General features: G+C 48.6%; 1 protein-coding gene across 4 annotated transcripts; it reads right to left on the reverse strand.

Annotated features, from left to right (window-relative positions):
- Window positions 1-29,213: 29,213 nt before the first annotated feature.
- NRP2 (neuropilin 2) lies at window positions 29,214-118,543 on the reverse strand. 4 transcript variants are annotated; one of them, XM_036386539.2, is made up of 17 exons: window positions 118,196-118,543; window positions 106,351-106,528; window positions 89,704-89,885; window positions 85,287-85,517; window positions 84,596-84,751; window positions 82,568-82,737; window positions 81,380-81,535; window positions 72,813-72,957; window positions 72,168-72,517; window positions 70,895-71,039; window positions 67,088-67,204; window positions 64,388-64,540; window positions 54,333-54,595; window positions 52,127-52,223; window positions 49,688-49,708; window positions 33,283-33,351; window positions 29,214-32,659 (listed from the first exon to the last, which is right to left on the reverse strand). In XM_036386539.2, exons 1-17 carry the CDS (start codon window positions 118,266-118,268, stop codon window positions 32,355-32,357), a joined length of 2,811 nt encoding a protein of 936 aa, XP_036242432.1. In that variant the 5' UTR covers window positions 118,269-118,543; the 3' UTR covers window positions 29,214-32,354. The 4 variants fall into 4 exon arrangements, with proteins under 4 accessions (XP_036242432.1, XP_036242433.1, XP_036242436.1 ...); XM_036386540.2 differs by having other exon boundaries at window positions 29,214-32,608; window positions 118,196-118,542; XM_036386543.2 differs by lacking the exons at window positions 29,214-32,659; window positions 33,283-33,351 and adding an exon at window positions 40,795-43,697 and having other exon boundaries at window positions 118,196-118,537.
- Between the last annotated feature and the right edge of the window lie 703 nt (window positions 118,544-119,246).

The following is a 119,246-nucleotide window of genomic DNA, read 5'->3' on the forward strand; positions in this document are numbered from 1 at the left end:
CCTATAGCAAATTTTCTGTGATGCCATGCCAAAAAGATGATGTCTTTATCAGACACCATTTCCCATTAGAAATGCTTTAAAGACTACCAGTCCTGCTCGTCCTGTGATGTCTGCTGTGGTGTTGGCTGCTTTCACACAGCCCTGTGCTATGGGGAGCAAAGTGTTTCACCGAGGTCGTGCTGTGTATCTTTGAGTATGTCCCTGGCTTTGGGCACACTTTGCCCACAGGCAGCACTGATGCCATCTGCCTTTGCCAGGTGACAGAGAACAGGGCTGCTGGGTGGCATCTTAAATCTCAATTAATTGAATACTTGCAGGCACTCTTTTCCTTTATTTCACCCCAGTAACACAGGATATTTATCCACAAGCTTTCTATCTGTCTCTTCCTGCTTCTTGCTGGATTTTATTCTCTTAACCAATGCCAAAATTCCCATCAGGCTGGTCTAAGCTGAGTATGAATGAGACAAACAATGCATAGATGTTCTCATGACTCTAAATATAATCTAAGCTGTACAGAAAATGATGGAAGATTTAAGCAGAAAAGAGCCAGTGACTCAATGTAACTCAATCTGTTCAGAATCAGTGAGTGACACAAAAAGCCTCTCTTTCAGCTATCTTTCCATTCTGGTGTCTGCATGCACTTTGGAAGTCCATCTCACAGGCTGCCTGTTGTCCCATGCACCTCAGCATCCCTGTGACCCCTGGCAGCACAACTGGCTTCACCATCACCTTGTGTACTCTCTGCTCCATATCTGCTTCCTTGTCTTTGTTCTGCTCAGTGTCTGTCTCTGGTGGACACACTGCAGATTTTGCTGCCTTAGATCCCAACTTATCCCAGTGGATCTAGCCCTTGCTTGCAGAACTCTCTTGTCCAAAGCTCCAGTTTGCAGTTCATGCAGCTATGACAGACAGTTACTTTTAATTCTCTTGCTGCCTTATTAGGCCCCCAGCCCACATCACTTACCCTGTCCTATATGGGTGGCCATCCTGTTGTGAGACCTCTTGTCTGGAATACTGGTGGGTTTTAAGCATCATGTCCCATCTGTTACACTCTGGTCCTGTAATTGAAATGTAGCCTGTGGTGCAAAATTCTTAAAATACATCAGAACTATAAAAGAAACTCCTCTTTTTAATTTGGTCATCTCTAATGCCTAAGAAAAATCATCCATATATTTCACAATTCAGCCTTGTTTTCCTTCTGCCTCTTGTTTTTCCATCAGCTGTTTGGGACTTGATTTGCAGTGGAAGATGGTGTTCAATAGAAGGGATACACAAATGACAGCAAACAGCTTCAGCCTCTTGGAGTATTAAGTTTTATGGCTTTCCCAATGCTGTAAAACGAACACAGGCCATTTTATTTTTCATTTTGGACATAATTCTGTTTATTTTTCTTGCAAGGTTTTATACTAAGATAAGCATTCTCAGAGGTTTTTGTTTACTCTGGGAAAATGGCTTGGCAAAGGAAAACATTACTGTGCAAGGCCCACAATGTGAAATTGCTTATTGGCTGTAATTTTAATGTGAAAGATGCCAGACTATTAACAATCAAGAATTAAGTTTTCTTCATTTGTTTTCAAACAGGTAATTTGCTAATTATTTACCTAGGGATTGTTCCTTGATAATGGCCTATCTGAGTACATGGCATCCTTCTAATAATCTTCTGTCCCGATCTGTGCAGGAGAGAAATGCTGTTCTTCAGGGTGGAGTGCAGAATGAAGGCAGTGGCGCTCTCCTCTGCAGTCACCCCAGCAGTGTGTGGTGGAGCAGGGCCCTGGTGTCCCAAAGGATGTCATCTGATGTTAGCAGTGTTCTCTGCAGAGATCCCCCCAGCTGTGGGGCAGGGCCTGGGGATCAGTGCCTGCTGAGTTGCTCTCCAGGTGGGAGCAACCTGCTTGTGCCCACAGAGAAGGTGCAGTGGTGGAAGAGTGCAGAGTGCTGTCAGCACAGACTCGCTACAGCTGAGGAAGGACTGTAGGATATTCTTGTTTGAGATTCAGGCTGAATGAGCCTTGCTGGCAGGGGCTCTCCTGCTTAGTCCTTCCATGCCCTGAACTATACCCAAATAGAGCTGTGTCCTCCAGACCAGACCTGTGCCAGCCTGACAGGGCTGTTTGAAGGGGCCTCAGAAGCGTGGTCCCAGTAAGTGTGTGGGTAGTGCTGCACATGATCCTGGGCCCTGGAAGAAGCAGATAATGAGAACCCAGGTGGATGGCCATGGGCTGGGCAAAGATGCTGCAGTTTGCCACAGAGTGGGACTAGACCTGCTTTGTCCATCATCTTGAGTTTTGCATTCCTGATTTCATTTCATTGCCCAAACTCTGTAAGGAGCATTGTAAGAGGTTTTTATAAATACAAGTATAGCCTGAGTTTTTAATAATCAACCCAAGGTAGTTGCTGTCCTGTGCTGGGCTTTATTCCAGAGTGGCCACGACAGAGCTGTCAGGAAGCACCTGGTGGCAATGACAGTGACAGTATGTATGTGACCTGTAGAGCTGGGGATGCTGACAAGCACGACAGGGCTCTCAGTTCCAATTGTTCTTTTCAAACCAAGAAATTACATCCTGCAGTGTGTGGCATAGTGTATGCAGAAGCTCACTTGTGAGCAGAATCAATGCTCCCCAAGTGATGTGAGATAAGGGAGAGCCTGGGGAAGTGGAATATCTTTATTACTTTTTTCAAGGGGAGATTATTTTTCACTTTTTCATTTCCTCTTGCATTTCCTTTCTGTATTTGAGCTTTAACATTAGATTTTATGCTGTCATTATAGCATTCAGGTGAAGACAAACATATTTCATTGGGATTGTCTCTCTTGTTTTCAGGACTGAAAGTCCCAAACAATATGGAGCAGTCACAGCCATGTACACATCTGGAGTCTTTTCATCTGCTCCAAAGAGGCACTTTCCTTTATTCCTATTCACTCTCATTACTTAATTTCCTAAAGAGGCTGCAGCTCTTCAATGCCTGAGTATGTATGTCAAAATGTCTCACTAGGCTCTTCCACTATGTGGAACAGTATATCCCCTTGCCAGAGCTGAGGAAATACATTTCCTTTATTTTAGCTCATTACTCTTTAAGAAATTGTTTTTCTTCAATTATCCTGACAACCTGGATTTTGACAGCTCCAGACTCACTGAGTGAAGCTCCTGCATCTCTGCAAACACCTTTTTTCCTTGAGACATCTCTATCATCTGTCATGTCCTTCCTAAGTCCCAAACTTTTATTTGGGACTTATGTCTACCACTGGAGGCTGGGTATCAGCACACAATCTAAACACCGATTGCGAGGTTTTAAAATACATCTGGTTTACAGGCCCCTTTCTGAAAGGTAATGTGTGGCTTTGCAGGCTCATGGCAATCTCCACAGGTGAGCTTGTACTCACCTGTCCTGTGCTAATGTAACTTCTATGGCCAAGTTTTATAAAAGGACTCATCACTTGCATTGTTTGGAACAGCATCTTAAAGGAAGCATTAGCCCTTTGCTGGTGACACTGGGTAAGATGCATTAATTTCCTGGAAACTTGAAGACAATGTTGATGCTACTCCTTTCCTAACTACTGCTCTGAACATGTATCTCATTTTCAGGTGTAATGAACCTCTCTAAGCTTTTCCTTGTCTCATCTTCCAGTATGAACATTTTTTGGCAGTTACCCATGACAGTCTGATGGGAAAGAAAAGTGTACCACTTGCTGATTATTTTTTTCCTCTTTTGTGATGAAAAAGCACCTGTTGGGTATTTATCACCTCATCTCTTCTTCAGGAAAGAGAACAGACTGGCTAGCAGCAGCTTCAGCACTAACAGGCTGTCAGGTAAGTGGGTCTCATGGTCCTTTTAGGGACACAGCAACTGTGCCTGCCTGGCTCCACAGGTGACAACAGCTGCCCTGTCCTGCTGGGATGGCTCTTTTGCAGGCTTCATCAGCTTGCCTGAGTTTGATTCTGGGTTTTGTAGCTGTTTTGTCACTGATTTAAGGCAGCCTCAAAACTGCAGGTGCGCTCTCCTGTTGACAACTCTCTTGCCTCCAGTTAACACCAGACACCAAACTGTGGGGAAAATTAATGGCACCTGCAAATTCTGTGCACTTAAATACTGAGATGCTTCATTTGCAAGTACAATGAGGTATTTCGGTGTCTGAGGCCTGTGCCTCATGTATCTGCATATCTTAAGCATGTAAACAGCTGGAATGTGCTCTGCAGACCTGCTGGGCTGGCAGGCAGGCAGGCTGGTGTGGCTGTGCACAGCGTGCTGGGGACGGCTCCTCAGCATGTCCAGCAGCATGCATGTGATACTGGTGATCCCTGCCAAAACAGCAGCCCCTGCTCTGCCCCTGTCCTCCAGTGGCTTTGGGAACAGCTCTCTATGGCTCTCTTCAGCACACCTGATTATAGCTGAGGACTCAGAAGCACCTTGAACCTCGCTCCAGGGTACCCTAGCCCAGTTCAGACCCTGTACCAGAGCCAGAAGGGGAACTTTAGGCCCAGGGGACCTGCCAGGCCCACGCTGAGTCCAGAACAGCCTTGGTGACATGAAGAGGACCCATGTGCCCTCAGCCAAGAGTGCAATTTTCCAGAGCCCATCAGGGCTGGGCTTTGGGCTGGGCTTTGCAGAAGGGCAGTGTGTGCATGGTGTGCAAGCAGTTAAATCAAAGATGTGCTTTGCACTCCCTCTCTGCTGTTTCCCTCCAGCAATTCTCAAGTCATTTTGAAAGCTCATATTTTGGTCTCAGTGTATATAGAAAACACAACAGCTCCAAACCCTCATCCCAACAGCACACAGGAAGGCCATTGCTGTGCTCTCTGTCAGCACACATGGCTTTCTGTCATGTCCTGGGGCTCGGGTCAGCAGGCAGAGCTCTCCTACAATGCTCCCAGGCTGACAGGAGCTCAGGCAACTCCAACACCCTCACAGCCCAACCAGTGGGATGTCACGCTGGGAGAATATGGGTGGAGTTTGCTCCCTGGACCTTTGTGCCCCTCAGAGACAGGCAGTGACAGCAGGAGCTTCAGCAGTGGGCTGGGGCAGGGGTGCATGGCTGGCCAAGGCAGCAGATTGCTGAAGCCTTGCCCACAGCATCCCCGAGATATTGCCCTGGGGCTGCTGGGGTGAGGCCCAGGGAGCCTTCCTGGGGAAATAGAAACATTGTTCTTAGGAAACAAAATTATATTGTAGGCACCTCAGCTGCCAGGTTGCTTTGTGGGTGGGTGGCAAGGCTCATGGTACTGGCCTGTCTCTTGGGCTCTCTGCTGCCCAGCCAGGAGCCAGAAGCCCCAGGGACACATGGAGTACAACACATGGCAAATCCTAATTTTAATTCTAACATCCTGTTGCAGGAGCAGCTGCCTGATCCCCAAGCTCCTCTGCCCTCCATCCCACAGCGGTACAGCTGAAGAAGTGCCTGCAGTTCCTCCTACATCAGAGGCTGGCTGGCTCCTGAGCAGATCAGCCCTGTGCCTGGCCAGGGATGCCAGCTGCCCTCATTTGCCTGCCCTCACCTCCTAGAAAGGGCTGAGGTTGCCACCTCCTCATACTCCAGCTGTGGGCAGTGCTGTGCAAGGCTGGCATGCACAGCTTCAGCTCGTCCCTTGCACTGCACGAGAAGGAAATGTGTTTTCAAAGCTGAGTTGCTGAGGAAACACCAGGCTGAGCATGCAGGTGGGACAGGCAGAGCTGCCGTGGGGGCGGTTGCTCCGCAGGACAGATGGACAATGTGAAGCCATTAGACAGGCAGGTGAGCTGTGGCAAATGCAAAAAAATCAAGGTTGTCAGGGAAAGCAGGAATACAGAAGGGATAAAGAACTCGGCATTAACCTCCTCTTGGGAAGAGTGTCAGGGCAATAATAACTTGCCAGGGCTTTGATTTCTGGTGAATGCCTATGATGCAAGTGATTTGTTCATTGCTGGTGGAAGATTTTGTTGGGAGTAAAGAGACCAGAGGAAGCAGCCCATGCTCATTGGCTCTCTCCAGATAAGGAATTGTTTGATAATGTGGCATCTCTGCTTTCTGAGCAAGGAGTGCTCATGGACACTGTACAGGCAATTCAGTCCAGCTGGCAGCATGCAGGGTTCTTTATTACTGTTTCTTATGATTATTGTAATTTTTGTTATTATGATTACTGTTATTTGTTATTACAGACACCTGCCAAGACACACATGCTATTTTTTCTGCCTTCCTAAACCAGTACCTATCTTGTTAGCTGTGAATCGGTGGGCACATATTTGAGCAAGCCACAGTTTCCCCTGCCTGAGTGCCAAAGTGGGGCCTTCAGAGGGGATTTCTCAGAATGAACTGAGCCAGCTGTGTTGTGGGATGTGTGTGCACATCCATAAAACAGACTGTCATTTTTTACCTGTCTTGCCCTTTTCTTCATAAGACAATGTCCAGATCACATAAAATTAAACTTCAATACATGGAGAAATGTGTTTCTCCATACACTTTTATATGCCCAAGCTTGGCTGCAGGCTGTATTCTTTTGAGTCAAGTTCTTGATACCTCCTGGGAAAGCCAGAACAAAAAGACTTCAAACTGGTGATGTTTTCAGGTGCAGAAAAGCTGACTAAGACCATTTGGCATCCTCTGTATGGACCTCTGCCCTGGAGCACCGAATGCAATTTGGGAATCAGCTGCCCAACACTATTTCTAGAGAGAGTCAGAGCCAACCCTGCTGCAACAGGTGGGCAGCCAGGGCACAGGCAGGAGCATTGCTGGCAAAGCTTTCACAGCCCCTGATTTACAATTTATTCTGTTTTTTCTGGCAGAAGAGGTAGGTGATGTCTGGACTCATTTGGTTGGCCAGGTGGAAGGAGCCAGCCACGGTGTCGGCAGTGCCTGAGGTCTGTGTGCCAGCACAGCACAGCACAGCACAGCACCCTGCTGGTTTGGCCATCAGCCCTCCCTGAACCTTTCCAGGTGCAGGTGGCACAGGCTCTGAAACACAGCAGGCACGATGGCAGGGGCACTGCGAGACCACGGAAAGCCTGGGTCGTTGATGAGGCTGTTAGCACTTTCAGTCCTTTAATGTCCAAGTCCTTACCAGAAGACATTGGCGTAATCTCAGCTCAAGTGGAAAAATGCCGATGACTGGAAATGTCATCAGCTGCCTGTGGGCCAGGCTGGCCCTAAGCTGATAAGGAGCAACACAAAATAAAAATGTCAACACAGAACTGGAGAAACATAGAGGGTGGTTGCAGCTTGTCTCCATCCTCTAGGAAGCTGGGCCCCTCTGTTACCAGTCCTTCTAGGAACTGAACTTTCCCTAAAGCCTCAGTGACCAACTCTGCTCTTCCTTACAAAAGGGAAAGATGGCCGCTCTCAATGCTGCGGAGAAGAAACTGAACTCTTGCCCCATTGACTTAAATAAAGAGGGTAAGTTAACTTCTGTTGCTTTCTTTAATTTTTTTAGGGCAAATGTCATGATGTTCTCTGCTGCAACCTTGTTTTCTTTAAGCCCTGGTAAATGGTGGGGGAAGGAGACCCAGCCAAAAGGAGGGTTGATCCACCTCCATCATCTGGAGTATGAGCTTTGAACACCAGCTGGACACTAGGTTTGGGCAGCAGCTCCTCTCACCCCATGCCAAGTGTGCTCTCAGGACTCCACAGGAACACCAAATACTGCAACCTTTGGGCAAAAGTAAAGCTAGAAATGACTATCTAGCCTTCTTTCTTTGGTGGGAGGGACGTGTTAATTCCTCATGGAGAATGGGATGCAAAAGCTCAGACCTTGTGACTTCTGGAGCAGAGCAGTGTCTGAAAATGTCACCTAGGCCTTGAATCTGTCTGCATCCCTTCTCTAAGTTTACAGAGAAAATAAAATCTATAAAGTCTAGGGGACTATACATGAACAGCCACCAGATTATAAATGACTTACTCATAAAAGCAACATGTGAACTTTTCCATGAGTGTTTTAGTGAGAAATCTTTGAGAGAAAGAGCTCAGTTCCCCGCTCCTTTCGGCAGCACGGGCTCTCTTCTCCTGTCATTACGGGCTCATCTTAGAGAGTAACCCCCCGAGCCATCTGCTGGCTCTGGTCTCCTCTGCACGGACACGGGCCCTGTGGGCAGCCGAGCGGCGGCGGGGGCTCTGGGCGAGGGCTGGCAGCCCCCGGAGGCAGCGGGGTCTCCGGGGGGCAGCGGTGTCCCCGGCAGCGCGGGGCTCTACAGACGGGCCCGGCCCGGCCCTGCCGGCCCCGCTAGATGGAGCTCGGGGCTCACGCACCGAGCGGGCCCCGCGCTGGGCCCGCCGTGCCCGGCCGTGCCGGCCCCGCAGCCCGAGGGGCCCCGCCGGTGCCAGCCCCGCAGCCCGCGGGGCCCCGCCGGTGGCAGCCCCAGAGCCCGCCGTGCCCCGCCGGTGGCAGCCCCAGAGCCCGCCGTGCCCCGCCGGTGGCAGCCCCAGAGCCCGCTGTGCCCCCCGTCGGTGGCAGCCCCAGAGCCCGCTGTGCCCCCCGTCGGTGGCAGCCCCAGAGCCCGCCGTGCCCCGCCGGTGGCAGCCCCAGAGCCCACGGGGCCCCGCCGGTGGCAGCCCCAGAGCCCGCCGTGCCCCCCGCCGGTGGCAGCCCCAGAGCCCGCCGTGCCCCCCGCGGCCCGGCCGGAGCCGGGGCTGCGCCCTGCGGTCTCCGGCTGAAGCCGGACAGTCCCAGCGCTGGCGAGCTGGAAATGTCAGTGTGGGGCTCGGGGTAGGCAGCCACGGGGGCGTGGGCAGAAGACGGGTGTTGGGACAGCAGGGGGAAGGATGCGGTGCTGAAGGTCAGCGTGACAAATGTCATGCTCGCTGTCAGGCACCGCCACGTGCCTTTGAAGCGCTGTGGCAGTGATGGCTTTAAGGAGAAATGCGTCGGCGCAGGGAAAGGTGGCCTGGCAGGCACCGAGCTCCTGATGTGCAGATGTAGGAGAGAAAAAAAAAAGCTTTGCTGAAACGCTTGCTTTTTGAATGGATAATTTAATCACTGACACTAAGTCCTTCCAATTATTTCTTTCCATGGGTACTTCCTATTTATTAATTTACTTCATATAAATCCATCAAGCAGTTGCCACACAGCAAGTAAACAAAAGCACCCCAGAGTTTTGCTGGGAAGGCATAAAAGTAATCGAAGAGGTTAATTATCACCGTTAATTAATTGCTTAACAGATTTGGCTGTGCACAGCATCTCCCGGTGCCCTCGGGAAGCCAGGGCCATGTGGCTGGGGTGATGGCAGCAGCAGGGGCACCAGGCAGGGTGCCACTGGCAGGGCACTCATGAAGGGATGGGGTGGTCGGGTATCAGCGTCTCCAGTCTGGGACAAGGAGGTTTTGTAGAAGCCTCAGGACACCAAGGGTGTGTCCATCAGCAGATTTCCTTACCTTCCAGAGTGATTTGCTTAATCAGCTTTGGCTTCCTGCTCAATTAAGCAGCTCCTTTGGTGGGGCAATGGGAATGGAGCGGTTGCCAAGGGTTGCCTTGGGAGAGAAGAAGGTTCAGAGGTTGGAAAACTCTCTCTGAAGGGAGCCATGAAGGAAGTTTAAACTAATTTAGCATAACAAAGGAAAGGTTAAGAGGTGACTGGATCATCATCTCTAAGTACTTATTTAGAAATAAGCCTTCTGGGAGCAGAGTGCCTTTAATTTGGAGGACAAAAGCATAACAATATACAATGCCTGAAAGATGAAGACAGATGAAAACGGGGTGTCTCCCTTGTTAATGCTTAATATTCCCTACTAATGTTTTTGGAATGATGGAAGAATTTCAATCTTTCAGTATCTTCAAATCCAGACTGAAGATCTCTCTAAGAGATAAGCCTGGGGTCAGGCAGAAATTATGGACTTGTGTTTCTGTGGCCTATGTCTTACAGGAGTTCACATGAAATGATTTTATCTGATACTTTAGCCTTCAGATCTATACATCTCCCTGCAATAACTAACACTGCCACAAATGTGGTAATTCCATCTGGTTGTTTGCAGACAATAACGTGTCACATTTTGTGTCTGCCTCTCCCCAAATTGTGGTTCTGATGTACATCCAGGGCCTCTGTGCCATTGCAGACTGCAAAGCCCCCTGTGAGCCCCCTTTCCCTCAAATGGATTTCAGTGATGCAGTATTTTGTTGTGCTGGTTTTCTGTCCAGGGATGGCTGAAAACTTGTTGCTGCATAGTGTGGTTAAAACATGTTTTGTAGTCCAGGCTCTGTGGTCCAGTCTACTGAGGACTACTGAGGTATGCAGTATCCCATCATCTGCACAGGCCATGTGACTTTATTTCTGCTGAGCTCTGGCTACTCTGAAAAGTGACTGTCGCTGAAATAGTGGGAACAAATACCCACTTTTACAGAAAATGTTACAGTTTGGGAGAAGGAGTTCTCTTCCCCCAAAAAAGTTCAGGTTTCTGCTGCTTAAGTCTGAATTTGCCTGATGAGGACATGAAAAAGCTCTCGGCTTCCAAATCCACCTGATTTAAGACAGCTGGCTGCATGGTTTGAATTTCTTCTCCTCGGAGTCCTTGAGTTGCTCAGCTGAGCGTTGTGTTAATGCTGGGCTTTGAATTTGCTATTGCTCCCTGAGTGGCTACGCTCTGCTGCCCAACCGTGCGGTAGTTCCTCGGCTGATGTAAATCAGTTTAGCTCCACTGCCTTTGCTCCTCTGTCACATCCCCCAGCTTACAGCACAGCCTGGCGCCCCAAGGCAGCCACCGCAGCAACCTCACTTGCCCCCAGGGGCCGTGCAAAGGAAGGTGAGGTTTAGCTGGAGCTCCACTTAAAGCCCAGTTGGCTGAGGCAGAATTTCGGTGGAGCGGTGCTGTTGTAATCTTGGTCCCAGGGCCAGGGCTGGACGCTCCCCTCTCCCACTCTTTGGAACAGGCGGGTGAAGTGTTGCTCTCTGTCAGCCCCCTCGGTGCTGTGAGCAATACAAAAGAAGGCAGCGTCCCTGCACTAGGACCTTGACTTCAGCAGGCTTCCTGGTGGATTCAAACTTCCAGCATGACTCAGGGTATTGCAGTGAATCTTTAAGATAACATCTTTTGCTTGCCAGCATGTAGGCTGGCTGCCAAAGGTGGGGGAGGAGATCTGTTATGAGTCTTTTGTATGTGCTCATAGTAAATAGATACATGCCAAATTGATTACACTTGCCTTTCTATTTCTCCGCTAGGAATTGAAGGAAAGGAAGAAGTAGTCCCCTGTGGTCTGCCCCAAACCACTGCCTCACACACTTGGTTTCTCAGGTGCCTGTAGCTGCTCACTGCTGCTGCTGCAGCCAGCACACACCCCAGAAACAACGGCATTGGGATCCAGATTTTGCAGCATGGGTTGAGATCTCTGACCTGCTGGGCAGGATGCTCTCCCACTCCATGTTGGGATGCTCCCCCACTCCCCAGTGTGCTGCCAGGTGAGAGAGTGCTGGTGTCCCTGCTGACAGGTGAGGGGAACCAGGATGCACAAGGCCAAGTGACTGGTGGTGCTGGTGGCTGGGGTCCGAGCTGCCCATGGCAGGGACACCCTACCTGGCTCAACCCCCATTCTGCAGAGCTGAGCAGCATGCTGGGCCAGCTCAGCCCCACCTCATGCCCTTGGTCCTTGCCTGCTTGCAAAACCCCAGGACAGCGTCAGTTTTTGATCTAGTCTCTCACTGCCAAATCATTAATTTTTCAGTTTAAATGCTTAATACAATGGCCCTGTTTTGAAGTCTGCCAGCTGAGCTGCCTCTGAGCTGCTTAGGACTATCATTTCCAACTGTTCTCTGGCAAGATGATTTCTCAAATGATTTAAAAAAAATAATCAAAGTTCTAACCACATCTGTGGCTGCCTATATCTCTGGGAGCAGGGAAGATTAGCTCAGAGGCCATCAGGTGCTTTCTGAAATGGAAGTCTTCTCCTGCAGACAACACAGCTCCTGGCGGTGGAAAGACCAGCCGCTAATGTGTCTCTTGCTGAGATTTCTGGCACCAGTGTTTTGTGTGTGAGTGAAAAGAGCAGCCTAAAACCACCTGATTTAGGCTGCTATGATAAATAAACTGTGGGTTCTCTTCACACACACCATCAGCTGTGCTGATGCATTGGCAGGCTGACCTGGTAGGAGATCTATAGTGTTAGTCAGTGGTTTACTTAAATGCTTCTCTATTCCTATTAGTTCTTCCTTAGACTGCAGTATTGGTCCTTCACCCTTCCCTAGCACAGCTGGCAGAGGAGGCAGCAACAGAGCACATTTGGAGCCTTCTCTGTGGCATACCAATGAGGTTCTACTTGTGTACTGCAGCTGAAGCTCTGTTCCCATCATCTCTAGGAAAAGTTGATTAGGTCCAGTGGATTGCTGACTTCTTTTATGAAGAAGCTGTAAAAAGTTTTTTTCTTCTGCTAGTGCTTTTCTCCAGGGAGTTGTTGGCAGAGAGAGAGAGGCGAGTGTCTCAGCAATAATACATTTCAAAGTTATTATGCCAGCAGAAAAGAAATACAAGGGTTTGAACTTGGTAATATATATTTTTTTATGACAGGACAGAACTCTAAAGGGGCCCTCCTGCTGTGCAGACCTCCCTGGGTTTGCAGGGCTCCTGGCTGGCTGCACTGCAGGGTGACAGCGGCTGCAACTGGAATCCCATTTCAGGCTGAATCCTGGGGGAGCCTTCTGCCACTGAGCTGGCTCCCATGCTGGCTGGGGAAGATGGGGATTTGGATGGAACTTGTCTGTCCCTTGGGCATGTCCCTTCTTCTGGCTGTGGACAGACAGGGGCCCTTCTACCTACACCTACCAGTCAGGCACCTACCAGTGCCACCGAGCCCGAACCTTTGTGCTGCTGTGCTAATGGTAGTGCTTTCACATAGGAAATGAGTGTTTTGTCATCTGAGACCTCTTCTTCTTGTAATGATTAACCTTTTGCTAATGATTTGATATAATATTGGGCGACACTGAGTGCTGCGATATTGATGTTTAATGTGTTTCAAAGCAAGGGCTCAGGAAGCAATAAAGATTTACTTCAGCTAATGTGTGAGGGCTGGGTTCTCCCTGGGCCCTGCACTCACTGATGGCCTGATATGTTTGCCGTGGTGTGGCAGCATCGTCTAACAGAAGCTGAATTTCTGGCTAATAATTTAATGAAGGCTTTGCTGTATTTCCAATTACTGGAAAAAGCCATGATTCTATTCTGATATGTGTTATAAAATCAGCCCTTCGTACTGGAAGGAGCCAGGGGAGAGCACTTCCTATCTCTCTTTTGGCTCTGACCAGTCCTACAACAAAGCCTGCCTGCCCCATAACAGCATGTTGGGCCATACAGAGGTGCTGCCCATGACTCTGGGAGCCAGCTCCTAAATGGAGGAGAGTAGCAGAGGCAGAGCACCTTACTGGGGCACCCACCCAGCCCCAGGACCCTCCATGCCCCACACATGGCTGAGGTAGATGGAGCTGGCACAGGCTGACACCACAAATAAGATGGCGTGGGAGGAAAACTTGGAAGGACAAATTACTGTGAGTATTGATTCCCCTAACTGCTTGCAGAGGGATTTCATTTAGCAACACTGCCAATGACATTATGTGCAGCATCTTGTCCATGGCTGGTTCAGTGGCATTAAGAGAATTACTTTGGCCTAATGAATAGGAATAAGAATATTTCAACCTTCTCCCTGGAAAGTAATGGTGGATCATCAAATGTGCAGCCAAGTTCAGGTCTAGTCACTTGCCAAGTGAATGCAAATGACAGGTTGTTTTATTTAATGGATGCCATGGTGTGTTGGCCAAAACTGTTGTCTCTTTTCTTTGTAGATTGGTTTTCCCCCGTCTCTTCTAAATCAGACTTTGTCTCTGCTCCTGATTGGCTTTTATTTTCCAAGCAGAAGACATTTTTGCTGACTCTTGCACTGAAATCTGTCTATAGATTGCACCAAAACTCCTCTATCAGCTGTATTTTATGCTGTGCTAAGGGAGGAGGCAGAAGCTGGTGTGCTGGTAGTGGTCACTGCCAGCCTGCAGTGGGCCACAGCTCCCGTCTCCCTCCAGCTCAGAAACAGTGAGACGCTCCATCGATGTCACTGCTGCTGTCCCATCACTGGGACCACGGGGACATTGTGGAGTCCCACACTGTGACATTGGGCCATTTGCTGGCATGGTGGCCTGGGAGCAGCTGGGCTGGGGTGCAGTTGGGTTTGTGCAGAGCACTTGCTCTTGCAGTGCTCCAGCACCTCAGCTGCCAGCTGCCATTCAGCCAGTGCCCCACAGCCACTCCCCTCCAAGGCCTTCCTCCTCTGGCATGGCTCGTGGAAGTGCTGCTGGCCTCAGCTGCTGTTGTTGTCAAGAGATTTGCAGGGGTGAGAGGCCAGCCCCTCATCTGCTGCAGGCTCACTCAGCCCAAGAGCGAGGTGGCTGCTCTGGCTGCAGGGTCTGGGTGGTGCTAAAGCACGGCTGCATCCCCAGCAGAGAGTCCAGCCAGCCAAGGCCAGGCATCTGCAGATGGGGAGTCCCATTCCATCAGGGCCTGGATTTAGTCCTACATATACAGTGACTTTTTGAACACAGGATGTGCCTCACCACAGCTCAGAAATTAGATCAGCATGAGACAAAATACCATCACAAACTAATATTTTCAGATGGGACATAGTGTTTTACTTCATACAACAGTGAGGATTTGCAATGGCCAAGGGTGTACCTACTCTGTAGGCACATAGTTTGTGGTAATTGGGAGTGGGGCTACAGCTGTGAAAAACAGGTGAGCAGCTTTGAGGTAATGAGCCATGGAATGCTCAGGGGCACTGACCAATCACCAAAGGGAACAGAGGGCACACAGGTGCAATGCATCAACATGAGGTAGAAAAAGTTGGGCTAAAGAACAAGAAGGGCAGACACTTGAAGCCTTCTGAAGTGATGTGATGTTGCTCTCTATGGGCAGATGCCTGAAGCCTTCTGATGGGGTGTGGTGTTACTCTGTATGGGCAAATGCTTAAAGCCTTCTGAAATTGTATGGTGATACTCTGTGTATTGTGGCAGTCTCAACTGTGACATATGCTGTGACAGGTGGGCTTTTCCCCTCTTTTGTAAAAAAAACAAAACAACAAAAAACCAGAAAAGTGTTTGCAAAGTAAACTCTGACATTTCCGCTGCAGACTAGTCACCTTTCAAGCGAAATGGCTGTTACTGCTCGCTGGCAGTTAATCCTTGCATGGAGATTTTTGTTTAAAGAGCTGGAGGGAGGTGGGGTTTTTACTTATTTGTTCAGAATCAGGGTTCTATCCTAATTAATTTTTTAGTTGACAGGTTTCTGCCTTGTTTCTCCAAGTGTTTTGATGTATGAGCAGAGATGTCACACGGGATGTGTGTTTGCAAAAGAGGCTGATGGGAAAGATCAAAACTGATTTGTTTTGTTTGCAGAGAAAGAGGCTCCAGATCTGTGAAACAGAGCAGGGAGTGTCTGAAGGCCTTAGACACCAGCATTTTCAAGCTGAAAACGCGGCTGTAAGCTGATGACCGAAGCCCTGCTGACCTTGCAGAAGCCACGATTTCATGTCAGATGTCTGTCACATCCTGCTGCCTCCTCCCAACCTGCTCTGAACAAAGTAACTCAGCACAGACTTGGGGATGAGCCCAAGGGCTTCTCCATCTCCAAGACTGAGCACAGCAGGGGCTGCTGAGCAATTTAGGAATGATCTGGGCTGGGAGAAATGCTAAACAGGTCTCTGACCGTTTGCAAATAAGCTGCAAAATCGTCCTCACAATAGGGCTGCGGAGCTGCCTTCTGACTGGAACCATGCCTGGAAAATTATTTCCCAAGTGGGGACTTCAGCCATTACAAATCCCTGACTGATGTGGTCGAGGAACATGGCAAACACATGACCCATTACCATGATCTGCCAGGCTGCATCCTGCTAATGTGCTTGTTTAACCCTCTCCAGCACCACCCAGGAGCTTCTGCCTCTGAGTGTCTCCAGTGTCAGCCCTTCGTGGTGCAAACCCCCATCCCCACAGGCACAGATGGGAGCTCCCTGGAGGAGAGCCTGCCTGGCTGCTGGGAAAGCAGAGTGGAGAGCATGGGAACAGGCAGGGAGCTGGCTGCACTGCTCCCACAGAGCCTGGGAGTGAGTGCTTCCTGTGAGGGCTCATCAGGGCAGTGGTTTCAATGCTGTGGAGGGTGGGAGAGGGGATTGTCACCTCTTTCCTGACGCCTGACTTCTTCTAAAAACTGTCAGTCTCTCTGGTTCTCTTTCGTCTGCCTGGTTTGCTTGCAGCCTTTGTCCTTCATGGCAAGCTGTTGCCAGGGTGGATGGCTGTGGTGTGGGGTCTATGATGGGATGGATGGAGGTAGGATGATAGTCCTATTTGGTCTCCATAGCAAAAGCTTAAAGCATAGCTTTATGGGCATGGTGTCATGCTTTTGGGGACCCTTAAGGGTATGGGCACCATGTGAGGAGCTCCCTGTCCCACCTTGAATTTTGCTAAGCATGTGCACCTACATAGGCAGACAGTGAGCTGCTATTGTCCTTCACAAGCTGTTCTAACTTGTCTCTAGCAGGGCTCCAAGAGCACAGTTTGCCTGGAATGATTGTCATCCACAGCAGCATTGTGGCTGGGCCTGAAGTTGGAGCCAGCTGAGGTGCTTGGCTGACATGCACAGATGTGGAGCTGGGTGCTCTTGCCTTTCCAAGGAGCTGTGGCACTGTGTCCTGATGTTAGCATAGGCTGGCATTATGCTTGGTGAATTCAGAGGATGTTTTTACACAGTGGTGGTTGGGAAGGACTGAAGAAGGTTTCTTCATCTTTTTAAACAATAGGTAACAGCAAAATCCATCCCCTGCCTCTTTTAAAGACGGCTTCTTTTCCTGATCGGTAGATAGATATAATGAGATTCTCAAACTCGTAAATCTGCTGCGACTTTATTGCCTGCATCTGTTGGAGATGATGTGAAGAGAACTTCATACAGAGAGGACTCTTGAAAGGTTACAAAGGGAACCAGCAGTCTTCAGAAAATCTTCATCTAGAGAAAACAGCCAAGAAAATCCATGTAGAAGAAAGCACTTGAGCTGGATGAATAGGTGTCAGGGATGAATGCAAGTGACACTGGCAATGGGGCATCTTGTTGTGAAAGCAAGCTGAAGCTAGTCCCCCATGTGGGGCAGCTCTGGTGCAGGAGCCAGCCTTTGGCTTCTGTGCCCAGCCCCCAGCCCAGCAAGGGGCTGGCCAGCACCCCTACCCTCACACCTGACACCCCTGTGCTGACAAGGGGGGCACGAGTGGGGCAGAGTGGAAATGTGTTGTGGCTTTTTTATTTGTGCTCTGGTGAATGTTGCCCCCATTTCAGCCTCTGCTCTGAGGCACTGATGAGAGGCATCCCTGTCACTTAGACCCTTCTCCAGGCTGCTGGGTCTGCCACAGTGGACAGCCCGATGGGTGGGGTGATGGCACACCATGGCCTCACCACATCCCAATGCTGCTCCACCCTCCCTCTGGGCTCTCACAGGGTCACCCATGGGGCCAGGGATGTGGGAAGGGAAAGGGGTGCAGGAAATGGCCACAGGCATTAACTGCATAGTTAAGCTGGTTGGTAGATCAATGGGCATCTGCTCAGCACCCAGGAGAGCTGGGGGCAGCTCTGTTTTGTTGAGGAGCCCTGGTCCAAGGACTGGCAAACACTGGAAAGATTCCAGTAGCTCCTGTGCAGGGTGGCTATTTCCCAGCTGGTACAGCTTGCTCAGTGTGGCCGTGGCCAAGAGAGTGGAAGGAAAATGAGATGTCCCAGCCTGTGCCTTGCCCCAGGACCAGTGGTCAGGGAGCTGTGGTTGCCAGGCAGGGGACTGCAAATAGTGAGAATGGGCTGGAGATGGTACCAGATGGTGCAGCCTGCTCCCAGAGCACAAGCTGTCGTGCAAGGTCACGTCTGTAGTGTGATGCAATGATGTCCTCATGATGCCATAATGCATGCTGGCAGCTATTTTAGTGGCAGCCAGTTAGACTTAAACCTTCATCTTCCCATTGCAAGGGGCAAGATATGTTTGCTGGTTTTCCTGCCTCAGGTAGCCTCTACTCCTGCACCCTTGCTGAAACAGGAAAGCAATCCTGAAAGCAGAGCTGCAAGTGGGGAGAGAGCAGATGACATCTTTAAGCTGTGATCATTGAAGAATATTAACTGCTCTTGGGCTTTCTGACTGCCAAAAAGTGATGCTTGAGCAATGTGGCGCCAGGAATCCTGAAGTCACTTTTGTAGCCTTGGAAAATGCAGCTGCTTTGGGATTTCAGCCCAAGACGGCTGTTATTATCCACTGTGCAGAATGAAGCTTCTGTTGGGAGCTTTTACAAAGGCCATCAGTCTTCCCAAATAGTGGTTGTTTTTATCACCTGGCAGTAATGATACTCTCTGGTCCCTTTAATATCTGAGTGTGTTCCCAAAGTGAGACCAGGAAGCTCATTTAGGGCTTGCCCCCTCCAAGGGAAACAGCTTACAATTTTCTGCCAGGTAGCCCTACCGTTGTGAGAATGGGCACAACTCACCTAATAAAAACCTTGCTGACAGACACGACCTCCTGGAGGTTTATCTGAGTCGTTTGTTGCGGAGCAGAGCAACATATATCAGGGCTGAAATAGGTGCCAAGCAGCAATCCTAATGCACGCCGTGGCTGCTGTAATTGATTCGCAGGCAGGACAAATACCCGGTGGAGAGTGCGAGGGGCCCTGCCTACTCTCCCAGCTAAAATGTTATAACACTGTGTGAAATCGTATTGCTGAAGCCTGTGGCTAAAATCCATCTTGCGGGCTGGCTGGCTGTAAAGCTGCATCATCCAAAATATCCCCATCCCTGAACACGCTGGCTGGGGCACTTGGGCTCCAGTTCAGAAGGAAACATATTAAAAAATGGATCAAAAGTTATGACTCTTGCCAATAATGTGTGTGCAGCATTGCGTGTGCCTTGGCTTCCATTTTTTACCTATGCTGTTTTATTGTTCCTCCAGGTAAATGTTGAATGAAAAGAGGAAGCCACTTAAAACCATGGGGAGTTGTGAATTTTAGCCATGGCCAACGTTGATGGGGATGGCTTGGTGTGGTAGTGTGGTGGTGGCTCTAGGAACATCCCAAATTCCTCACACTAGGAAACAGCCTTAAATTTTGTTGATCGTCTGGCATCTACTATGTACATGTGGAGCTGTGGTACTGCCTTCCCATTGCTCAGCTGGGGAACTTGGTGGGAGGTGTCCCTGGAGGGGTGTGAAATGTCACTGGACACCCCTAAGCAGTCTCCCCAAAAATATAGGCTGGCTGGGGGAGCAGGCAGCAGAGACAAGCTGCCATCTCCTGCAAGCTGCTTAATTTCATCAGCTGCACAGGGCTGCTTCACAACACATCCCCCCAGCATGGGATCAGGCAGAATTAGAGATTTGATCCTTGGGAAGGGCTGGGGGAATGTCTTACAGTGCGAAACTGGAGGAGCTCAGCTTGTTTAGCTTATTAAAAAGAAGATTAAGAGGTGACTTAATTGTGCTGTGTGAGGTACCTTCATGGGGAGAGAAAGGCAGGTGTTAAAAGGCTGTTTAATCTAGAGGAGAAAGGCATCGCACGAGCCCGCGCCTGGAAGCTGAAGCCAGACAAATTCAAATTGTGAATCAAACAGACCTTTTAAAAAGGGAATGTTAATAAAGATTAAACTACCCAGGAGAGCCATGCATTCCTTTGCCTTTGATATATTTGGATGCAGACAGGACACGTTTCTGCCCTGTACACTTGAGCCAAGCAGGAGTTACCAGGCTTGGTACGGAGTAATTGAATGCCAGACGAGGCCCTGCATCAGGGAAGGTCAGGTGAGATGATCTAATGGTCTCTGCTGGCCATCAGTGCTCCCATGCCTGGAGGCTGTGATTTGTGTGCTTGTGTCCAGGCAGCTGGCAGGGACACGGCTCTACCAAGAAAAATCAGTGGAGAAACACGAGGAACGTGGCACGGTGTCAGAAGGGACAAGAAGACAAGTGAAGACTGATGTGTATGTGCAGAGTTAGAATACTAGAAAGGAAAGGCTTTCAGCCAGAAAAAGGCTTTTCATGAAAAAAACCCATATTATTTCTGGACAGTAGCAGACATGTAAATTTTTTGTGCTTAGCTACCCCTAATTTTCCTCACAATTCATTCAAAATAAAACCACCCCTTAAGTTTTATGTTGACCAGGAAATCAAGGATTTGATATCAAAGCTTTATTTGGGGAAAGACAAAGACAAGTCACATCCCAATTTTATGTAAGTACATGAAACGATGTACAGTGAACGATACCTGAAAACCTCAGAGAGGCCCAGGAGTGGCTCAGGAACCACTGCTCACTTGGAAATGCTGGAAAATGTTGTGAATTAATTTTTCTCTTTTATTTTTATGAGCCACTCCTCAGGGCTGGCAGTTGAGTATGGATGCAGAGAGGAGCTGCTGTGGGGTATCCTTCATAATTTTTAATAATACTGAGATTCAGAAGAGCTTATCTCCTACTCTGTGCCCTGAGACCCTGTCCTGGCCCTGGGGATGGCCTGCCCAGAACAGGATTCTGAGATGCAGCACAGAAGTGTGGAGGGATGCACTGAGTCTCAGCTGCTCCCAGGCGGAGTGATGGGCTCCTGCAGCAAAGGATGGAGCCCAAGAGAGGATCTTGCTGAGAAGTTGTTGTTCAAGGTGCTTTTCATAATATTTAAAAAATGTGTTTGCTTCCTCTTGCAAATGTTCAAACATCTTTAAAGTGTCTGTGGTGCCAAGCTGCTTCTCGCCCTGTTTTAAGAGAAATAAGCTTTCTTTAAAGAAAAGGAGCCACAAAAAGCGCAGCGAGCCCAAAGTTAACAGCGAGCAGACCGAAACTAAATTAACACCAGCAAGATTTCAGCTGCCCCTCCGAAATATTGTGTCTCACGGCAAAGGGCCTGCGAAAAGATGGGAGAACAGATTGCTTTAGCGCATCTTCATGGTGTCTCTGCGGCACAGATGAAGCTCAGGCTGGGTCCCCTTCCCCTTGCCAAGCCTGCAGTGGGGACTCACAGCCCCCAAAAGTGGACACTGGGAGGCAGAGGCTCTGCAGTGCCATGAACACCCATGGGTCCAGCACCACAAGGGGATGCAACTTGGGACGCTGCAGCCAGAGAGTTTAGAGAAGTGTCACCTGCAAAACCAGAGCATGAGCCCAAAAAAGAAGCAGTGGAGAGAAGGCAAGGGACAGGGAAGGAGAGCCTGGCCCTTCTGCACTGCCATAAATTGGAGGCAAGAGAATGGGAGCGTTGGTCGTTGGCCATGGTGTCACAGCTCCGTGTGGATTACATTGGCCAGCTTCAGTGATGAAAATAGGCAGCCAGCAGTGAGTTCCTCTTTGTAACAGAAAATAGTCAAAACAGCTTGAAAACTATTCATAATGAGAGCTCTGAGAACAGCCAATGCTACACACACAGAGTGAATACTGTCATTAAGCACTCTTTGGATGACAGTCCCAGCAGTTCATTATCCCCCATCACTGCTTGGGGAGGGCGGTGGTGGAGAGAGAGGGGTGAGCTTTTTTTTAAATGATCCTTTTTTTTTCTTTTTTCTAAATTAATCTCCACTGTAAAGCAGAACACCAAAGGAGCAGTACAAAGGCAGCATCCTGCCTTGCCAGTGACCTCTGAGGCTGGAGCGTGGGGCTCTTGCAAAAATCAGTGCCACCAAAACACAATCCCAGCCTTGATTTTATTTAATTTGCTAATGGATTGTATTTATCTTTCTTTTTTTTTTCTTTTCTTTTTTTTTAACGATATAGTTTCTGGTTGTATCTTCTTCCTCTGAAAGTGCAAACAAAAGTTTACTTGTAAGACCCTAGATAACATTTCTGACTCAGCTATTAGGCAGTGTGTCCAGCAGCTGTGAGCTCCAGCCTCACCACCCATTCACCATGAATGATGCAGCAGCTGCTGGAAGCCTCCTTCTCCATGTGAGGATATTCACCTGCAGGTTGTGACTTCTTTGTGGATGCAGGTGGGTGTCCTGGGCTGTGTCTCTGAAGCCTCTCCATGAGGGGACTGTGGGGTAGGGGAACAGCCAGGAGGAACAGGTCTCCCTGCCCTTGTCCTGCAGTGGGCCAAATCCCGTAGTTCCCTGTGCTTAGGGAAGAGGTGCAGGATGCCAGGCTGGGTATGGGCAAAGGACTGGCAGCTCTGTCCATGTTTGCAGGCCAAGCCAAAGTGTATCCTGCCTGGGCTAAATGGGGATGCCAGCTGGAGGTGGTTTATAATTAGTTCATAATTAGCAGCTGGTTTGAAGAAGTGTTTGTTTCTGTCAGGACAGTGTTACAATGCACATTGGGTCTCCTAACCAGAGGTTTTTAGGATGTGAATATCCCTGTATGCCCAGAGGAGAACTCTGTGCCCTTGCCTGGTCAGAGGAGCCCAGAACCCTATTACTGCCATCCAAATTCATCAGGGCATCCCTTGGCATCAGGAGGAACACTTGCTAAAACTTGTGCTAATATTTCCCCAGCCTGCAAAGTCACCTGGGCAGCTGTGATGAGTCACTGTGGCTGTGTGTGGCTCCCTGCACATCATCAGCATTATCCTTCCTTCATCTCCAGTATCTGAGAAAGCATCAAATCTTATTCCCAAGTCAGAATCTCTTCAATTCCAGCAACATTGCTGTGTTCACAACCTTGTCCTCATCCTGAGGCTGAGAACTTCAGGCAGAGGTGTTAATTTTTTAAGTCATTGAGCAATGTCCTGTTTGTGACACTGGATATCCAGAAATACAAGATACAGCAGCCCTTCCCATCCTCCCAAATCACCCACCAAACCCTCCACCATTCCAGCCAGCTTCACTGTCCTCCTCAGCCCTTGAAATAGATCCTGATTTAGCGCTGCTCAGCTGCAGGTCCCATTACAGCCCCCTGCTCCTGCGCTGTGGTCTGGCATTGTTGCATGGCAGGGACTGCAGATCACTCTTGGAATGGTTTTATCCCAGAGCAGAACACTGCTTGTTCCCAAGCGTGGCACTGCTCTGTTTTAATGAGCTTTAGACATGGCACTGTCAGCAGAGCCCTGGCTGTTTGATGATGGCCACTGGGGATAATTAATCCAGTGTGTGCCCAGAGCCCCATGCCTGCCTGTGGCCCTGGCTGGGGCAATGCCAACAGCATGGATGGGCTGTGGCTGAGATGTGAAACTGCCTTAAAGGGGCCTCTTACCCATCTCTTCCTCTTAAATTGAGGCTAACATTGTTTCTAAGCTCAGAGTCTAACTTCTTCCTTTGGAAAAAAAGAAAAAAATACTATTTTTGAAAAACAATTCCAAGTGGGACTCTGTGACTCACTCCATAATGCTACCAGGCCCAGATTAGGATGCTCCTTGCTGATACCCATGTGTCTATACCTGGCCTCCACAGAGCTGGTGAGGACAAGGGTGGGGCTCCTCATCCCAGGGAAGTGGGCTAATGTGCTTTGTACCATCCCCTTTCCTGAATCCCCAAGGCACACAGCTCCATGGGGAAGGGTTAACTGTGCTGCTGCCTTTGCCTTTGGCCACTTCAGCATGTTTCCTCCATGTTTGTCCCAGCTCTCTGGAGTGTGCTGCTGCTGCAGCTGGAAGAAACTGCTTGAATGGCACTGAGTACTTGTGTACTTGAAGTTCAGCAAAGCAAGAGTTACTGAGATGGCTTTCCCTTTCCAGGAAGAAAGCCAGAACTGGAACTGGCTTTTTCTTCCTCCTTCTTTCCTCTAAACCAAAACAAACAGAAGTTTTTAGCTGCTTCAGCTGCTTCAGGTAATCACTGCCTGTGTGTCAGAAAGAGCCATGGAAAACTCTCTTTGCTTCATAAAACTGAGGTGGCACATTCATCACTCTCCTGGACACAACTGGCCTGACACGTGTTGGCAGGGAAGTGGCACCTTCCTGGCACTGGGATTTTGCTGCAGTGGCAGCAGTGGGCAGTGGTAACAGGACAGCCTGGGGCAGGAAGTGGCACAGCTTCCCTGCCTATCCCCATCCTCATCCCTGCCCAGGCTGGGAGGCCTCAGATGTGCTTTTGGCACAGGGTGTTTAGGCAGGGTCAGCACCACCTGGGAAAGCACCCCCAGAAGGCTCCAGGCCAGGCTCCCATCACCCCCTGTGTGGGTGCAGGGAGGGATGTGGGGAGCACAGGGATGGGTGCCACATCTCCTTGGCTGAAGCAGTGTGTGTCACCCATAGGGAGTGCCAGGCCTGGTTTTCTATGTGTTTGCAGAATGTCTCCTCATCCAACAAAATAAATAAATGGATAAATAAGAATTGCCGGGCGAGATGTGGTGGCAGGGTGCCAGTCCCAGCACAGCCAATTCATTTTCAGTTCTCATTAATTTGGACTGACCTTTGCTCACATTTCCACCATGAGCACGTTCAAAACAAGGCAGACATTTAACTCTGTTTTGGGCAACGTTACTCTAATGTGGCTTTTTTTTTGCATAGCTCTCTCTTTTATGGTAAGCAAATGTACTGCCAACTTTTCTCTTGCTATGTACACCAGCGAAGGGAACCAGATGCTTTGTGTTTTCCTCCGAAATGTATCTGAATGTTGTTTTTTGTTTAGTGTTTCGGAGGGAGGGCTGGCTTACAGACAGCATTTCATAAATCCAGTCCTCAGTGCACACTGTTTCCCAACTTACAGCGGGTCCTGGCTGTGGATCCTGGCTGGATTTGCGGTCTCTCCTCACACAGTGTGGCAGCAGCCCCTGAGGCGCTGAGGGGCTGATTCCCAGCTGTCCCACTCTCAGTGGGGCATGGCTGCCTCGGGGGGAGACCCCCCTGGAGGGGTCCCCAGTGAGGTGTGATGAAGGGTGTGGGGCTGGGCAGGCTCATCCCGCTGGCTGGCTTCTTGCACAATAGACCATCCACAGCCTGGCCCCATGCAATGACCATGGCTCTCGAGATCAGCCTGGAGACACATCCCAGGGGAAAAAATCTCCAGTTCAGGAATGGGGTTTGCTGCTTGTGGGGGGCAGGATGTGAGGATTAGCCTGGTGAGTGCTGCTCTGCCTCTGGAAATGGAGGGGTTTCACTCCCAGAGACCCTGGGGCCATATGGGGCTGCCTGTGCCCACCCCTCTTTGCCGGGGGCTCAGAGCTGCTGTTCTGCGTGGAGTGCAGGGCTGCTCCTCCTCCTCCTCCTCCTGTCTGATAAGACCTGAGCTGTTCAAGCCATCCCAAGAAATTCTTGCTGTGAAAGAAAATCATGCAGTATTGGGCAAGATTGTCAAAAATACCTATGCCACCAGGGCATTTCTGGCCATTCTAAATAATTTCTCTCCTCTACCTCCATCAGTACTTCTGCTGCTATTTTTATAATCACTCTTCTGCTTTCAACTCCTTATCTTTTTTAGCTTTCCCTCTCCTTTTCACACTTCATGCCCTAAAATCTTTTCATCACCTTTTTTTTTTTTTTTTTTTGGGGGGGGGTCTGATTGGGCTTTATTTCTTCTCCTCCACCAGATTTATGTGAGTTGTCAAGTCCAGCAGCCGTTTGTCTCTGCCTGATGACAGACTTGTGTCCCACCCCCCTCCGAAATCAGATTCATGGCTCTTCTTTAAGGCCCTTTAATATTTTAATGCTTTGACTATAAATTCCATTTTCTCTAAGCTTCAATCCTTCTGCGGGCCTTCCCGCGGAGGTTCGGGGCGCCCCCCCGCTCCCGGCCGTGATTTGCGGTGTGTCACAGGCGGCGTTTGCCAGGGCTTTGCTCCGCGCACGGGAGAGGAGGGCAGGGGAGGGGAGCGGAGCAGGAATTCGCTTTTCCTTAAGCTCAAACGATTCTTCAAACCTTGACAGGAATTGACTTTTTTTTTTTTTTTCTTTCAAGACATGATTTGTTGTGGGCTTGTTGTGCTTTTTATTAAAATGCTCTCGTGGAGTGCTTAGAAAGGTTGGCTTTGCACAGCCTCAGCTTCCTTCTTTAATAAATGCAGCCTCGGCTTACAGTTTTTCCCTCTGATGTGTCAGCTGGGGGACTCACTCTCCATCTCAAATGCACCCAGACTACTTAAATCATCCTTATTTCTCTCAGAGGGAAGAGAGACTTTTGCTCTCCAAAACTTTTCACACCCTAAGTTAATAAAACTTCTCTGCTGAAAGGGATGGATGTGACACTCTGCTCAGGATTTCATGGCCGAGTGCTGGATTATTGCTGTGGTGTAAAAGGCTCCCCAGCCTTGGTAAGCGCATTGAATGTCTTCTTAAAATATGAGGTTGAAATGCATTTGGCAACGGCTGTGTTGCTCAACACAGCCCATCACCGAGGTGTCCTGTGCCTCTGCTGAAGCCACTCTGCTTCCAGAGCTGCACAGAGAGCTGGGCTGGGAGCCAGGGCAGAGCTACTCTGTGTAAACCCCAGAGACCAGGAGGGCAAAAACACTGCTAGAAATTTGGGCAGTTTTTGTAGAGAAATCAAGTCTGTTATTAAGCATGAGATTGGCAGCTGATCCAAAGGGTGACAAAGCAGCCCTGCACTGTGCCAGGAGGGACCTGATAGGAAATTATCAGCAACATCTGGGACAGCTATTTCCTCCAGGTTTGTAAACATTTAACCAAGGAAATGTTAGCAAAATCTATTGCAGCAAAGAGTCGTGAGCCACCAGCATGGGCTGGCTCACCCTGCAGCCCTCCAGCCACTGCTGCAGCACAGGGAAGCAGAGCTGTATTTCTTCCCTTGATTTTTGGCACCCGGGCCGAGGCGGGGGCAGAGCTGCTGAGTGTTTAATGCAGTGCTTTCCATTTTGGATATTAGTAGTGCAACTGAGTTATGACACAGGAGCTGAGAGAGGAGTCATTCCCTCTCAACACATTCAGGATTAGTTATTTTCCCATTAAACTGCTTTAGACACGGTGAGTTTGTTGCCTCAAATGGGTCACTGCATGTAACAGGAGTTGATAGGAAAGCCTAGTCCTACCTGATCAGTGTGAGTGACAACATGGACCTATTGAATTCAATGCAAATTTTGCTACAGATGCTTACAGACCAAAACTCAGTGTCACCCTCTGTATTTACACCACAGGGCTCTGCTGAGCGGCCACAGTAAGGCTGAAAGGACACAGCAGTGGTGGCACTGGCTGCAGTCAGGTTCCCAGTGCTCAGCTCACCAGGAGTCAGCACCTGGGGGTTCACCAATACCTCTTGTGGCCAGGTGGGTTTGTCCATTTGGGGTGTAAAGGGGGAAGAAGTGAACTATTATTTCAGTGCAGCTATTGAACAGAGCCATCCAACTTTCATGGGAAGGGGCCACTGAAGCTTCCCAATGGAGAGAATGTGACTTTATGGGTGTTTGTCATCAGGGTTCAGGGGGCCTGGTAATTATGGAGGCAATGGACAGGCTCCCTGTGGTCCCTTCAGGGAGGAGGTGGAGCACCAGCCTCCCTGAGTTAGCCTGTCAAAGTCATTGTCCACAGCAAAGCTGGCACCAGGCTTTGCTCAGTCCTGTAGGATGGCTGGTGATAGTGCCAGGCTCCAGGAGACAGAGGCGTTCTTCGGAGAGACAGAAGAGAGTGAGGCAACGGGAGGCTCTACTTGCACCTGCCTGCAATTAATTAATTACGAATCCACTCATTAGCTCGGCCCCATGGCTCCCCTTACTGCCAAGCCCCCAGCTGTCCAGAGAGCAAGTAATTATTTGAAAAGATTTCCCATTAAATCCAAAAGAAAAGGAATATTTGAAAGAAGAAGGGGCAAGAGAAACAGCAAGGGTGCACACACGATTGCAATCAGCTGTAGAGGATGTGCAGGAGTGGCTGGATCCCCATCTTGGAGCAGCCCAAGAATGATGAAATAGATTTCATTAGCCTGAATCAGCCCCTGATTACTCTTGTGCCATGTGAAACACCCCCCATGGCTCCCCACAGTCTGACCTCTGCTTGCAGTGGGTACCTTTGTGTGCATGGCCAATGCACCGGGGCACTCCAGGTCCCACCCCATCCTGCCGGCTCCGCAGCAGCCCCGTCCATGTGCAATCCCGGCTTGTGCAGGAAAAAAAACGCCTGAAGATTTAAATTTCCTGAAGTGGGTACCTGCCTCCCCTTGGTGCCCAGGCAGCAGCTTCAGCCCAGCTCACAGGCTTCTAACCTCAGCCAGAGCACACATCTGCTTTGTGGGCCGTGTTTCTATTGCCTGCTCTCTGCTGCCTGCGTTAGCTCCCTCTCACTGCAGTGATTTACAGGCGGTGTTACGGCAGGACAGCTCTGACACTGATTGAGTCGCTTATCTGCCGTCTCCGTCCTGCTCCCTGACAGCCTCTCCCCCAGGTATCAATCTGCACATCAGTTCTTTATTCCTAGGTGAGAGGAGAGCTGTCAAGGTTGCAGCTACACTGTCATCTTCATCTAAGCTGCCAGCCACCCTTCATCACTTAAAGACCCTCTTTAACACAAACGCTTTGGGAGGGGGTCACCGTGTTGGAGATGGCAGCAAAATTTCATTTGCTCTCAAGGTGCTCAGAGCTTGATGGATTGGCTCTTATTTGTCAGGGTGCCCATAAATAAACAAGAGTTTCCAGGCTGTAGGTTCAGCCCCACAGCTTCTCCTTTCTGCAGCCCTGCAGTGGCTCCTGGCTGCCTGCTACAGGGTACCAGGACCCCTGTGAGACACGAGGCTTCCCTAGGCCTGGGTTGCCACCAGGGCAGTGTGACAGAGCAGAGGTAGGGTGGCAAAGACAAGTATGTGGAGCAAGATTTGGCGTTGGGATTTGCCAGGAGTCCTCACTGTCTTTGTGATGAACAGGGCTGAAGCTGAACTGCAGAACACCACCCCATCCCATCACTGCCCACTTTAGCAGGTTCGTAGAATCAGGACAGGGACATGCTGGGATAACAGCACCTGTACCCTGAGGTAGAGAAACTGTGACAGGCTGGCCCCCACCAGTGCACTTTAGTTCTAAGTAATTTTTCTAAATTATTTTTAGCCTAAAACTGCACTGGTAAGAGTGATCCTCTCTGGGATCACTGGCAGCATTAGGCCGTGGCACAGGGTGATAGGAAAGGACCTGTATCCACTTTGGGGTTTGCTCTCAGATGCTGCTTTTGGGCCAGAGCAGCTTCCAGCCATCCCCAGCTCTGACAGGAGATGCTGTGTGTGTGCAATGGATCTGTGTTAAAACCCCATGTAACCTTGGTGTGCCACACAGCCTGGGGTAATCCAAAGGGACAAGCTGTGCACAGCAAAGGAGAGCAGTGGGCATGGTCCTGCGTGTCTCAAGTTGCACCTCATTCTGCTGGGGCCTCTGCTACCCACAGCCCTCTTCAGTTTGGTTTCCTTGTTGCTGCTCTTTCATGAATAAACAAGCCACTGAAACATAATCTCTACCATAATGTTTATTAAATAGTAATTTTAAAAGGTTTTTATACAAATCATATAAACACAGTTTTATTTTTTGTTTTGTTTTGTTTGTTACACCAAAGAATCACAGTAAAAGCTCTTTAAGTCCGTAAGTCCTGGCTCAGCCAGTAAATGGTCAAATACCTTGAACTGCAAACCTTGGAGAATTTCCATTTCTGCATATAATTTCTTAATGGTTTAATTCCCATGCTCACCTCCAGCACCTTCCCACAAAATGAAGTCACCCAGAACTACAGCCTGCCCATTAGCAACATGTCCTGCCGTGGGAAGCGTGTGGAGGCAACAGCCCATTTAAGCACAGGCATTAATGCCGATTTTCTTTTTATTTTCTGAAGTTCACAGAGGGAATTGCAATCAGCAAACCTAATCTATTTGCAGAGGAGGATGCAATGAATTGAATGCACCAATGACCTTTCCCCCCCTCCCTGTTGAAGTTACAATCAAACACAGTTTTCCATAGAACAGTAAAGCACCCGGCAGAGGTAAGTGAGGTATTGGCTGTGCAGCATGATCGGCCTTCTCTCGCCTGGCGAGCTCACACGTGGGCCCTGCCCCAGCTGCCAGGGGCCAGCGGGACACATGGGCTGGGCCCGTGCCACCTTAGTGCCAAGGTCAGCAGTACTCCCCTGCCCCAGATCAAGAGATACATTAACACGAGTCAGTCCCACAGAATAAGTCACATACACGATACATACAGAGAATTCACGTGCGTGTGCAAACACACTATTTCTGAATATATCTATATATGAACTCTTCTCTCTGTACGCCTACTAGACACCATAACATCACCTTTTTAATTATATATTTTCACCTATTGTTTGCCTAAGTTGGCTTTTCTACTGTATGGTCCTTTTCCATTCATCCTTCCCCTCTCTGGTGATTTGAAGGGAATGAAATCATTGAGCAGCAGCAATCCAGCTTTGAAATGGTCTGGTACATTTCCTCTCACTGCCTCTGTTTCTTTTGTACAGTAAAATAACACCCCTGTGGAATTTGTCTGTGAAAAACGCCAAAGGAAATAAGGTGATTCGAAAGGAGAATCAGAGACACATTTACTGCTGTTTTTGTCGGGTGCACAGTGTGAATTAGAGAAATGGAGGCTTTGTGTGCGCATCTCCGCGTGTGTACACCGACCGCAGAGGTGCCGATGACGCAGCTGCTCTGCCTGCTCCCCCAGCACATGTGCACCTTTCTCACAGCAGAGAAGGGGTTTTTTCCCTAAAATCTTATTGTCCGAGGGAGCTCTTCATGAAACAGTAGTCAAATGTTCCTATTCCCACAGTGCCAAGGAGTAGCTGTGGCACTGCTCATGTGTCCATGCTCATCTCCTCTCCAAATGTTGCTTGTGTCCCCAAACACCTGGGCTCCTGCACGATGTGTTTGTGGGCCTGGGCAAACTGGGCTTCACAACACATCACATCTTTGTCAATAGCAGTTGGTGAGGAAAATGATGCCATCCCCACCCCAAACTACTTGCCAGGTAAAATGTAAAAACCAGGACATGCCAGGTATTACCAAAGAGCCCCCTGGAAAAGCAAACCCAGTATGACAGAAAGGTTTCTAATTTATCTATGTGCAAGCTGATAGAGGTGATCCACCTGTACTGAACTGGAAATGAAGGCATTGCTTTGGGGTTCAGCATTTCAACTCTTTTTTTCTCCATTCAGTTATTTTCATAACACTCCTGTCCCACAGCACAGTGGTAAGAGGAGAGGTACCAGCTGCCACACAAAGTAGCCAGACCATTTGAAAGTAGAAGGACCAGATTTCTGCTGGGGTCTAACCAGCAGAGAGTGGTGAAGAAGAGCATTTTGTGGGGAAGGATGAAGGCCTCACTTGCTATTTGCTACAGCACTGATCATCAGCTGGAGGAAAAATACTTCTAAGGCACTTGTTCAAAGTAAAAAAAACAACCAAACAGCTCACAGATAGAACTTGGGGGTTTTGCTACTAATCAGGAGCAGCGCAGCTTTGCTCCAAAGGGGATGTGGTGGCAGCTGTTTGGTCCAGCAGTGCTGATGGCACCAGCTCACACCCCCCAGCTCCAGGGACAAGGGGAGCATCAGGAAGGTGAGGGGGTGCCAGTGGGCACCATGGCCAGGCTTCCCAGGGCTGTGGGCATGGCTCCAGCCTCCTTCCCAGTTCATTTTCCCTTCCTGGCACTTTGGAGAGGCCTCAGCACTGTACCTCAAGCCAAACCCCAAATGAAGCCCCCTTCCCAAAGCCATTGCCTAAGCGCCACCAACCCGACAGGCTCTATCTTTCCTTTGCTGCAATTTTCTCATTATAGCAAAAATTAAATGGCAGGCTCAAGAGGGATGGGAGATTCAAATAAAGGCCTTCCTGATGAAGGCCTCTGCTGTTGCAATCAAAGATATGGATTTAATAAATGGCTCTTATTCACAAATCACTTTAAGGCTCTTCAGCTTTTCTCAAAGAGGTGCTTCTACACATAGGGTTTCCCTTCTATTTTCTTTCTTAATGATTTCAGAAAGCACTGTTGTTACTGTTGACAGTAAAGCCAGTATCCCACCTTTCCCCTGCTACCAGGAGAAGGAAAGTCGAAGGTAACAACATGCTTCCATTTTCAGGACCGCAAACTGCAGCTTCCTGTTCTTAGTGTGAAGTGCACAAATCCCTACAATGATATCTGGACGGAGTCTAAAATGGACAGGGGCTCCGTGTGTGTGTGTGTGTTATTTCTAAAGAAATCCCTCAGCCTTCTCAGCAACTTACCAGAGAAAGGAGGTGGGAAATAACAACCAACATTTAGTTTCTCACATCCAAAAGGTAAACCAGGCTCCCTTACCACATCCCAGCCACTCACATCAGCAGAATATGAAGATGAACAAACAAACAAGGGGCTCAGTCCCCCCTCGCCCAGCACAGTCTGGTTTGCAGGAAAGCCACTCGGTCCTGGTGGAGTGTGACCCAGCAGCAAGATCTGGTGGCAGGAGCAGTGCCTCTCCCCACTCCTGCTCCCCTCATTCCCTGTTATGGCATTCAGTTCCCATAGAAAATGGCAAAACAGTACAAAAGTACCCCTCTGCCAGCCCACCTCACCGGGCACAACGCCAAGGGTGATCCCCAGGCACCCATCAGGCCTCCGAGCAGCACTTCTGGTGGTTCATCTTCACCTTGTGCTTGATGCCATCATACAGTTCGAAGTTGTAGTTCTCCAGCGTGGTGGAGCTCCGCGAGGACAGCCCGGCGTACGAGCACGTGCAGTAGAGGAGCAGACCCGCGCAGATGGCCCCAAGGAGGACACCCAGGGAGCTCATTGCTATGATGGTCACCAGGATGGGATCCAGGGTGTACAGCCAGCTTTTCTCTTTGTCCAGCTTCCCGGTTCCTGGAGAGTTAGTAGAGAACAGTGTGTCGTTCCTATCCGATCCAAAGTAATCTGCAGTGGAACGGGCACTTATTATCCAGGGATCACTTTTTACTTCCCCCTCACCTTTTTACATTTCTTACTTGGAGCTGTGATGGCTTTACAAGAGTTAAAGTATATATAGGGGATTATCTCAACAGGATTCACTAACCCAGGTCTAGAAATCATGTGAAGCACCAAACTGGCAAGAAAGTTTGACACCCTGATTCACTTTTAGACATCAGACTATTGACATAGTGTACAAGCATTCTAACCCACCAAAACTCTGGACCTTCCAGTGCCACTAGGTTCAAATCAATCTGTCACAGGTCTCAGACTTAATTTTCTTGATTTACAAGTCAAAATGCCATGCAAGCAGCAATTAATGCTTAAAAGATCAGTTTCACTTGTCCTAACACAAATACAATACATTGACTTCGCAAGGTTGCTGGCTGTTGGAAAACAGGAAAAGAAAACCAATGCCTTTGAATGCTAAGCCATCACTTCAATGTATGTTCTCAAGTGTGTTCTAGCTCCTAACAGCACTAAAGTTGAGATTTGTGAGTAATCTGAGCATCTGATACTGAAACACAGGCTGTCATAGATGAATTGTCCACATGCACATGGACAATGTCCATGTCCATTTGCATACCAACCTGGATCGTCGTTGTCTTCAAAGTCTTGCTCAGAGCTTGGGAATTCATCCTCCATTCTCGGGAAGTTCACTAGAACAACAAAATGGGAAGCACTGTTTGTTAAAAGAGGCCTTCTGGCAGCATCATTGTCACTGCTCACTGGACTGTGAGACCAGCCAGAAGAAAGTAATTGTTAAACTACTACAAGGCTCTTCCTTGTGGAAGGAGTAGGAACTCATTATCTTCCCTTGGCCAAAGTCAATGAAGACTCTTGCACACTTGAGAGAAGAGGATCTTCACACTATGTCACATTTCATAACCACCAGGTCACCAGCTTTTAAGAAGAAAAGAGAGTGAGCAAAAAGCAAAGAAATCAGACACCTTGAATAGCACTAAAATATTGTCATTGGTGCCTCCATAATGGCCATAATTCACTATTAACATGCTCATGGGTATTACCCTTACACCTTTGAGTAGGATCTTAGTGCCTGTCATTACTTGCTGCTAATGCTGGATCCATTTAGCACACACTCTACTTTTCATATTTTCCCATATGTCTGACTGGATATAGAGCTTCAATGACCCAGTTCCTCTTTGGGTTTCAGATAAATTCACAGTAATTTGAGGAATTTATGTGTCTTCATTATATGTTTTAATACAAAAGCTGGTTGAAAGGGAGAGAGAGGCAAATGGTCATATCTAGGCCCTTATGTTAACATTTCCCTGATCCAAATTCCTTTTAGTGGTGACATCTCTTTCTATTGTTCAGCACAGACCAAGGACTAGCAACCAAATGCACATATTATAATCTGAGCAGAAGTAAGTTATTTTCCTGTGCAGTCTTCCTATAATTTTCTCTGCGTACAGTTACCATGGCTCTTTTCCACTTTTCCAAAAGAAAATGTCTTTTCATTTCAATCTGTGAAGAGTTTTCAAAGCTGACTGTAACTTGGGGTACTCAACTGAGAAGGTGTCTTGAAATGATCAGGAATGCAAAAAATCAGGGACTAGAAAGCGCTAGAAGTCACACCTTGGAAGTAGTTGTGATTGGAACCAAGATTACTTTATGCCTTGTGCCAAAATGGCAAGAAGAGTTTAAAGAGGTTACTTACAAATAACCAAAACTAAAGACTGTAACTTGTACCTAAAAAGCCACATGCAAAGAAATTACTCAAAACCTTATAAAAGAACATTTCTGCATATTTGCATGGATATTTAGGACTTGAAAAGGCCTCCTGAATTGTCAAATACACTTTTTTGCTATCCCAGACAATGTGTCAGGCAATGCATGCCAGGGACATGTCAAGGTTCACTTCCAGAGCAGGTCTCTGCTGAAATCCATGCTGGCCCAACACCACCTGACCTCTGCTGGGATAATGACACCTTCTCATTCCTCAGGCAGAATTGTATCTGCACCCAAAGAATGAAGGGATTTTTTTGAATTTGCAAGTGAACCTGGCAACAGGAAGGCTCACAGCCCAACACCTGCCCCTCCTGCCGATGAGTTCTGCATCGAGTGAGTCAGTTAAGCTGACTCAAGGCTGCTGGTACCTTGTCGAAGAAACACAGGTGCACACTGCTTTCTGTAAATCCTCACTTTAGCGGTGAGTTCACATGATTTCTCAACAGTTCTCGAACTGACAGGCCCAGATGGCAACATCTTAGGGCTGGGAGAACTGCCTGAGGGCCTCTTGCAAACATTTAGATCCAAACATGTGGAAAAATAACTTGCAAAGCATTTCACACGTGGAGACGTCTGAGCTGCTAGTCACCCACTGGAAGACAAGCAGTGAGATTTGCCATCCGGGTCACCCACACAACCCTACAGAAACTGTTTGTTGCTCAAAACTGTATGAGCAAAGGTCAAAATTAGATGACAGTCTGCCCAAGGAGTCCATGTGTGGAGAAAGGCTCTTGGAAGTCATTTGACATTCCATATTGTAGCTGCTCTAAATTTTGTGTGAGAACAAGCTAGCAATTTGATCCTTTTGTAATTTCCCAGGGTAGCCTTGAGGGAAAAGCCAGAAATAAAAAAGTATTGGTTAATCAACACTTTCAAAAGAACACCAGTTCTTCCAGCCTGAAAGGAAGGAGCACTGGGAAAACTTGAAAAGAGAGAACATTTATACAAAAAGCCCAGCCTAGAATCTGTTTACTCTTCTAGTGATTTGCTCAATTCCCCATGCTAATACAACTCTTTAGTCCTGCTTAAATGATATCTTCCTACTTGCCTACTTTCCTTCCTCCTCAGGCCCTCATTCTTCTGTTCCCCACATGCCATTTCACTGCTATTTGATTGTATGTTATCATGCAGGGCTCTACACCCTCCGGAAAGCTTTAGAAAAATGTAATTCGACGTTTCTTTTTCCATACTGGGGCTTCTCGAGTCATTAACTGAATCAGCTCAGGCTGTGTGGGAGTCTGTGGGAATTGAAGCTGGTGGTCTCAGTTCAGTTCCTAGTGGAGATGATTTAGAATATAGCCTGTCACAGAATCTAGCCTGCTGTTTGTCATCAGTTAGCCTCCTTTGGGACAAGTCCCAGCAATACATTGACAACTGGAGCAGGCCACAGAAGGCAACTCCCTTAGAAAGTGGTCCCCAGAAAAGCCCTGCAAGCTGGTGGGCAGAATGGGAGAAACATACATCAATCTGTGTTGTGGAAAGCTGCTTCCTTAAAGGGCAGATTTCAGGCACAACTTACCTTGCATTTTAAAAGGGAAAAGTATTCTGGAGAAAGGTAGTCAAGAAAGTTAGGGGGAAACTGTAATTAAATATGAGGAATGATTTCTCCTGAGTGAAAGGCCATTTTTAAAGCCCATGTGCCAAATGATAGCTGTGAGCACATAGCCAGTCCTGGCCAAAAGATGATATTAGCAATGATTTTGGAAACAGCCAGATGCCAAGAAAGGCTGTTATCTGTTGGATCTGAGAGCACTGCCAGCTAAAAGGCTAATTTATGGGACCTGGAAAAAGAAAGATAAAATTCTAATCAGACAAGGGCTGATTTAATACCATGTTTGTATGAACTCACATGGAGGGAGAGCAGGAGAGAATTAGTATTTATATAGAGATTAAAGAATTTCAGTGTACATCTGTTTTAAAATAGTAGCAGGAGTGGGAGGGATTGTGCCAGGGTGGATGACAGGGGCAGGAGAGCAGACAAGGTTCTCTGGTGTCCCACACAGACATATACACATGCCCATGGCAGGAAAGCTCTCCAAACCTGCCCAAGGCAGCTCACCTCTCCAAAGCTGAGCTCACCATGTCTCATGGCACGTACTTCCCACCACACAGGTGCTCAATGCCAGCCCTCCTGCACGGGCTTACCAGCAGCAGCACCACCTCTGGCACAGACCCCCAGGCCAAGCCAAGAACTATTGCTTTGGAGAGAACACCCAGCCCTGATTGCTGGAACCCGGACACATTCTTCCAAGGCAAATGACAACTGTCAAGAAAAAAAATTGCTGTTTCTTTCCAGCCTGACTTTGTCTGGTTTATGTCCAGGCACCAGGTGCTGCCTCCTGCCAGGTCACTGAGGGGAGCTCAATCACCCTGGGGCAGAGCTCTATCACCTGGCATCTCTCTCTGCACACAGGCATTTGCAGATTATCTGTGGTGTCTCTTGGAGTCTTTCTGGCTGAACAAAATGAGCCTCTCAGCAGGAGGTGCCTTTCCCAAACAATATATCAAACTTGCAGTAATTTCCAGATCTTTTTATTGCCTGCCTAGAGCCACTCTGGCACAGGATAGCCTGGCCTGGAGAGCACGCAGGATGCACTCCCACCATCCCTGTGCTCCTGCTCCCCACTTTCTGTAGGGGTCCACAAGCTCTGGGGCTGAAAGCCATGCACCAGGGGATGGGTGCTTTGTGAGCTCTGCTCCTTACAGTCTTTCATTCCCACTAATATCTGTGGCTGTGCCTGATGGGACAAAAAAAGCAGAGTGTGTAGGAGGAAGAAAAACAAATTGCTGGTTTTGGGGAAATAAGCAGCACATGGTTGTTTCCCCACTGTGGAAAGGACTCGAGGGCAGCCAGCTACACGCTCACCCCTCTCTCCTGCTGCTACAACATCCCTCTTGGCCAGTGCTATGCTGCCCAGTGAAGGGAGCGTAGGAGGTACACTGCTGCTCTGCTGCCAAACAAGTGCCCGTGAGGGTCTGAAACATTAAATGCAGCCAAAGCTAGGAAAACGGGGTCAGAAATTGACATTTCCCAGTCTTGGCATAACGAGGCAGAGCCCCGGCTCTGCTCTCATCCTTGCTTTTCTCTCTTTGCTCATTCCCAGTCCTTTTCTCTCCACAGCAATAGTGTGACTCCAACACACATCACTTTGTTTTGACACGGCGGAGCAGCCGCCGTGGCCTCGCCTTGACACCGCTCTGCTTGGCGCAGCGCAGCGCTGCTCCTCTGGCTGGGAGCCCCGGGGCTGGGGGCACCTCCCACCCTCGGCAAATGGAGAGGCACTGCTCACAGCAGCAGCACAGGCTCCAAGCAGAAACACTCCCTCTCAATCCCCCATTGCTCTATTTCCAGCTGAAAATCCACCTCACTTCTCTCTTTCCCACTCCTCCAGAAACACAGGACTACTTTAGTTTACAGAAGGGATAAATCCCTGCCAAATTTCAAATTAAAACAGTGCTTTGGCTACAGTTGAGCATCAAAGAAAGCAAACAAGCTGCCACTCCCTGGCTTGGCCTCCCTCTGCAGTGCAGGAACTGCTGGACCTTATTCTCAGATTGCCTTGGGGCTGCCCTGGTGGCAGCCAACTGTGCACACCTCAGACCACCACAAAACCATTGTCAAACTGAGGGGCATGGATGATCTCTTGCAATCCTTGGGCTTCCCATATGAAGATAAGGTGGGAAAGTATGGCTGGGCAGCTGAAGACCCCCCCACCAAAAGCACCTGGAGACCTGAAGCCAGGCTGGGTGTTTGGTGTGGAGGTGGCCATGAGCAGGCAGCTATTTCCAGCCGTGGTGCTGCCCTCCAACATGTGGCACCTGGCCCTGCTGAACGCACAGCAGGTGGCCAAGGTGGCTACCCAAAATGAGTACCCTGCCAACCCTCCCTGCAGCAGACACATCCCCCATTGCAGCCTGACCCCTTCTCCAGCCCTGCTTTTGCACCTCCCCTCAGCAGCGGCACTGGGCCAAGGAAACAGTGGTGGTGGCATGTGTGTGTACAGCATGACTGTGGCATTACACAGTGTAATCCTCTCCTCTCCCCCTCTCAGCTCTGGAGAACCCAGGTAAGGAGCTGCCATGCAGGTTCTGCACTCTGTGCTGAGCTCACCTACCCCAAACCGAGCGGCTCCTCGGCGAAGGGCGGCACTGGCCCCCGCTGCCACGGAGCTGGGGGAGAAGCTGGCAGCCCTGTGGCATCCTGGTATGTTTATCACCCTCCCCGTTGTTGCTGTTTGTTTTTACAGTGCAGTGGCTAACAACACGATGCCTCAAACTGGCAGTCACGCCTGCAGTTTCTGCTCAGAGCCGCCAAAGCCTCTGATGGAGGAGCTGTGGCAGAAAGCCAAGCGGCTGTCCAAGCTCGCCTCGGGGCCTCGCCTGCTGTCTGCACGCCTCACTCTGCCCCTGACACGGGCTAGGTGGGCGCTGGCCCTGGTAAAGTCAGCAGGTTTTCACAGGGTTTCTAGAGGGACAAAAATCCAAACACAGCCCCACACACAGCCTGGTTTCTACCTTGTTCCCTTGCACGTGGCACCAGAGGCGTTTCCACCAGGCCAGGAAAAGCCAACTTCACCCCCACAGCCCGGGGACAAGCAGCTCTGGGCACCCTGTGCCAAGTGCCATCCTGCAGGTGCCTGCCCTGGCAGGAGGCTGACCCAACTGCGGCTGGTGACTGAGCTCTGCAGCCTGCTCCTGCCCGATCAGCCATCTCAGGCACGCTGACATTGCCAAGGCACAGCAGCGCCTTTCCCACGGCACCCTTTGCTTTGCCAGGTCAGTGCTCCCTCTCTCACATCACTGTTAGGCACTGGCTTTGCCCCAGTGCTTACAGAGAGCGCCCATGGACCCCCTTCTGCTCCTTCAGCACAACACCAACTGCAGAGATAAGATAAAAAGATTGACACCATCACAGCACATACCACTAGGGAGCCACGCCCAAAGCCTCCCCGTGGCACACAGGACACAATGCTGTTCCCTGAAAAACAGAGCCCCCACTGCTCCCCCAAAAAGTTTTCCTCTTTTTTTTTTAAGTAGACACATAAATGCCTAAAGTTACTGGCAGAAGAGTTTGCATCAAAATCACACTAAGCTGTATTTATTTCCTTAAACAAAGCATGCTAATTTTAGCTGCTTTCTTCCCTAGGATGTGCTGCAGCCTGAGCAGCACCCAACTCTCCGGCCAATCTGTCTGTGGCGCACGTACGGAATAATTAATCCTGAACAATTTCTCCCTTTTCGTCTGTTTACTTAACAGAATTTTTTTCTTCCTTGTTGGGAAGCCATCAGTCACTCTCTCTCCCTCCCTGTTTTTCACATGTGCATATTTGTTTTGAATTTTGCTTGAACAGTCGCTGAAGTGTACAAAATGCAAATTACAAGTGTAATTTGCTTTGCTGTACAATTACAGGGAAAAAAAGCCCTCTCCCAAAAAAGCAGCATGGGTACTCAGCTTTGCTTGTGTTTGAATAGCCAGTGTGAGGGATCACATTTGAATTATTTTTTTGTTGATGGCCTGAATTCCTAGTAAAGTCAGGAAGTTTTGTTGCAAAGCTGAGCTTTATGCCAGGGTAAAGAATATGAGAGAAGGAAAATAAAGAGGGAAGGAAAAACCTCTCAAACTTGCAGCAAAATATATTTCACATGAAATGTGATGCTGCTGACTCTGCTGAAGGGGTGAAGGGTGCACATAGGGAAGATGGAAAGCAGACCTGCTGCAGCAGAAGTCCCTGTAGTAACAAGTTGGGAGGACTCAGGTGGAGGGAAAGCAGGGACCTACACCTGTCCAAACACTCGCACAGGTCCCCTGCACAGTCTGACACGCAGAAACAGGGACTGCAGAGAAGAGGAAAGGAAAGCATTGCTGCTTTCATTATTAATTTTGCTAATGGCTTACCCATTTTTTGCTGAGCTCAGGGAGGGAGCATGTGGCTCAGCTGAGCTGGCAGCCAGGCCAGCCCCAGGGGCCCTGGAAAGTCGGATGTCCTGTCTCCAGGGGCCCCAGCTGGAGAATTTCTGTGTAATCACACTGAGCAATTTAGCACTTAGGCAATGCTGGTGAAATCCCCAAACAATCCCAAGAGTCAGTCCAGCCTCCCCAAACTCCCATAAGGCCTGGTACAAATGTAATGGATCTAAAAGCTGCTGTTAATACCCAATCCTGAGTGCAGCGAGGCAGGGAGCCCACAGCATCTGGGCTGCTGGGAGCTGGGTCTGCACGCAGCAGGAACTGGAGCTCCACTTGGCTAAAAGGAATAGTCCTGATGCTCCAAAGAGTTTTGGAACTCTCCTTTGCTTCAACCCACAGCGTTGTCATTAGCAAAGAAAGAAGAAGAAAGAAAAACCCCAGATATTTGTATAAAAATATCATCATTTTATTACATTCCACACAATACATCTTCAAAGAATTTCAAATTTCCACAAGATATTTTTCACACACAGGCAACTGGGCATTGCTGGGGATGTCAGGGCTCAAGGAGCAGGGGAGAACTGGGAGTAAAAATCGAAGTGACCTTCTGTTTTGTCTTTGGTGATTTTGGTTTAAAAGACAGGGTGCCACATTCTCCTCTCTGACACACCAATGCACACTTGCTAAGTCTGTGGGGGTGAACCTGGTCAAAGTGAAATCGTCTGAACTAGGGAGACTGAGCTGACTTTGGAAACGGGACAATATCATCTGCTGACATGGCTTGGGCTGCCTTGAAAGTAAGCACATGCCAGTATTTCACATCTGTTTTAATTTGCAGCTGACCAAGGGGGATAGGAATCCACATCCCAAACCAGATGCACTGCAACACCAGTGCTGTGTGATGAGGAGGCTCACACTGAAAGCACTCTTACCCTGGAAACTCCTCTCCAGGGACCTTTCAATGGCACTGCCTTCCAGGTGGCAGGAGCTCCCTGGGTCTGTTCTGGCCCTGTGGGACAGGCATGTCCCTGCTGCTCTCCAAAACCTTGTGGGAGCCAGGCCCAGGTGCCATGAGCACCCACCATACCTAATGTGCTCACCATGGCACATCACCCTGGGCTTTTCTGCACTCCTTGCTTGTTTCAGACACTTGCTGCTGCAGCTGAGAGGATCCCACTGAAATCTGCTGTGAAACCAGCACGGGGAACTGAAACTGGCTGCACGAAATTAAGGCAAGGATGGGGATAGAGTGACACCCCCATTGACAGAGATCCCCTTGGGACAGGGCTATGCTGCAACAGAGGCCAATACCACTTCAGCACAGTTTGTATTTTTACTTTTTTTCCCAGACCAAAAGGCAGCTCAAGACTGCAGGGAAGTTAACAGAGCTGCTCATCTTGATTCATTTTATGCAATATTAATGGGCAAAGGAGGGATGGGCACTAGCAAGTTTAGAAGGGGGGAGGGAATCTGATCAGTCATCACAGATGGACACAAACAAGATGGAGAACCTTGCTCACTGGAGGTACTTTTTTTGCCTGCAAACAGATTAGGGTTAAAAATTCAAACCACTTTTGCATGTCATCATTCAGTAATTTATATAAGGCATTTCCACTACAATACACTGGGCCATTCAACAGTCAGAGGCATGTGGAGGCTCCTCCTTGCCTCCCCAGTTAAAGCAGCAGCAATAGCTGGGCCCCCCAGGTGCACTGGCTGGGCTTGGCTTGCTAGATGTTACTGGTGCTCTAAGAAGCAGAACATTAGCAAACGCAAAACTGACATTCTAGAAAGTCAACGGGCAATTTTTATGATTCAGCAGCTATGGATTGGGCAGAAGGAAAAAAATCAAACCCAGAAAAGGGAACTATACTTCTCCCTTGAACATTTCTAGCAGAAAGACAAGGAGGAGCCCTCTGCCCCTTCCCTGTGTAAAAGCAAAACCATCAGCACCCAAAGTGAGGATACTTATTAAATAAATAAACCTTCAATTCTCAAGAAACTACAGTATTTAGCATCCACTAAGACCTGCTGAAGTCTACGTGTTACCCTAAGGCTGGCTTTAACAGATACAAACAAAACATTCATTATGAGCTTCTCTGATATAAGGCAACTTTAAATAGATTCACTTGCAGGTGGGGGAAGAGGAGGGCTTCCCCTCCCTCTTCCAAACAATGGCTGTGTTTTCATGTTGGCTGCAGAAAGAATAAAATGGAGAGATCTCTTGCTTTTTGAATGTCTATGGACCTCTCTGGATTCTTCTAGCCACCTGAGGCGGACATTCCTACTGTCCAGCCTGGCCTTTTCTCAATTTGCACCCAAGACATTAACACTATCAAACAAGAAACCCAGCCAAAGCTAGATAAGGCAACAAAAAAGCATTGCTCTCTTCCCCAGGTAAACAAATCAGGGCATTCACCATAAACACGTCCCAGACCTTCCAGAGAGGAGGTGGGAAGGAGGGAAAATTAACAACAACAAAAACAAAAATAAAAGCATTCCCTGTGCAAGTAGAAGCAACAACAAGCAAATTAAAAAGGGGCTGTTTCTAAATATACATTCAGTCAGTCAGACACACACAGTCCCATGCACACTCACACACACAGGTTTAGCACATGCACACGAGCCTCACACACAAGCTTCCAGGCTCACCATCAGGTTCCCTTGCAGGTTGCCTACGGGGAGGAGAAAAAAATCCCAAAACCCAAAGAAGCCGACCAACAACAAAAAAAAACCAACTCCCCAAACAAACACAACAAAACAAAATAAACCCCCACCTGACACCCCAAGTATCTTTGAAAAGTAATAGAAAGGGAGCGTTCACTTTTGAAGTGAAGGGGCGGTGTGTCTCTTCTGGCGATCCAAGATGCAGCATTAGTTTAGAGTTTGTAAAAGATCTGGGGAGGGCTGGGGGACAGAGAAGGGATGGAGATATCTAAGAGTTCACACGTATGCTAAGTAAGGAAAAAAGTGCAAAACTGAGGCAACGTATTTGAAGTCTTAGTTTCTGTCTGTCTGTCTGTCTGTTTTGTGTTTTGTTTGCTTTCTCGTTCCTGTTCGGCTCTCAGCAGCGCAAGCTGGGGTCTTGCTCTAGTTTTATGGTTAGGGTGGGCTCCACGGCCACAGGGGCCCCGTTGGCATAGTGGGAGGTTTTGTAGGTGATGGAGTGATCACTCTTCTTGGCCGCATAGCGGAACCGGTGGTAGTGGAGCACAAGGGCCAGCGCGACGGAGACCAGCACCACAACAGCACCTCCGGCGGCAATAACGTAATACCAGTAGGCTGGGATGGGCTGCACTGACACCGTGTCCACTGTGGGCTCGGTCCCTGGCAGGAGGGTTGCCCCTGGGAAGGAGACACAGAACAGGGTTGCTAGGTGGGAGGCATGCAGACGCACAAAAAGAAACACACATGCTTTCAAGAGTACAGCACGGAGCAACACGAGGTCCCACGGCCGCCTCCAGATACAGGGCGTGCTCCTAGGGGAGGGCACAGACTGGCATTTGCTGAGCCCACATTTTCAAGGGCCTTTCCCTTCCCTTTTAATTAATCAGGCTGCCTGGAACGCAATACAAATTCCATATGCACTATTATTACTGTTATTTTTGGCATCAATGAATGTTTTTTCCCTTTCTTTATTTTGGCCATCTCCAGATCAGCCACCTGATTTTGTCTCCACATGGCAGATGTTGTCAAGTAGTGACAGAACACATCACGTTCGTAATTGGAAGTAAAGCATAATCTCAGATGGCTGAGGAAGTTACCACAGGAGACTGGGAAAGAGATTACAGGGAGAAGCATTTGTCATTCTTACTGCAAAGACAGAGAAGAAGTTCTCTGTCTGAAAGTGCTCTGCACACAGGTCTAGTCTCACTAGGTGCCCCATTCACAGACCTACACAGATTTCCTTACTATTTCTTGAAGCAAGAAGGGATGGTAATAATTATTAACAGGGCATGGGCTGCAAAATTCAACTCAATATTCAGACAAGAAACTTATGCTCTCTGCAGCTTCAGCAAGCCAGGACTATGGATTCATGCTGATAAAGCACCACACCTCGGGAGGGCTGGAGAAGCACCAGGCTCCCTTGAACTCATGGGCAGGCAGTGCCCAGACTCAGCCCAGCCACGGCCAGCCCTTCCTGCTCTTGCAGCTGCGGCGTGTTGCAGGGCAGGGCTGCCGGGCTGCTGTCCCTGGCCGGGTCACTCGGGGACATCCTGCCCACATCTGTGGCTCAGGGGGCCCACACAGCCTGCATGCACCGCAGCGCCCACGGCAGGACCGCTCTGCACTGCTGCTGCTGCTCCCACCTCCCCGGCAGCGCTCCCAGGGGAGAGCTGCAAATAACTAGGGAGGGAGGTATTTTTGCACCATGTTTATTTACTGGTTACTTCAAGGGGGCTGCAGTGCCCAGGGAAATTCTCAGGAGGGTTTGCTCTGCTGCTGGACACATTGACCCCCTTCCTGTGCTCACCCTCTCCTCCTGCCCCTGGCTGGCTAGTGGGGGCAGCTCCCTGACTCGGTGCTGGCCTGCAGAACTTTGGGGGCTCCTGGGTTTGGTGTCCGCACAGTGTTGAGCTCTGTGCTAACCAAACTCCAGCTCGGTTTCCTGAGCAGGCTTGGAGGACACCAAGGGGAAAACACAAAACAGTGCAGGATGCGCTCAGCTTTGCCAGCAGCAAGGGCATCTTGCAGCACAGCCTCTGCCCTCCCCTACAAACACTGCCTAACAGCAGAGTCACTGGCTGGAAATTTGGGATGGCGACGGCTTTGCTGCTAGTGGCACAGGAGATGAGGCAAAATGATGGTTCCTCTGCCACTCACAGGGCTTTTCTCCTCTCCCTATTCCTGAAAAACTGGGCACAGGGACTAAAACCAAGAATGAACAGTGCACCCAGATGAATAGCTACAACAACAACAAAAAAAAAACACCTCAAAAGCTAGGAAAAATACACACAAGCAAGACAAATCCTGCTTTTATAGAGCAGGAGGCTGGGAACCACCCACATATTTGTCATTGTAGGCAAGGAACTCGGATGTCTCAGGAGAAGCCTAACTGGAGATATGCTGCTCTCAACCTGTCTCACCCCAGCTGCCCCTCACCATCAGGAGCGGGGGTGGCCCTGTCCCTCCTGCCCCCCAACAGTGCCTGCAGAAGGGGCATACAGGCTGGGCTGTGTGCTAAGGATGGCAAAGGTAGGGAGCAGGCAGCCCTCTGACCTCCTTCCCTAACTCCACTGGGCATGCTGGTTTGGGGACTGAAAGCAGCACATCCCTGTGCCTCCCCAGCAGCTGCTGCCCCTCACCTGTCTGCATGGGGCTGGCAGTGTGGGACATCCCACGGGGGCTGCTGCCAGCTCCCTGGGAGGCTGAGCATGTTCAGTGCTGCCTTGAGCCTCACTGATAACCCCCCACTGTCTCTCTCCACAGATCCAGCTGGCTGAGCTGGCCCAGACCCGAATGTGACCCAGCACCATCCCCAATGGATCAGCAACACCTCTCCTGTGCCTGACAGCATGGGGGTGCTGGGCTGACCCCCAGGGAAATCGTGGGGCTGATTGCTGTATAGAGGCCACTTGTGTTTACACTTGGTGACAGTCTCTGCTTACATAGCACCTTGTTTCAGTGAGAGATTTACAAACAAACAGCCTCTCACACCACTGATATGCAGCAGGTCCCATGGTGGGAGCTGGGATGGGGAGAGGGGCAGGTGTCAGGGGTGACAAGAGCCCCTGAGTCTCAAGAGAGTGGGAGGAAGGCTTCCTGCTGATGGTTGTACATTGCCCAGTGGGAGGCTGAGTGTACAAAGGGTGGGTCTGGCCAGAGAGGAGCACGTGCCATAGTGCCCAGCCTGCAGCCCTTGCCCCTTCCCTGTGCATCTCTGCCTGCCTGGGGATGGAGGGAAGCAGCATGATGTACTGAAGATGATCCTGCTTGTGGGAAAGGTCCCTTGGGGAACTCAAGCTGGCTGCAGCTTCAGGACAGCCCCTGCTTGGCCCTGACCCACTCCAGATGTCCCAGCCAGGGCTTCAAGCATGAGGGTGGTGCAGAGCCCTTCCTCAACCCCTGTTTCCACACTGCATGGTCCTGCTGAGGAGATAGCAGAAGTCTGGAGAGTTCATTTAGCAACTGAAGTCATTAAGGAATCACACTCAGTTGTCTCTAAGCCCTAATGAAGCCAATTCCCAGTATTAATGATTGTTCTTCCTTACATTGCCAGACACTAAATATAGCTGCCCATCCACTCAACACACAGAGCTGATGTTATCTGCTCTGTTTTTACTGGCTCTGCTGCTCTCTGGAAGTTTTCTGTTATATTAGTGGAGAAGTTCACTGCTCAGGGAGATGGAAAAAAAAATCCATCTTCTTAACTTAATAATTTTTCCACTCCCCTTTGCCTTCTGCCACACACACACTTGCCCTTCCTCATTTATTCACTAGTGCTCTCATCTTAATAAAGAACTGCCTCCTGCTGTTGTTGTCAAGTTTGTGGCTGCTGTGTTTATGGCACAGCTTGGAACACCAGTCAGTGGAAACCTGATTTAATCCTTAGAGGGTGGATATTTTACATGGTTGTGCTGCTGGTCCTCGCACCTCCACCCTGGCCAGGTACTGCCCCATTCTCTTTCCAGTAGGGAACACTCTATAGGGACTAGTTTTGGAGTTTTGCACTGAGAATCAAAACCCAAAGAAGGAAAAGCAATAGTCATCTAGGAAAGAAAAAGGAGAAAATCCTTTCCAGAAAGCTGCCTGGAGGGCTGCCCGCCTTGCTCTGCCACTGCCGTGTCACAGCTCATATTCCTTCCCGAAATCACTGACATTAACTGCTGTGGACAAGCAACACAGCTGGACTTTTCACAGATGACACAGATGAAAGCAAGTATTACACTCATCTAATCTGAATGCCACAAAACCAGTGTCAGTCTCAACCCCATAACTGCTACCTGTCATTGCTCCAGAGAGATATCTCTATCTTGACTTTAGGATACCAGCAGGGAGAGAATCCACCAGTCCCAAAGGTAAATTCTCCCTGTGGTTTTTCTCCATGGTTTTTCTCCATGCATTATTTGGAATATATCTCTTATTTTTCACCTGGTATTTATCTAATTCCTTGTTTCCAGACACTTGTTGTACCCTTTCTTTAAGGGTGGAATGCATCAATGCTCAAAGGCAGTACAGTTGAAGCACACTTTCCTGGTCCTGTAAGGTCCCAAACTACTAGGTGAAACATACTCCACCTACACAAATTCTCTTCTTATTATTTGCTTTGTGATCCTGGAGCCTGTAAGGTGCATATTTTCAGCTTTGCTCCCAAGCCAGGAGAGGAAGGATTTGCTATTATTTTTAATGGTATCTGACTTTTTCAGTTCATCATGTAATTGCAGGAGTGGGGGCTATAGAACATCTCAGTAATTCATGCATGGTTTTTCCTCTCCAGCTCCATTTTTTTCTCCAGCCAGGGACTTCTTTCCCTCATTTTACCCTCCCCTTCTGTTGGGCATGTCTGTCTCTCCCTCATTTTAATTATCATGTAATTGCCTCCAGTCTTCATCTTCACTTCTCCATCTTTTCCCTCTGCACTTTACTTTTTCTTCCCAGGTCAGTCCATCCCTCTGTGCCATCTATACCTGCCAACCATCCAGGGGAACCTTTTCAAACTTTTGCTGCAATTGCAATTGCTCCCCTGTTACGACCATGCTAGGATGTCCTTGAGGGAGCCAGGAATGGGCAGGAGCTGCTGGAACAAGCTGGCAAGTGCCTGTAACAGCATCTGCCTGTGGTGCTCAGGGACCTCACTGTTTCTCCCCAGCCAGTGTGCCCTGGGGACTACGATGGGGAAGTGGAGGCACTCAGGCAGCAGGGCAGGGCAAAGGGGAAGACAAGCAATATGAATTAGCAGGACTTTAGGATAGACTTTAGAATAGAATGTGAGGACCCAGAGAGGGGTTCAAACTGTAACAAGTCTCAAAAGACAAGGATGGTGTTTGTAAAATAGATACCAGACCAGGCCTAGGAGAATGCAGAGCAATGGTGGAAGTCATGAATGGTTGTGAGGCTTTAACTGCCACCTGAGAATATCACAGCAGCTTTTCAGTAACACCACAAGCCTGAATATCAGATAAATAAGCCTATAAACAAGCAGAACTGAATTCCTAGTTGTTACACTATGGGTGTGACTGTAAAACATGGTGTTAGACCCTGCACTTGTCCCTCACATTGGTAACACTCCACAGGCTGAATCCCCAGGGACAGAGTCGTGCATGTCCCTTCAGTCTCAGGCGCCTGCTTTGCCATCGCTCCCAATGCACACACCCAGGAGAGACAGCTCTGCCCACATGGAAATGCAGCTGCTTCTAGGATAGAGTCCAGCCATATCTTACAGTTCACCAGCACAGTACAGACGTCATGTCCCAGTGAAAGCAAAGGGCATGTTGATTCAATTGACAAAACAACTCTCAAAATTAAGGGGAACTCCAAGTTTGCTCTTCATCACAACACAACCCCAGACATATTCCTGAAGAGGCAGGCAGGAAAACAAAATCCAAATTTCAAAAACCCATAAACCCCTCAGACTAAACTGATGTCTGCAGAAGTAGATAGTTTTTCCCACCCCAGAACAAGACAAACAGCACCCCCCCTGAAAAGAGAGAGGCAGTTCCTTGGAGTTCCTCACCTTTTCTCCTGCCCTGCAGGTTTGATCAGAGAAGTGTTGGTTTCTATTCTCCAGGCTAGTATTAAGCTGTTAAATATACCATTTTCACCTTGTTTTCCTTTTATTCACTGTCACCTTCAGAGCTTCTGATGGCAGTTTTCTCTCTCACTTATACCTCCCAACTCCCTTCCCCTTCCAAGCAGACTCACCCCACCCTCCTTTGCCAGCACTGAACATGCCACTGCCAGAGCATCTGTGAGCTAGAGAACCACCTTCCCTCACAACAATGTGAATTACTCCCACCAGATTTCACTTTTAACTGGCTACTCTTTTTTTTCCATTTAAGTCAGTTGAAAACTACTCTTTATTCTTCAGCCTTCCAGGCTTAGCTGCTCTTCAGGAGCTAAGTGCTTCTCATGATGGCAGGTTTCCTAACGCTATTCAGTCCCAAGACGGGGGACTTGCCTGCTTGCCTGTTTTCTGTCACCTAGCAGAAGTCAGAGGATGCCATCTCCTGCTGCTGTGGTGGGGGAAGTTTAGTACACACTTGCCATTTCAGTGCTCAGAACATTTGCTGTTTGTACAAGCACACACATTGCTTTCCTTTGATGTAAAAGCCCATGCCAGCAGAACAAAACCACCAAGAGAAGTGCAGTTTTACCTGGAAAGTAGGAGTTCTCACCTGGGAAAGCTGTGATGGGTTCTGCAGAGGAAAAACAAAAACTCATGTTAGAGAGGAGAGTATTACACCAAGTCCTCAGTTCACATCCTCATTGATTTGCAGTGGCTGAGTGAAGCAGGCTTCCACAGGAGCCACTCGCTGGGAACAGCACAGGGAGCCAGCCAACCTCAGCCAGGACTGTGAGAAACCTGGCTCCAGCTGGGGACCAAACAGACACAAAAAGCTTTGACTCAAACACACTTCAGAGGAAAATATGTCTGAGGTTGAGGGTCATTTATATTCAGCCTGGCTGGCCTGAGTCATCCAATGACAAAGCCTCACCTGGCCCAGTGATGAAACCCTGAAACCCCCTAAATTTCCAAAAGTGGTTTTGGTTCTGGCTCAACTCTGGCACTGTTTCTCACACGGGAACTGTGTTAATTCTGGGCAGTGATGCCCTGCTCCTCTCCATCTCACAGTGACAAGAAACAAAGGCAAGTGATAGTTTTCCTTCTTTCAAGATACTTTGAAGATGTAATCTATTACAAATTACTGGATCTGAAAAGCAATAATCGGTACTTACTACTGATTACTTTCTTGCAGAAGTAATAGACTTCTGATTATTTTTAGATTACTTCTGCATTATGCCTGTGAGTCACAGAAGCAGACTCTGGCTCTACTGAGTGCTATGAAATCATCATTTGGGTTCAAAATGCGAATGACACATTTGTCAAAGGAAAAAATTATTGTGACTTATTAGCATTCTTTCATGCTAAAAAGGAATCAGATTACTTCCAAGGATTATATTTGAAAAAACAGTAGCCTGTGCTGGAGTCAGCTATTCTCATGGCTGTGAAAGAAAGACAGCAGCATGGTATTGCTACCATTTCATTATTATTTTGGTGAAACTGGAAATGACCCCTAAGTTATGTTAAAGTTTGCAGTGGGAACCCTTTGCTGGAAATGTTTGTTTCAGAGCCATCTGAAACAAACAATCCTTATGGGTTTTAAGATCCACATTCAACTTCCTAGACAGGGTAAAATAATTTTGTATAGCAGTTAGGTGTGTTTTTTGGTCTGAAAATGCTTGAAACTTCATAATTTATTAATGCATTTGTTTTTGAAATATTAAGCTTTAGGTTCATGAGGCCCAAGATACAATAAGACTGGAGCTAGGTGAATTGCTGAGCTCCAAAGAAGTTAGATAGGAAATACTATTAGTGTTAATCATGGCTCTTGCTTCTCTTTAATGCCATAGAAGGCAAGAGATTAAAACACCACTGTCAAGCCTTAAATACAGGGAATTTGACATCTGAAGTATTAGCTCCTTTGACAGATGGGAGACCAGCAGAGTTCAAAGCATCAAAGAAACGGGGACTGATGGTGCTTAAGAGCCTCTCTGGGACACTCCTAGTCCTGTGTTTTATTATCAGTGCTGGTTTCTGCACCATCTTTACCCTCACCTGCCCACATAGGGCGGCAAGCAATGTAAGCAGCTCTTTCCAAGCATGGTTTGTCTGGTGCTTCCTCCCCTGAGAAACACCCCCTGGGACAGAGTGTTTGTCCTGCTTGGGCTGGGAGGCACTGGGATCATCCCTTGGTGGGAGTAAGGAGAGCAGCTTCACTGAATGGGGCTTTTCAAAGCCCAAAAAGGAGAGAAGCTCTTCCCTGCTTTTTTCATTGGCTTCAGGATGGGTCAGACACTTCCTAGTGAAACATGCTTCTCCCAGGACATGCACAAGAGCAGGACCTTGCTGCTCCGGGCAGCTCTCAGCACAGCTCCCACTAATTAAATACTGCTGGTCCCATGCTCAGCTGGGATACCTCTAAATACACACCCAAGCAAGACAGCAGCCAGAGCCATCCGCGTGATTGCAATTTCCTCCAGCTAGAGGAAAAGTGCAGGCAGTGGCTCCGCCTGCAAACTGCTGAAACACTTTTTTGCTCCTTTTTTTCCCCCAAGTCCTTTCTGTTTTTACCTGGCTTTTGGCCTGGTTTGGGGAATGGTGAATTCTAGGGCAAAAATTTCTTTTATTATTGTGTTAACATTGCTGTAAAACCTCTCTGCAGTTTTTTTTTTCTTATTAGAGAAGACTCCTTTTGAACTCGTTGGCCCCTCTAAGTGTGTAATACTGACTGACAGCTGGCTTCTTTTGTTCAGCACTTTCCTTTTAAATCTGATGTATGTCCTTATCACACAGAATAGTCCTCAGTAACCCTCAGCTGCTCTTTCAGCTTTGCGTGGCAGAGACATGTGCTCCCTTCTCCTCACACCAACGCAGGCAGAGCCCTGTCCCCCAGAGGCTGAGTTGCCCTCCTTTCTTTCATGGGCAATCAAAGTCCCAGCTGAGATCCAGAAGCTCCTGCTAACACGGCCAGGGGAGGTGTGGCCCACTGACAGCTCGCAAGGCAAGGTGCCCCCTCCCTGCCTCCCTGCCCCCAGGCGGGATGCACACGTACCCATGCAGTTCTCCAGCGGGATGTCGGTGCCCAGCCGGATGTCATCCAGGGCCAGCTCTCCCGAGTGGCCGTTGCGGATAAATCCCTCAAACACGATCTGTGGGAAATCGGGACAGAAATGTCAGTGCTAAGTTGGGCGCTTCCCAGCTTAGAACCACCTACGGAGAGTGGCTGCTGCTCCCAGAGGAAAGGGTGGGAAATTGCTCCAGGCTTTCCCTACAGACCTGTGGATCACCTGACACTAGTCCTGCTTCCTTGCCCTGCCTCTGCCAGCCCTTTCTCAGGGAAAACTGCTGTGCCTGGACAGGTTCAACAGAGAGATCTTTGCCTGGCCTGGCAGCTCCTGGCTTGCAATTTTTTCAGTTAAGTGCCTCTCATAAGGAAAAAAGACTGAGTGAATCCCCCCTAGCTCTTGCACAGATGGTGCAAGTGGCATAACTCTGAGTTACTGCAGCAGCAGCTTTGGCCCATGGTATTAACTGAGCTATGATCACAAAAAGGAAGGGAAGGACACAAAATGCACAACTACATTAACTGTAAAGTGCTGTTCCCATCAACATTACATAAGAAGTATTGAAATGTCAGGGGAGAAGGGTCAGCCTATTCCTACTTAATCACAGGCAAAATATATTTACAAAAATAAGTAGAGTCGTTAGCTCTAAGAACTGCTGAGTGGAGACACTTGCAATATTTACATAATGACGCCATTATTCAGCATGCTGGTATATTCACGTTTAGCACACAAAGTAGTCAGCCAGTGCCCATCATTCTTATCTGTAACCATATTGTGTTTCCTGGTATTTTATTAAAAAGCCAAACCCATACAAACTAGTCAGACAGCTCCAGCTTTTGCTTTATATCCCCCTGCCTACTCTGAAGGCATTGGAATAGGCTGCCAAGTGAAGTGCTGGAATTACCATCCCTGGAAGTGTTCAGAAGGCATGTGGATGTGGCACTTGTGGATATACTTTAGTGCTGCACATGATGATGCTGCGTTAATGACTGGACTTGATGATCCTGGTGGCCTTTTCCAACCCTAGTGATACTGGGATTCTAAGGGTACAAATGATTTCCTAGGGCTACGTACTTCACAAACCTCCTCTCCCAATATTAGGTGCCCTCTTTCATCTAAGGTGCCTGGGATCCATGCCTGCCTTCAAGGACACCTCCCTGAAGGGCTGAGCATCTGACTGCACAGGCAATGGAATGTCTGGGCTGTGGGTCCCAAGCTCGGGCCGTCAACCCATGTGGGAGGCAGCAGTTTGGAGGGATCAGTGGCCTGACAGCAGCAGCTCCCTGGGTCAGGGTCAGGGCTGGGAGCTGGCTGGAGCAAGGCTCCCCACCAGGGTGGTCACTAAATTGCTGCCTCAAGCCTGGGAGTCCATATTTCCTTCTGCCTTGGAGGGTGCTGGACGCTGTGCTGATGCTCATTAACAAGTGACAACAGTAGCACTGTCTCCCTGGCAAACGGCACGCTGCCCGGAAGGGACAACTGTGCCAAAGACACTCCTGGAAGCAGCAGCCTCTCCATGGGATGCTGGTACAGCTGTGCCAGAGGGGCTCAGGTGGCTGTGGCAAGGCAGCACATTTCCCTTCCTCCCTCCAGCTCATCCCTTCTCTTCCCCTGATCTCTGAGAGTGGGACAGGGCCATGATCCTACAGCCCGGCACCGAGCCCTCTGATCCAGGCTAAGGTATCAGAGAAGAGAATTCACAAACGAGCCTCCATTCCCTCTTCCTTCTCCTATGTCAACACTTGCAGCTGAGGCTGGAGAATGGCTGTTTGCTGCCCACCCTTAGGAGCTGGCTGTGCTCCCTCCCAGCTTCCCACTTCTCCTGGCTGCTGGGTTTGCTCCCTGAAGCTGCCTCTGGTCAGACTATCTGATGACCTTCACTTGGAAGGAGAAGAAATGCACAAAACAAAATGAAGGGAAAAAAAGAAGAAAAAAAAGAAAAAGGGAGAATATTTGCAAAATGGGAGATCTGAGGAATATGAAAGGCAACAGGCTGAACAAAGGCCCAAGTCTGTGCAGAAGACAGGCACTCTCAGAATAACAAACAGTGTAGCTTAGTTACTATGGTAACTTGAGAAACACAATGAAAACAGCCACATTTCCCAATGATGAATGGGCCTGGGCTCTGAAACACTGAGATCAAGATGCTGGAGAAGTCTACCTGGTCCAGCACAGCTTCTGCAAGCATCTTACCCGGTACTCCATGTCGTAGCTTGGCAAAATGATGCGGCCTTCCCTCCACTCCTCCCCTTGGTCCTCCGTGATGACCCACAGTGCCTTGTGCTCCTGGCTGGCTTCCCGCCAGACCCGCAGCATCACCCCATTGCTGCCCCATGCCTGGTACTGGAAAACCATGCAGACAGCACTCTGGGGCAAATAGATGGTGGGGCTGATGAGCCGGGCTCGCTGGCTTTCCCGCCTTCCGCTGCTTTGCAGTTGCAGGTAATTCTTGACATCTGTTTAGGGAGAAAAACACCAATCTATTGTTTTCTGCAGCCACTGGCAACAAGTGTCTCACCTACTGCCAAGTGGCTTTGGCAGTGCTGCATGGCAGTGCAGCCCCATGCCTGCAAAAGTGGGGTGTCACACCAGCACCCTTTGTGTGCTCATCCAGCTGAGCCACTGCTGTACCCTGTGCAGCCCAGGCAGGGCATCAAGTTGCACACTTCCCTCGCCAGCCACCACCTTCTCCCTGGGTAGGAGACCAACAGCAGAAAGTGGTTAAGAAAAAGACTGACATAATTAGAAGAAGTGAAACAGCTGGAGCAAGTTACTGTCAGAGGAAGTGATGCCATGATAATTGCATTGGCAGGGAGTATGTGTGTTTATTCTACTGGGAGCTTCCACAGTGAAAAAGCCTGAGGTGGGTTTTTCTAAACACCAGTGCTGAAAACTCATCTTGTTTTGAGGATACACACAACAAAATGAAACTCTGGCTCTCAGTTTTTCTGTAATGCAGCAAAACAGCCTCTAAAGCACAGCGTAGAGGAAGGACATGGACCCAATGTGTGAAGCATGCATAGGTGACAACTGGGTGGTTGCAAACTTGAAGGTAGCTGGAATACATACAACAGAGGATTCACTTGCTTTAATATTATATTTTAAGTGTGCCACATTTTTTGTCAGTCCTCAGGGAGGAGAGATTTGATACACTTGATATCCCAGGAGAAGCTCAAGGCTGAGGCTGGAACTGGAGATACTTGATCTGAATACCAATAGCAGCAAAAGCACATGGATACAAATCCCGAGGCACACCTGACTTTAGCTGGAATCAGTGATTTCCAGCCCTCTCTGATGAAAAGCCTCCTCAAGGAGTTTCCCATTTGCAGCTTGGATGTCTGAAGTCCCTTAGCACAGACTGAAAGCCCAGTGTGTAGCTGAAGTGATCTTTACCTGTCTCTCCATCATGAGCAATGTCAGGATGGAATCCCTTGGGTCGCTCCAGCTGCAGAGCAAGGCGACCCAGACAGGCCAGCTACAAATATTGCTAGATTTTGCATTTTGCCCAACAGAGGGATGTGCACGCTTGCTCTTGCTGCACAGTGGGCAAGTGCCACTGGTGCTTCATGCCAGCATGTGCCAGCCCAGGCACAAGAGGATTACCTCTGCCCCAGAACTACACTGAAGGGTTGGTCAGTTCCTTCCCCCACATCTTAGCCTGCTGGGCCGAGCTCTGAGCAGCAGCTTGGCCCTGCCTGCCCTGCTCCCCCTGTGGCTTCAGTGCCCACAGCAGTGGCAAGAACAGTGTCTGTACACAGAATGTTTACAGAGTGTGCTCAAAACACCTCCAAAACTTAAACCAGAGAGACCTGAACTCGGAATCCATGGTAAGATAGGTCCCAACAGAAAACAGCAGCTGACATCACTGCTGCTCAGCAGTCAGGTGACATCACAGCCCAAGGGAGATCTATCAACAGTGCTGGCCCTGCTGCAAGATGTCAGTGCCAGAGAGCAGAAACCAACCACTGTGAGCTACGCAGCCTTCTAAAATAAATTTAGGACAAGATAACAGGAATATTTGCCATCATTCTTCTCCTACCATGTGTGATCAAAGTACTTCAAAAGCATATCCACTCCTATGAACTTTCACTGATTTTGCTGTATGAAGGACAAATCTGTTCCCAGCTGGCCACATAAAGAAACAGCAACATTTTAGCAAAATTTTCCAGCCCCTGTGAAATGTCCCTGTGCCACTTGGCACTTTATGCCAGCAAACAGTAGCAGAAAAGATGAAAGTGTGTTTGCCCACTCCTGCTTGAGTGAATCACTTGAAAAAGTACCATGCCGTTTTCTAATGGAGGAGTGTTCTTGTGATTTACCTCAGAGTGGTAGTAGTGGAGGAGGAGATGTGGGAGATAAACAAGTGTAGGAATTAAAAAAAAGAACAAGCTGTACTCCATGCCTAAGGAGTGATAAGGCATAATAAGTCATCAAGGTCTCCTGAATTAAAATCCTCTTTTTGTAATTCACTACAAGCCTCTTCAAATAAAAAAACAGCAACAAGAAAAGAACAGCAGCAACAAACAAGGGAGCAAATCAGACTGCAGTCATACACTTATCTCACAGCTGAAATGGTCTCACAGGCAAATCTTAAATAAAAGCACTAGCCAGGTTGAAGAATGATCAAATCCAGATCCTCAAAGTTCAGGACCAACCTTTGGTGCCAGTACCTAAGCTGTCTGACTGAGTTCAGGGTTTTGAGCCATCCTTGGATCTACCCATAGCCCACAGCTGACTAGAGGGGACTGACTATTCTAATGGTGCAGCTGGACACCTCCCATTATCCTCACCCTGAAAGCCAGTGGTATCTAGTGTGGCTGTCTTGCCACTTCAGCAGAAGAGCCTGTGTGCCTCTGAGTCACATCCCTCCTGCCAGGATTGACACTGACCTTCTGTTTGTTCCCATTCCTATCAAACTGTGAAATCAAAGAAACTCTTAAACTGCAGCCAAAACTAATGCTCCCTTCAGCAACACAGGATCTTTCAGAGACTTGGGAACCCCCCATCTCCTGTGCTCTCTGCCCAATTCTTGCTGGGGCTCAGAGATCTCTCCAGGACCTACTGTCAGTCCCAAGGAGGCTCAGTCTTTGGCTGGTGATTCCAGTTGCTCCCCTGCAAATAGCAGTGGGTTTGGGCACCGTGCACTCTTGCTCCTGGTACCAGTACCAGTTTCTGGGGTGGAAAGCCAAGTGCAAGCAGGCATGACTTTCTATGTCATTTGAAGATGAAATGGCTGGATCACTCTAATGGCTAGTTGGACCTTTGGAAAAGCCCTACAAATTTGCTGAGACTGACTGAATAAGGGCACTGTGGAGGTAATTGTTGGAACAGCATGTGGAAGCCTGGTGGTTCCAGTAGTCACTCTGTTTGATACAGTAAATGGAAGCCTTTGGCACAGAAAGCATCTGAAAGGCTGATTTCCCCTGTTAAAACACTTGAAGAGAGCTTTGCAATGATGAGCTGATCAATTCTTCCAGGATCAGAAGTGCATTTTAATCTCTTTCCCAGAACTTTGCTTTGCAGGCTCTGTTTCTAACATGATAGCTACATCCTCCACAGAACTGGCACTGCTAGTTCAAAGCGCCGGCTCAAAAAAGGCAGGAAAACCCACTCAGGCATTTTACCTCTGTTTTGCAACTGATGCTATGGAATAAATCTCATGGACAATTTATGGGATCATCTGGATATAAGGGAGCCAGTAATGTGAACATGGAACCACCCCAGCCAGATGATGGCAGAGCCCCTCCTGTGTGCATGGCAGTGAGTCCTGGATAAATCACCAGCTGGGCTCTGCAAACCAACCATCTGGGCAACGTGGTTTTCTCTTGGCACACCTGCCCCCTCCTGCTAGGAAGCCATCTGAGAGGACATTAGGGGCAATGGGGGATGAAGCCTTACATTTTGGGTCAGACTGCAAGCACAAGCCACAGCAGCTACCCCTTCTGCAAGGTCAGCCTGCCTTGTGCTTGGGTCCTGCACATCTCACACCCTCTCTCAAGGAAAGCAGCTTCCCTCACGAATCTCAGCAGCATATCTGGAGGTGTTCCAGCAAAACATGTTGGGCAGCATGTACACAAGCAATTATTGAGATTTTAAACTCCCTCTGCATTTCCCCCTCACTGGATATTGTTGAGTTACAGCTGCTACTCCTGTGGAGGAACCACATTAATTGCCCTCACTTACATCCCTCCAAAGGTCGCTGCACTCTCCTTTGCTGCACGGTGTGCTTTAGCTAGCAGCACAGCAGCCCAGTGGCAGCCACCTCTTGTCTGTCAAATCCCAGAGGTGACCACACTGCTGTGGGCACTGTCTGCTGCTTGCACAGCCCCAAATGCCACCACAAGCACACTGTGTCATGGCCAAGTGGACATCCCAGTGAGGCATGAGCCTGCTGTTCTTCTGGGGCATGTGAGGTGGAAGCTGCATCAGCTCTTGCCATTCCTGGGGAGCAGATCAGCTCGGATGCTCTCATGACTGCAGGGTGGTCTGGTAGCAAGGGAATGGCAGCTGCATGACTATGCAGATTGAAATTTGATAGCTATCACATTTTTAAATTTTTTGGCAAATCATGCAAATTCACCTCAAAAGGCTGCCACTATAATTTCATGACAGGCCTCTCCTCAATGACAGACTTTCATTTACGATGGGAAGTCAATCCTCCATAAAACTAATATTTATATTAACTAGATCACTGCATCTACTGGAAAATCCCCTCAATTTTGATTATGTGTTAATTAGCCTGCCAAGTACTTGCCATTTCAGTCTCTAAATCAGCCCATCAAAAGGCATAAAATCCCACACCTACCCAGAACCAGGCTCTCAGCCTGCTCTCCGGAGCCCTTCTAATGGACCCACCATTACATCCTCTCAATTAAGCCTTGTGCCCTCAACAGCACAGTGCAACTGTGAGTCCTGTTACCTTCCCAGGGAGTGCAGGGAGGGCACAGTGTCCCTGACAAATCAAATGCCACTTAGATCCTGCCATTTATGCTACGTGAGCTGCCAGCCACCAAAACTTGTCCTTTGGCAGCGTGGTGGGCACCCTGCCTGCCCCTGCATGAAAGGTGGGCACAGTCCCACCAGCCCAGCATCTGTGCCTGCACAACTGCAGAGCTAAGCAGGCTGCTGCTGCACAACTGCAGAGCTGAGCAGGCTGGGGCTGCACGGCTGCAGAGCTGAGCAGGCTGGTGCTGCACAACTGCAGAGCTGAGCAGGCTGGGGCTGCACAGCTGCAGAGCTGAGCAGGCTGGTGCTGCACAACTGCAGAGCTGAGCAGGCTGGTGCTGCACAACTGCAGAGCTGAGCAGGTTGGGGCTGCATGGCTGCAGAGCTGAGCAGGCTGGGGCTGCATGGGAGCTGAGCAGGCTGGTGCTGCACAACTGCAGAGCTGAGCAGGCTGGGGCTGCATGGCTGCAGAGCTGAGCAGGCTGGGGCTGCACAACTGCAGAGCTGAGCAGGCCGGTGCTGCACTGCACAGGCTGCACGCACTTGCTTTCCCTAGCCCTGCTCTGTGACCCACTGCTGTGAAGCCATGGGGTGGTGCACAGCTAAGGTTTGAGAGAGGTGTCTTGCTTTGCAGAGAGCATTCAAGCCCGCTTTTTTAAGCAGGAGTGTCACTGGTGTTTGGGTCCAAAAAGCAACTGAGGCAAGCAGTGAGCCCCAGAGAAATGGTTTCTTTTCCTCTGCCTCCAGCCCAGCCCAAGCAAGCAGGAGCTTTGCTAGAACAGACCAGGGCCATACCTCCTCCTCTCATGAAAGGCAGTATGGGCACATGGACAGCCAGAGCCTGGCCCTAGCCTGCAGCCAGGAAACTCACACTGAGCAGCTGACGCTCAGCAAACCTCTTGGGTTTGGGGTGCTGGGGTGTCCCAGCTCTGCCATGCTGTGGGCAGCCAGGGCATGAAGGACTTTCTAGCATTTGCTGTCCTCACTGTGCAAATGAGAGTCAGGAGAGACACGTACAGCTTTGCTGAGAGGCAATCTGCCTCACACATGAGGGGAGCGAAGAGAGACAGAGATGGATATATGGTCTCCTTCCCACAGTGTGCAGCTGCTCACTCATTGCACAGAAATGCTTGACTTTCATACCACCCCACATGTAAAACTCCTTCCTACTTCAAAGGACACAGGATTGACCCTTGAGGTCAAACTGTGTCCCCAAGGCGCAAGCCCTGAGACTCTCATGAGAGTAAGTGCAGACCCACTTCAGTTCAGCCCTGCCCTGTTAACACCATGAAAACCTTTTTGCTAGTTTGGACACAGTAGAATCAAGGCCTTCCAACAGCAGTTCTCATGGATTGCAGGAAAAATATGAAACTTTCCCTTTTAAAGATCCCATGGGAAAAACACAGGAATGGTAAGGGGTCACCATCAGCTTAAAAACAGCTTAACGTTTGTTTCTCTTAAAAAATAAGCTCTTACGAAACTTCAGAGCACTATAAACACTCCTCCGCCGAAAACACTTTGAAACAAATAAACCTTTCCCTGCAGCGCCTGCAACGCAATTGAGCAGCATTCCTGACCCTCCAAGCCAGCAAGGCCATGGCCCACAAGAGAAGCTCTCAGTGGGTTTTTGCAGCCCAGCCCAAGAGCTGTGTGGTCAGGAGAGTGCAAGGTTAAAAGTGCTTCCTTTTCTGTGCACATGTACAGCTGCCAACATCCGAACAACACGGGGTTCACGATACTGCCAGGGCTCTGTCTGACCCTGACGCTGTGCTCACCCAAAGGAGAAGCAATACATGGTAAAGCTGCAGATCCCACAGTTCTCTTCTAGAACCACAAGGTATTTGCTTAAGCACTGCAAGAAAAGGGAAGGGGGAAAAAGTGGGCAAAACACGGAGATTCCATCTCTTTGGTACTGGCTTATTAGTGTAGCATCAGTGAGAGCAATACAATCACACTGACCAGCTAAGGATACAACCCAGGATCTTTAGACCCTTCAGGATCAAGACCCCAGTGAAATTCAAAGATGGTGAAAATTTGAGGTGCCCAAGTTATTAACCCAGATTTATTTTCAGGTCTTAAGACCTTTATCTTGACACCAATGGCATGCTGCCATTGCATGCAGCAGGAGGAGGGATGAAATCTCATTGAAACCTGAACTTGTTGCTCCGTGAAGCTCGCTTGGTGCAGCTAAGGGGAATCTTTCTACAGATGGGAAGCATCTGAAAGTCCATAGAGGGAAAAATCCTGACAATCTCTTATGGGGGCATGGAAAAGGGAGCCAATGGTATTTTCTAGGCTTGCAAAGGGCAGGTAGCAGTTGGAACCATGCTGGGCTTCTGCTGAGCTGGGCACTTTGGGTCCACTTTCACCAATGAGGTCCCCAGACGTGTAATGGGAGCCTGCAGGAGAGGACGTGGAGTTAATCCATGGTGCAAAGAGCCCAAGGAACACAGGGCTAAAAAAAGAAATGCAGAGCTGCCTGAAAGAGTATCTTGGAAATAAAAATAGTGGAATGAGAGCAGTGGGTGTCTTGTCAGTCTTGAGAAGTTCTCCGTGCCAAAGACAAGGAGGGATTGCATGCAGCGCATAAAATGAAATTGGGAGATATCTGAGGAATTCAGGCCTGTCTCTCAGCAGACTTTTCTAATCAAGTGCCTCACAGAGGATATTTCACCATGGTCATTTCCTTTCCTCTCTCTTATGCAGACTGAGCCAGGGCTCTTCCTTTCATTATTATTTTTTCCTTTTTAATTTTAATTTTTGTTTTGCCATTTTCAAAAGAAGTTAAACCACATTCCACATAGCTCTTAAAGGCACAGCACACTTTCTTGCTACTGTGGAGCAGCCATGGCCTCTAGCCTGGGCCAGCACCTTTAAATCAGAGCAAATTGGGCTCCAGAAGCCTTGAGTTCTCCTTAACTTTTGCCCTGCCTCTAACCAAGCACAGCTGCTCTCCTTCACCCAACTGCTCACCCCAGGGTGGGGAATTCACAAGCAAAGACCACCCTGAACAACGGCTTTTCATTCCTTGCTCCCTGGAGTCTGAGCGTGAATTTTCTAACTAGAAACAAAGTGCTGGAGGGAGCACGAGGGAAGGGCAGGGGAAGAATGGGGGAGTGTGAACCAAACAATGCTTTGATTCTGTCCCCACCAAGGAGCTGGCATTGCCTCTTTTTCATGTTTCTCCAGTTGCCTTTAAAAGCTCCTTGGGGAGCAAAAAAGCAAATAGTTGCTTCTTTTTGTGTCATGTCTTCTTAATTTCTAAGAGCAGGACCAAAGAGAGGCATAGCAGTGATGCCTTTGAATTCCAACTCTTCTGCAGCCCTGTGGGGACAAGGCAGCAGATGCCCACAGATGCCAGGATGGCACACCCTTGCCTGAACCAGACAGGAGGCAGATCCATGGCAGTGCCAATGCTGACCCCTCAGCCTGTGTTGGTGTTTGCTGCTGGCTTCCCCCGCTGCTATGGGTAAGCCACTCCAGCCCCCTGGAGCCACCACCTCCTCCTGCTGGAGTTCCTGCCTGCACCCCCTCAGTGCTACAGTGCCTGACTGCACAGCACCCTAAGGGAGAGCTCTCCACACTGGCACAAAAACAGACCACTGAACTCAGCAGGACGACATTCCCCAGCCCCAACTGTGAAACTGTGCAATTCATAACTGAGAAAAAGGAGAAAGAGGAAAAGAGGGGAAAAACAAGGACTGCGTGCTGCTGTCTAAGGCAGCACCAGCCTCTCCTGGGCTACAACAGGATCTTCTAAGAAACTATGGCCAACTAATTGTAGAGAGACTCAGGGGAGAGGAAATGAAATGAAAAATTGAGTCTGAGTTATAAAAATAAGTAATTTTTATCCTACTTGCAGGAGACTTATATTAATTAAACATTATTACAGTGAATGAGATGGGGAGGGTTATTAAGTCTGGGGCTGGCTGTAAGTGTTCTCTCCTGTTGCCTGAGGCTCCACTGAGCTCCAGATATTAATCTTCTGAAGCACTCAAATGCTGAAGAGATAAACACTTGAAATATGAAAATATTTTTCTCCCTAGCAGACACTGTATCCCTATGTCACGCCAAAGAATTTTTCAGATGTCCATATGGGCTGCACTTACAGCATTACCGTGTCTCTTAGAAAAAAGCTAAGCACCTCAGGAGCTGAAGAGAGAAATGATGTGTGCATTTGTGTGGGGGTGATTTGTGTGTGGAGATGTAGCAGATTCTCCTCTTCCCATATGTTTCTGGAATACATATTTTCCTCTTTAGCACTGCCTACCAGGTGTTGGCTGCACGGCTTTCCAACTGGCTGGCGGCACTGCCAATCTGGCCAGTGACTCTGCCAGGTGGCTAACAGGTTCGCCTGCATGTTTGCATTCTGAGACTCAACCTTACCCAGGGGAGGGCGAGGAGGGACTCACAGACACTCATGGGGATGGGACTCACAGACACTGGAATCACCAGGCATCAGGGCAGAGCCCAGGACAGGTAAGATCAGCCAGCTCGCCTGCAGGAGCCTTGACTTTCACAAGTAATGACTGAGAGTGAAGCAGTGCTACAGTGACACAGCCTACTGTTATAAGGAAATTGGCAAATGTTCTTCGTGCCAGCCATGCCACAAAGTCAATGAGGGATAAGGAAAGCACACTAGTCCTGGCGTGAGTTCCAAGATGTGAAGCTGAAGAACTTGATCTATCAACCACATTGCCAGAGGCAGGCTCCCTTGCAAGCCATGCCAGCACATCTCAATGAGGTCCTCCATAAATTAGGCTCTGTCACACTCATGCAAATCTTCTGCTTCCAAAGCACGAAGAGAAAAAGAGCAAAAGTCAAACAGCAAGAAGCTGGCATTTCCAGCACTCTTAGGGCTTAGCTCATCCTTCCCTTGGAGGAGACTGAAATCCAGCCTCTGCAAGCCCAGAGTGCAGAGTAGCTGAAGACTATAGGCAATCTGAGTAACATATGGGAGAGGAAGAAATGCACTCTGGGGAAAAAGCACTGGATCCTACAGAGGACATTTGGATCAGGATGTGGAACAAAGCCTGGGCTAGCCTTCACAGTCCCATGGGATTGAAAGCCCAGTGTCTGATTCAAGTCCATCCTAAGAGGACAGTTAGTATAATTCAGGTCACAGTCCTATAAATAAGTCATGAACCATACAATAAAGCATCTGAAAGTTTCCATAAAAGAAGTTCAGCTCTGCACAGCCCTTGCAACTCATGATAGCTGTGCAATAATCATTCATACTGTTCACATGGACCAAGACCCATCAGCTCTCTCTTCCCTGCTTTGGTTGGTATTAATCATCTTACCAGGCACAGTGTCAGGGCTTGGATCAGAGTTGCCAATCCAGGTGCCTGAAGGCTGGAAAGACCACGTATAGCCAGTTGCCAAGTCATGTGACCAACCACAAAGGTCTTCAGGAAGATCAAAGTTGCAATTGAAGTTCGCAGGGAGTTGGAAATCTTACAAAAAGAAATAGAAGCAAAATAAAGTCAGATTAAAAAAATGACCTACCCATGAAGGGTTGCTATTAAAAAACAACCCAAAACTAAAATAGCTGGCAAGCCATCAAAACTGAAGAAAGCATGAAATCTCACTCAGACTGATGCTTTTAACCTATTTCACATTTACTCAGCTCCAAGGATCAGCCTTAAGTTCTGTATCATCAAAATGTTCACACCATGTCCTGTGGCTAATCCACCAAACTAAGCAAATATAAAAGCAAGAACCAAATGCTTCCAGACTCTAATCAGCACCTTTTCTTCCTCCCCTAGAGTGGTCAAAATTAAATGCCTTTTTAAATGTCAGGGAAGAGTCCTTCCTGAGTGCCCCATGCTCAGAAGTTCCTGCCTGGTTCCAAAAGGAGAATCTCAAGTGCTCCAGAAACCCAGCTCCTGAGTGACAGACCAAGCCACTTGCACCAGACGGGAGCTGTCTGTCATCCTGGAGAGCTGTCACTCACTGCTTCCTACCTTCTTGTGGAAATGTTACCAGGGAAAATGTGGGGCCACCATGAGCTCAAGCTTTTGGATTCTGAGTGAAAGAAGCCAGCCTCTATTTCTAGCTCTGCTATGGACTCACCACATGGTCGTTGGGCGAGTCCTTTAACTTTCCATCTTGAAACAGGAGCAGAGTTAATTCCCCTGTGACAACAGCTTTGAAAGCTCTGGAGAGCTTTTCTGCAGGCTGTGGGCAGGCGGGCACATGCCAGGGGCTGAATGTGGCAGTGAGGCAGCTGCTGGCTCCTTGGGCTGAGGGAATCAGTCACGTGCCATGGAGGCTGCAGAAATGGGCTGAGTCCATACCAGGCACTCAGCGGACATGCATGTCTGAGCCTAATTATAGGCCAGGATTTTCCTGAGCAAAGAGGAAGTTTTAAATCACAGTGCCCACAAAGTGAGCCATAGCCAGAAGGAGGTGAGTGACTCAAGTGATAGGCATCAGCAGAACTTCACTGCAAGGGGCAGCGGGCTTTTTTTACATGCTCCCACTCCAAAATAAAACAATGTAGATCATGGATCCTTTTATTCCAATCTAATCTCATACCCTGGAGAGCAGCATTGTTTCTGTTTGGCTGTCATAAATCTGATTGTCCAGAGAAACACACTCATTGTTTTATGGAGTACGAGAATGAAAATTTTTGCTGAATCTGAGGGAAGCTGACAGGGAGGCTGGTTCCACGCTCCACGACATACTCTGCTTGCTCTCTTGCCCTGGATTGCACCCAGGAATTGTGTTCTTGCAGAGACTGTTACTGGCCTAAATTTCCTCTCAGCACTTTCCCAAGTGCCTTAATGGTTGCAGGGTTGCACAGGCTTACCACTAAGGCAAAGCAATGAGAATCCGGCCCTTTGAGCTACTTCTGCAACTTACATTTCTAGAACTAAAGTACGGCAGAATCCCCATGGGAGGTGTGAAAAAGCCAATTAATGTTCCTTTATAAATTTATTTATTTAAAAACCCATTAATTTTTTTTATCTGGGACTGAAAGCTGAAGTGACAGAAGTCCTAGGAGATATCTCAGAGGGTAGTTTTTCCTTGTGAGATTCTTCTTGAAGTCCTTGTGTACATGTGCTGAGGCCCAGGCTCTGCTGTTGCACCCAGGGGAATGCATTTCCTGATCGTTGCGCTGTACAACTAACCTTGCACAGCTCTGTCAAGCCCTCTCCTCTTAATCTGGACATTTCACAACCTTTAGATGCACACATCCCCCTTGCAAGAAGCAGAAGAATATGATGTCTGCTTTTACAGACAGGGATTTGAGGCAGATAAGATTAGCCCTCCCCCAGCACTGGCCCTTAACAAGCACAGCATGGAGTCTAAACTAACATTCAGCTTCTTCCATCCTCAGAAGAAGTCAAGTGCTACTGTTACCAAACCATTTCACGTACATCTGACAGCCATCTAAGACTAGGTAGATGAAATTCTGCGTGGAGTTAGTGTTCCCCTCTCTCTACTGCCCACACAAGGAGCCCAGACTGTCCTCCTAAATTTTAAGCTGCTGGTATCAGGGAAGATGATCCTTAGGCAGATAAGTGTTCAGGACATCAGTCTTTGATACATGTTGTGATTTACTTCCACAGTTGTGACTTCTGCAAAAGGAGCCCTGCATACCAGGCAGTCTGAATCACCTTCTGAGTTTATGATTTGCAGCCAAGAGGTGATCTGGAATGGAGATGGTTCCAAACAGGGCACTAAATGAGTTTCTTCAGGTCATGTAAGGAAGCTGGGAGACCAGCTCTTCATCTCTTGTACACCAGGGACCGAATTAGTTGCTATCTCTTGCTCTTCCATCCTTCCTTGATAGAACTTATCAGATTTTGGCAGATTTGTTTATGGGTTGGTTTCTTTTTTTTTTTTTTTTTTAATCCTGGCCCATCACTAATAATATTACTCTAAGCTTTCCAGGAATCAGCCCCATGTATTGGCACTAATGGGAAGATAAGAGTATTTTCCTAGCTCTTAACCCATCAGTTATTGAGATAGAGATGTGCTGCTCTGATACATACCCTCCTCTTCTCCACAGCTGTCACCACAGTCTGTTGCTTCTGCATCAGTAGGGTAGGGAGTGGTGGTCTCTTCACTCTTCAAAGTGGGCACCAGTGTCTCTGCAGTGGGCCTGACATCTGAAAAAAATGGAGTAGAGAAGCTGTTTGCAACAGACGGAACAAGAAGCCCAGGTAGTAGAAACAAGGCAAAAATCTTTTTCTTCATGTTCTTATAATGGCAGGAAGAGATAGAACAAGTATGCCATGAGATTTCCACATGCTACAAATGTCAGCATGGTTTGAACTTCAAGTGAACTGTCTTTCCATATGGGAGTTCTATGGATTTGGAGTTCCCACTGAACAAGCCTCTTCTCTAGACATACACACTACTTTTTCTCTTAATTTTTTAATCTACAATCGACATGGGTAGTTGGAAATCCACTTAGCTGTCATTACTGGATACGTGAGATCACAAGCAGAACATCTTTTTCTTTCATAAAGCCATATGACACAATGAAAAAACACACACAACATTCCCACCAATTGTGCCAATTTATAAAACAAGTCACTCAAACCCACAAATGATGTAACCGCAAACGGACCCAGAGGATCCCCTAGTGAGCTCTGGCTCACTGCAGAAAGCATCTGGTTTCACACTCCAGGCTCCTGACTACGCTTTCAAAGGGTCTCTGTCCAATTTCCCTTTCTCTAATGTGGCCCATGTGTAACAACCTCCAAGCAGGTGTCAGGGGAAATTTAAGCAAGAAAGGGAAGGATATTAAGATCAACAGTAAATGACATTAGGTTCCAGCAGACTCTCCTTTTATGGGTGCATTAAGTGGAGTACAGCAGACTTGATTCTTTCCACTTTTAGAAAGAGGCAGCTTTTCTCAGTTATGTGTGATTGCGTTTCTTTGTCGGCACCCTTCAGGATATCATTTAATAAAGCCAGAAGCAGGAGGAAATGGCTAAATACATTGAATATTTTCCATAGGTTCCTTTATGCCCTTTTATTTTCCTGTTATTAAACATGTTGTACATAAACTCTCTGGTTTTTTTTGGTTTTTATTTTTTTTTCCCAATGGCTGTCTTTTGTTCAGGATAAAATACCAAATAGCCTCAAAGTCTTTTAATTTGTAAGTTCAAATTTGTTACAACCCCATAAAACTCCAAATGCAACCAAGAAGCAAATTGCAAGCAGCCAGGCACAGAAAAATGTCATAAAAAAAGAACAAAAAAAAGCAGCAGGTGAAAGCAACATATTGAAAGCTGGAACTTATTTAGAGTGGGTACATTTTTTTAGGTTGTTGTTCCTGTATATCAAGATTTATAGCTGAAATGTGACAGTGTGGAAGGACCTTGAAAGCAAGTCCCATATGGGACACAGATGCTGAGCGGATGTAAATCACAGTGCTGCACTGCCCTGGACTAGCCGCAGAAATATATCTTGAAAAATCAGTTACCATGGTAGAGCTGCAACACGATGGTTACAAGAGATAATGAAAATAACAGGCAGGACAGCGTCATGTGTGAAATGGAAAGTGAAAAAGAGAGGTCTTGCTTGCTCGCTTTCTCACTCCTCCCTGGCCCTGCAAGTGTCTGTTCAACTGGTGGTAACTGCTAATCAAAATGCAAAGTCACTGAGCAATTGAAACCAGATGTTTGGATCTTCAAAGGATAGAAACCCAGCTGCTAGTGAACATTCATCATTCTCCACTCTTCAGAGGAAAAATTTTGGCAGGTCTTTGAAAGAAGCCAATTGCTGACTGCCTGCTTCCCAATTTTTGAGTTAGTAGCCAGCTAGTTTGTGAGCCCAGTTGCGGCTGTTACATGTTTAACTCAGTAATTAAGATGCTTGCTGCTGATAAGAAATAGAAACACCTGGGCAGGATGAACATGGGCTTAGACTCTTGAAAATATTTTAATCATCTTGTTTTAATCCATTTCTTAATCTTGTTCCCAAGCAAGTGCAATTGGCCTGGGTTTTTGCAGCCACTTTTGTAACATGCCTGGGTCCTCCCGGCAAAGGAGGGCCCTTTCTGGGGATTGTCAAGCCTGCTGCATGTAGCCAGCCTGGATTATGCATGCAGATAATGCCATGGGCTATCTCTGCTCCCCAGGTTGCATCAGGGATATAAATGCTTTTTATAACATGGTGAATCCACAAGATTACAAGCCCTGCTCTGATTACAAAGCTGAATGCCTGTAGATTAATAAAGCTAGGGATATTTATGACCTGGCAGTTGAGTTTTAAACATTACAATGTGCAAATTATTACCCAGACTGGGAAATGACCATAAAGCACCTTGCCTGGAAAAAACATGTGCTGTTGCTACTGATATTGAAAATGAGCATGGACACACATGTAAAAGAGAATTTGGGCCAAAAATAGCACAAGGCATTAAAGATGACAAACCCCTCATTCTCTAAGCTGGAGGAGTGCAGTGGAAGGGCTGGCATGCACATGGCTGGAGGTCCTGCCTCCCTCTATGGCAGCGATGCAGTGCTGTGATGCACCATCCAGCAACGGTCTGCAGAGATCTTGCAGCTGCAGACTCCTGGGAGCTGCAGGAAGCAGCAATGTGGGAGCTGCCTGACCACGTCTGCACAAAGCCCTCAGCTCCTGCTTCTTGCACCTGCTTCTCCCACAACATCCTAAGATGTTGTAAAATTTAAATTAAGATCTAATCCGATTTAAAGTTCAGATAATTTACAATGGATTGCCAGTCCAGGGGGATATTTACTATTGACTTCAAATGTGAACAATTATCGTTATTAATAGTGTGTACATGTGTTGTGTGGTTTGCTGTTAAGTGTTTGCAATGCATCTTGCAGCACGTCGCAGGAGGAAATGCTACTTAAGACTGCACAAGAGGGTAAAAAAAGATCTGTGTCTTTCAAGCTTCCTAGAATGGGAATTCTTACAAAATATGCTTTCTACAGATCTGTTTTAAAAAATGGAAATCATACCTCTTTATCACTGACATCTGGGCTCCAGATTCATATGTAAGCAGATTATTAAAAATAAAAGATTTAAAAAGAGGATAACTAGCTGCCGGCACTGCAAAGTTAGCATCAGACCAAATGACCCTTCAGGTGAATTTTTTGCTTTTGGGAATGAAACTGTGGAGAAATCAATCACCACTGAACCTCAGAGGGTCAGAAGCACAACCTCTACTGATCCCAGTAAGTGTGTGAAGTCAGTTTTCATCTCTGTATTAAAAATGGTGGCTGAAAGGCATACCACGTGTGAAAAACAGGTGGGTAAAAGTGACCAAGTTTCCTGGGTCCTAGGGATGTTTGTAGAGATGTTGTAGAGTTAACTTCCCAACCTTGCCTGCAAAAAGGTTTCCACTTGGGTTCAGTGAGAGAGGGACTGTTGTTTTTACAGCAAAGCCTTGTTGTGGCAGCTCAGGATACGAAGTATTGGTCACTGCAACTCTGCTTCTCCTCCTACTTTTTGTCATATTATTTGGACTAAAAAGCCCAAATGTCCTCTAACATAAGCGGCTGTGAAAGACTGCACAATGTCCAGGTAAAAGATCTGAAAGGAGTGTGAAGGGAGTTGAGGACAAATTCTGCATGGGGCCCTGTGTGAAAGCTTGGAGTCTAAACATTGCTAGTACATCCTACATCAAGGTCAGTTCTTTTCAAGGTGGAAATAAAAGCTGGGGCCAAGCCACCATACAGGTGCTGTCTTCATGGCTGCAGCGTCCCTGCCACAGCATGGCTGAGGTAGGACAGGAGGAAATAACCTGAAGTTTGCACCTTGCTGGTGTAGTGCCTGGCCCCAGAGCAGGCAGTGGGCAGAGGTGTAGGGGTTCCTACCTGTCCAGTCACAGCCCAGCACCTCCAGGCGCATTCCTATTCCCGCTGGGGACCACCTCTCCGGGTGCACTCGGACATACTGGGCAGGAACAGGGTCAAACCTCCGGACTTCAGGGATGTCGTAGTGGATGTTGCCTTCAAAAAGCTACAGAGAGAAAGAGAGAGAGAGAGAGAAGGCAAGAGATGTGCATTGTGAGCATTTCACATGCTCTCAACCAGACTTGATATTTTGGGTCTGGCAGAATGTGACCACAGTCTGACTGACCCCAGGCCATTGAGCCCAGCTGAGCAGAAATTGGGCTGTTTCTTCTCGGTTTCAAGAGGACCAGCCAGGCTATTTCTGAGAAACTTGCACAATCTCTCCTGGCCTCTGCTCAGAATCCAGGGGTTAGATTCTGATCCAAGCCATGCAGGGGAAGCCTAGGGAATATCCACTAAATTCACATATAAATGAGATCAGATTTGTCCTGTGGTAAATAAAGAAGCTACTGCATGTTCTAGGATGGTGTAAATGGTTGGTTTTCCTCACAGTCCAAGTACTGCTCTTTTTCAGCTTACATGAACAAACTAAAGTCTGTGGGGAATAAACAGAGGGCTATAGGTAGCATCAGCCCTCATTTGAAGGATCAAGAAAAATTAAAACCTCCCCAAATTTTAGGCAGAGGAGTATGCATAAAAACAGAACAGGCAGTAGCAGGGAATTTATTTATTCTTCCTTAATCCCCCTGCCACTCCCATAGCACTAAGCAGAAAGATTATGGGGAACTCCAATGATAAAGAAAAAATATGGGGAATTTCAGGGTCACACCAGTGTGGCAAAGGGACTTCAGATATAGAAAATTTCCTAAAGAGAAGTTGTGATTCATCTTCCTCTTTCAGAGGCGCACACCACAACAGCCACACCTTTCCCCTTAAAATATGTAATTAGTTCATGTAAAACATAATTGTTTTACACAAAGCATAATAAAACACACCATCTTTTGGACTCTGACCTGCAGGAGCTGGGAGAAGCAGCAGGTGATGTCCACATCCCATGCCTGGTCCACAATAGAAAGTGGAAAGAAATTGCCATCCCTGGGGAAAGGTAGAACTTATGGCCACCAGTACAGGTTTGGAGCAGCACCAAGAGACACAACCTGGGATTTCATGGTGACAGCCCCAAGCTCCCAAGGTCTCTGTGGGAGCGGACAGCCAGCTTCCCAAGACCCCATCAGACAGACTGAAGCTAGTCAGAAAAATATCCTGTTTCACAGCTGCTCCAGGCAGTGCCTACCTTGGCTTGCATTGTTTTGGGGTCCTGGATGAAGTCCCAGTCCTTCCCATTCATGCTGTAGGCCACCTTAAACTTCTTCACAAAGGAACGGGACTCAGTGGTGGTCACACTGTCCCCTCCACGAGCCCCCTGGATAATGACGCCTTTGATGTTCTTCGGGACACCAAGGTCCACCTGCAGCCACTCCTCCCCAGGCTGGGCTTGGGGCACACGGGGAAACCAGCCCGAGCGGCTGCTCACCAGGCGGGCCATGCTGGGAGACCAGTCATAGCCTCTGATGGAAGAGGCAGAGATCTGTGAGTCAGGAATGAGGCCAGAAAGCATTCCCAGCAAGTTGGAGCAGGGTGAATCTGCAGGGAAGGAAAGGCCATGAACAGTCAGGGTAATTGAAGGGGCGTGCTCATGGTTCTCCTCACAGCATTAAGCTCTGGACACTAAAGCAACACCAAAGGACGTTTACCCCTCCCTCCAGGAGCTGCAATCCTGTCCCTCCAAGTGCATCCCTTGCGATGGATGTCTCCATGCTAGTCACAGTGTCACCATTCCCACCGCAAGGAGCCATGAAGTGGCAAGGGACAGCCCCCTGGGACAGGCTGTTGGAGGGACAGAGGAGCACTGAAGCCAGGGCGAGGAGAGGACCCTCACCAGTGATGCGGCAGCCATACAGCTCCAGCCTCAGGGCGATGCCGTTGTGCCAGGTCTGGGGACGGATGCGCACGAAGCGTGTGAGCACTGGGCTGTGGATCTTGTTGAGAACCACCTCTGTGGCATCCTCATTGGCCTGAAATGTCTGCAAGGGAAGGGAGGCACAAATGTACACTTGCACACACTGTTACATCCTCACCAGATAAGCAGTCAAAATAATCTCAGCAGGGAAAACCAAGGAAAGGCTTTCTGGTCAGGGCCAGCCTCCAACCAGAGCAAGCACCAGAGGCTTGCAGGGACATGTGAGCCACTGTCAGGACAGCATGGTGGATGGACTCACCTACCAGGCAGGAGGGCCAGGAGCTTTCTGCCTGACTGCCTCTCACAGCACTTTGAGAACCATGAGCACCTCAGACTATCAGGCCCCAGCTGCTTCAAGCTTGCTCCCAGACCTAGATCTGCTCTAGCACAAGTGACAAGATGCCCCCAAACAGGCTGACCCCCTGATGCATCCTTACACTGAGCTCCACCCGGAAACATCACGTACAAGCCGTGGTGTGAGCAGGAAGGGTGCCCCCTCTGCCTGGGGTGACAAGCTGCTGCCTCACTCAGCCCCTTGCCTTTGCCTCTCCTGTGCACATGCAGCCTGCCACATGGAGACAGCTTTTCAGGAGCTTATGATCCCACATGGTATGAAAAGGCTGCTGCCTTACCAGATGGCCATAATCAATAACTACCAGATGGATGTTAGATCCACCTCTTCTGCCCATTTTTTTAATAGGCCGGACAAGGACTGGATACATGTGTTTCTATTTTAGGCTGCAAAGCCATAGTAGGAAAGAAAAGGGAGGGAAAGAGGAAATACCCAAGGGGAGGATAATTTTCAACCCTTTCTCTGCCCCAGCATAAAGCACTAGAGCTCACTGACCAAGGCTGTAGGCATTGCCTGCTTTCACTCTAAGCACTTCAGGACAGGGCTAGACTATCCTCCCATCTCAGCTAGGAACCACATCCACACTGAGATGCTGGCTGGGTTCTTCTGCAAGCTCCCACAATGTGTATGTGTACTAAGCACAAGAGTTCCCAGTAAGTTTATCTCAGGAAAGCAGGAGAGTGTAATCTCTGCCACCAGTCTCTTGTGGGAGGCAAGAGTCAAACAACTGAGGACAGAAGAAGGGGTGAGGCAGTATTCTGGCCTCTTGCCTTGAATAGCAGCTAGGAAGCATTTTGTGAGCCTCCTGTGGCTCTAGGCTTGCAGATGGCACATGTTACTTCTCTTCTCCCAGGATCCAGCACGGCAGGGTGTGCAGAGGGTGTTTACAGGGCTGTTCATGGCACCCCAGCTATCTCTGGGCTGCCCCTGCACATCACCATCCACTCCTTCAGCAGTGGATGGAGCAGCCAGTCCACAGAGGGAATCACTTGCAAATCTGGCTGGTAATTGGGATGAGGGGTTGATGTGAACTTGAGCAGAAATGCTAATCTAGAGAATATATATCATGCTGCTACCGTTTAACAACACAGCATGGTTTATGTGTTTTTAATATCCTATTTTATCCTGTCTGACCTCACTTCCCATCTTTTTCCTTGCTTAGCAGACACCAAATACCCTTTTTTTCCAGCAGGAGGGCTATAAGAAGAGTGGTTACTGTGAAACACTCTCCAGGCACTTGTGTGTGTGTGTGTCTTGTAAACCCGCAGGCACAGACACACAGACACACACACAAACAATTTTAAAGGATATATTTCCACACCACAGCAGAGCCTTCAGCTTTATGCCAACACAGAAGCTGACACACAATACCTTATCTCTGAACCTAACACCGGAGGACAGGAAATGTTTATCTGAGCCAGTGCAACTATTTTAGCATAAGGAGCAGCATGTCAGGTCAGACCAAAGGTCTCTCTGTCCCAGAGGATGGCTCCTAATGGTGGCCCCAGCAGATGTCCAAGGGCAGCAAGTCCAGTCTTCTCCTGGCAACCTCTATTTGCTTCCCACTGTCAGCAGTGTGAAGCCTTCATGAGCCAAAGGTTGCATATGGACCAGCATGTTTAACAGTCACTGACGAGGTTTGCTGCTCTTTTTGATTTAACATGTTTCAAGTTTTGTTCTTTTTTAGCTCACTTCACACATACAAGCATCAGGGGCCAGAATCCAAATTTACACCAGCATAATTTGTTGCTGACTTCTGCACAGTCAAGCTTGACAGAAAGCAGAAGCAGGACTGAGCCCAAAAACTTTATCACTGCTATAGGCATCACTGAAAACATCTCTTAGATGACCTTGGTCTCAATTGCTTGCTTCCAAGAAGAGCAATTTCAATTCTGCTTTAGATTAAGAAATCAGCAACTTACTCAGGCTAGATCACATTCAACAAGCTATGAACTCTGAATCTGGGCCATGACACTCCAGACTGCCAGCTTGTGAGGGCAGAATTGGCACCTGACTTCCAGCTGTGCTGTCAGCTGCTCTGGTAGGATTCCATTGAACCTCGCTTCCGAACAGCCCCAACTGATCACGGCAAGTCATCGCTTCGCACCCTGTTCAGCATAACACAGAGGGGCCACTTTCAGAGGGCATGTGCTTGGTGCTGTTAGAGACCTGAGGTATTCCCACATGCCTGCTCTTTCAGCCTCCTTCCCAAGTGGAAATGCATTGTGAGTCTGCAGGTCCTGATGCTGCTGACCAGGATCTGACCCTGACCGTCTGGTTTCCCTGTACTGAAGTCCCAACCCCAGGCCCCAGCACACTGTGGAGAGAGGCCCATTGACTTCAACAGGCTCCACATCCTGCCTCAAATTAGCACTCACAGCATAGGAAGAACTAGCAAGAAAATGTGTGAAATTGGGAGTGCCAAGAAAGCAAAGATTTCTTCCCTCTCTACCAAAATAGAACATTGCTATTCCTCCCGTCCTATCTGCTTCCCATCCCACTCAGCACATATTTTGAGCCAAGTCTTCGAATGGTGTAAATCAACATATCACCATCGAAGTATAAGAAGTCACAGTAATTTACACCAGCAGAAAAAAAAATACCTGGCTGTGATCTAGAGAGATAGATAGATAAATAGATATACACTCAGTGGAGAGCACACATGCCTATGCACATGAACACACGCTGAAGGGTGATGGAGCCAGAAGACGAATGGGAAAACCATTAACAAATTAAAAGCACCTTCCAAGAAACAGTCAAGGGAGCTCTCTTTCACTGCTGCATCAAAGAGCTGCCCATCTTCTCCTCATACACTGTATGTTTACTTCCGTTTTAGTCCAGACAGCAGGTCTGCATGTGAAAGTAAATTGATAATCAATGAGAGCTGACCTGCTTAATTAATTTGCTGCAAGAAAGCAAGTGGTTAGGGAGAGGCTGTAAAAGTAGGGGACATGATGTCTAGGCTAGAGGAGGACTGCAAAAGTTTTCCGTGTGCATACACATGCAAGCTCCACAGCAGCATTTACAAGTTGCATTTCTGACATGTTGGAACCATCAAAGGGTGATGGGGGGGATTGCTGAAGCTACATTAGTTCCAGTGGATATGGGAACTGTGCCATTGACAGCTTGGAGTGAAGGAGATGAAGGACAGGGAGACAAAAAGTGCCATGAAGTTGAAGAGGCAGCGAGTCAGGGAGGGGGTAAGAGGTAACCTCTCTCCTGCTTTATTTGTTATGCTGCTTGGCCACTATGCAATTTCTTGGGGTGCTGAAGAAAGTGGCTGAGGGAGGAAGAGGAGAAGGCCAAGGACAGCAGCAGCCCTGCCTTCATCCATACGTATATGTCTCTTTGGACCCACTAGATTTACTGCAGGATTATGTTACTCCTGTGGAGACAGAGCTCTGGAACAGAGCATGCTAACAGGATTAGGGCTTCAGGATTTAGACAGAGAAGCATGAAGGAGAAAAGTAGGGGAGATTATTTTCCTTGTCAGATAGGGAAGGCATAAAATGGGGCATGTTTGATGGTGGGAGGATTCTGGCTCAAGTGGAGGATGGACCCTTCTGGATTTATTAAATCCAGGAACAAGGAGTTAAAAGAAAAATGATACTTGGCAACACTTAACAAAGCACTGTGTCTGGGCAAGGCACACTGTGCTGGGCTGGGCTTGCCAGCTCTGTGTCTTTGAGAGGCTCCACTCAGATTTGGGAGTCATCAGGGACACGAGGAGTGGTACTATGTTAGCCTGCAAAGGAGATATCGGGCCCAGAAATACAAAGCTGCAGCCTTGCTAGGAAATTCAGGGCTGTAATACTCCCCAGGTACTGCACCAAGGGTGAATGCACAAGTCTGCCTTTGGCAAAGCCTGATGTCTTTGTCCTGCCTAAGAAAGAAGCAGAAGCAAGCTGGGACCTGGATGTTTCTGGGCAAATCCTCTGCACCATGTCTCTGCACAGAAACACTTGTGGCCCTCTGGCTCATTGTGCCAGCTTTTCCTTAGTTTTCCAGATAAAAAAGCCACAGGACTTAAAGCTTTTCTCTCCTTCCTCAGGTGAGTAAATACAGGAGACCTAAGAACTGAAAAGACAGAGGAACACTCCTAAGGGAAGGCACAAGGGTCTCCAAAGAGTCATCCTCAATATTCACAGCCAGCACCAAAAACCTCTGATGTTCCCAGCTGCAGTGTACAGCTGAGACACTGCTCCTTGCAGCAATTCAATCTTTGTGCAGCTACCACCTGAAATGCCACTCAGGAAAGTTAACTAATAACAGGCACAAAACCAAAATAAGTAAGAAATGAAAAATACACATCAGCTGGATCTTGCTGCCATTTCTCATCCATTGACTTCTACAGATTCTGAAAATTTTACACACAGATCAATGGAGGCAGTGAGAGCAGCACTCATCATGGCCCAAACCCACTCCAAATCCTGAAATCCATCCCATCCCCAGTCCCTTGCCACACTAGATGATTCCTATGAGCTCATCTCCACAGTTACTAAGATGGAGCGGCTAACACCACATGGGAACTGGACCCAAGATGCTACAAAGAAGGAAGAGGATCAAAATGGATGAGAGCTTGGTTTTCTGATAAAATCCTCATAGTTGAGCCTGTCCAAAGAAAATGGACAAAAATAAAAGGTCAAATCCTGCCAGGTGAAGAAAATGGCCAAAAACAAAAGGTCAAATCCTGCCAGGTGCTCTTTTCCTTCCTTGGGTTCAAGAAGAGTTGTTGTTTTCTAAAGACATTTGCAAACCATTAGATAAGATCTGGCACGCACACCAGGGCTGATGCCTGGAAGATAACCTCAAACCTCAGAGGCCATCAGCCTGGTCCCAGGTCCCAGGTCACAGGAGGTGGAGGAAAACAGGGTGGGCAAGAGCCAGACCAGCTTTTCTGCAGCAGGGTTGGTTTGGCCCTGTCCTCTGGTAGGGGCATGCTGGTGAAGATGGCACGTGGTGGTGGCCATTCTCCTCCCTGCCTCCCCTCTCAGGGACAGACAAGAAGACAGCACAGAACCTCTGGCCAGGTTGCTGGGTTAGCCTCCCACCCTGGCCACATGCCTGAGGGAAAGACAGAGCGCCAGCCCCTGGACAGGGGGATGTCTGGGCCAGGCTTTGTAGGGACTGGGCTGCCAGGAAGGAGGAAAACCTAGCAGGGATGGGGTGGGAAGGGGAGGGAGTGTGTGTGGAGCTCCACTCCTGCCGGCTGCCCTCCCACTGCCTCCCCATCCCAGAAACATAGCAGTGTTCGGCACGGAAACAGCCCAGCCAGCCCTGTCTGCTGTGAGCACATATTAATCACATTTTCCGCTGCTCCATCCTGCCTTTCCCGTTTCCCTTGCTGCTGAGTGCCAGCAGCTGGGGACTCAAAGGTGAGCCATCACATTTGCAGGGAAACACCCTGGCCCCACTGTCATCTGAAACACCAGAGGAAGGGGAAGCAGGGGGCAAAAGAGAGGCAGTGAGGGCTTCCCATCCTCTGCAGGGAGCATCATCCCCTCTCCACCCCCCTGCACTCGCTGGTTTTCTCTTGCATTAGCTCCTCGATGAAGATGTGAATGTTAGCTGACCCGCCTACACGTGGCAGAGCACTGCTTTTGGCCCACAGAGCTGGCAGAAATTCTGAGCAGTGCTTGGTACACCCTGTATGCCTATGCGTGCATGTGCATATATACGTGTGCATATGCAGATATATGCATGTGCATATATGTATGTATATATATATATATATATGTGTGTGTGTGTGTGTGTGTGTGTGTGTTTGCATTTATCTGCATGTATATAGAGAGTCCCTGTCTGTCCACACCTTCCCCTCCCTCCCTGCTCTCATGGCACCAAATCAAGCTGCGGCAGACTTGATGAATCCCTTTGGCATGGTTTGCTCCAGCGCTGCAGCCTGGGCTGCACCGAGCTCTGCACTGATGCAGGGAGGGAGCTGCACCTTGAGCACAGACATCTGGGAGCTTGTTTAGCACAGGAACAGCAGGATTAGTGTGGGCACGGAATGTGGGACCAGCGCTCCCCCGGCACCAGGTCTGTGGGCAAGTGGCCTTGGCCTGGCCCTGCTGTAGCTCAGCAGCTGGCAGCCAGTTGTTTGGCGGGGCAGGAAAGCAGTCACCCGGATGCAAGGGGATAGGCGAGCCACCAAAAAGCAATTACTTATCCTCCAGCCTTGGGAGGTGTCTGGTACATTAAGGCCAGAATGTGGGAATGAATAGATACTGGAATAGAGGAGTAAAAAAGAAGAGGTTTGATTTTTTTCCACTTTTTTAATGAAAAGAGAAAACAGAGTAGAAGAAAGCTGACAGAAATCAAGGGCCAAGTCCTGAAATGGTGATGATTCAGATGGTTGTAGGATTGTTTTGGATTGACACCAGCCAGGCTTTAGGGTCTTGCTGGAGCAATGTAAATTGGCTGAGCAGCACTGAAACCAGTCACGCTGTCCTGCTCCACCCTGGCTGAGGATGCAGTGTCCAATGCCCAGGACTGCAAGGATGGGATATTTATTCTCCTCTGCAACTAAAACCACCCTCCAGGCCAGATTTCTGCTCCAGATAAGACTTGAAAAGATAAATTTATTGCCAGTGGTTATTTGGAACACTGAGCTGTGTACATAGCTCATCTCTCTGTCCAGCATGATGAGTATATCCTACCTGACTCAGCTTACAGAAAAGGTCCCAATGAGACCCCAAACTCACCTGGGGTGAGGAGAGAGATGGCCCCGGTTCACAGAAAGGTCTGCTGTGACCAGTGGGTCCTGGTAGAGCACAGAGGCTCCACACCACTGCATGGGCACTGTGTTAGGGCTATACATGAGCTCTGCCATGGGCTACTGTCCTGGAGCCAGCGCACCCAAGATCTGGGGGAGCCCAGCTGAGGACTCCCCTATGTGGTGCTGGACTGCCCTGTGCCTCCATTTCCCTACTTCTAAAATAGGACTCACACTCCCTCGCTGGCACATGAGGAGCTGAAATACTCCAAATATTGCAGGTATGAAACCCTGATAGGTACCTCTGCACAGTGAGGACTCATTCTGGGAAGCAGAGGGAATTTGAACCTGAGACTTGCGGGGAAGGGGAAATCACACAGCCCGGAAGGGAAGGAAATGTCTGGATGAATCCTGGACAAGGCAGGCTACTGCATTTCGTGCCAGCAAAGGGAAGGGACAGCTAATTTAATAGAAGTGCTGAGCAATCAAAAATGACTGGGACATGTGTGTGGGGGGAGGTGTGTGGGATCCAGCCAGAGTTCACACAGACACACTATGGCACATCAGCAGGGAGCACCTGAACACATCAGCAGTGCTGGAGGGTGCCACAGAAGAGCAGAGAAGCACTTTCTTGAGGCACCCTTAACCAGGGAACAACCACATGACCAAAGCAATAGACAGAAAAGCCAGCCTGGCACCATGGCTACCTTAACCCTCCTCTCTATACACTTCCCATGCAGACCACTCCAAGTTTATCTTTCTGGCCACACACCAGCATCCATATGGTGTGAAACAGATGAACACTCATATTTGCCCTCCTTCCTCCTTGCTCCCACCTCTGTGGGTGTCCCAGAAACACAGCAAGAGCACGCACAGCTCCCAGGGCTCAATGCACCCATTCTGACCATGCCTGCTTAGCGCAGATCTCACAGCTCTGGCAGCCTGAATTGTTTCTCATTATTTATTGCTCATTTTGTTCTCTGGGATGGTGCAATTGCCTCTTAGGATTTGTGCCCTTTCATTTCCAGGCCTCAGTAACTCCTGAACTACAGTTTCATGTGGTTTTGTGATTGTTAACCCAGCATGCAGACGGGTCTACGACCACAAAAGCTCAATGAATCTTATATGGCAAAACACAGGCTGTGAAAACATTTTCTCCTTCATTTGCAGTCAAAGAACATACTCTCACCACCATGAACGATGCAGCAGCAGCCAGGTTTTCCAAGGAATAGTGTTTCCTCATTGCTGTGCAGAGGAGAAAGGACTATTTCTGCTCAGAGCATCATCAGTCTTTTAGCCGTCATCAGAAAAAGGGTCCCTCACAGATTAAACCCTCTGGGCCTGCAAAATCTCTGTTCTCTTCCCTCTTGTTGGCTGCAAGACTCACCAAGGTGCAGGAAGAAGAGACAAAAAGGACATTACCTTGTGGTTTTTCCCGTGTCGGTACATCATCCAGTCCTCTCCATTGGTGCTGACCTCCAGCTTGTAGGTACGCACATAGTAGCCCTTCTGGGTTTCTCTTGAGATGGCACCCTGTGTGGCAATGGCTGTGAGCACAGTCAGGAATTGGAGGTCCACCTTGCCAGGGGAAAAAGGGACAAGAAAGAGAGTGGTGACCACCTGAGAGTCCAGAGTGGCTAATTAGTTCCTCTCTCTGTCTCTGAAAAATTAAAAGGTGCAAATTCAGCCTGTCTCACTCTCTGTGGGTGCACAGTTCAACATCCACGACCCTTGCCAGGGCTGACTTCAGCAGGATAGAACCCTGGGACAAGAGTAGCTAAGGATCTTGATGTCTGTTTATATGGGACCATCACAAAGCCTTCTTCCTGCCTCAGACCAAGCAATAGGATCTGCACAGAAGAGCACATCCATTAAAGCAGGACAGAGACTGACTTTTTCCATGTAAAATAAAAGCATAATATCCAATTAGCAAGTGCTGCAGCTCTTGGTTTTGCCCTGCTGGCTTTTTTTTCCTGTTTGTTTTACAACATAGGTTGAGAAAGGTCAGCAGAGCTGGCTTAGTAGCCCTGCCATGAATGAAGAATGAGACGTCTGCTAGAGGCAATGACATTCAGCACCTCCTGCTCGTAGTGCCCTTTAGCAAGCAGTGTCTCCCGGCGATGTGACACAGCCAGAAGCTGTGTGTGGACACACTGTGGCTCTAACCAGCAAAGGAAAGCCTTTGCTCTGTCAGCCCCCCGCCTGACATCAGCCCGCTCACGCTCCCTGCATCGCTGATGAGATAAATATTATTCTAGTTGTTTTTCTATGCACCCTCTGGAGACTTTGGTCCTCAGGCAAGTGGTGGAGTCAGTGGCCCTTGTAAGTGGCAGAGGTCTCTCAGTCTCTGTCAGTCTGATGGAAAGTCCATCAAGGTTTGGGCAGAAAGGAGGGGCTGGGAGAGAGACAGCGGATGGAGTCAGTCCTTGTGCGGGCAAGCTAATGGGAGAGCCAGCCTGCCGCATTTCACCGAGGCACTGCAGCTCCCCTGCTGCTTCTCCCCCTGAGCCAGAGGCAATAAAAAATTCAACAGCCCTTATGGTCAAGGGTCAGTTTAAGAGCGTGACACTCCATTTGGTGGGGGAAGAGGTGAGGGGGCTGGAAAGGTACCTGGAGGTACTCTTTGTTGCTGTCTACAATGGGGGTCCAGCCGTTGTCATCACTGTTGAGCCGGCTCTGCTGAGGGGTCCATCGCCCATCCGAGTAGGTGGAGGAGGCACTGATCTGCATGTTGGAGATCCTGCCAGACTCCATCCCCAGAGGCACATTGCACTGAAAGTCTAGAGCAGAAACACACATACACAGAGATTGGTTTACACTCTCAGTACTTCACCCCCGAGTGAAAGGCAGCTCTGAACTAATCTCTCCAGCTAACCCTGAGCAAAGCTGCCTGACTGGAAAGATGAACAGATCTGCACCATCTTGCAGGTTGTGTGTTCACAGATGGCACTGAAAAATTATAGATAGGGCAGCTTTGTGTTTGCATGGCCCTCTGAACACTAATACAGTCTGGATCTTTGTCCCTTTCTCTATCTTCTTCACCTTTGTTCAGTTTTGACACAATTCTGTCCCTTGCCTGCCTGCACTCCACCAAGATGTTCCAAGTACCCTTGCCACAAAGCTCCCATTTTGAGGGCTGTAGGTCTAAGCACTGACAAGGCAAGGAATACAGACAGACACATAAGGAGGGTGCTTACTGTTGCTGGCAGGAACATCAAGGATTGGAATGGGCAGCTCTAAAGGTTTTGTGAGCATGTGAGAGCAGGGATGCACGTGTGTTTGTGTCTGTGTCTATCTGCATGCACTCTATGTGGTATCAGGCCCATAGGGATTAACCAGACAAGATTATGAAAGACACTGTTATGCTTTTGTTTGGATCTCCTCATTTCTAAGGCTTTAGAAGTCACAATTAGCTCATTTTTATGGCACATCTCATCTATTTTATAGCAGCTGTCCTGTAAAAACAGTACCAAAGAAAACAGTGATAGAAAATACTGCATGGGTGCAAACGTGCTTCTGCTGTAAACCAACGGGGCTCCACCAAACTGCCTGTGTTTTTTAATGTGGTCAAGTCAACCTTGGATGGAAATGATGGGCCAAGTTAAGATGTCAGTGCTATTATTAAACTTTCATTTTACACCACCATAAAGGAAAACAGGCCTGGCACTTTCACAAAGGCTCTGGTGCTTGATTTCTCAAGCTTTGTGTTCAACATTTTATTTGCAAATCCAGATCAGAAAAGGGATTAAAGAACAGATCAACTGAGTGTGGCAATAGGTGATGGTGAAGAGCTCATGCTTATCTGTAACTCTCACACCTCAGCAGAACAATCCTTACTCATAGAGTAAGAGATTGTAACCCTGCTGCCCTGGTGCTGCACAACCCCTACTCTACCCTGCTCTCTGTCACAGGCTTTCAGTGGCAGGTCAGGGATTCCCTGTCTTTCTCTGGGACTGAGGGTTGTCCTGGAGGCTCCTTGTGTTGTATCAGAGGTTTGCTGTGAACAGAGGTCAAGAACAGTAGCTCTGAGGCAAAAAATATCATGGGAAAACAAATGGAACCTTTTCTTGCCTGTGTTATCATAAAAAATCAAAATGCTCTTCATTCTCAAAACACACAACTTACTTTCTCACTCCATATCAATTTGTTTTATAACCCTTATTAAGGGTTATAAAACAAAATTTGGCTTGAAATTCTTAGAGCTTTAAGCAATCTTTAATTAGACAGCCAAGAAATTCCAATTTGTGGTTTGGGACTGTGAATTTCTGGAAAATTAGAGAGAGAGAGAGCGCGCATATTTTTCCCCATGCTTTAATGAATCTGCTGCACATGCTGGGCTAAAGTCTTCCCCTAAATCCTTTGGGCTCAGTACATACATGAAGGATGCTAACCCAAAAGGTATTGAGAACACTTCACAAGCAAGTGAAAAGTCAAAAAAAGGTCAGAAAGTTAAATTCTTACTTGAAATCTTACTTCTATCAAAATAGAGAAGAGACCTAAGTGAAACTGCTGTCTGCACTGCTTCTGGAGAACCAGTCCCTGGACACACTTCTGCCTGCTTTACTCTCACATATGCCAAATGAAAGATGGGAAACACAGGGGACACAACTAAGTCATACATACACATTTCCAACTCACTTTCTGGGACTTCCTGGTGGATCAAGTAGTACTGAGCAGAGAAACCATCCTTAGCCACTGCCAGGTCCGTGTGGAAGGTGAGAGAGAGGACGCCGGTGGTCGAGCGGATGTCCGATGGCATATTGACACCACAATACCTGCCTATCAAGGGGCCAACTGCAAAAGAAAGAGCAGCAAAGGTAATGCCTGCTTTTCCACTGGCCTCCTGGGTCACCAGCTCATTGCTGATCAGGATAAAAAAGATAGGCTTTGGGGATGGGCTATTTTTTATATCCATTGGCCTGGTGCCATGCAGTGCAGAAATATCCACTGCAGCAGGCATTGCTCTGCAATTGCTGGGAAATGCTCCAAAATGCTCTGTTTCTTGGTTTTGCTATAAGGTAGGGAAGTACTCCCATCATTGCATGAACCCACTGCCCTTCCCTGAGGGAGAACTGCTGGTGTTTGGAGTGTCCCATGGGGCTTTTCAGATCAGTGGTTACAACAGAGCAGTAGTTTGTGGTTTAATGAATGCAGCCTTCAGCAGGCACACTGTCCCCAGGCTGGCCATGGTGTGCCCTAAAGGCAGGTTGCAGGCTGCAGCCACCTTTGAGGTTAGGCACCCTTGGTGTTCAGACAGAGGCTGCACAGTTTTGGAGCTTTGTGATACCAGGAAGGGCCAAGGAAAGCAGTGCAGCACCCCATGACTTACCCTGAGGGATGCCATCCCAGATGTCTAGCCAGTCATACTTGCAGTCTCCTTCCCCCGACTGCAGTGGGTCATGCTCGAGGTCAAAAAGCAGAAAGTGGAGGAGGATTTCTGTCTTTGGCTTGGCTATGATGGTGAAGATGCAGTCCAGGTTGTGTGGATACTTGTCAGGGAAACCTGGAGACTCAATAGTGCCGTTGGAGGCAGTGAAGTTTCTGGAGCAGTCCTCGGAGCCTGTAGCAGCAGGAAAAACCCAGAGCCTTAGCAACAACGAAGCTTAATGCCAACAATTTGGCACTGTGAAAACCCCATTCTGAGTTTAGGGTTGCATATTCACTTCTGGAAAGTCCTGCAGCTCAAGAGCTGTGGGAATAACTGCAAGAAGTGAGAAGGTGATTTTCAAAGCTTTCCACAGGTGGAGAGACAAGGTCCATGAGGTACTGTAGTGGACAACACGGTTCAAAATCCCTTAGACAGCTTTGCAAACATAATCTGTAAACCACTGCTGATCCTCCTGACAATTACCTCAAAACCAGGACTAGAAGAGTGATCCTATCCAAAGCCATTGCTGTGATTTGGCAGGACAGCAATGTGCCACGTCCCTCACACCGGTGGTGGTGGACAGGGAGGCCACACCACGTTGGCCTGTCTTCCCCAGCTGGCACTTTCCACTCTAACCCACCCCCAAACTGACCTGTCAGACCTGTGTGCTGCTCCAGAGCCTGCAGAGAGGCCTGCTGGCACACAGGGAGCCTCCATCCACAGTAGTCATGACACAGCTGTTACCTGCAGCCATGCAGGCAAAGGAGCCACAGCAACCCCAGGACTGGTGGAGGAGCCCCATTTGGGGAAGGAGCTGCCAGGGATGGGGCAGAGAGGAGTATTGGGATGTACTCATTTTGGAAAGGCTGTTCCCATGGGCCAGTCTCCTGCAAACTCCAGCCTTCCAGCACAGATACGTGTGCCTCAGTTTCCCCTTGAGAAAATCCGTAAGCACAAATATTTACACAGTGTAAGGGCCTGTGGGAGGGTGCCAATGTCTCCACTGTTTGCTGCAAACCCTTGGGAAGTGCACAGTTAGCCTGCAGCCCCCACTCCCGCCCCAAAGACCCACACAAGGGACAGGGGCTAGCTCCAGCACACATCCCCACAACATGGCCACATTAATAGTGGGGATAACAGAGGCCATGGCAGGGGGAGGTTCTGCTGAGAGCAGGAACAGAGCCCTCTTTTTCACAGAATGAGCCATCCACACCAGAAATGCAAGTTATTTCTATCCTTAAGCAAGACCTTTGCGTGGTGGGGAGGACAGACAATGTTGCCTCTTATTTATTGCTGACCTCAGCACTGGCCTCGGCTGCAGCCGGGCCAGCTCGGTGCCCCCTCTCATACAGCCAAGGTGCCTCGGGCTGCTTGGGGAAAGGGGAATTTGTGTCATATTCATGCCACGGTGACTTTGAAAGCCTTGCCAGGACAATAGGCAACAGAAATCTGCAGCCTGGAGCTATCAGAGGAGAAAGAGGGTGTTAGAGAGGCTGCTGGCCACTGCTGCAACCTGGCACTAGCATTCACAAAGGTTTCTGCTTCACTTCCATGGGACACTCTTCTCCTCTACAAACCCTCTTGCTCAGGCTCTCCCAGGCAGTACCAGCCTTCCCAGGACTAATGGCAGACTTGTTATTCAATTCAGCATTAACCTACCGAGTCAGGCCAGCAGCCTGCAGTAATAGCAGGATCTTGCACTGCATTATGCAGTGCCTGGCTGGAGAGCTACTCAAGAGAGGCTCTTAATTGACTACCTAATGAACCAGCCAGCTTTTCTGGTGTGAACCTGTGGGGTAAAATGCAGAGGCAAAAAAAAAAAAAAAAGCCAAACACAAATCACAGCATAGTGCCATGAGCAGGGATAAGGGTGTACTTTGTACTGAAAGACTAACAGATAAATAGTGAAAATAACACAAGCTCTGAGCTAGGGAGAAAATGAAAGGCTAAACCTAGAGTCAGGGACTGTCCTCTAGCAACAGGCAAGACCACATTAGACAACAGTTTCCTCACGTGGCATTCTTATCACATTTGGCATCTTTGTCTACATTTTGGCTAATAGCAGCAAACACAATGATCAGCTTTTTATAAGGAAGCTGCAGATAATCAACGGGAGTCATGCTGACTTCTGCAGCACAGGCCAGCCTGAGAGGAGACTTTGATGCCCAGCGCTGGAGAGCTCAGGCCGGCCCTGCGAAACTGACTCATAAAGGGAGCAGCAGGGAGGCTGGACCAGCCAAGGCAGGCGGCTCTTGTCAGCCCACAGACTGCTGGCTGATACCCATCAGGGGATTCAAAGACTGGTATGTGGCTGTTTGTATGCAGATTGCTTCTCTCTCACACTGTGATAAGGGAAATTTAGCACAAGTTGGGGAAATAAATGCTCCATTGAAAAGAGTTGTTTTTTTAGATCACCTTTAAGACAGAAGGAATCTGCAGCCACTGCTGCTTTTACTGATGAGGACAATGACAATCCGATGACCTTTAAAGCTGGTGACACCCTTGCTGGTTACCCTGACAGCTCAGATGGAAACTTGGCCCGTGCCTGCCTGCCTGCCAACAAAAGGCAGGGTTTGCTTGTGCTGCAGGAGCCCTGCAGCCAGCACTGCCCACAGCCCTCTCTGGAGCCCTGGCAGGGACTGGGGTTGGGCAGATGTGGGCTGGGAGTGCTCCCGGATCACGGGCTCACCCTGCACTCCTGTGCCAGAACCTGCCTTGCCAGGCTTGATTTCATGGGCTGTGGTTGTAAGAAAGTGTGGCTGTATCTGGAGAGGATGGCTGCCTGCAGGGGTGGGGGTGGCAAAAGGAGCCAGCGCCACTTCAGCTCCAGCCTCCAACCACTACCTACTCTCCTCCAGATGAGCCCTTGATTCCTCTCCCTCCCTCCCAGTAACAACTTCTCCTTCCCTCACAGATTTGGTCCCTTACTGGCTCCCAGCCAGACCAACAGGGTTGCTGTCTGCCACCCCTTCCCACAGCATGGCCAGGCCACCTCAGCCAGCTGGACCAGCCCACAGTGCCTCATGCCCTGAGTCAGGGCATGGATGGAGTATGAGGTCAGGCACAACTCAGCACAGCCTGCTGGGCTCACAGGAAGTGTGAGCAGGGTGAGAAAGGCAAGGGAGGCTGAGGTGGGTCTTCTCACCTGTATTCTTTGCCATCCTTACTGATGGCAACTGGCCTTAGCAAACCCCAATATCTGGCTGAATCACTAAACTTTCAGGACTAATCTGCATCTTAACCATAAAGTAACAGTGGTGGCGAGCTGGCTGCTGAGCAGCTCAATGGCCAGTTATGCAGTCCAGGCAACAACCAGCAACAGCACTTTCCTCATCCATCTGAACCTTCACACAAGTCCTGTCCTCATTGATTCACAATGAATTTAGGGAGTCTCCTTCTCTTGCAGCAAAGTCTCTACATTCACATCTACCTCCAGCCAGGTTGTGGGCTGTCTGTGCACCTCTGCCTGCTGCACAGCTGGCCCAGGACCCCTGGGCACTGCTGCCTGTGCTCCTCATCTTTTCTTTAGAGATGCTGGATAAACGGCCCTATTGTGATCCTTTTTGATTCTTTCCATGGCACAGACTTTTTCTTTTGGTGCTGGACACAATGACTGAAAGCCACGTGTGTTGTCTTCTAACACATCACCAAAGGACTGCGGGCACAGGGCAGGTGCCCGTGTGCCCACACAAAACACTCTCCTGATCCCTCAGCATGCAGGCACACCTCTCTCACATGCACACAGAGCAGAGGCTATTTTTTCAAGCCTTTCTTCCCAGGCACAAAATTCTGGCAAATATTTAGACAGAAACGCTACTAAAAGGGCTTTGAGCAGATTTTTCTTTCCTCAATAGTAATTAAGAATTAAATAGTTATGAACACTTCCTCTTATATCAGCCTGGAAGGGTGCTGCCGCAGACTTTGACAGCATTGCTGACAGCAATCACTTGAAGACTAGAGTTCCCCAGTTACAAACCCCCCATCCATGGAGAGAAAACACAGCATCACTGATCAACCCTGAATCACAACTCCACAGGAGGGGGAGCTCCATGCACTTCTAACAGAGGGACAACCCTCTTTTAGCCCTAACATGCTGGAGAGTAAAGATATATGTTTCTAGTCCTCGAATACAAGAGAACATTTAAGGAGGAACCCTGCTTTAATTGCACCCTGTGATCCAAAAATTCACTGTCATGTGCCACTAAGATCTTCACCTTCTTGGAAATGTGACACACAGACTTGCTTCACTTTAAAAAAAAAGTCCTTTATCTCTGGAAAATATGCTAGAAATCACATTGAAAAGGTGGCCAAAGGCATCTACAGACAAAGATAATTGTGTCAAACAGTCTGGGAGACAGGCACTGACTCAGACACTCACCCGTCTTGTAGATCTCATAGCGCAGAGAGAAGCCGGCACCTTGCCGTGCGTAGTCTGAGGTGAACTTGATATAGAGAGAGGGGCCAGAAGAGATGATGGTAGGAGGTGCAATGTTCCCACAGTGCTTGCCCAGCAGGTCTGCCGCTTCGCTGTCCCCATCGCGGATCTCGATGTAGTCATACCTGCGGAGGCAGGTGAAATGGCAGGGAAACCATCTGTCAGGGACATGCTTCAGGATGCCAGGCACAAACAAAAACCACTCTCAGTATCTGCATATTTCACAGAACGTCTTCCAGACAGGTACCTGGGACTCTTATTCACAGCACACCACACCACAGACCCCAAAATACTTTTTCTCTTTTGTCTGACTACATTTAGGTCCTTTCCTCTGCTGTCATTCACGTCATTAATTTGCTGTACATACATCCACTCACCTTCACAGCCAACATGCAAAATTTAGAACACGCTTTACCTCCATTTCCACAAAACTCCTTTGGCATGGGAGAAGCTCAGACACAACTCTCCTGAGGCTGCTCTCCTCCCCTGAGCTCTCTTCTGGAGTGCCATTGTGCTGTTTGGCAGAGCTCGCTTTATTCCAATATCCATGTGGGATTTGGGCAAGTACGTACTAAGTGAGACTGTCAGTGTTCAATCCACGTGAGCAGGTAGCTCTTTTGTGCACTGATACCACATTGGTCCTTTAGCAAGCATGGCAAGTAAACTCACTTAGCACTTGGACATTAATATTAATCCTCTTCTATCAAGTGCTAATGAAGATTTTCCATGGATGAGAAGTTTTGTGTAAGAGCTGGGTACCTACACTCATTATTGCTAATCCTGTACACCCTGCAACTGCAACCTGCCTTTGCTAAACCCTACTTGAAGATGTTCCTACTGGCCTGGGTATCTGACTGGTCTGGGGGAGGAATGCGTAGGGTTAGAAGAATTGCCTCCTGCTGCAGAGACAAAAGCTTGTTGCAAAGCTTGGCTGGAAGGTGAAACTGCCACAGATCCCTCCATATTTTCTAGGCCATGAGTAGGCAAGGTAGTAGTATCAGGCTCTGTGTGCTGTGAAGAAACAAACAGCTTTTACGTGTACATCTTGTTCTTCAGCTGCTTTCTAACACCCACGTCCTCCCCGCCCCTCTCCTCTGTGGCCAGCACACTGCTATTTACAGAAACTGACCATCTCTCTAGGACTGTTTATTTGCTTTGTATCAACCTGTTTGAACAACATGCTACAGCTCTTCTTAAGGGGCCAGGGAGGAAAAAAGCATTTCCAGGCTGCCAGGAATCTGCCTTTCTTCTTTGTCACAAGATCTTCTGTTTGAGAATGGAGAGTTGAAAGGAGAAGTAGCTTGCTGGATACAGAATGATCCTCATGTGACTCATTCCCATTCTGCAAAGCACATATCGGCGAGCAACAGCCTCAAAACAAACTTACAGGGACTTAGTGTGCTCCTCCACAAAGAAAGATGGCCCAGACAGCTTTGGTTTCACTCCTTTCTGGGATTAAATCAGGCTGAGAGCCAGAAGCAAAATGCCTGCAGATAAAATCCTGTCTATGCTGGACTGAGCACTCAACTAGCTGCAATTGCCCAGCCTTTAACTTCATTACAGACTCAATTGGCTTGGCCAAGGTGAAATCCAAGTGGTCTTGAGAAGTGGCACTCGAAGAGGAAGAGCATTTGGCTTAGCTGGTGTGTGGACACACAGCAATGTAAATGAAGATCTGCTCCCCCTGCTCTCTCCTCAGCTTGGCCTAGCCCCTATCACCTTGTGACCCCTTGTTACCCTGACACCAGTCAGCAGCACCCTGCGTGACTCCACTAATGTCCATCATGTGTAGCTTCATCCTACCATCTCTCCAGGGAGGAGGAACATAGAAGGCAGTGTTAGTGCTTCTAAGTAGAATTTTTTCCTCCTTGTTTGTCTATTTGTTTAAAGTAGTACTGAGCAAACAGCGGGGACATTTTGTTCTCTAAATAACTACTTGCTTTCAGTGTGCTTGCAGCCCTTCCACATTTGAAGTGCACATCTGTGCTGCAGAACTACTGGCTACTAGTGAAATTTGAGTATGTGGCAAAAAATTAATTTGGCAAAAACATGAATGTTGGCAAAACACAGTTAATGGAGTGGACTGTAAAAGCTGCCATTTTCATGCACAGGCAGAGGTTAGCTGCATCCCAGGGAATCACATCTGTTTGTGCCCTCATGGGGTTGTTCCTCGCCAACACAGTACATGGCTTCAGCTGCTTGACTGCAATGATCACAGCTTCTGCTGTGGCCAGCACAACAAATATCCTAGTGCTGTCCACATGGCTCCTCAAGCCACCCAGTTCTGTAGGGGCCCTGGAATTTCAGAAGCAAGTTCTGGACCAAGAAATTTTTGCTTATTGAATGGGTGACAGACTTCCAGTAATACATACAATTAGGGAATATTGCAATCTGCTCATGGGCAATCTGCAAATGGAAAATTAAAAGAATGAATCTAGTAAGTAAATCATCAGGAAATATTTGCCTTTTTAAATTAAGCCCTATTTGGCTTCATTCAAGCAGCTAACTTAGCTTTCTCACACTGGAGCTAATCCTGAATAAATCAAATGTTAAAAACAACTGAAAAAAGCCTTTAAGAGAAGGTCAGGAAATATTTTTTTTGCCAAATGTAAAATGAATAGAAATGTGTAAGAATTTTCTTCCCTAGTCAAAAAATCTTGGCCCAAGTCCTCTGCTCTGCATGAGGCAAAACCTTTTCTTTGGGTCATATAAACAGAGTGTGAGTTGGGGAAGTACTACACTTGGGAGAAAGCACCAGTCCAGATGAGCAGGAGCCCCTACTTCCTTCTCCATCACAGCAATTAAGCTTTAGGCTTTCAAAATGAAACACTAAAGACAGCCAATCAAAACTGTTAAACTTCCAAACTTCAGCAAGAATGCCAGCTAATCCCTACCACAGATTGTTTTGGAACCATGAGCTTTAGGCATGTCCATGCCTTGGCCCTCCATCAAACAGATAAACCCCATTCTCCTCATTCTGGGTCAAGTTACAATCCAGTTTGGCCAAATCTTCGCTCCTGTTAAGCTTAAATATGGTTTCTAGACTTTCTTCTTCCCTAGTGAAAAACAAGAAGAAAAATTGGAAGAAAACCCAACCATGCTTCCTACTCCAACCATTTCATTTTCAGATAACTATGGCCTAGGGCACAGCTGAGTGGGACGCATTTATGCTGCAGTGGTGTTCAAGCTGTCTCATACAGTGCCCAGCAATTTGCATTTCACTCATATAACCAAATCCGTTGTTTCAGTCAACATGCACCAACATTCTTGTGGGCTGACCTCTCTGGCATTACCTCCACTGGGAAAGCTGCCATCTCCAAGCACATTTCATGGCCACCTCTCCACACCTAGGCATCGTTCCAACGAGCCAAGCATAAACATGTGAGGGCAGGGTGCAACCTCTGTAACCCACAAGTATAATGGATTGATTAACCAACTCTTCTTTTGCAGGGAAGGTGACCACACTTGGCTGCTCCTCCAATGGCACAGTGGCAAGATCTTCTGAGCTGCCACTTGAGTGACAATGCCAGTGAGTTGGTTTGAAACCACCTCAAACTGCTTTTCACCAGGGAGTTTTGAGGCTGGGAGGCAATGCTGAAGTGCTTTTAACTGCCCAGACAATGGAGGCTGAGAAAAAGGAAATACAAGGCTTAGATGGTCTTCTTGAAGTAGTTTAACAGAATTAAATGAAAAATGTACAATGCTTATAAATATTGCTGCATTTTTATTACAGATTTTTCAGTAAAAAGTGTTTTGCTCATGTTAAGAGAGCTTTTATAAACTAATTATAAAGCACTTCTACAGCCTGTATTGTTCATGCTTGTTTGCTTGCTTTTTCCTCCAGTCAACCTCTCTGCTTCCCAGGCTTTCCTTTCTCTTTTTCCCAAGTCACTTTGCTGCTGGCTTCCCAAATGAGGTGCAACAAAAGCAAACAAGCCCCAGCTGCAGCGATTATGAGAACACCTCCAGCTTTTCAGTCCTTTTCTGCTGCAAAATAGGCAATCTGCTCCCTGACCATTAAGCTGTGCTCCATGATCCCCTAGGGCCAGGGCAGACCTCCCAGGTGCCCACCCAGGCACTGCTGAGCTCCAGAAATGCTACAGCCCATGTGGGGAGCAGCACCAGAAGCCTGTGACATTCCTCTGGGTGCTCCTCTCCAGAGGGACACTCAACACAAGCAGTTTAGTGACCCAGTTCAGCAGTTTAGTGACTGCTGAACACAAAATCAACAGCCCCATTGACCTTCATCCCCAGGTCCCAAGAGATGTTGAGTCCTTCCCCCCTGAAACATGCTTCAGGGCATTACAGCTTAGCACAGGGAGAAACATGAATAACAGATTATTCATGTGTTCACAGCCATATCACTAGTCCTCTGAATGCATAAACTTGTGCAAGCCTTGCTTCAAAGCCTAAGGAGGACTGGCCAAGCTCTGACCTAGCTGGCAGCTTTCTCTGTCTCTCTCTAGGTCTATGATTTGAAGAGGGTGAGGATTTGCACTCAGCAAAGCCCTGTTTCCAGTGCTTGCCAGGACTGGAGAGAGAGGCAAGGCTCTAACCTGAACCTCCCCAATGTTTAATTTGGAGCTATTATTTATAGGCGTTTCCATGGGGCTCATGACTGCAGCTGGCAAACAGTAATGATGGGATTCTCACGAGATCCTGGGAGGTAAGAAGGCAGAGAGGAGCCTTCTGCCCCAAGGTCACACAGGAAGTTTGCAGCACAGCCAAGAATAGAAGCCAGTCTTGACTGGAGAGATTATATTCTATTGGAGAAATCTGGCCTAGAGAGACAGGGAGACAAATAGGTACAGACTGCATGCCAACAACCCTAAATTTGGGAATGCCCAGGACTGACTTGAGCCTTCAAGACCTCTGATCTGCTTGAACCATATGTCATTGTGTCTTGAATGCATCTGCTGAGGAGAGGTAGAGAAACTGCAATTATAGTGAAATTCAGCAGGTGTTAATATTCTGCAGGTAGCTGGGCAAGGCCTGTGCTTAGCCACAATGGCAGCTAGTAAATACAATTGTTCCCCCTTTGAAAAGGTGGTGGGAGGTTTCTCAGAAATTCTTATAAAAAGCATGAGGTTTTTTGAACATTCTCTAAGAACAGACAGTTTCTTAGAAACTAAATAGCAGTAGTAGTATAGAGATAGTTAAGAAATGGTGAACCAGCATCTCTGTCCTTGTTGTGCAATCAAGAGGTGGCTAGAATTAATGTCCATTATGTGCTAGCTGGCTTAGTAATTTTTCTGTGTCACCACTCATCTTCATGCTCTTTTGTACACCACCTTCCAACTAAATCCTTATTTCATGGGTGGTTACATTGCGAAAGACAAAAAAAAAACTTTTCTGTGATGTTTACACAATCTTGAGCAACAGCAGAACATGCCCTTCAAAGGTTAAATTGTTCCAGAAGCTACTGAGGACTTTTAAATGATTTTTTTTTTACAGCCATGATAGCAGAGGCAAGTACCACTGTTGTCTGATGAAACAAGAGCAATGAAGTTTGATCTTAGCTGCCAGCCCTTAATCAGAGTAATTAATTATAAATACAGCAGATGAATTGGATTCTCCTTTGACTTGAACTGGTTTTACACATGTGAAACTCATCATTTTAAGGGTAATCACTCCTAATTTATCCTGGTGTGAGAAGAGAATCAGTCCTCATAGACACAGGCTCTGATACGGATTTGTGCACACAACTAAAAATCCTGTACCACATCTAGGTTTAGCCAACGAAACATCCTCTACTCTCAGTGGAAGCAGATTTCTCACACCCAGCTTGGATTGGGATTAATTGTTCTTCTGCACTGACAACAGAAGTACTTTAAATCACTCTTACTGACTAGACCTGGGCTTTGGGTGTCTGAACAATGCAGAGGTGAATCTGATCCCAGTCTGAACCTTTTGGGGCCATTTTTGCCTATGTTGAGGCAAAAGATGCTCACAGAGCTTGCCCTTGTTTTGCCCTTATGGAAATAACTGACTCTGGCAACAACAGAGAGAAATGGGCTATAATTGCTCTGAATCTGAAGGGATTTCACTGGATTTCAGTGACTAAAATGACAAAAATCCAAGCAGGGGGAGAGCTAGGCTGGTGTGGGGGGAGTGGGGAGCGATGGCACAGGCAAAACTGCTTAGGATTTCTCAGAAGTTTGTTTTGAATTTGTTGTATCCAATTACATCTTGTGTAATCACAGTATTGTGGGGGTTTGTAATCATTCTACTGTGCTTTGGATTATTTTCTTATCTCCTCAAAAAATCTGACCAGAATTTCTGAGAAATGAAAAAAATCCAGTTATCCAGTTAAAGGCAAAGAAAAAAAAATTAAAAAAAGGAAAGAGGGAGAGAAAAAGAAAAATAGAGAAGGAGAGGAAATAACCCTATTGGATTGGAAAACTTTTTCAAAAAGACAAAAAAAAGGCGACTATAAAGAGCCTCTATTTTTTACCCTTTGGGTTGTTGTTTTCATCCCCTATGAGCACTGTGGATGGGAAGAGGCTTTCAGCAGTTACTGCTAACTCATGCGGGGGGGCCAGGGGAGGAAGGCAGCCAAAATACTTCGTGCAAAGGGAGGAATAAAACCTAACTGCAAAGTGCTCCCGAGGCAAGTTCTGATTCAGGAGGGAATTTCAGCTCCTAGCATGCTGCTGCCCTCCCTTGAGACAGGAGAGCAAAGGCTCCCCCGCGCTGTGCCGCTCATCCCAGGCTGCCTCCCTCAAGCTGCGCCGCCGGATCGCTGCGAAAAGGCGCCTTGGGGTGGAGAGCTGCTCTCATCTGGGGCTTGTCTGGAAAACCGACCGTTATATAAGAAAAGAGATGTGCTAATGTGCACTTAGGGGGTTTTCTGCAGGCTGTTGTTCAGGAGTTACACATGGCTGTTTAATTTTATTTCTGCCTCCAAAACCATCTCTATAAATTCCTCACTCTTCTATTTTTAGCTACAGGGGTCTTTTGTTGCAAGATGTCTTTGGTGTTCATTGGTGAGGGAAGAATCATGGTGAAATCAGGAATAAAATATAGAAAGCATGCTCAGAATAAGCCCCCTTTCCATGGCATGTTGCCTTCTGTTGCTGCTCTAAGGGAACTGAAGCAACTCACAACCCTTTCATACCCCAAAACGCAGGACACTTGAGAAAATGCATTTGCACTTTTCTCCTTCTGCTACAATCCATCTGTGGAAAAAATTAGACTTTGGTTTCGATGTCATTTTACTGTCACCACTCACAGGCACTTGATCACTAACAGAAAGAAAAAATAAATATAATAAAAGATAACAACCACAAAAGGAAAATTTACTGCCGAAAAGCAGCAGAGCAGGCAGAAGGCAAGGGCAAATGCTCACTTTGATCTCTTTGCAGTGGGGTACAGATTTCCCTTTTCTGATGGGATCCAGTTCTGACAGCCCAAGCAATAGGTGCGGACAAGCTTAGGTCAGGCTGTCCAAATTCTAGGGCGCTGATGAGGATTAGGGAACACTCACATGGCCTGCTGTGCCAGCCCTAGTCCCAGAGGAGGGAGTGATGTCCCATCACACCTTGCTGGTGCAGTATCATCATGGCCTTAGACACAACACACAGTGAAAAGCAAAAGGAAAGAGTAAAAACTGGGATCAGATGAGGATCAGAACTTGGTAGCTGGACTTTCCACTATCACTCATTTGCACTGGCTTTTTTTCAGCACAAAACTGAAATACACACCTCGTTAAGCACCAATTGTATAAAGGAGGTTGTAAGAACAGAGCCCTGACCAGCCCACCCTCACCCTCCTGGCTGTCTATATCCCTCATTAATGATGGATGGTCACCCAGGGACTGCCCCACCATAGCATGACTTTCTGACCCTGCATTTTCTCAGACACAGCCTGTTCACAGCCCAGATCCCGCCTTAGCTGATGCACAAGTGAGTAAAGCTTTGCTGCCAAGACTGGCCTGCAGCCTCCACTATTTGGGCATTCCCACAATTTGGCTGTGCCAGCTTGTAGTAGGAGCTGTTTCTAAGGCAAACAGTGCACCAAAACCTTCTTGATCCCTCCTTGCTTGCTGCATAGCACAGCTTCTCCTACCCCCTTCTCTCCTCACAATATGGGCATTGCAGCTCAATAGCTATCTGAACCAAACGGTGCCAAGTCTGAGCACATCAATGCCTGAGTGAGGGTGAGTGCTGTGCCACACATGTGCCATACTTTGCTGTGCATTGGCAGCAGCAGTGACCTCCCACATGGCTCTCTTTGACAGCAGTGACTATCTGGACGTGTGGGAGGAATTAGCTGCTGGCAGGGGCTGGTTGGTACCCCTGAGGTGAGCTCAGCCCAGGACAGCAGGTCAGAGAGGCAGCCACATCAAGATAGAAGAGGGAGACAGAGGCGAGGGAATGGGATGCTGCATGAGGCTGGTAGGTACCTTTTCTCCTTAAGGTGCTCTGGGAGCAGGGGGATGGGGCTGTCCCTGTTTCTCCCACAAACAAGGACCCTGACACTGCTTTGTTCAGAAAGATTTTCTTTCAAGCAACCCTTGTGTCACCCTCCCGTTCAGCTGTGGCAGTGTGTCTGCTTTGTCCTGCCAGCTCAGCCATGGAGTGTTTACAAGCCTCCCTCACCCTTCCAGGCTCTGGTTCAGCTCCATTGACACTGAAGGCAACAGACTCCTCTCTTGGCGTGTGATGAATCAATTACTTCCTCTGACACTCTATTACTATAGCCCTTACATCTCCAGATTGCAGATGAAAAGACAGGCTGAAATGGGGGACAGGGAAGGGGAGAGGTCTCCTGAGGTCTCCTTCAATTGAGTTGTTGGACATCTGAAGAAATCCCCATCTGCCATATTTAAAGACAGAGAGATGTTTTGCTACGGAATGGCAGAAAAATCAGAGGGTTTTCACAAAAGAAAACCTAAGAAATCAAATGGGTCAAAAAACTACAACAAGATGCAGTGAGTATAGATCAATGGTGAGTCAGTCACCTCTGCTGATGGAGATCCCAGACCTTATTCCCACCCATGATTAACAGCCAAATATTGGTATTACCAAAGAGACTGTCATTACACCTTCCTTCTCACTGCAAAATAACAATGTAAATGAAACCTCACACCAACACTCACAGAAGAGGAAGGAAGCTGAGCACATGCCTCAAACTCTCGTGCTGCCGGTGGAGGGGGGGGCACTTCTCCTTGTTGGACATCCATCAACAACCCCAGCTCTGAGGTTTCCCTGGAGGTTTCTAACACGTGGAGCACTTCCCATGCAAACACTCTGCATGCAGCATGGCCTCAGCAGGCACGGGGCTGAGAATAGGAGCTCTCCCATCACCAGTGGATGAGTACTGCCTGTCTCAGGAAAGCACAACTCCGCCTCAAAAGATTCCTCACGCAGTATCTTCTGTACTGCTGCAAGAAAGTGGGGGCAGTCACATAACACCAGCAGCCACCCTGCTAGTTTCTGCGCCATTTGTAACAGAATGAAGTCTTTGGCAGAGGATTTCTGCTGTCAGACCCCACTGCTTCATGCTCTGCTTCTAGGAATTCATTAAACAATAATATCCTCCATGTCTGACCCAGTGTTACTTTAAAACCACACCATACCACTGTACTGTGGTTGCTCACTAAGGCTGCATGTAGATCTCAAGAATTCCTTGGGATTAGCAGTGGGGTGGGGTGAGAAACCAACAGAAAATCCCTAGGTTATTCACTCTTTCTAATGACCTACTGATCTACTCACTAAGCCAGCATAAGGAAGGCTTTCTATGTGTATTTGAACTAATATATCAAAGACATCCTAGCTGTGATTAGTGGACCATGACTGCTATTAACTTATAAGGAATTCCAGGATCACCAGACTGTGGTTTGCAACATATTATTACCATGCCATTCAATGGTGGTGTGCAGCCACTTGATTTAAAGGAAACGGAGAACTTGCCTCAGACTAAAACCTAACCTCCCCCAATTCCTTCAAATATGTTCTATGCCGAGTTCTGGCCAAAAGCAGCCACAAATTTCTTGTGTTTTTCAGTCTGCTCTTTGCAGTCTGTTCTTTTTATTTTGCATTCATATTTAATTGCAGAATTCACACCCAGCCAGAAAAGACTGAGAATAAACTGGTCGTCTTCTGCTGCACTCTGACCTACTCCTGTGTGATGCTGCTGCTCAGCAGCCTTTGGAAGGGAGCGTGCTTTGCGCTCTTGCTATCTAGACTGGGTTTTATGCCTGCAGATGCCCAGATCTTCTTTTCTTTATAACACAGGGAATTTTAAGTGACTCACCAAGGCAGGAACAATAAATCAATAGCAGGAAAGGGGAAGAACCCAAATCTCACAACTCTCAGAACTGATATTTGCTGGGGAGTCTGCCAGTCCCTCGTTACAGCCTGACAACAGGGATTATATCCACTAAAAAGGCTGCAAGTAGCTAAATCAAACAGTTGCTCACTAAAAGGCTAAACTAGCTCCTATGTAAATCAAGGTAAAATCTCACATTTCCTTTACAGAGCTTTGCATCTAGTCCTTAACAAAAATATCAGTCTAGAACTCTCCTTACATTCACTAAACCTTCAAACTCCTGCATCCAGACAACAAACCCATGATGCAGAAGAGCATTGCTAAGCCCTCTGTACCACACAAAAAAAGTGACCAAGACTCATAGTCCCACAGACATTTATTTAGGCTTCTGAGACCTCTTTGGGATGAGCCTCTGTGAAGGGTGTCACCTGGTGTCACATTGTGTGCTGGAGCACTGTTGCAAAGATAGTCAAAGGCCTCAGACTCTGCTGAAACAGCAGGAGCACCTCAACACTGTGGTTATCAGGCATTCCAGTGGGATTACCCTACTCCTATCCTACTGCCTCTACACTGAGCAGGGTCTGCAAAGATGCAAAGGATTTAGAGCTGGAGCTTGCTCAAAAAAGGCACATGTTTCTGACACTTTTAGCTGAATTCTGAACCCACTTAATCAGGAGTCACCACAGCCAGCCCTGTGCTGGCTCCCTCTCCCTTGCTGTGAGGTCCTGTTCCTTCCCTTGCTGGACAGAGAGGCTGACTAAAAAGCGAGTACACCACCACGACAACCAGTTCCTCCTCAACAGCAGGAAGGAGGGGGAGAGGTCTCTGTCTCTAATCCTATTGTTCCCAGTGTCACCAGCTGGCCCTCAATTTGTCATCATGCCAACAGGAAGCAAGGTGCAAAACAAGATTTGATTCCTATGCGCCGGATGTTAGTGAGCTGGCGGGTCATAGGAGACCCCATGAGAGTGTATTTGGGGCCATCACCTTCTGCAGAGCCTGGAGCAGGCCTGTCCCTCCAGGAAAAGGCTCTGGGGCACAGAGGAGCACAGCCACAGAGAAAGCAGAGATGGGAAGCAGAGAAGAGGGATGTGAACAGCCTTGAGCTGTTAACTCATGTGGCTGGTCTCATCATCACAGCTAACCCATTCACTGATGTTCCATTTTGGAAAATGACCCGGGCTTGATGGGAATTATGAACCATACAGCGGATGCTGGATGGAGTTAAAAAACAGTAGAAGCTCATTTGAAGACAAGTTGAGCCGCAGTGTCGTGTTACCCAGACTGAATAATTTCCTGTACGTTAGAAATGTTGCTTCTGGCTACCCATGCCACAAATGTATGAGCAAGCAAATGCCTTCCTTAACATCTCATCTTTGACTTCCCCTCACTGCAAAGTTAAAGCTCGACTCCCCCAGTACTTCAGGAGATGCAGTCACTTCCCCTTGCATCCTAGCAAAGAACCCCTCCAACCCCTGGCATTCTCTAGTGCTCCAAATGTATTTCTCTTTTCTAAGCATTTTGCCAATCACTAGATGAACTGCATTGTTTCTAAAATGTTTGCTAATAAGCTACTTATGCATACTTTTCAAAGCATTTACTAATTAGCTGTCCATGATTGCTGCCTTGTCTACTCTTAACCCTCACTGATGGAAGGATGGCTTCTCCCAATATTACACTCTTATTTGAAGGAGATGGCAAGAGAGGCAGGCTGAAAGCGGCAGCCCCCAGCTGCCTGCCTGGCTTTGGCTACTGGGTCTGGATGCATCTCTGCCTGCCACATCAGCTCAGAGGAATTTGAGCCAGTGGCTTTGTGGCTCTCTAGGAAGAATGCAGAGCTGTTTTCTTCCAGGGCTCAGCTTTTTGGCCACTCAGGAGATGGCCATGCTGCCATAAGAGGCCTTCAGTGGCTGTCCAAGCTGCACGTGTCACCCTTTGTGCTGTGGCATGTTGCTGCCGGTGTCCCCTGGCCAGCAGTGCTCTGTGAGATGGGCACTAGGAACGTGCTGTCTCCCCAGCCAAACCTCGGTTCACTCTGGCCTTCAAGCTGGGAGCAGACGTGTCTCCTCCTGCCATGCCTGCCCTGTACCCAGCACACATCAGGATCATTCAACTCTCTTGGCACCATTAGGGCTCTTATGAGGTCACAGTGACCACTGCATAAATTTCCTCATGATAGTGGCCCCAGTTCCTGTTTCTTGAAACCTTCTGGGTTTGACAGGGGGACCCAAAGACAGGAAAAAGAGCCTGACTGCAGCTCAATTTCCAGTTTGCCTCCTCCAGCCTATGTGGGAGTCCCCAGCCCCTGTCTGCAGAAACTTTAGCCAGCGTTTGGCATGTGCCACCAGAGGGGGCTGCGAGCCACGGCAGCCGTCCCCTAACTCCTTCCCAGGCAGGGATCCCACCGATTGCAACCCAGTTGCAGCATGTGCTGGAAATGGCTGCAGAAAAATCCACTGGCCGTGGTCTGACTACCAGTCGGGATTTTTTAAAACACTGTTCCTCTGGAGCAGATGTTATGAGTCAGCTGGAAGGTCTTCCACTGGCAGGGGAAGCACAAGCATGTCCACTGCAGCCTGGAGGGAGTGTGCCTCTGCTGCATGTGCATGGCCCAGCCCAACTCTCTGGTAGGGTCAGCTGAGTGTGGCTGGGGGTGGCAGAGTCAGTAGCCAAATGCAGGAGGGAGCTTTTAGTGGTCCAAGGAGAAGACCAGCAGTGGGAGGGTGGCACGAACAAAAAGGTGGTTGGTCATAAACACAATGACTCATGCATAGCTGAGGTTTTGGACTTGGATTTTCCAAGCAAGCAGAGCACACAGAACAGCACAATGGCAATTAAGAAGTAGTGGACAGCTTAGCTACATGAATGCAAAAGCTGTCCCTGTTGCCCATCTATTGCAAATGGTTCAGGTCACTCATGGGATCCCAAATAAACTCCAGCATGCACAAGAGTGCCCAGTAACCCCCATATTACACAGAAGTGGAAACATTTCGCCACAGCAGCAGCCTGTTCTTTTCCACTGGATGCCACTTCCCTGTTCATTGAGCAGATACCAATGATGTGGGGTGCAGTACCTGAGCTCCAGCTGCACTCACAGCACAGATGGGAACAAACAGCCAGGCACTAGAATGATCCTTTCTGAATAGCTCGGCAGATCTTTTATCAGAACATCAAACTTCCCTTTTGGCTCTGGCATTACTGCTGTGGCCCCACAGCTGCAGGACAGCACAAACAATAGCCCTGGCCCCTACTCCCTGTCACAGCATGCCCACCCTCCCTGCCACAGGGATCCCTGCTGGTACACAATAGCCACAACAGCAGGAGGAGGCCAATTTTCTCAACCTAGTGTGCTCCCAAAGCAAGACACTTCCTCAGAGCATAGACACAGCACTCAGAGAGAGATGTTCTGGGGCTTCAATTACACCAAATTACTCCTTTCATGATGGTGGTGATAGAGTGCAGTTACTTAATGCAGCTGGACACAGCTGAAAAATAAAAGCCCAGATGTGCTTCCAGAAAACAATAGCAACAAGCAGCACTGAGCAGCCACCTCTGTCTGCCACCTTGGGCATCCATCTCTGGCTGATGTTTCCACCCTCCAGGCTGCCAAAGCTGTTCTCTGAAGGCAGGCTCTTGCTCTGGCATCTAGGCAGCACCACTTTCAGAGGCCCCTTCCAGCCAGCTGCTGGCCGAGGGGAAATCTTTGACCTTTCCTCAGAGATCCCCAGGGTGTCAGGCACAGCACAAAACACAGGAGGAAATGCCTCCTGTCCCAAAGGGAAATCCAAAGCAGATACAAGGAAGGCCAGAAGGGACACAGCAAAACTAAAAAGACTTTGGAGACATTTTTGTAGGCTTTCAAATGGGTTTTAGGAATGTAAATGTTATGCTTTATGAGGGAGAAACTTTAGCCTAATAAGGTAAAATGAAATGTTGAAAGAAGAAGCAACAGAGGAAGGGGTTATGGTGTTTACCTCTGGCAGCTGGAAGCACAGACTAGCCCCATTGTTGCTCCAATAGCAGCCAGGTAGCAACACCGGAGCAGGGGACCTTGTCTGCCCAGAGAGTGAGTGCCTCCATGGAGTCCATCTGCCTGTCACCTTGATGTGAATGTGCTCTATATTAATGATGAGATGTCGAAAGGAGGGCTCTGCCCTGAGACTGTCTTTGATGCTGATCTCCTGTTCCTGTTAAGGTTCACACCTGCAGCTGCAATGAGGTCCTTGCTTCTTCATAAAAAACCCTCTGACACTCAGATGAGATTTATCACTAGATGGTGACCTATTATTAATGTAATCTATTAATGCCCAAGCTTTATGCAGTGTCCATATTTGCCTCCTCCTGGTCAGTTACTTAAAATAATCTCACTCCTATCCATTTCTTTCAGGCCATGTTTATCATACACTGTTTTCATTGTTCTGTTATGCTTCCTATCAAGCACTGTCCATGAAGCTCTTTCAAACCCACTCCTCTTCAGTGCTGGCTTGAGAGAGCAGGCACCCTAAGTCAGCTTGGCTCTCAGCTCACAGCTGTGGCCGGCAGAAGCTCAAGTGGATAAATCCTATTTCCCTTTAAGAAAAGCTTCCTTGTGCACGTACACGCAAAAAGAGAAATAGTGAGACCACACAGCAGCCACTCAGAAGATTGCCACAGTAAAGCAAAAAGCAGCAAAGTCATAACCAACACCCCCAGAGCTCAGGCAGTCCTGAGCACACTACTGAACACACCACCTGCAGCCTGGGACCAGACAATGCTCTCTCACAGGCAGCAAAGCATGGCAAAAGTTGCACAAGATGATCAGAGCTAAAACCGGCACCTTCCTACAGGTGGAGGAAAAGCCTGGTGCCCATGGGGATTTCCAGCTCTCTGACCAACCTGTTTTTGCTTGCCTGAGGCCTTGAAGAGGCAGAAGCTGGAGTCCCTCTGGCCCAGTTTGATCCCTGCCCTGCACACAACACTGTCCTGGCCCGTACATATGGCACACTCTTCAGACTGCAAATACAGGCCTATACAGCTTTTATTACTATGAATTTGGGGCAACTGCATTAGCTATGAGGAGGCTGTGCAGTTCAGCCTATGCAAGCAGCAATAAAATCTGATAGCATCTATCATTCTCACCTCCACTGCAAGGCCTTGTTGTGTTCATCTATGCCCACTTTAAGCCTTTCTGTACCTTCTCCCTTCTTTATACACAGGCCTGATCCTGCAAAGCGCTAAACAATTTGCACACACAGTGACTTCAGGGAGAGTTCATGGTGTTCAAAGCCTTATTAGCCCAGACTTTATCTGTAGGGGGTGACAAAATCCCCAATGACATCAATCAGCACACCTTCATTAGAGTTAGAGGAGCTACTGCTGATTTATGATAGCTGAGGATCCAGCTCTGCACTTCATAACCTTCAGTACATCATCAAACCCATGCTGAATTCTTTGTTCTCCGCAGGACTGATTCTGCAGCCCCATAAACGCTTCCCCTGTTCCTTTGTCCTTTTTTACAAACAGAATTTCCCTCTCCATATGCAACCCCCTTTTAATCAACAGGACCAGTGTATTGAGCAAGACTGTTATGTCAGGCCTGTTTTAGGAGACCCCAAGATCCTTCACACTCAGGCATCCCTGTAGCTGGCTGTGGATTCCAGATGAAACCCACAGGTTTCTATGTCTGCTGAGACCATATTATTAACTCAGTCTTTTATGGTGCCCTTTGATGCCTTTAATTATTCTTTATTAGTTGTTAATTGTTTTTCCCAGACATCTAGTTTCTGGGTCCTTTCTTAGAAGAAAAAGGGAATAAAAGGCAAAAACCCCCATCTCCCCAGTTTACCAAACATAGCAGAAAAAGCACTATGGGAAATCAGATCCAGCCCAAACAGCTCAGACCACCATGTCTCCAGCCTCACATGGCCCGAATCTGGGTCTCCAGCCACAGGGCACTCTGCCATACCTCTGCCTAGTTACACAGCAGGAAATTGCTCTGCTCTCCCAGCATGGTTTAAAAGAAGAGTGAGGCTACTTCAACACAGAAAAAACAGCTGCCTTTTAACATTTTAACCAGTTGGATCTTGCTTTCAGGTGGTATCAGGCCAAGTTAAGAACTACAAGTTCATTGCAGAGTAGGCTCATCCTATGTGACCAAAGCAGCATCTTACAACCTCACAGGCAACCCTTGCTCTGGAAAGGCAAAGAGATGCAGCACTGTGGGGGCTCAGAGTGATGCTTGATTTCAAGTGGAAAGAAGTACAAGACCCATACCCAAGACTAGGTAAAAGCAGGAAGAGGGGGTAACTATGCATTAGAGAGGTAGAGGAAGGCTCTTACTTGCAGTCATGTTTTTCGATTTCGAAGTGAGGGTTGAAGTTGAGGATAATCTTCTGGTTGGATTCAGGGGTGTAGATGACCCATTCACAGTTCTGGTGGGAGGGGTAGTCATTGGGGTACCCTGGTGAGGTGATGTACCCAGCATCCTTGGAGTTCAGGCGACCCCCGCATGGCTGAGCTGCAGAGACACAGAAGGGAACAAGGCATTGAGAGATGTTCTGGGCATCAGGTGTGCACAGCAGGCCTCCCTGGGCCACTGATAGGAGTGGTCTGATAAAGACCATTCTCCAGCCCATTGACATCCCTTTGGTACTCTAATATTGATATTAATCTCTGGGCAAGGAGAATTATTCTGCAGAACAAACATACTCCTTTCCCCTCCACCTCCTGCCACACTTACATACCACATTTCACACAGACCAGAAAAGAGAAATGAATGCTCTTGCCAAGGCAATTACAGAGCCATAAAGTAAGAGACAGATTGATATCAGATCATCTGTAGCTGCCTCATTTTATCCCTTCTTTTGCCTCCTTTGCAAGCTGTTCTGTGTCAGTCTCCCACAGCTGCCTCAGGAGACACCAGAATTTAGACACTACAAATTCAATCCAGCTGCAGGAGGGCAGAAAGCTGTGCTGTTTCCAGGCAAGGAAACTGAGGCATGTCAGGGATGCTGGTGAGCCCAGACCCACCCACACTGTATGGCAGAGCTAAGGACAGCACCTGTCCTTCCTGGCCCCAGCCTGCAGCCCCATGAAAGCCCCTCTCCGTTTGCTGTGTCTCCCTCCCCAACCTGCCTGCCCCAGCAAACACGTCTCAGCAGACTTGCAAGCTAACCCATGCACTGGAGCTGCAGACACAGATAATCAGCAGTGGTGGTTTTGTGGGACTAGCCCACAAATGGCTGGCAATGGCTGCGTGGTAAGCAGAGGAAGCTCTCTCAGCTTTGGGCTAGAGCAGGCCCTAGAGGGTGATTTTGTAATCAAAAAAACATTTAATCTCATGAATGCTGCAAATCAAATTTATTATTGCATTACTTGCTGGGAGGAAAATCTCCATCATGGGGTCACTTGATAATGCACTACAAATCCCAAAGTCCCTTTCTCCATGGGCCCCCATTGTGTGTCCTGCTTTCCCCACTCCCCTGCCACCCCCTTGTATCAGCACCCAGGCACACAAGCTGCAACAGCTGCCCCCAGAAGACAATATTGCCTCTTCATACCCAGAAAAACACACAAACCCCACCAAAATGGGCAAAACCCAACAAAGCCCTAAGTCCCTCCATAGGGCAGGCTGGCAGGCATATGGGATTACCCTGGTCCCACATTGTGGAAAGTTGTCCTCCCTGACAATAAGCAGTGGGGTACAATGTGGGAAGCAAACCCTCGTGTGATGTTCCCACTGTCAGGTTAGCCCCACAGCCCCAGAGGATCCTGGACATGCAGGAGGGTGCAATTGGGTTTTCCCAAGACCGACATTTGCACACCCTGAGATGGAGGCTGCAGCACAACCCACACCCCCAAGGGAGCCAAGGCACAGAGAAGCATCACCCTTGATATAGGAGGGTAACCACACATCCCAGAAGCTCCACGAGCAAAGGGTGTGTTCCACCGTGTTCCCCATTGCCTTGGTCCTGAGCGATGTTCCTCTCCCTCCACAGCAGCACTCACTGCATTGCCCCAGGCCCACCCAGGAGAAGCAAAGCAGTGCAGATTGTGTGGTCTCAGCTCCTTGCTGTGGGTCTGGCTCTGTTCCTCTGCCATAGGGTTTGCCAGGTCCCAGGGGTGTCCCCTGCCAGGCTGTCACAAGTCTACCAGCTCTCGGTAGGGACATCCCAGTCTGAGCTCATATTGCCCTCTTGCCAGAGCCAAGGCGAGCAGTAGGAGTCAGGCAGGACCCTCAGCAGAAATGCTTCCTGGAAAAAAAGCACTTTGAATAAACAACCTGCTGCCTGCACGCTGCCTGCAGAAAATGCACGTGTCCTGTGCAAAAACAAGAGCAACAGGAGGGCCCTTCATAGGCCAGCGAGGCTTCCTTTGCTGTGAAAAAACACTCAGTTTCCCCCATGTTTTTCATGCCCTCTAACACATTCATTCTTCAAAATAACTTTCTTCGCACACACCCAAAGGCAGATCTGCAGCCTTCCCTTTTTCTTAAAATAATCCTGTAAGTATCCTGAAAAATACAAGGGGAAAAAATGCAGCACTGCCATGAAGAGCTGAGAATACCAAAAAACATCTGGTTTTGTTCCACAGGAGAGATTGCTCAACACACAAACATTTACAAACCTACATTCTTGCACAAATATCTTCTCTCAGGAAGGCATATTTGCCCACACATGTGTTTATGTGGGCTTGGAGGGAGGGAGAGAAAGAGACATTCACGTGGAAAGAAGAAATTCATGGACTTGTTGACATCAATGTACAAATAGACGTGTAATTCACACTTCACTCATGTACGCACTTTCACACCTTCTCATAAAAATTCACACCTCGTTTGCACACATGTCCACCCCCTCCAGCAAAGAAAAATATTCAAGCTGCAGATTATTTTTCTTGGAAAGGGCAAAGTCTCCAAACAATGAAAATACAGTCAATCCTTCCACACCTCGTGATTCCCTCCCGTCTCTCCAGCTTTCACACACATGCTACCCGCTAGGCTGATACCACCAACATCACCCACCACTCAGAAGCTGCTAGCCCCTTACTCATGCCAGATACCGTGAATACCCTGTGAGCCCTTGCAGCTCAACCACTTGGAGGGGAACTGTCATGTGAACAGAGATGTCAGCTCTTCCCCAACTAATGATCCCAGGAGCAGAAACACAGTTCTACTCTGACCTTGAAACTTCTCCTTTGCCCTGCAAGGCCATCACAGTTTAGTGGGACTGAGCTAAAGAAAATCCTACTCTTGATCCTAATTTCAGGTCAGCTTGGTGCCCAAATTAGACTGTTGGTGCCAGTGAGGACAGCCTGAGTGAGAGGGGCTGGAGCCCAGCTCCCTGCAGCTGAGACCTCTCCAGCAAAACAGGACAAGCAGGTGAACCTCCCAAGTAAACGCGAGCACCAGCCACATCCCTCAGATGTTCAGATTTCACCAGGAAAATGTCACCATCTTCCTGGAGCAGTGAAAGTCTCCCACCTGCAGGAAAGCTTATTTATGTCTCTCAGAGAAACATTTTGTCCTCTCATTCATTCCTACACAAGAAGTCCACAGAAATGAAAGGGGCTACTTCAGTACAGCACTGCCTTGCCCACATGGTGGGCAATAGCATACCAGGAACTCAAGGCTTCTTAGAGTTATCTGAAGAGGCAAAATTACTTCAATATCTATGTAAATGTTCTGTTGGGCTTTTTCTCTTTTGAGTCACAAGTATCTAGCAGGTACCTGCAATGAGAACAAAAAAATCTGTCACCATGCCCACTGATGGGCATAGGGTTTGACTCCACAGTCATGCCAACCACTGTCTTTCTGTATAAAATATGGCCTTGCTTTGTATACAGCAGAGGCTCAAAGTTCTATTTTAATGGGTTCTTCCAAACTGATGCATTGCATCCATGCAAAAGAAAAAAAAAAAGGAAAGGTTAGGGGCATGGCTACTGCTCAGTCTGTATGCATTGGAAGCAAGACGTGTTCCACAGCTAATGGGCTTCAGCAGATTTTGCCAGCCCTGAATTCACTTAATGAAATTAAAATTAAATTCTGAAGTACAAGCCAAGACTGCCAGGTGCATGGGACATCCCATTGCTCAGTAAGCAAAATGCAGGCATTCAAAGCAAACTGCTGGGGCCCCTGCCAGTCCACATAGCAGAGGGGCCAGTGGAGTGCTGTGCCAACAACAAGGCCACAGGAGAGCAGCAGGGCTCCTCAAGGGAGGTTAGAGAGGTCAATACTCCTTGGCAGTGTTGGAGTAGACTTATGGTCAGGTTGGGAAATCTGCAGATCCCTCTTTTCATTAAGGCTCACCATAACACAAATTATCCCTGCAACTTCCTCCATGCATGGCCACCCCAACAGGGGAACTACACCAGAGGATGACAACCAAGCCACAGGAATGGGAAAAGAAGACCTGGAGAAGGTCATGAGGTGCAAAATTCTGCAAATGCTGCACTGCACAGTGCGCAGCTCCAAAGTTTCCCATGGAGATGGGTGTCAGCAGCTGAGTTCCTCACCCTTTACAAGGCAGACACCTCTTTCTGTGCCTTGACCTGCTGGAGACACCCAGCCTGATGAAGTCTCCTCCTGCCTCCACAGGCCACAAAAAGCGATCATTACTCAGAAGACCCAAAAAAAAATAGCCAGGCTTCAAGAACCTTCACCTATACTTGGGGTTTTTCAGCTCTGCAGCTCATCAGGCACATCTGAAACCTTAGGCCGGGAGCAGGGCATTCTCCTACTTGAATTTCCTGCCGATTAAACCCCTCTGGATTTCCCTCACCCCAGGAGAGCAGGGCTCACTGTTATTGTTGGACCTTCCACACAGAAACTAAAGCCAACTCTGTCTGTAACAAAAATAATCATCACCAGAGAGGCCCGTTTCACAACAAACATACATACTACAGCCTCTCAGAGCTTGTAGTGTCCAGCACAAAACTACCATGTGTTTTGACCTGCTGAGATCAGTTTACTTTTGAGATAGCTTTCAGGGCTACACACAAAAATTAGGGTGTTCTGGATGCCTTACAAGCAGCAGCAGCATCACTGACTGTGCTGCTGGAAAAGAGCAGCCTTTGAGGACAGCAAAGGAACAAGGGAGTGAGACGTGGGCGTTCCACAGCAGGCAGATGAACTGCCTAGCCTTGTAATTTCTCTTCCTGGCATGAGGCCCTCCAGCCCAACTTCACACTCTTGTTCAACCACTGCAGAAGATTTCCATGTCCCAGGATTCAGCACTAATTCAGCACTGTCCCAGGATTCAGCACTGAGCAGAGGAGATTTGCCCTGTCAATCCCCTCACAGCACAGCAAAATACAGGTGCTGGCATACATGACCCACTTCTCTCAGAGCTGCTGAACTTGGCTCAAGCCCTTGTGCAGGAAACCCATGTTTCAGTTCTGTTCATCACACAGCTCTTCAGAGTTTTTCAAGGTCCATGTGTGTCCAAGCACTTTGCCAAACCCTGGTATGGAGGAGACAAACAGATCTCCTCTGCCAAGGATTCATTACCATTAACGCTTATGCTGCCTCCTTTCCTGAGCTCTGACCCTGGCTGGGCACAGCTAACGTAGCAGGGGATCTCACCCCAAACCACAGAGCACAACTTTCACAGGAGGCAGAAACACAACATAGGAACTCTCAGACTTAAATCATACAGTTTAACCATTGGCCAAGGAGAGAGACAAAGTGCAGAGGAAGCTAATAAGATTAGATGTTTTATCCCCAGTAGCATAGATCATTTTAGCAGAAGCGTGTTTGCTTTGGATTGCAAGATAAAGCTTCAAAGGCTTCCTGAACAAATTAATGGACAAACACACCCAAACAACACAAGGCTCTTACATGCACATTTCATTCCAGAGCACTACCCACATCCACATCTTGAGACTTCACACAATCAGAGAGAGTCTCCAGAACATTTAATGGAGGAATTTTACCAGGTTAAGTAAAATTTCACTTAAAAGTAGAGACACAGCAAAGTAGAATTTAAAGACTGCTTTTGTGATTTGAACTAGGATTGTGTTCAATTCAAAGTGTCTCAAGCCTGTCATGAGACAAGCTCATAAAACACTGTCTGGGCTTAAGCAAGAAAGGAACGCGCCAATCCATCAGTTGAGGAATGCAGCCATTTGACTGCTTCCTAAGGCAACAGGGAAGGGATGCAATATATTCATTTTATAGCACTGGACAGCAGTGAAAGGGGAACACTAGAAAGCTCAGCAAATGGAAGATTTTAGCTCTGAGCCTTTGCAAAAAAAAAAATATAATTTCAAATTATTTTTAAATAAGAAGGGAATGTTGGAGGGAGGAAGAGAGAGAAGAAGATTTGGAGACTTCTGATAATCGCATTTTTTCCCCCATGTTAATCCACAAAAGAATTAAGTAGAAACCTTGAAATAGAGACCTACTCAAACTTCACCATGGAAAATGAGAGGGCCAAATCTTGCATGCAAATCCAGGTAATTTGCTTTGAAATCACTGGAGTTCAGCTGATTTCTACCCCTGGAGTTCTGAATAGCTGCCTTCCAGGGGCTGACATCGCTCTGTACACTTCAGCCAGTGACAACCCTGACCTTTAAATGTCCATCCTGTCCAACCCCTCTCTTATCTTTGATGAGATTTTATATCCTGTTTATCCACCTTCGTTAACTATTATTTTTCATCTTATATCAGAGGCAAATGCAATTCCAACAGCGTAACCAACTTAATAGCGATAGTCTCCCTATAGAGATGTGTGCACACAATTCTCCCAGCTTGCCTGCAAGTATAATCTGTGGGTCTGGAATTACAATTCCTGGCTGCTCCAGTAATCATCCTGGGGAGCATGCCAGTGTGTGTGTACACATGCAAGGGAGACAGATAACTGCATTTTGAACTTGGAGAAATCTTGCCTGCCTCTCTGTTAGGCTCTCAGGGGCTTGAAATCTCATGGAAACACACTGCCATCTCCCAGAAATAGGTGGCAGCTTTAGGAGACCCTCAAGCTGCAGGTCAGACAGTTTCTGAGTAAAACTCCCCAGTACTGCAGGCAGGGAAACAGAAGCTTGAACCTTCCTGCATGGCAGACTGCCACCCTACCTATAGGCTACATAAGGAAAAAATATGATGGTGAAAATCTGCTGAGCCACCCCCATTAATGCTGTCAATAACAAACTCGTTCAAGGGCCATGGAGACAAGAGACATTTCTAGTTGTACACATGGAAAAAAGATTCCCCAAGGATTCGTCTCTAAAGAGCTTCAGGCTTGATGAAAGGTGTTCAATGCCTCTGAAATACTAATTAGTATTATTATTACAAAAATTCCAACAAGAAAAAAAAGCTTATCTCATCTCTCATCTCCCCCACACCTTTTGAACTCATCTGTCAGGGTCCATTCTGAAACTGAATCCTTTTTTCCCCATCAGGCAGTGGCAGCTTACCCCTGACTCTTTCCCACAGCAGCTGGCAGAGCCTCTCAATCTCACAACACCCCTGGCTTGGCCCTCCCTCCCAGAGGCCCTGCTGGAGCCTCAGAGCACAATGCAGTGCCTTGGCTGCAAAGAGCCCCACAGATGGGAGAGGAGGGGAGCAGCCCCTCCTGAGCCACTCAGAGAGCCCCACCATGGGTGCCCCCGTGCACGCTGCTGAGCAGTAGTGGCTTCAGCCTTTGGTGCTGGTGGTGAGGCTCAGCAGCAGCTGGATTTGAGCACGCTGTCAAAGTTATTGCACATTCTGGTGAATGTCTTAAACACATTGTTACCTGCTGAGCACATATTCAGCAGTCAAACAGAAAGCAAGGAAAGCTGCAGTGAGCTTGGGGTGTGCATGAGGGTGAAAGTTGTCAAGGGGCTCTGGGTTTGTGAGGGACGGCACAGAGAAGGGATGGATGCAGAAGTGTGCGTGTGTGGCAGCAGCAAGGCTGGTGTGACTCTGTGTGTAAGAGGGAAGGTAGAGATCTGTGTGCCTGTGAAGAGAGAGGAGGAATCAGGGAGATTATAAGTGTATGTGTCTACATGCAGATGGGGTTTTCCTCCTTCCTCTTTCTGCATGCGTTCCTTTAAAAAAAGGGGGTTCAAAGAAGCCTTTCAATAAAACATAAGCAGAATAAAAGGAGAGCATCCTTTTGGCTTCACCATCTTCCTAGAAGGGACATAGAAAAGGGCAAGCATTCAAGCCCTACACAGACAGCATTTCACAGTGACCGGGTGACCCACGAGAACAGCTGGGCAGATGTCTTGCCTTTGTCCCAAATGCACGGGGAGAAATGAGGGTAGGTTTCAAAGACCTGGAACCCAGTACTTTATCTCTGGAGCCCATTTTCTTTGATTCATCAAGTGTGAAGGCAGGGGAAGACACAGTCAGACATAAAGTCCTTACAGCTATCCACCCCTGCAAGTTATACTTCAGGCTATTTTGCATGCCAACCTGTTGCTTGTACCCCTTTTCCCAAACTGCTTGGAAAGAGGTCACCTCACCAAGGCTGTAGCTGGAGCCCAGCCTGCCAACATTACTCTAGCTGTCCTCCCTGATTCACGGGCACTGCTTGCACACAGAAAGGGTTACAGATCCAAGTTGTGATTTTGAGTGTTTGGCCCTGTGCCTGCTGACCTCGTGCTGACAAACCTCTCCTCCGTGTCTGAGTTTGTGTCTTTTCACTGCACAGGCATCAAGCCTGGCTCAGGATCCGGCCTTCCGAGCTTGCGCTTTGGCTCAGGCAGGGAGCAGGCCGACCCTTTGATTCTGAGTGTGATTAAACCCATGCTACTGTAGCGCTAAGCCGTGTGCAACACTGTTAGCAACAGCCCTGATTTATGTTGTTGCTAGTATTGCGGTTTCCACCAGGGTGTAGACAGGGATTTCGAAAATAGCCCAGCTACCTCTTTGTCTCTGTGTGTGTATTATAATTAGAAATGTGTCAAAGGGCTGTTACAGAGTGAGGATGGAGCTGGAAACGTTTACACCCCACTTCTGCCCCCACCCCGTGCTGACACCATCAGCCCCAGCTTGGGTGTGTGCAGGCACATCAGCTCTCTGCACTTCCCGGATTAGACAACTGTATTCCCAAGGCTCCATGGGGGCACGGTGGTGGTGACTTCACCATACAATGGAGAACAAGTTTAACAGCTTCCAGTTTGCTCTCAGGTTGCTGCAATCTGCCCCCACCACTGTGGCTAAATGACAACTTTTTTCTATTTTGATTTCAGATAGGATCACGGGTCTCAGATGTAGACAATTTATTTTCCTAGCACAGCTGGTCTGTCAGAGGTCATATAATTTGGCAGCAATCCCAGTGCTTAAAAATTAATTTTTCCTTATTAATACAACTGGGGGTCCCACAGGATAGGATCCCAGCCTTATCTGAACCTGACAGCTTCCTAAACCCCATGAAGGATGCTTTCTCCTCTCAAGCTATCTGCAGTACAAGGCCACCATGTCCTGGTGCCTGGCAGCACTGGAGGTTTCTGCTAGGAAACCAACCCACCCTCCTGCCAGGACGGGAAGTGCTGCCTGCTCCAGCCCAGCAAAGTGGGGGGCTTTCTCTTTTTGACCTTCTAAAGCCACACACAAAGTACCAAACACAGAGAAGATACTGGTAAGGAGGCTGGGGGGGGGCAGAAGGAGCAAGGCAGGGAGATGGGAAGCACCTCCATAGAGCCTTCTGGGACCAATATGCATGCCTGTCACTCCAGACACCACACACCATGATTTTCTGCAGCAGTAAAACTAGGAAAACAAAATGCAGCATCCTAACCTGGGTCAGAGCCCCCCACCGAGCTTGTATCAGTGGTTTTCAGTGATGCTCCAACAACTATCTGATTCCTAGTCTAAAAAAGCTTTTGTTTCCAGTAAGAGCCGAGCTAACAGCGCACAGGCATAAGGCACTACACTCAGTGTTGTGTGGGTGTGTGTGTGCATGTTTGTATGTGTGGCCGTGCGCTTGCTTGGCAGCAATTTGTTTTGGTCCCCCTCCCCACCTTGCTACATCTCCTAAGTCACTACTAAAAATAATAGCTTTTAAGTAAACTATTTTGAAGGCTTCAGAGTGAGCTTTGCTCAGAGCTGCATAAACATCATCTGAACGGCTCAGTACTTGGGTCACTCAAATCTGTTACTTTCTTACTTCATTGCTTTTTACGGGAAAATGAAAAACACACAGCCATCCAACCTTCAGATTTATCTTCACGGGTCTCCCACCCACTCTCCTCCATGGTTATCTCAGGGTTTGCTTGGCTACATACAAATTGGCAGCTGCACTGTTTATCTCTTACTGTAGAAATATTGCATGAGGTTTTTTTCCATGTGGATTATCATATTATTGTCTATTAAAAACGTCTCCCCTCTCTACTAACCTCCCTTAGGGAACCTAAAGAGGGACTTCCATAATGGGGGAAGGCTTTCAGATACACCAGACTGAAACATAAATCCATCTACCTCTGGCATGTTTCCCTTACTAGGCTGGCTAATTTACTGAAGCTGAATGTAGCCTGATCGAGGTTTGCATCCCATTACCCCATACCTTTGCTCACTGTGCTGGCAATAAAGTCATTTGACCGGACTTGCAGCCACACATCATCATCTCAGCAAACCACCGCTGGTGTCGGCCACAGAGAGACAACTTCCTTGCTGGTTCCAACACCATGTGATGCTCTGCTTAGCCGGGAAAACCCCGCATTCAAATAAACACTGCTTACAGCGCCTGAATGGCCTGAGAGACACGGTTTGCTCAAACCTCTTCCTAGCTAACAGTCCTGATGCAGAGCTCACTCCAGGATAGAAGGAGGTGAACACATGGACACAGGCACACATTCGGGCTCAGCGGCCACAGGGATCACAACCAGACCGGCCAGTGCACCCTCAGGAGCCAGCCTCAGGTTACAGCCCGATCTGCCACAGCACAAAACCTGCTCCAGGAGATCAGACACTGCTTCTGCAACGGGGTTCATCTGAAAAGATTGTTGCACTCAGCAAGGGCCTCCCAGGACACTGCCCTTTCTCTTCATCCCATCATGTGCCTATTCGCTTTCCTGCTTGAACAAAAGATGGGATTTTTTTTTTCTTTCCTTTATAACCGTAAGGAAGGAGGTGATGCCAACCGGCAGCTGAATGTTTATCGGCAGTGTCTGTGCTTCGAACTGCAGAAGAGAGGGATTTTCTCAGGCATCAGAGACTCTCTCACTTCCCCTTTTCAAGGGGAAGCTGGGTGGCCACACAGCTCCGGGGCAGGAGAAGGGAGAATGCACTCTGCCATCATCTACCGCTGCTCGGGTCAGACCGCAGCTCAGGGCCCTGAGCCACGTCCCGAGGCCCCGACTAACGGGAAGGCAAAGCCACAACGCAGCAGCTGCTGGCTTGGCACTACCGTTCTGTGCCAGGCAGCTCCTGAGCACAGAAGGAGCCCCGAGAGAGCACTGGACGGCAAATCCTTTTCCTCCAGAGACTATTCCAGATAGGGACCCTGTTGCCCCCACTAGCGAGATTCAAACCCAGTGGCCGGGGAGCATAGGGCCCAGCGTCAGCCTGCCCCACTCCTGTCTCCATGCCGAAGCAACGCAAAGACGGGTTTCATCCCTCCACCTCCTGACAGTCCAGCCTAGCCCGTCAGCGAGGAGCAGAAAAAGACACTCGCGTCCCAATACATGAACCCGCCTTGTCCCGGGACAGCCCAGCGTTTGCGAAGTGCGTACAGGTCCCGCACGTACCGCGGGCAGCCTTTCCTGAGAGTGCCGCCGCCACCGCAGCGCTTCGTCCGCTCCCAGCTCTGCACGGCCCCGGCTGCCTGCTCCCGCCAGACAATTTTAATTTCTCACCTAAAGTTTCCCGAGGTTGCAACCGGCGCGGGGCAGCGGATATTCGGATGCGGGTGTTCGACATGTGGCTGGTCCCTACCGCTTCCCCTCCCTTCCCCACAGCTCCCCAAAAAACCAACACGCAACTTTCCAGTGCGGCTCCATCCCCTCGCCCCTCCACGCCGGGCGCTGGGAGCCGCGCGGCTGCAAGCGCTGCGCTCCTTGCCGGGGGTGCGCCATCCCCGCCCCGCCACACGCATGAGCCCCTCCAAAACCCGTGCTGCGAAAGCTGCGTGGCGCGGCCGATCGCTCATGCATTCCCTAAATTTATTCCCACGCAAAGCATCTCTGCGTGAGACCGGGACCGCGCCCGGGAACCCGAAAGTTGGGCGGACGGGGACATCCCTCGTTCCTGAGGGCGCCTTACCTGTCTCCGCTGTGCCTCCAGAGCCGAGCAAGCACAGCCCTAGAAATCCCCAGGCGAGAAGAAACGTATCCATCCTCCGGAACAAATTATAAAAAAACCCGAAACCCACAACGCAAGACCCGAGGCTGCGGGGCCGGGCTTCGCCTCCCTACCCCGGGCGCGCCGCGCCCCGTGTGGGCGCCCCACTCGCGACCAGCTCCGGCGGGGCTCAGCGAGGGGCGGCGGCGTTCCCCGCACCGGGGCTGCGGGGCGGGCGGTGCCGGCGGAGCGCCTCTCCCCTAGGGCGACCCGCGGGGCCGGCGCCTCGGCATCCCCCGGGGCGCGGCGGCGGTGGTGCGGGCTGGGGCGCCGTCTGCGCCTCCTCTCCCTCCCCGCCGGCGCCTCGCAGCCTTTTCAGGCAGGGCGGCATGTGGCTGTCAGCGCCGAGCGCCGGCGCCGCCCCCCGCGCCCCCCCGCCCGCCCGCGCACCGCCCCGCGCACCGCACCGCCCCTGCGCCCCGCCCGCCCGCCCCGCCCGTGGGCAGCGCTGGGGGCCGGGGCAGCGCGGGGGCCGCGGCAGCGCGGGGCGCGGAGTGGCCCCGCGGAGCCGCCCCGCGGAGCCGGGCGCGCCCCAACCGCGCTGCCGTGCCGCGGGTGCCGGCCGGCCCCCGCCCGGGCGCTGACGGCCCCGCCGCGCGGGCAGGAACCAAACCCGATGGAAATAACGGCAAAAGAGTCGGCTGTGCGAAGGGAGACACCCAGAAATTGTCGGATGGGGGAGCATCAGGACAAGGATTGTCCCTGCTCGTGGGCTTCCGCCGCTGCCGGCCGAGACCCAGAAGCGCCGAGCCTCGACCAGAGCCGCCTGCGAGAGCGGAGGGAGGCGGCGGGAAGCACACGCTGCCTCGCTCCTGGCACCCACGGTGCGGTGCAAAGTCTTCTGCAAGGGACAAATACAAACCCCCTCCGGGACTGCACCACAGTTGACTTCCACGCTCCAAACCCGTTTTCTCCGAGATGCTCTTTAAAAACACAAACCGAGAGCAGCGTTCACATAGTCATCCTAGCCTTG

The sequence above is a fragment of the Molothrus ater genome, chromosome 7, assembly GCF_012460135.2.
Source record: "Molothrus ater isolate BHLD 08-10-18 breed brown headed cowbird chromosome 7, BPBGC_Mater_1.1, whole genome shotgun sequence".
Classification (NCBI taxonomy): Eukaryota; Metazoa; Chordata; class Aves; order Passeriformes; family Icteridae; genus Molothrus; species Molothrus ater.

Excerpts from the sequence above, each read along its gene's own strand:
- NRP2 (XM_036386539.2), bottom strand. The coding sequence starts at position 118,268 with ATGGATACGTTTCTTCTCGCCTGGGGATTTCTAGGGCTGTGCTTGCTC. Across the intron at positions 81,536-82,567 it reads GCAACAAAGAGTACCTCCAG|GTGGACCTCCAATTCCTGAC; the intron begins GTACCTTTCCAG and ends TCCCCTGGCAAG. Across the intron at positions 72,958-81,379 it reads GACACGGGAAAAACCACAAG|ACATTTCAGGCCAATGAGGA; the intron begins GTAATGTCCTTT and ends CTTCCCTTGCAG.